The sequence below is a fragment of the Seriola aureovittata genome, chromosome 2, assembly GCF_021018895.1.
Source record: "Seriola aureovittata isolate HTS-2021-v1 ecotype China chromosome 2, ASM2101889v1, whole genome shotgun sequence".
In the NCBI taxonomy this organism is placed as follows: Eukaryota; Metazoa; Chordata; class Actinopteri; order Carangiformes; family Carangidae; genus Seriola; species Seriola aureovittata.
Genome location: NC_079365.1, coordinates 3,213,506 through 3,357,684, shown reverse-complemented (window position 1 = coordinate 3,357,684; position 144,179 = coordinate 3,213,506). Strand labels below are relative to the sequence as shown.

The 144,179-nt window shown below is 40.5% G+C and overlaps 1 protein-coding gene across 2 annotated transcripts; it reads left to right on the top strand.

Moving 5' to 3' along the window:
• Positions 1-27,495: 27,495 nt before the first annotated feature.
• On the top strand, positions 27,496-106,164 carry fbln2 (fibulin 2). Of its 2 annotated transcripts, XM_056403753.1 has the most exons (17): positions 27,496-27,577; positions 29,902-31,844; positions 64,730-64,853; positions 66,277-66,406; positions 67,445-67,631; positions 72,735-72,944; positions 75,120-75,248; positions 80,162-80,263; positions 88,203-88,337; positions 90,072-90,209; positions 92,569-92,712; positions 94,672-94,800; positions 96,994-97,119; positions 98,190-98,306; positions 100,352-100,480; positions 101,884-102,007; positions 104,279-106,164. In XM_056403753.1, exons 2-17 carry the CDS (start codon positions 30,008-30,010, stop codon positions 104,637-104,639), a joined length of 4,122 nt encoding a protein of 1,373 aa, XP_056259728.1. In that variant the 5' UTR covers positions 27,496-27,577; positions 29,902-30,007; the 3' UTR covers positions 104,640-106,164. The 2 variants fall into 2 exon arrangements, with proteins under 2 accessions (XP_056259728.1, XP_056259736.1); XM_056403761.1 differs by lacking the exon at positions 100,352-100,480.
• The last annotated feature ends 38,015 nt before the right edge of the window (positions 106,165-144,179 follow it).

Below are 144,179 nucleotides of genomic sequence, written 5' to 3'. Positions count from 1 at the left end.
CACAAGGACCACAAGGGCCTATAACCAGGAACAATAGCAGACAGCTGTGTCCTAATCCAGGGTCTGCATCCTTCAGAAGACGTGGTCTATGTAATAAAAACACCTTGACGCCATGGAAAGAGTCCTTATGTAGCAGTAGTTTTGTGTTGGCATATCAGTTCCAAATATTGGTTATGGGGGTTGGGGGTGGAGTCGGGTTTAAAATTAAACACATTATGGGCTTATGTATTATTAGATTTTTTGACGTTAGTTTTAGTTTTCTGTCTGTATGAAAATGTCAGGATTAATTAATTATTTTGTATTCAGGAACAGCAGCAGAGAGAGGAGGCTGATGAGGAAACAGATGCCTCTTCAGTGTTTTAGATGAGTTTTTAAAATAATAGTGTGATTAAGTATACACTATTATGGATTAATTGTAAATTACTAACTTATATTTAATACTACTGCATAGTTTTATTTAAATGTAAATACAGTTCTGAATGTAAATTCAGATCTTATATGTTCATAAACCGGCAGGGTTGTTGCGTCCCTACCAATGTTGAGACCAAACCTACGCCCTTGGTATCGACCCACACAGCAAGATAGCTGTATCTGAATAAAATGTCATTTGTGGTGCTCACAGCATCAACAAATTACATTTAAAACATTCAACAGTAATATCTCTTCCCAGTAACCATGTTCTCATTACTCTTGATAATCTCATTGATACCAGTTTCCACTGGAAAATAATGGCCCCCATGAAAACTCTGCACAGTGTGAACAGAAATCTGAGCAAATAAAACCCAAACTATCTGCAAGGCTGGAGACAGAAATTAAAAGATCTATGTTTTTCTATGTGTGAGATGACCCTTTAACACACTGGTAGGATTTATACATGATCTCTGGTTGGCTGGCAGCATTGGTGGTCACGACGACCCTCCTTGACAGAAATGCAGTAATACATATCTGGCAGTATACAAGTCTGACTCAGCCAGAGTGGGAAGAATTGAATACTGAGGTAATTGTATTTGTTCCCAGTATTACATCACAGTGAGAGGCAGTTGTGACAGACAACTTTCATGTCTTTACAGCTCGTAGATAACACGTCTGACAGCAAAATAGACAAATCTCGTCTTCCATAATACAACCATCCCCTCGTTGCTGGTAGTGTTGTGTGAATGTGATGTGAATGAGCACAGTGACAGTGAGATATTTGTGGCAGACAGACCTCCGGTGGTGACCAACGGGGACTTTGTCTCATTGTTTTCCTCCAATTCAGCAAATGCCTCAGAATGGAATTTGTTTGCAGCCTACTGTATGATAGATTATGCAATATCTCCCCTGCAATGCAGTGGGAATATTAAGTTGTTTCACTCACCTTGTCAGATTCGTGTTGCAAGAAGGCTGCCTACACACTGCTGGGTATCATTTTCCCTTTCATTCCCAGAGGGTTTGAATATAATCACAGGGACTTAGCAGCAACCTTTGAAGACAATAAGTGGATCATTTCTTCGTATTAGAGAAGAAGAAGTGCATCACTTGGTCGTGTAAAAACATATGTTTTTGTTGTTGATCACCAAAGAGGCAGTTCCTCCCTCATCATGATGATTCTTAGGCTGACAGACAGTGAAACACTGAGTTTAGGAGGCTTTGCTCCAAGAAACCAAACTCAGTTTCTTAAAGTCTTTGTCATCCTATCATTTCCCAACTTGGCTCCTTTTCTTTCCTACACAACAGATGGCATCATTTGAGTAAACTGAATGCATGGACTTAGCTTTCATTGAGGACACCAACGTCATGTCTTTCATATTTTTCCTGGCAATGTAGGTTTTGTAGCAACCTCAGGAGCAGCAGTAACCAGGGCTGTTAGCCCACCTCTCAAATACTGAACTTTACACATCCCCCTCCTCTGCCTTAACACAGATTTTCAACTTTCTTGTTTGCTAAAACCAGGCAACACTGTACCCTGTTAACATAGAGTGACTACGAGCCCACCACCTACTCATGCTACACATGATTTAAAGGTCCCATATAGTATAAAGGAAGATGTCCATGTGTAGTTTGATTATAAAGCAGGTCTAGGTTCTATATTAATACTGTGAAAGTATCAAAGCCTCAGTCCACAGAGAAATGCACACAGCCTGTATTCAGAAACTGAGCCTTAAAAGGAGCCTCAGGACTTCTTTTACTTTGTGATGTCACAACAAAGCAGTCACCTCTCTCAGCCATGCCCCAAGCCCCGCCCACCTGGACCCATCATCCAACCTTGCGGGATTTGGTTTCTCTGAGTGTTTGACCTGAAATCTGCTATATTTTTATTGGATGACTCAGAAGAGAGGCTCAGAGCCTCCTCTCTTCTGATTGGCTCACTGACCTGTTGTTACCAGAGCTCCAGAGAGAAGCCTGAGGGAGGAGATGTAAAACTACATTGAGATGGTGTTTGGTTCTTAAAACCACAAATGTATCTTCTTATGGATCAACACTTCAAATAAAACACAGGAAAAGAGGAAAATATGGAGCTAACACACCCTTCTTACTGAAGACTTCAGATTGTAAATAATGCAGGAGGCTCTTTCATGACAGTGAGTTTATTAGAAAGATGTGGGATTTCGATCAATAAATAGTAACATGTCAAAGGAAGCAGTTAGTTATGACCCTCAAGTGGACGTGAAGTTCTTCTCCCATAGAATTGTGCAATTAACCCCCTGAACCCCCTGAATGTACCTGTTCAATTTATCAGCTTTGTTCTTGCTTTCAAGTTTAGCTTGAAACAAACTCCAATGCTCATAACCAATGTTTCCACAAAATGAAGTTGTTAATCCATAACCATTGTGATTAATACTGTACAAGATTAAGTACAACTTCACGCACCTCTGATCTTTGAAAGAGACATATGTATTATATCATTATTTTTCTGAAGAGTGAATGAAGGGATGAGGAGAGAGGAAACAGAAGAGAGGGAGAAACCCAGAATGCCACAGTGGAGACAGAAACATGGAGAAAGTAAAGAAAAAAATTCAAGCTTGTAAGAATTAGATAAAGAAGGAAGTTTGAACTGAACCTTATATCAGTCGGTTTTCTTTTTCTGGTTTATTCCGAACACGGATCAAGACCGATGTAGATTGTGTTTGATTTGGGACTGGGATTTTTGAGATTTTTCCATCATCGTGGTCCTTACTGCCCAGCAATATGGTAGCTGTGGAAATCTCAAATAAAATCTAGAATTCAATTGCATGGCCAGCACGAGCAAATAAAGGCCACCAAAAAAAGAACTACACAGAGATGTCATGCTAAGTACTCGGCTGTTCTGAGTTTCTCATTTTAACACAGTACTGTTTTTATTCACTAATTATTTCCATGTAGTTCCACTTGAGAATTTTTCCATCACTGTTAAACCACAGTCAGCGAAACCTTTTTACTTTAAAAGTTTAACAGGAAAGGAGGCGATTATACCTCCTCAGCCTGGATGACTTTGAATGAAATGATTGATGCTAACCAAACTCATGGAGGAAGTGTTGAGTCTGCATTAACAGAGGGGCAAAAAGAATTACAGATTGAAGTTAGAAATTACTAGTTTTTTTTTTTTGTGGTTATCCACACAAAAAAACACCTCACCTCTTGTTTTGTATCTCACTCTCAGGTTGCTGACAGTCAGTGACACATGGCAGTTTACTGACAATACACACAACAATAAATACATGTGTTGGACATTTTACTAAGCTCCCCTGTGGATAATTCAACCTTTGTCTTCTTTTATCTTATCTTGTTTTGTGCACATGGCTCCTGTGGCGAAGATTTTACTTCACACATTTGTTGCCAGTGTCTGTATTGTGATTTAAGATGTTGAGCCAAAAAAGTGATGCTGGCAGCTGTGTGTGATTTGTTGATGTTTTGAATGGAATGACTCAGGCTGTCTTGCTGTTTGGCTTGCTCTGAAGTTTCCCACCTTACAGATGGCCATGAATTATTCATCTCTTGAAGCTGTAATGCTCACTCCTAACCAGCAGGTGGCCCCATGAAGAGGGCAGATACTGTGTGTACGTACAGCCGGAGACTGTATGGAACAGGCTTTCTCATTATGTCAAGAAATGAACTCTCCTCCATTACTTGGGAAAGAAACTCCCCTTTAGGTATGTAGGTGCTCTGACCTACAGAAAGTAACAATAACACAATCAGGAAGTATGAATAATGGATTACAATCCCACAACACAAACACTACTCAACAATAACCTCCTCATCTCTGCTATCCACTTTTTCACAGTGATATTAAACACACTTTTTCTGAGGTGGAACCATCAGACTGGACAAAACAAAAACATGATGAACGTGAAAAATGAAAGGTTCAGCAATTATACGTGTGCACACAGGAAAATCACTGTTGTCTTTGGCTCTAAGGAAGATGTCAAGCCGTCATGAACAGCCCCTCTTGTAGATGAATGTGCCATATGGCTGATGATGGTTGTAGACTTCTTGGTGGACTATTTTGATGTGCTTTGGGGAAGGTGAAGTTTACCTGAAACTAGATTTGAGTTGAGTGGACATGAAGACATTTCTGCAGAAGAATTTCTATTAAAATCTGTAAAGTTTTATAACATCAGGCAACAAGCTGAATAGTACCTGACATTGCTGTCATATGGTGCATCTTCAGAGCACATAGATGTATGTGTGTTTGTGTTATTGTGTGGTACTTTAACTTAAGTAAATGATCTGAACACTTCTTCTACCAAAGTCACAAAATAATAAAACCAAACCAACAAAGCAAACCAACTGACCGAGGCAGCAGCATTCCAGCAACTCCTGTGTTCTGTCAGGTAAAATTACTGTTTTTGTCAATGGAGTGTGGTAGCTGTATAATGACTGTCTCTGGTTAAACAAAAAGGATCTTACTCTTTAACAAAAAGGTCTATCTCTATAGGAATCCTATCCCCTGAGCCTGTCACTGAAAATACTGCACCGGATCGTTTTTGTCCCCATCAATCATTTATACCCAAAAATATGGAACATAAGGCCCAGGTTCAGAAATCCCACAATTATCCTTAAAGTAATCAGAAAAAACACTTACCACTGGCCCAACATATATATGGGTCCTCGGCCCAAGTCTGGCCCATGTACTTCCACATCTGGGCAGATTCTGGTTGTTATCCTCTGGTATTTGCTGACGGCCAGAAGATTTTCTGTGTGTGAGATTTGGTTCAGATGTGTAAGTAGCAACTGACTATTATGCTGTCTATGGGCCAGATTTTAGCTGGGGAACTGGGCACATACTGGGGCAAAAAAAAAGAAAAACAAACAAGCATGTGGTCCAAGTATGGGCCACACCTATTTTACACTGGTATTTAAAATGGCAAAATTTCTCAGTGAAATCTATTCATTCCAATGGAATTGCTATGGATTCCTTATCGCTGGTAAATCAGTGCAGAGTTTTCATGCCGAAATCAAATCTCAAACCATTTACAAGTAGCATGCTATCTTGACAGTGCATATGTTTGTTGTCCAAAATGGAAGGAGCTATCATGCCCTATTAGTTGTTGTACAATCTGCTAAACAAAAGAAGAATGGTTTGAGACAGCTATAAGACACTCAATGGCGCAAATGTATCTGTTAGTGAGCTAACAGGAAATCAATGAAATAACATGCGTGCTAACTACTAACTTTCAGTTAGTGCGCTCATTATTTTGCAGCCCAGTACATAAAAAACAGAAAGAGGTTCAAGTGGCAGCTTCTGCGGCTGAAACATGAAGTCAACACTGAAGTACCCAAAACTGCAGTTCCTCTAATGACCACTAGAGTCTGGCTCCAACAGTGAGTCAATCCCCATAGACTCCCATGTTAAAATGTCCAACTTTACAGCAGAAATAAACATGTTCACAGCCTGGTACGAAAACAGTTTTTGTCTCTACAGTTAATTTCCTCCTTCATGACGACTGATTATGTAACTCACCTGTTTACATTACAGCTCAAAGCTCTGAATAATTGACTGTGTGTCGCTTTGAGTGACAGGTGGGTGAGTGTATAAACCACAAACTGGCATGAATTAAAGTCTCGGCTCCACACACACCCCTCCTTTGCCCGTTTTTAGCCCGATTAGCCAGGAGTTAGTTAGTCAGACTCTGGCAAGATGGCGACGGCGGAGCAGCTCACTCTGAGCTTCAAAACCGTTCTTCATAAACTTATGGGTGACGTCACAGAAGCTACGCCCATCTTTATTTACAGTCGAGGGTGCTAAATGGATGTTTTGGTGACCTAAACCTTAAACGTATAATTGTAAAGGTCTAGTTGTTAATGTGTCAGACTGGCTGTAAGAGCATCTGGTTAGAAAGCTTTCATGCACGTGTTTAAAGAGCATTCCTGGGCTCAGTTCACAAGCTGATGCAAAATTAGTCACTTTGTATCATGAAACCTGAGGTCAAAACTTAGAGAGCTGACACAAGACACAAATAAATCTTAATATAGAAACACATAGGTTTTACTCACAGTTAAAACTGCTTTCAAATGATGTCCATTCCTTATGTGTATATAAAAGTTCTTGTTCTGGAGTGAGGACAATATAATTCAATCTATATGGTAGATTTAGCATATTTACTTTAGACAAAATATAGAAGACATACAGTGTGGTGCAGATACTGAGAGACAGCGAAGAGAAAGAGCTGCTCATGGGATGTTGTTACTTTTCCCTCTAGAAGTCCGGTTCACAGTTGGAGCAGGAGTTTTCCTTAGGGCTCAGATGATTGTACTGCAAAAATCGGGAGGTATATCCAAACATTTCTTGATCCCGTACTGTGATTATTGGCACTGGCGCACAGTAAGTGGCCTGTTTTCCAAGGCTACACATTAAGGAGACGTTGGGTCTCATTCAAGAACATTTTTGTGTTCTGTATCCCTAAAATTCTCTCACTTTTATTGTGAGGCTTGTTGGTACGAGTGTTCCAAGTCGGCCTCACCAGCGCTCAACTACACTGATGATGATGATGATGATGATGATGATGATGATGATGATGATGATGATGATGATGATGATGATGATATGGTGAACAAAGTGAATGAAGTTTGTTTTTAATAAAATTAATTCTGGTGTCATATTTAAACTCCAAATTCATTCTGATTAAGCCACTATATCATTCTTAAATTGAATGGGTGTGTTTTCCTATTTGTGAAGAAACTGTCAGTCTATCTGCCACTAAAGAACGAATCTGTTCGTATGACTGATTTTTGCAAAATGCAATAGTCGCTTTACTTTCTGCAGTTCTACCCATTTCCACCTCCTTGTCCGTGAAGTTATGCATTCCCATCCCTACTTCCTCATAATAAAAGATGAACTTGGGAAGATGTGTGTAGGTGTGTTCAAGGCTGGAGGAGGCTGCCAGAGCAGAGGCCTCTGGAGCTGCAGGACCACACAGGGCTCCAGACTGAGCTTTCATCCTTCAATCCCCCAACAGCCACAGAGACATGGCCCTCTGCCTAGATGCAAACCGAAAGATAATCAATCAAACTTATCAAGCCAAGACACACTGCAGTCTTTCGGCGTCTAGAGAAAGTGATGATTTAGTGTCTTTGTTGTTGCAAAGTTATCTGTTAATCTGTTTTGTCTGAGAGATTCCTCTTTCTGGGATGATTCAACATATATTTTCGTTCAAATAGTTTAAAATCCATCGGCATGCTGAGAGTATGTCTACAAACAGTGTTTCAATAATCTCCAGTACCCAGAAATCATGTAACGTGATGATTTTATACCAGAGCATAAAAAGCCATGAGACACAGTTGAGTCCAGCTTTCTTTGGCTGGAGCACAAACTGCTGTTCAGGAAACAGTTTATATTTTACTCTTAGGAATGGTCCAACATTTTGGGATATTTGTTGACGGGCTGTGAAATAGAGTAGAAGAAATGTTCAATGTTAAATCTGTGTATGTGGGTCAAATGAGATGTTTAGCACAAAGACTGGGAGCAAGAGCTGGCTTGTATTAGAAGTTAAAATAAAAAACAGTATCCAAAAGGGTCTCATGTTGTATCGTCTTAGATACAGAATGAAATGCTCCTTTATGATTTACCACATTAAGTGCTAGTACACATCAGCCAGGTTTTGGAACCTGGCAATCTTTAGACTTCTGCTATAAACGTCACTTAGCCTAGCTGTAGCCAATCATTTTAGTGTGTTAGCTAACAGCTGCTTAAACCACAATGTTATGTCTAGGTTCTAAATTGTCAGAAACACGGGAATCGTGAACCTCTGAGCTGATCAAGTCAAATGTTTTTCTTACAGTTGCGCATTACAAAAAGTTTGATGTCAAACTTGGGTGTTTATGCTGCCGGAGAGGAAGAAAGCGATGGCTTCATTTCACGAAGAAACTGACTGAGCTTGTTGTAATGTCTGTAAAATGGTAATTTCAGGTAAACACCAACAATATGCTGAAACATCTTTCTGCACAACATGGGCTTAAATTCCAGGAATGCCGAGGGTTTAATATCCTGTGTCATAATAACGGTAGCACCACACAGGCTAGTTTAGCAGATAATAGATAGAGATAGAAAGATAATAATAGAGATAATAGAACAGTTAATTGACGATGAAAACTGGAGTAGACCTCTACACAGAAAATGGATTAGGAATTGTTCATTGTAAAGCCTGACACTGACAAAAGCTTTCACATATTCCTCTTTTATATGTAACCAAACACACTGCCAGCCATATAAAAAGCATTGCAACCTTAAATAGTATTACCAATTCACTGAGTACTGTGACAAAGCTTTAAGCAGCACAGGTGGTGACTGACTGGATCAAGTTCCCCCCTCAGGCTTTACCTGCTGACACCATTCACTACTCACCTGTACAAACCCAGATACTTGGTTTGAGGCTTGTTAAACTTGTTCATCTAGTGAAGTCAGACAGTAGACTCTGTACTGGTTGGTGTGTTAGCCTACAGCCCGTGGATATGTTATTTCTCCTGATTCCAGCTGCCTGCCTTTCTTTTGAGATATTGCTGTAGTTTAGTCAAGTTCTTCAACTTTAGTGTCTGTTCGTGTTCATTTTTTTGCATTTTGATTGAAATACTTTTATTGTCTTCAGATTCTTCATTTTCACTGCTGTTATTTTAACAACACGCTGTATATATGAGTTGATGGGAGTTTCAATACAGTTATCACAGTAAAAACAGTTCTTGATGTCACATGATATCTTAATGCCTTAATATTTTATATTGTTTTGCCTCCATTAGACACCATGTTCATGTGCCCTGCACTGTTGTGGCCTGAATGTTGCACAACAACAATTACTGGAAAACTCCAAACACTTGATAGCCTACATTTAGAGCTTCCAACCTGGTGTATACAGAGGAAAAAACATCTCAACACACTAACGCTTGGGACACACTGCTGGCCTTGTGTGTGTGTGTGTGGCGGCTGCGTCGCTGCTACTGCCAGGTCTATCTGTCTACACTGAGTTTACCTTGGATATGGCCATCAAACTGGAATGTTGGATTTCTTTTCATTAAAAACTGTATTAACCTTATTGACCTTTGCTCAGCGCAACAGAGACACACAGAGTGAGAGAACGCGCACTCCGTTAAAATATTGCCCTTCATGCCTACATGGGATTTCATAGTGTACAAGTGGCTTCCACTGTCTCCACATACAGCTGCTAAAATGGTTAAAAAATATGATATTTGTTCGAGTCTGACCTGTGGCCTTTCGCTACATGTCATCCCCCACTCTCTCTCCCCATCTTTCCTATCTCTCTGTCAGTGTCACTATAACAAAGGCAAAAGCCTGAACAAATAACTGTGTCATATTCAGATTCAGCCTAAACATTGAAACTATAGTGAATGATGTCAGTTTTTATCTAATGTTGCTGGTATGATGTCAACAGATGTTTTCTTGTCTGTTTTTGCTGGGAACCACATCACATGTGACAAATAGGCAAGACACTGAATCTGTAGATCACGTGACGCAGCAGAGAGGTGTGAAACATGCATTTCACATGTGTGTCATGCAGGCAGTGTGTCCACGTTAAGCTGTTAACATGAGTAATGACATGAAAACAAAGACGTTCCAGAGCAGCAATACAATAATTTGTATAGCTTTCAGCCATTTTTCTGTCGTTACTTTTCATGGTGGCTAGCTGTGTAGAAACATGGTGTACCTTCTGGTTTCTGATAAGTCGATTGTTTCTAAAAACAAATGGAAACGAATCGGAGATGAGGGCATCGATTAAGAGATCTGAAAGAAGGCTACAAATTTAATATCTCATATCACTTCATAATGGAATGTCATAGTCAGAGATTTTGTCTTACGCACATATCTGAATATCTCAAACATAAAAATGAGTAAAAAGGAGACAGACTGTCGGCGAGGGAGAGCCGTGTTGTTCGTGTAAAGGAGACAAGCAGGGAGAGTGTTTGGACTCTCAGAGGTTGATTACCTGACCCATTAAAAGTGTTCCTCAGGGGAACCGGCTGCTCTTGCTGAGCGGACAGCGAAGAAGTCATGTTTGAGCCCTCATTTGAACGGCCTGCTGGTGGGCCTCGGATAGACGCCAGGCGTTTTTATTCATCCGCCGCAGACAAAGCTGTCAGGGAAGTCTCCGAAACCGCCATGAACAAGTGGAGAAACTGCCGTCCACGTCCAAGCTGCCACAGTCAATTAGGAACAAAGAATTAGGAAAACAATAGGTCTTTCATAACAAGGCAGAGTTTATTAAGTCTGCTTAATTTTCTGTGTTGGCCTGCATGAGTCTGAATCAGAGAAGTCTGCCTGACAGTGCAGTGAATCACAATGTTCTTTGGCTAAATGTAGTTGCTATGTAAAGATTTTGGATGATCAATAAGTAGTTAAACCACAACTTGCTCAGTCATCTGTAGCAAAGACATAATCTTTCCCTTGACTGTAAATTCATGAGTGGAACCTTGTTGTGATTTATAGACACACCGGAAACTGTTCTTTGCCTGTATTCAGACTGCAGCTGAACATCTGCTATAACACTCCTAGTACTTAAGTTTGATTGATTTAAATATTGGCATGGAAAGAAAAAGAGAATCCCATTTCAAGTTTGGGATGTTGTTCTTTCAGTCAGTGTTTTTTGACTCAGTGATGGCACATGAAGGAATGAGCCAAACACATCCAGATGGTGCTGCCTGGAGTCTCGTCCACACTCCGGCTGCTGCTGATTCACTACTTCCATCTCAGGAATTCTTGGCAGGACAAAACACAAAAAAACCTGAGTGAGAAAGGCCCTGTGTTGAATTCAAGCTACACAATGTCAAGACTTACAATTGAGCTGGAGAAGGACTCAGGGTTTAAATGTAGTTTAACATTCACAGTTGAATACATGCTGACTATCAGGGGATTATTTAAGATTTTAAAAGCAGGGTTTGTGTTCAGCCGTCTCAGAATGTTGTTATTCTGACCAGAGTCTGATGATTAGGATCAAGGTTGTTCTGTTCCAAGTCTGCATTTCTAAACATCCATGAGTGAGAGAGCAGAGACATTTTTATACTTCAAAGGATTTTTAATTGCTATATTTTAGTACTGATCCTTTGACAGCCATGACAGAGGATGACCAAGAGAGAAATAAGATGACAAGTATGTTTAAACCAACAATTTTGATTTTTTTTTTTTTTTTTTTATGCAATAAATTCTGCAGATTAAACAACATGAGAAATGATCAGATACCATTTTTTCCTTCCTGGGCTCCAGGGCTGAAACATAAAGCCAACACTGAAGTACCAAAAAGTTGCAGTTCCTCTAATGACCACTAGAGTCAGTCCCCATAGACTCTCATGTTAAAATGGCCGACTTTATAGCAGAAATAAACATGTTTACAGGCTGGTACAAAAACAGTTCTGGTCTCTAAAGCTAATTCCCTCCTTCATGAGAACTGTTTATATAACTCACCTGTTTACATTTTATTAAGGCTTAAAGTTATGGAGAATTGAGGGCGTGGCCTCTTTGAGTGACAGGTAGGTGAGCATATTTTAGCCACAAATCAGCATGCACCTAACACTCAGCTCCACACACACCCCTCCTCTTTGCTTCATTTTTGGATTATCCAGGAGTTAAGGGGTGGAGTCAGCCACTGCCAAGACAGCGACGACGGAGCAGCTCACTCTGAGCTTCAAAACCTCTCTTCAGGAACCTGTGGGTAATGTCACGGAGGCTACTTCCATGTTTATTTACAATCTATAATACCAATGCGATTTTTTTTATTAGCTGTATACTATTAACCCTGTGTGGATGTGATATGATTGCTTTCGTTGAATGTCATGGCTCAGGTTAAACCCTGTGTAAAACATGAACAGATACATGAACTCCATAGAATCTTTCTAATTATGTAATTTGACTGTCAGTCTTAAAAAAATAAGTCTAGGAATAGAAAACAATTGCTAGTTGTCCTGACACTTCACCAACCTTCAAAAGTAAAGCCTGACACACTGTATATTGGTGCATAGACTTGCGTGGTCACCAATACCCAGTATATTTTTGGCAGCATCAGCCCCTTCCACATCTCTCTTTTCTCTTATATTTCCTATCTTTTCACTGTTCCTTATCAAATAAAGACATTGAATTCCCCCAAAAAAGATAACTACATTGACTGTCTGTAGGAAACAGGAAAGAAAGACTGATATGTGTTCACTGAAACAACTGACAGTCCTTTTTATTCACTTAAACAAATGCAGATCTTAAAGGAAAAACTGTGGAAAACTTGTGACTGCCTGTTGTTAGACCTAATTTTAGTTATGTCACCGTGCTTTGAGATCCAAGCAGTTATCCTGGTGAGTAACTGACGGATGATAGGGCCAGAACGCGAAAAAATAAAACCCATACATATCTCTGTCTAAACATATATATGAAATGAAGTGCGATAATGACATCACCGCTCCTGTCTGCAGTCCTTGGATCTGCTTCTTCTGAGGATATCATTATTTTCTGATTTACTGAGAGATGAGCCTGAAAACTGAAATTAGAGGAAACAAGAGGTCAATGAGGCAGCTGACAAGACAAGAGACAACAAGGTCAGGAGGTCTTCTATTTCTTATTTTATTTTATTGTACGTATCACTGATTTTACAGTGATATATTAATGAAGAAAAATGGTGTGCAGCATTTTTAAGAAGTGAAAATGAGTTCCCTGCCATTTTCTCGCAGTTATGCGTACACATAAATCTTCATTTGTATACTTCCCATGTGAGAGTGAAGGAGGGATTAAACAGCAGAATTGGTGTGTTCCTGACTCAGCTGCCACAGTGTCCCTGCAGTAAAGCCACAAAAGCAGCACATGCACCCCGCTGTTTCTGCCATCTTTGAAAAATCCCTCATATTGGCTGGAATAAAGGGACAGTCAGGGACTTCTACCGGGGTTATCAAAGTCAGTGCTGATGCTTGAATACCTTTAACGAAGAGATCAAATGGGACAGCCTGTGCTTTTGCTCTGAAAATGAATGCTTCAAGTGCTTTTGTCCTTCTGTAGCATATTCTCCTGGGTGTTTGAACTTTCCTTTGTACCACGCTTCTCCCCTGATGCATCTCAACTTCTCCTCCCACAGAGACAGAGAGAAGATTAAACTATATCTATATAGTTTAAGTTGGATAAAGAGTTGCAGATGTCCTGTGTGTTGTCATGCTATAAGCTGAAGAAAATGTGATTTCTATAGGGACAATAGCACCTCCAGAAGAGAAAAGACTGCGAAGACTTCCTGTATGTCTCTGCTTTCAACTAAGTGAAGAAAGGAGAACGCTCTGCTGAGAGTACAGGAAGTTGTGGGACACTGATTAGCTGCTGAGACAGATGGAGTTAGCTATTTTTCCAGTGAAATCCTGCAGACTGCCCACAGCCTTGGTTCCCAGGGGCCACAGTGGGGCTCTGGATCACATGAGTTACACCCTCAGGGTTTATCAAGGCGGTTCCCTCTCTTCCACAACCTCAACCAGTTCCAGGGACCACGCACCATGATAATTACTTTAATATCTCTGTTGTTCTATACTTACCTTCTATCACATTGTGGGGACTTTCTATTTCAGTCTTCAAACAACTCCTCCCAACCTTTCCTGTGTACAGCAGAGGGCAACACAATAAATGCATTTGAGACTAAAAGTGTGCTCCGTTATTCCCATTCAAATTCATTCTCAGCCCTCTTTTGGAAGAGTATGGCTGTTCAGGACAGAAATAAACTGATTTGTCTTTGGATGTGGTCGAATGTCACTCTGTATAAACTACTTTGTTTCAAGCGCACCCTGGTAGAAGATGGTGCAGAAACAAATTTCTTTCAGGAGCATAATTGATTTGAGGAAGCACTCAGATAGAGTTGAATCAAATGGCTTAGCATGGATCTTATGTATTTTTTTACACAAGGACAATTTTGGAGTTTTCTTTTTAAAGATCTGGCACATGGTTTCTGGATATAAATACCGTCCTGATGTCCAACTGCTGTGTTTTTGGAATTGTTAAGTATTTGGTTTTAATGTGAAATAAACGCTTAAGTATCAACACTACAACAGGGATGTGTGATGCTGTCTGTCACAGTACCTTTTTTGATATAGCCACTGCAGGAAATATGCCTTTCAAAACTTGGTGGCATTTAGGTTTGAGTTTTACTTCACTTACTTGTTTTACACTTACGTTTTATTGGTATTATTTTGGTTTTTATATTTGCTTTTTGGTCTTACTTCCCTTCTGTCTTCATGTTATTGTCACGGCTGTATGTTCATGTTCCCTGATTTATGACTCCTCTGTTTTGGCGCACGCAGGTTTTGTGCTTTGTAAGTACTATAGCCTACAAATAAAGATAAGTTGAATAGACAAACATACAGATGTACATGTCAGGTTAAAACCTGGCTTGTATGTTTAAATAACCTCGGTTACCCCAGCGCTGTCATCAGTGCTTTCCCATCAGCACTAGCCGTTTCATTAAGACCTGAGGCCCTGGGAAAGGCTGCTACATAATCTGCTGTTGAAATACATATTGAAGACAAGACTGTTGTTGTTCCTTTAAACCCATGTTCAGGGATCTTTGCCTTTAACAAGATCAGATCCACGTTACTCTTGAACTTTATTGGGTGATTCTTTGTAAAAATGTACACTGTGATTTGTTAGGTTTTATAGCCAATCCATAATGTTTTAAACCATCTCAGATACTCCGCCTTGCCAATGGCAGCCCCGCCAGACTACAGTGACATATTATGAGTAATGTATAAAGCTCTCCTCGTAATGTAACACATGGTTGGCACTCTGCCTCCGGCTCTTGTCTCCAACTCAGTGGACACTCAGCCCATTCACAGGGACTGAGGGCCAATGGAACGAGGCCCAGATGCCGCCGCGGTGTCTTTAAACTTTTAACATTGTGTGTGTTCCTGTGTGTGTGTGTGTGTGGGGTAGGGGGGTTCTTTCTTCTCTGTATACACACATCAGTTATTCCAAGTCAAATTGTTTCTAAATCCCAAATGGGAACTATTTTCTACTTAACAAAATAAGAAAATAGTCCCAATGAAATCTTCAGCTCACAGTGAGGTCGATGGATTATCCAGACTAAATTAAACCTTGTTCCTGGAAAGACACTAAGCTGATATTTTAAAGGCTTTGAAAACCTCTTACTATGAGTGATGTGGTCTTACATGAACACAAAACGTCCTGTCAAAAGCTATTTCACATAAGAGATTTTCTCTATTTGTGCTTTGTCTGTGTTCTGGTGTCATGGTGTCTCTTTGCACCAATCAGACTTTAGCAATAAGATAATCATATTATGATGACATTTGACACTGGTGGGAATCTTTGGGAATCTGAGGATGCAATTCAAGTAAGATTTTTGATTTCACAAACCTGTTCAGAATCAATTCTAGCTTCGAAATCAGGGGAAAAAAACTAAACAAATGAACTGAATGTGAATGAAGTTTGATGCTGAACTCATAACATTCCTTCCAGACTGGTGAGTAAACTGCTGTTAATGCTAATGTTAGCTATGAAGCAATAACAAATAGTTCCTTTAACCTCTTAATAAATAATATGTCTGATTTTTTTCAAACTTTGCACATTAAGTATTGACTATTTAATGTCATCATTGAAACCACATATTCAGGCTTTAAACACTGCAAGTTAAAAGAGGTCAAAACTCCAGCAACACTTGCAATACACAGAGGAACTTTCTCAGGCTGACACGTTTCAGCTTGTGGCCGACCCCGATGACGGCCACAAGCTGAGACATTCTTCTGTTCATTGCAAGTGTTGCTGGAATTTTGACCTCTTCAGACTTTTTCCCTCCTCCATTCACATTGGAGTATAGGTGAAGTTGTGCCAGAAAGCTAACTTTGTTTAACACTGCAAGTACCACAAATTTGGAAGAGGTTGGGGGGGGCACTGGGGGCAAATATCTCAAAGCCTAGCCACATAAACCTAAAATAGTCTAGATACCACCACATAGGAAAGGTAAATAGGAAAACATGTTTATTTGGTGAACTGAGCCTTTCATTTAGTGATTATAATGGTTAGCTCACTATGTTGTAAATGAACTTGCTAACATACTGTACATAAAAAGGTCTAGTTTATCATTAGTGATCATGAGCTCCCAGTAAGAACCAGAACAAAACTCAGTTGTGATTGTCCGAACCTACTGAAACAACAAAGACGTCCATTTAGAGACACAGGCAGATGTTCTGTGTATCACTTCTCCAGAGCTGAGGACCTGCAATACGACCACCTGGGGGTGCATTATGTCATCTGAAAGTCCTTTGTATGTATCATCATGTTTGAACGTCCTGGAGCGAGGACGTCACATCAACATGTTTTAAATTCACATTTATCACTACCAGCTCTTCAGTATAATGGTATTAGCCCAGTGAAACAGATGTTTTTGTGCAGGCATCCCTTTTATTCATAGGGGATGACACAGGACTGCTACGGTAATTGCGCACATCATTAAGATAAACACAAACGTAGGATGGCCTGTGGGACTGGTCAGCCAGAACCGGTTTTTGCCCCACTGGGTGTCATTGCAAAACGCCAAACTTTGCATCATGCATACCCGAACAGTCTGAGAAACGGGACATGCTGAATGCCAAGTAAGTACTGTGGGGACTTGGTGTTGTGCTGCCTGGAAAAAAAGATGATGCAATAACACTTGCTGCTGTAATAACATGACTTGTGGTGCTAACAAAAGCAGCTTCAAGCGGATATGTTATTGTTTCTCCCAGGAGTTCCTGCTGGATTCTCGGGGGCGGGCGGAGGGGCAGCGCCGGGGGCCGGCTCGTGTGGATCTGCTGTCCATATGGGAAAAGATCCTTTGTCCTATTTTATATACAATCACTGCTTTTTCAAATGGCCTTTGGGACTGCATAAAACAATGGTGCACTGTTGACATTCAGCGTGACTGTTGATTGGGTTGACATTTACAGTGTTCAAGGGCTACTCATTTGAATAGCTGTTATAATGAAATTATGGAGAAAAAAGAAAACCAATGAGACAAAATGAGCGCTGCTTTATGTTATTTTTCCAGTATAAGACAACATTAGGACATTAATAGTTTTTAGTAAATCAATATCACTGCTCAGCGCTGTTGATTGTATTATCTGTAAAGTATAGATTAAATTAACTGGATAAGGATTTGAAAAGTGTGGGGAGGAATTTTCCAAAGCAAACAGGCTAATACATGACATTTACAGAGCTTGTCCAACAGCAATAACTTCTTACTGATCTTTCTTTTAATTCAAGGTAAAGGTCGGGGTATTATGACATGCTGAATGGTTCCACATTGCAGCAGAGTTGTTTTTTCTGAACCTCGCTGAGAGAAGGAACAGCTGACACTACTCCAGGTGTTTGTTTTTCATGTTTAAAGGCTGGCTTTGTCCACTGGCTCAGCCGATGGCTTCCAACATAACAAAGAGAAATGACAACAAAGGCCACAAGTGTTCGTTTTACTTGAAGGTCCATTCATCAGGACAGGAATGTGCTCAGGACAGGAATGCATCTTGTTGACAGCACAGGGGGTTGAATCAGTGCTGCTGTAGCTTTCTTTCCTACCAAGCACACGGGTGGACAGGGCGACGGAACATTTGAGGTAATGTGTAGGTCTTGATGTCAGAGTTCCACAGTCTGAAACTTCTGGCCTGTAATGCCATGACTGTGCTTTTTGCTGCAGTGTGGAGGGCTGAAGTCACAGCAAGCCAATTTTGAGCAATGGATAATTTGGCTGCCTCCTCCATATCGACACCCCCTGGAAACCAGAACTCCCTGCAGAGCGCCTGCTGGTAGCCCATGCATATTTCATGAAATCAGAAGCTGATTAACTGAATGGGTGTGAATAATTGCATTCAACAAAACAATCACTCAATATAAAGAAACAATCTTTTTAAAGTTAAAATACAGGTGGAATAACATTTTAGATAAGACATGACCACACACTCTGAGGCCTCTGCTTCTCAGACATTCAGAATGAAAACTTGTTGCTCTATAAAATCTTATTTTGCAATCTAAGAAAAAGAGTGATGATTGCGTCATGTAGAAACTATACCAGTTTGATAAACTAGACTAGACTTTTCTTTTCTGATACAAGACAGTGAAAAAAATTGAGGCATATGTTGAAAACATCCTGACTATGACTGCATTGCGATACTTTTCACCTGAACTAAACAGCATTTTTATTTTTAATTAACAGAGGGGTTCCAAGTAATAAACACATAGAGAATTATCACCCAACTATGGTTTCCATCAGTTCTGCAGGGCTGGTGTAACCCATTATGTGGCCCTGGCATGAAAATGAATCAACGGCCCAATTGAGGCCCCTCTCCATTTTGCCCAGAGCCCTAGAAAGTAACCAGTATTCCTATGCTGGAAAAATGCAGGAGCCCCCATTACATTCCAGGTATTATTTATCAGGAAACAAATAGTGAATATTCTAATCACCACAAAGTAACTGTCTAGTAACAGTAATGATACTGGTCTCTTTTCAGTGAAAAAGCCCAGTGTACACCACCTGCCCCGTTCCAAACAGCTGACAAACAAAATTAGCAACTAGCTGATGATTAAAGTGGAACATTTAGCAACTAATGAGCCAGATATTTTCCCAGGAGTTGGTTGAGACCCAGCAGCAACCTCCATGGTTGAAACATGAAGCCAACACTGAAGTACCAAAAACAGCAGTCCCTCTAATAACCACTAGAGTCTGGCTCCAACAGTGAGTCAATCCCCATAGACTGTAAACTTTACAGCAGAAATAAACATGTTTACAGCCTGGTAAAAACAAACAGTTTTACTTTCTATAGCTAATTTCTAATGAATTTCCAAATTGTTACATATCTTTTTATACAACTCACCCGTTTAAATTTCATTAAGGCTGAAAGTTATGTTTAATTGAGGGTGTGCCACTTTGAGTGACAAAGTTTGGCACACGCTGGCATTCACTGAAAACTTGATTCCATATGATTAGCCGGGAGTTAGGGGCGGAGTCAGGCGCTGCCAAGATGGCGCCAACGGAGCAGCTCACCCTGAGCTTCAAAACCGCTCTTCTTTTTGCTGTTTAACTATTTAGTTCAACTCCATACTGACAAAGACTAATCAGGCAGTTTTAATCTTGACCTAAATGCTGACTTCCCTTCTCGCTTGTTTAGTCCTCACTAGTCAACAACTAACTATTTATTTCAGCGCACTGAGGATAAAAGTCTCCAGCATCCCACTGACTGGCACAGGCAGCAGTCAGACCACATGCCTGTCAGTGTCCCACTCTCTGCTCATGCTGCTCCGTCCAAACATGCTGTGCTGCCAAACAAGACAAGTCAGCCAGTAACTAAGACAAGCTGACACACTGGCAAACACACACACCAGGCATTATGACGCTTGTTTGCCCAATTTGGCAAGTTTTGTTCTCCCAAATAGGTTCAGGTTTGGTTTGGTTGAGTCAGTGCTTTTAATTAATCTAAGCGGAACCTTTCATTCCATGTTGTACAAAACAACAGCCTGAGGGCAAAAATGTGATTGAGTTATTAAGCTTTTGTTTATGTGCCCAGGTTGAGCCTTAATGCCAGGGCATGTGCTGCACATTCTCAGACAGCGATGAAATACATGTATGTGTGCAGAGGCAAATACAGATGGAGCACAGCATGTGTTGGGCCGCTGCAGGGTTCACTTGAATTTTTAAAGTCTTGATTTCAGCACATAATATTCTTATAAAACAGTCCACTCACAGTGTGCTTTTGCATTTGCTTTTATAAGGGCCTTTGGTTACCTGACCCAGTGTTAAGAGAATCAGTGACGAGCTGCAGGGCTGCTCTGTCCCCTACAGTGCTGGGCTAATGGAGATTCCAGAGCACGACACCACCCATTTCCCCTCTCTCTTCAGAGTTCACTTTTGTCCTGCAAATCACTGCGCTGCATCCCTCAGATAACCCGGCAGACTGAGGCCCATGTGAAGGTCAGTCCTCCCCAGGCCTATGGAGCGGAGCACTAGAGACAAAACTTTCTCTTTTTGCAGAAATAGATGCTTTGACCAGGTATTCACATCTCCTGTAAATCATTAACTACAGAAGATATGCAGTCTGTGACTATCAGTGTTCTGCAGGAGATAAGATTTGCAGTTGAGCTGATGCCAGTTTATCGCAACATGCTGCACATATCATACTTGTTCACAGAGAGGAAGATATTACCAAACCTTTTAGTCTCCCAGTCAGTAAGTGATGGGAAAAATGCTCCCAAAATATTCTGTTAATACTTTCAATACACAGTCCCATCTAAATATAGTCAGTCTGGAAGCATTTCATGCATTTATTAACCAAAACATTTTTGCCAGAAAAACACAAGAACATTCCAGAAATTAAATCTCTCCATTATATTTCACTGTACTTTATTTCATCCAGCAGCTAAATCATGCCATTCATGGAGAAACCAAAGTGAGTCATTTGAGACATAGGCAGAAATATGCATTGCATTATCATACAACCAACTAACACAGTGCATTACAGAAAAATAAGCATCCCATTTTAAAAATAACTGTTGTGAAATATTATGTAAAAGACAGGATGTGCAGACAATTTGCATGATAATCATTTCACCTGCAGACAGACAGGATATTGGTGACCTGTGTGTGAACGGCTCAGCAGATGGAGGTGGTATGTGACTTGCCCTGTGTAATAAGGGGCCGGAATCATTAGGTGGCTAATTTGCTCCATCCTGTCTTTTATGTGTTGTTCTGTATTTACTGTCAAGAAAAAAAAAAACAAAACAAAAACAATATTTCACTGCAATAGAAGAAGGCAATAGCCTGTTAGTCTTAGAATCAAAGGAGGAACACAAACTGGACAAAGATGTTATTTGCGATGCAGTGACGACTTGTTGGATCATCAAACAGCATTATGAAACCCTTTCTTCCCACACCTTTCTGATAGTGGAACTGGGGGATCTGTGTCATGCTAAACATGCCCACCTCAAGCAGAAATCAGACAGGTGTACAGAAGTCAGTAAGTAAGCTGGATCTTTTTTTTTTTCATTCATCACAAAAATATTTCCATGCACGTATACAACTGACAACACAATGAATGACTTGCAGGAGAGACTGAAGGGGTGTGCCATTATCCCCATTTGAACAATTCATCACCCTGCTATATTTACCCCATTACATTTGAATTTACATTATATTTATGCATGTAAAATGACCCATTTATACTTGTCATTTCAAGTGTCCAGTTGTTTGTTATTGGCTGATTGTGAGCTAGCTGGCTGTAACTAAACTGCAGTTATTCTTTTTCTGGCAAGTTTGAGCAATTAGCTAGTCATTGGCTGATTTGCATGTAGTCAGGGGAAAACCAAAATGGTTTGCAGTCAGATTTGTGATGAGTTACAGTTAGGGGGTGTAGAGTAAATGAAAATATTGAAAAGTATCTGGATTCTATAAATGGGACTTATGATGGCAGGCTTTTCTTTCAGCCTTTGAGTGTGGCCATTCAGAACAAGTATAACTTTTGTCTTTAGACAGACTTTTCAAACACTGCAACAGCAGGGCCAGCCCTATAATCGTGAATGTTGCTGATAGACTGACTGACTGATCATATTTCCACCACTGGTCAGCCAAGTGTGGAGCCACAGTCTCCCGGCGGCTCGGGAACTGCAGGGGAGAGGAGGAGCGCTTCCAATACACTGAGCCTCGCCTCCGTTACAGCGAATAAACTACTTTCATTACATGTATAATTTTTACCAAAGGAGGCAGAGGAATACAAATAGGACAAAACTATTTGTGGATCCCAGACGGAGAAAAACTAAGAAAGATAATCTGTCTCAAGCTGTCTTAGTCTGTCTTTGCCAAGGTGGCCCAGGTTGAAGTTCATCCTGTGGCCCTCTGCTGCCGGTCATCCTCTCTTTCTCTCTCTCTCTCTCTCTCTCTCTCTCTCTCTATCACTGTATTAAAGGCAAAAGACTGAGAAAATAACTTAAAACAAAGATATTGTGTCTCTTCTAACTTTCTCTATGATCATTTTACAGTAAATGCAGCTGAAATCACAGCTCAGTGTTTGTCTTTAATTTATTCTGTTTGATGATTTTGTCAAACGATGTTACAGTTATAAAATCAGGATTTGACGATAGGGGGTCCAGACATGTACTAAGTTTTGATTTAGTCTTTTCATAACAATGTATGGCTGGTGAAGCTCTGCTCCGCCTCCAGCACGTCTGTCTCGACTCAGGTGATCACACACACACACACACGCACACACACACACATACACACACACACACACACACACACACACACACAAACAGACACACACACACATACACACACATACACACACACCCACACACATACACAAACACACACCCACACAAGCACACACAAATCCACACACACTCACACACACACACACACACGCACGCACGCACACACACACACACACACACACAAACACATCCACACACACACACACATACACACACATACACACACACCCACACACACACACACACACAAACACACACCCACACAAACACACACAAATCCACACACACTCACACACACACACACACACAAGCACACACGCACGCACACACGCACGCACGCACGCACACACACACACACACACACACACACACACACACACACACACACACACGAAGAGAGAGAGAGACTCTGCATGCTAAGCAGAGCTAGAGGCCATGAGATTGTGACTGTGTGTGAAAGGGGTTATTTGTAGTAATGAACCTACAGAGAATTATCTCCTGAATCTGCACCTTCCCTCAGCTTTATGGAACTTCGTAGAGAGTGTCAGCTCATTGTTTCGCTCTCTAGCCCACAACTTCACTTCACTCTGTAGTGTTTTTGGCTGGCATCTGGTGGCTTCAGGAGGCAGCTGTTTTCAGAGACAAAGCTTTAAAAACCCACTGCACATCACCTGCTCAGCGGCAAACAGCAGACAGACCCAGTTACAGACCAGCTGGTGAACATAGAGGAACATTTAGCAGCTACACAGCCAAATATTTTCATTTGGTAAGACCAAAATCAGAGCTGAGAGATGGACAGAAACATGACTCCAAATGAATGATAATGTTGCTCTATGCCAGTTGGATGTATGAATATAAAGCTAAGAAAGGTAAACGGACTGCACTTACAGCGCTCTTCCTCATTCACACACACATTATACAGCGCTTCTACCATACATACCTACACTCGTACACTGATGGAATAGCCATCGGAGGCAATTTAGGCTTCACTATCTTACCCAAAGATACTTCGTCACATGGACTGGAGGAGGCAGAATTGAACCACGGACCTTCTGATTAGTGGACGACCTGCTCTACCTCCTGAGTCACAGCCGCTTAGAAGTTCACCATATAAACTTAAAAAGCGATGATATATTTGTGTTGTGTTCCCAACTTGTTCTCTTTGCCCCAAAGAGGCCAAAACAACAGTTGCAGCTACTGTTTCCAATAGTATGTTCCTGCAGTACCAGAAGCTGCAGTTTCAGGAACCTACTGTTTCGCACCAGTGCCACCTAGAGAAGAGGAGTACTGGAGGCTGATTTCAGGGCTGCAGTTTCAGGACCGTATTTCTATGTAGTTTTAAAGGTTTATTCCACCCAAATACTACTTTCTGTCTTGTAGCTGCTAAGACTTGCATGTTGGGTAGTTTTTGTGATCAGCATAATTAGGTAATTATCAGATAAAGATGGAATTATCTGCTATGGCCTTTGCAGTCACTTTGTAAAGTATATATATGTATATATGTACTGTATACAGGTCCTGTTGTCTAATAGCTGTAGTGTCGCGAAAAACTAGGGGCCTATGGAAACTGCAGCCTCCGGTTCACACCCTACTCACTGTTTCCAGGTCAAAAATGAACTTTGCTCACAAAAAAGCATGCAACAGTCAGTACAGGGCCATGCCTCAATGAGGAAAGAGTCACGATGATGAAAGCAGTAAAATCTCACCTCAATATCCAGATGTCTACAGTAAATCTCCATTTTGAAAGGTGATCAATATTTGGTTTGATTCACCCAAAATTCCTCTGTCAACACAAGACAGAGATAGGCTCAAGAAGTAATAAAACTGATGCTTTTGAGTTCCCGTTTTTGCAACATCTGGTCAATTTTAATAAATTGTTTTCTCTGATTATAGCCAACAGAATACAACTATAATACAGCTTGTGTACTTCCAGAACCTTTTATTTAGGAGATATCATTCATTCCAGCTGCTCAAATGGTGTGGAGTGATTATCTTCAAGTACATCTTGCACATATATAACATGATCTCACTTTCCTCCAGCTCCAGCTGGTTTGGAGGAGACAGTGATAGCAGTCTAAATTTCAAGCCAAAGCTGGGAACAAAAGTAGACTTAATTTTTTTTATACATGTACTGAACTGACACCCACCCTAAGCGATCTTTATACAGATACGTGAAGCTTACGTGTTAGACAGTATCGATACATTATTCCAGCCAATTTTCAAGTGGCCATAGACGTGGTTCCAAAACCATTTTTTGAGGCCCCTGCCAAGCCTCTCTTCAATGAGCCATACAGGAGGGACACCAGTGAGTCTTGAGCCAGATGCTCCTTGGTGACCCCCACACATGAAGCCTGCCTCTCTAAGGCCTCCCTGGCTATTTCAAAGCCTTGTCTGTGTCTGACAGCTTTCCCCTGGAGATCACACTGGGATTCCACAAATCTCACCCATGCGTTGTCGAGTCTCACACAGTGTTTTATAGTGGGGCTGAGTCTGATCCTGTTATACACATTCAAAACCCAGGTTGGTTCACTATACCATGGCAACCCCTCTCTGATCTTATTATCCTACACTGTGTCATCTCTGCGACTTCAGAAAAAACTGCAGTTAACTCCTGGGAGCCTTGTTGTCACAGACAAGACTATTTTTACATGTGAAAAATAAGGCAGCTGGCCCACAGTACAGTAGATTAAATAAGAAATGTAGGCCTAGAAGCAAGTTTTGACTTGTCCTTCCGCTGACCCAGCCCTGAACACTCTGAAGTGAGTCCTTTCTATTGTTTTACCTCATCTCTCATCTGTTGAAAGCCGGCCCACTCCCCTGGCAGAATTCTTATCTGCGATCAGAAGCGATATGCTTCTCACAGCACCGACCACCACTTCACCCCAGGCCCTGACAGCTTCTCATTAGAACCTTTATAATCGCTGCTGGGTGGGGTCCAGATTAGTGATCAGATCTTTGCGCTCAAACATGATGAGTGAGTGCATTCAAACCTCTAGCACGCTCCATTTTATTCCAAACAACACTCACACTTCCTACGCTCTTTGAACTCACACGTCCACTGAAGGTACTGTGCTGGGCCAAATTTATGATGCCCTCCAAAGAGGCCACTTCAGTTAAAGGAAGGGTGTTGGGCTGCAGTTGTAAAGTTACTGCCATTTGCTGTTACGGGGTCATGCTCCCTCCAAAAGGAGGAAATATATTAAAATGACTGTGGATGAAATGTGTATCCAGAGATGTGCTCACATGCGTCTTTATCCCTCCGTGGAATAGGGCTCAGTGTGGGATCACACAGGTAATTAAACGCAGGCCTGTATTTGAAGATTTGGTCTTCTGTGTGCAGTTGAGATAGCCTATAGCCTTGTGTCATGCATGGGCTGCAACTGGGAGAGACAGACAGCAGCATGAGTGATGATGTGAGCACAAGGCTCTTGTTTAGGCAAGGTTACGGCCTACCATTTAAGAGGTACATGCAAGATCCTTAAAAACACAGCGGTAGACAGCAGTTAAAGTTTACCCAGGGGCTAACAACATGTCTCTAAAGGAAATATAAGAGAGTGCACTCATCTCTATGCGGAAGGTACAGAATTTGAGCTAGGTGACAATTAGCTTAGAACAAAGACTGGACGCAGAAGGAAACCGCTAGTCTGCCTTTGTCCAAAATTTAAAAGATAAACCTACTCACAACAGATTGTATCCTGTTGGCTTAATTCATTCATGACTACAAATGTAAAAATGTTTCACAGGGAGATTGGCTACATGCTGTGCCAATTTCTAACAGTGGCCAGAATGTTGCTAGCAACCAGCAGAGAGAATGGTTACAACTAGGGCTGCACAATTAACCAAAATATAATCAAAATCACAACGTGGCCAAGTGCAATATGCAAATCACAGGAGCTGCAGTTTCTTTGATAAAGGTAAAATGTGTCATATTGTTGTGCATTGTTAGCAGTATAAGTGTTGTGGTGCTACAGAGATGCCCCGACCTTCTCCAGACATAAAAGAGCATGTTTGTTTGGTACAAGACCAACAAAAGTCACATCATCATTTTTTCATTTTTTTCTATGAAAATTAAAAAATACAAAAAATGACCATTCCAACTGAAATTGCAATCACAATATCTGCCAAAATAATCACAATATGATTTTTTGCAATCATAAAACCATAACGTGTCATTTTTTATATCTCATGTTGGACAAAACAACTGAGATAAAACATGTTAAGATAATTAGCCAGCTATAAAGTTGCAGGTAGGGACAACTTGAACTTTGTGCATAGCCAGCTGTTTCCCCCTGCTTCCAGTTTTAGGCTAAATGAAGTTAAATCACCTCCTAACTCCAGCTCCATACTAAATGCACAAACATTAAAGTGGTAAACTACATTTACAATCAAGAAGACAAATATTTTAATTTACAATATATTTTACAATTGCGTTTTGTAAAATCAATATTCCTGTATCAGTCTTCTTGTTAAATAGTTGAAGTTATTGAAACTGTAGATGCTGTTTTTTAGTCTTTTAGTATATTTTGCTTTCATGGACACTGGGGGAACATAGACTACTACTGTATGTGTTGGATGTTAGTGCTTTGTCTACTTTTTCTTCTCTATTTACACTAATATTTTTATTTATGTACATTTAATTTATATCAAAGTTTCATTGTGTAGCAATAGCAAGTGAAGTAATCCTCCTCATCTGAAGGCTACGTGCTGTGTTGTGTGGGCCGGCCCTGCCAGTGGAGCCTGCTGTTCATTATGGATCATGATTGGATCTCCTCCGGAATCTCCAGCAGGGGAAGTTCTTCGTACCTCCCCCTCCGCCTGCCTGTTGGTCCCAGCAGCGCTGCCGTGGTCAAAAGGTTCCCACTTGCGGCGCTCAGAGGATCGGCAACAGGCGGCTCTCCAGCCCATTAGTCCGCACACGACAAGGTAACACAAACCGGTGTCTTCACGCAGCTTTACTCGTTAAACCGTCCAAAGTGACCGCAGATTTTTCTTTTTTTTACTTCTATCGACTTTTCTGTTCTCCTGCTTAAAAAACATTAATGCACGGATGCTGTGGTAAGAAGTTTATGAGTACAACAGCACGGATTACTCTGTTAAACTTTACTTTTATTGGTGAATTCATTGTGCCATCAGAAGTTAGGTTGGATGAGTTTTTTCCAGTTATCAGGTGGAGAGAGATGACAGGTTGCAGTGCAGTTTGTGCACAAGAGGAAATATTTGCAGTGTTGCTAATGCATACAGGTGTGACAGAAGCTCAACAACAAGAAAGGATGCATAGACTTATTCAGTGTTTTTGTAATATAATAGACTCTGTAGCATTTACAGCATTCGCACCTTCTTTAGTGTCTCCTTGTGTAAATGAATCTCCCTGCACACCCCAGAGTGGGTTACAGACTCTGGCAAAGATGCATTTTCTCTCTGAGAAGTTGTTCTTCCACAGTTTCTTAATCATCAGACGATTCCTCTCCTTTCTCCTTTCTTTTTGACCATGTTGGCAGAGCTGTATGACATCAGGGACTGTTTAGGGATCAGCTGCATGTGTGTGAGTGTGTGTGTGTGTGTGTGTGTATGTGTGCAGGCAGAGAAAGAGAGGAATCCCCCATCCCTCACTGCTATGGGAAACACCAGGCTGCTTAGTCTTCTCCATGTGCATTCTTTCGCAGCCATGCCTTGCCAACTTTTATTATGTCTAGCACAGTAGCGATGCATGTGACTTTCCCTGACAGAGCTGCAGTCATAGTCACTTCTCAGGCTAGAAATAAGCTCAGTCTAGTGTCAGAAGGCCTTCGGGGCAGGCTGGGGGGAGTTATCCCCCCAGGAAGGTTGTAGCATGAGGTCCAACTCTGAGAGTTAAAGGTTAAGAGTTAAAAAAAAAACGCCCAATTATTCAACTCCTCTTTTTTTTCTGTGCTTCATAGAGTGCATTTTGTGGTTCACGGTCCTTGGCTTTGACATATCAAAATCAGCCTTTTTATTGGAATGATCTGGAAAACTCCAGAGCAAAAAAAATCTATTTTAATGATTAGACCCGATTTTACCAGTGAGCCTAAGAAATGTATTGTGTATGTGTACATTAATTATCATTGTCTTATAGAGGGGAAATGTTTGGATCATGTTAATGCTAATAAGCTAATAACAAACACAAATCGATATTCCAAACTAAATGCTTCAAAATAATAGTTATTTCTCTATAAATGGAACAATTCAGCCATATATTCCATTATATGGGCAAGGTGTTAGGTTTTTGATGTGTTGTGATGCTTTTACATTACAAAAGGTAAAAGTGATAAAAACATTGTTTAATGCACTAATGATCAAAATGTGTAAAGTTTCCCGATCTGTTCAGGTCATTTTACTGGATCCTGTACATGAGTCAGATGACGATGTGATTAACAGATGATGTGAATAACTGTGCAGGTTTACCGACTTCTGACAGCAATATTCATAATCACACTGGTGTGAAATACAGCACTTCATGAATACACCATGAATATCAGCCCAAGAACAGAGCAGTTAGATTTTGATGCGTGGGTGTGTGTTTACTTACAGGACAGCCAGCATGCACTTCCATGGGAAAATATGCCTGACCTCATTGATATTACATTAGATCTGTCCAAAAACATGTTTGCAATGGGAGTAGCGTGGTAAATGTAACAACATTTTCTCAGGTTCAGAACAGAATTTGAGGTTATGATTTTCTTTAGTTGATTTTACTGAACAGATTTTATTATTTCATTTATTAATCAACTGGCGAAATGGACTAATGAAATGACTCCAGAATGGAGCTGTGCGTAGTCAGTCTTATTAAACACATCACTGACAACAAGAGTCGGTAGTCAAAGGAGACTGCACTTTGGTCTATAATCATAAAGTGTAATCAATTTTCAACAAAGTCAGCTGCTGAAGCATTATGAAGCATCAATGTTCAGGAGTTAGACTTGACGGTTGATTGCAAACAAGATTACTATGGCTTTTTTTAATGGAGATAAACGTGGATGTGGTAGAAATGTAGAACTTGGGCAGATTCCAAGTTTCATCATGGCACTCTCCATAATGTTGCAAAACAGTGTGCTGCAGCTGATTTTAATGAGGACTATGTAGTTTTAATGCTAGGACAAACATGAGGCTGAAAAAATTAAATTGGACTCTTGTGAGCTCAACTATGAAGCCAGATGTTGGTCTGCTTTCATTTTGAGAATAAGCCTCTGTCTCCCTGTCTTTCTCTCTCTGTCTCATATTTCCTCCAGAGTAGAGGTGATTCAGACGGACAGAATGTGCCAGAAGCCTTGAAGATAAACTAAAGGCTTGGATGATACCTGATTTCCTTTGATTGTTGAACGTACACCTGGTGCCATGGCCTGTCTCATGAGAGCTGAAGCAGCACTGCTGAGATGTATGTTGCTTTTTCTCTACCTGAGTGTCTGCTCGTGCCAGCGTGACTGCACTGGTGTGGACTGTCCCCTGCTGGACAACTGTATCGAGGAAGTACTGGAGAGTGGCGCCTGTTGCGCTTCATGCTTACAAAAAGGATGCACATGCGAGGGTTACCAGTACTATGATTGCATCAATGCTGGATTCAAGAACGGCAAAGTGCCTGAGGGAGATTCCTACTTTGTGGACTATGGCAGCACAGAGTGCTCCTGCCCTGTGGGAGGAGGCCGGATCAGCTGCCACTTCATCAGCTGTCCTGACCTACCACCAAACTGCATTGAGGTTTTAGAACCTGAAGATGGTTGCATGCAGTGTGAACGCATCGGGTGTGTCCAAGGCGGGCAAAAGTATGACGCTGGGCACTCCTTCCACATTGAGCCCTGCCGGGTCTGCCACTGCCCCAATGAAGGGGGGAAGCTGATGTGCTACTCTGTACCTGACTGTGATTCAGAGAAAGCTCCAGCGACAAAGGAGGACACAGTCAGAAGGCCAGGTTACCCCAACATGTTTGACCAACAAGGCAATACAGATCAATTCTCAACACCATACCACCCTCTTCCTAATGGGAATCTTCCTCTTTTCAAATCACCGTTGGATAAGGAGCCAGAAGACTATGATTATAGTCCTACAGACCTTCCAGAGAAATACCCTCAATCTCTGGTCCTCCCCACCCAGTCCTTTTCCTCCAACAAGGTCATATCTGTGTCTGGAGGCTCTGACAGGTCTGACAGAACCTCTGCACTTCAGAGTTTTGACAGACATGGCAAGCTGGAGCTGAGAGAGCATTATGGAGTTCATGACCATCCTACAGACAAAGAGGAAGTGACAGAAAATCCCCCGGGAGAAGAGCAGAGTACCGCCAGGCCACATATGCACGAGGACACCACTACTTCCTGGCAGCCCTCACAGGGTCTGACAAGTCCACAAAGTGTCTCATTCAGTGATCTGAGTCGACAGACAGATTTAGAGAATCCACTGCATGCACACAGGAGTTTGGGTGCTGACATATTTACAGTAAACCAAGGTTTACAGGGTGAAACACACTCAGAGTATCCACATATGAGTTCAGAGAGTGTAGTACATCATCAAAAAAGCTCTGAGACGCAAACACATCACCAAAATGCATCAGATAGTGTTACACCCAGAGGTTCAAGCAGTCGGATCGACGTTAGTCATCCAGTCAGAGGTACAGAGAGTAACGTCAATCAGGAGAGACAATCAGATACAGTGAATTTCCCGACATACACGCAGAGAAGTCCAGAGAGCGTGATCCATCCCCAGGCAAGTTCAAATGGTCAAAAAGAATTACAGGGGACAGTCACACCAGATGGTGAGGAAGGGGTGGATGCAGAAGAGATGGAGGAGGAGGAGAAGGAGGAGGAGGAAGAAGAAGAAGAAGAAGAAATGGTAACTTTTCCAAGTGTCATTGAGCCTGAAGAAGAGGATGTGTCCTTTAAGATAAAGACAGAGGGGACGGAGAGCAGCGACCCAACCAGCAGCTACAAAAAGACCACACCAGAGCCCGGGACCAGCTCCCCCACGGGGCCTGACTTCCACACGACCCCCATGGTCCATTTTATCACAACCACCAGCACCCAGCTGCCGGTCAGGGTCAAAATGGATGAGAGTCAGCCCAGCAGAAAGCCAGGTCAAAGGCTGGTTAAACCTCACAGTGAGGACAGGGAGGGGGTGAAAGAAAGAGTGACGGAGGAAGAGGAGGAGAAAGATCGGTCCATTTTACTCATCAAACCTGATGAAGGTAAGTCAAAACATGTTTATATGCTTTCACATGCTCATTTCACAACATTTTATTCATTTATTTTTTTCAAATAAAAGACAGTGATTTCTATTTCAATGCATTACTCATTCATGCATTGTCAATTTGAGTGTAAAAAAAAAACGTGCAACGAATGACGTTGCCAGAAATTTCACAAAATAGTTTTTGGCTGAGTTACAGGCCTCCACCAAAATTAAAAAAAAATGAATAGCAAGAGCAGAGGTGTTACGGAGTGGACTACTGCAACCTTTTATTGGTGCAAGATGGATGAATCGCTTATTTATTCAGGAATTGCATAGTGCAGATATATTGGTATTGGTGTATATGTCGGCTGAGAAGTAACAAGAAATTAGAAAACAGAAATGCCAGTTCTTTGTGTCTCTATCACATAGTGTGTCCACCAGGGTGCACCAAGAGGTTGAATTTTTACCTTGTAAAATGTCCTACTCAGTGTGTATCTTGGTCATAAAAAAAAGCTGATCCAAGGTTCTTGTTGTTGTTGTTGTTGTCATCATGTATTTATGTTTTAAAAAATATGATTGGCCAGTATATTCATTCATCATTCATACCGCTCATCCTTCTAGGGTTGTAGGGGAGCTAGAGCCAATTGGCCAATATATCATAATTTTTAAAGCCTTAAATATAAACATCGGTATCAGTTGGGCTCCGCTTCTTATTTTAGACAGTATTTCACTGTTCTGCTTGTAGATACCTGCATCACAACATAAGCAACTGTTGTGATATTGAGATTTGAAAGTGGTTCAAACAGGGCCACTTGTTGCATATCACCCCATCATGTTCTCTTGGATCCATTTCCATTAAAAAGGTAGATTATGGACATTTCAGTGAAAACAGAACAAATAGTGTCAAAGTAAAAACTAACGTAACGTAACAGTAAGAGACCTTGGTGTAAGTGCTAAGTATGCTATTACGTCTATTCTATGTGCAAGAAGAATTGGATTTGTAACACTAGATATGCCATTTCATACAATTTGATCTCAGCAGTTATTTGTATTTGATATAAATACTGCTTTAACAATATAATTTTGACCAAAATAAATAAATGATTTTCTCAATTTTGTTTCAAATAGATAGATAGACCCAGAAAATGAGTTCCTCTGCCACACAAATAGAAATAGGAACAAAAAATTGTAACAATGGCAGTGATAAACTGGGTCATTTTTAGTCCAGTCCCTAAATAGAGGATGAATTCTTCACCAAAATGCTGCCACTTTGGTGTTTTTAATTACACTGTCTGGGCAAACGTCCCTGTTAATAAAACAGCAAATAAAACGTGTTCACTCTCACTTAACTGTCAGTGCACAGTCCTTATTAAACAAGTGGGGAGGTTTGAGGAGCTCTGCATATTGTAGGATACAGTTGTGCCTTTTGAAGACTATGGCTGCAGTGTAAAGGTTTCAGTAAGGCTTGTATACAGTGGTACAGGAGCCACACACGCTGGTGGCACAGAGAGTTGATGTGAGAGATTGTTTGACAGCTGTATGAATTGTTTCGAAATTTGGGTCAAATCTGTGGTTTTGTCTCTATTATGTTTCACCAGCTACTTGCTAATTGTCTGTCTCTCCTTTGGTGCTATGTAGGTAGTGTATAGTAGGTTGTTGAGATGAAACCAGAGACAGCTGAGAAAGGAGACGATACATGTACAATCATTTCCTGTAGCTGTGTCACGTGGGTTTGTCCACCTCCCCACCCCTTTAGGAGACCAGCAGCAGGTCTGAGTCTGTTCACTCCAATGGGAGAAGCGAATGTGATCACACATTATGATTCTTTAGCCTCAAAGTCACCGATGTATATTCTGGATCAATTTTCACCTCGCCTCAGATCTTCAGAACATTTTGACATTAAAATGACATTTTTCAGACAGATCAGGAGAAAATGAACTTTATTCAGACGTGTCTCTGTCTCAGGAACAAACTCTCAAGAGATCTCACAACTCAGATCTCTTCTCTCTGTCGCGTTCCAACCACAGAAGTTTAGAGGGACCTATATGTGCAGCTGAAATGAATAAAACTTGTATTTCTTTGCTTAATAAAACTATTATTGGGGCACCTTGGTGTGTCACCTGGTAGAGCGCGTACCACATAGGCTTAGTCCTAACCGCAGCAGCCATGGGTTCGAGTCTGACTCGTGGCCGTGTGCTGCATGTCATCCCTTCTCTCTCTCTCTCTCCCTGAATTTCCAGGGTATCTCTCACTGTCCTATCACAATAGAGGCAAAAATACCCCCAAAATAACTTTCTATTTCTAGCGTTGTATTGTCGTTATGTTTTGACATGAACAAGCAATCATGGCCACGCCCACTTAGGAAACAGAAAGTGTAGACCATTTCTTACCATTGTCGCTGCTTATAATGCACCTTTTTTTTTCTTATTGAGTATCTTTGATGAAACTATTGGTTAGGGCAGCTTTAAAACACTTTTCAGCTGAATGTTACAAAATTGTATGTTTTTAATCTCAATAGCACACACTTGTGTGTTCTCCTGCAGCAGTTCATAAATCTTAGTTGTATTGCTTTAGCTGTAGCATTTAGTAAGAAATTGTCCTCACAGTCCAACAATGTTCCCTTTCTCTATCCTGTTCTAAATACCAAGCCTGACCATATGTCATGAACGTATGGAAGGAGTGGAGACACTTGGCAGTCCCTAGGTACCTGAACAGAAACATAAATAGTGAGCCCAGGTTCTGTCTGGAGCAGGGAGTCAAACACTCCTCCAATGGTGAACATCCTCTCACCGCCTTTTCATACCAGTCGCCTCCATCGCTCAGCCAGTGAACAAGGCCGAGCCGCTGTTTTACTGCATGTTGCCTCAGCTCTCCCACAGGAGACAGACAGGCTGCAGAGAGTTTGGATTTGGTCATAAATCCTCCCTGGCCTCCAGCTTCTGGCCCCAGACCTCTGCTTCTTGGAGTTGTACAGGTGGCAGCTTTTTCATATGGGGGTGATAGCTGTTAGTGTTAAATATTTATTCCCTCTATTCCTTTAAAAGAAAATGGAAAGCTACAATATGCCTGTTTCTGTGTATGTATTTGTCAGACACATATTATGATTCTTTAAATCAGCCAATGTAAAAGCTCTCATGAACTGGACATACAGTAGACTGAACAAAAGTGTATTCTATAAACTGATGGTACAGTGAAGTCATAAAGAACATTCAGACCATTTAGCTGAAAATTTAATGGACTACTATTTTAACATTTGATCTAAAAAGAGTAGTGGGTCGTTGCTCTTTAAATGGGAGAGCTGAGTTATCTGATCCATTGCTGATAGATATGAAATGGCTTTTTAAAAGATGTGTGCAGCATGAGGCAGTAGCAGATCCAGATGTTGTGCCCTGGAGGGCTTTGATATACAGACTTACACTGTAGCTACACTGTAGACTCATACAGGGATTGGGCACAGGCCTATATGTACAGTATATAAACAGTAATCCTGCAATAACATCTTATTAGAGGCATTTTCATAGTGGAAATGATTAGACGATTAATTGGAAACCAGCTGAACATAATACTCACTTTTTTTTGAAAATCCATTAATTGCATAATTGATTAATTTAGTTAAAATACCAAACACCTGTCCCAGCTGCTCTAACGTATTTCGTGTGAAAGTTTGCTGCTTTTCCCTTTTTCCTGTCATTTAATACCTTTTAGGTTTTTCTAACTGTGTGTCAGTAACTTATGATGGAAATTTTTCTAACTGAACAATTAAACAAATCCTTAACAAGCAGGCCATGAGTGGGGTTTGTTACATTATTTGGATGAGATCTGCTTCTGTCCTCACTCAGCCTCGACAGAGTATACAGAGTGAAAAAGCCTTAGAGTCTATTTACTTAAACCATGTTAAGATCCCAATATCTTAACCTGGTGACAGCAGTTACTTATTTTTCAATAAGAGTAAAATAGGTTTTTACATAATGAAAATCATCACCAGTTGCAGCCCTGTACATTTGAAGGGAAAGACGTTTTCACACTGTGCAGCGTGCTGAAGGAGGGAGACACATGAAACAAAGATACTGCCCCAGGTGAAAGCGACAGGTGTGTCAGTGATGTAAAAATTGTGAGAAGTCCTTAACTCTGGTACCCTCACCAATACTGCAGCAGAGATGACTTTGACACAGCCCTTGGCGCTCATGGTGCCTGCATGCCAGATTTTTGCCAAAAAATCAGTTCAGTGTGGCTACATTTTGGATCTAATGTCCATGTTGAAATAAAAGTTCATCAGTTCACTTTTAAATCACAGAAAAAGATGCTGTTTATACCTCGAGAACTGGCCTGAGAATCAATTCAATTTTTTATCAAGAGACTCAAAAGGTTTTATGCTGTGTCATAATAATGCAGTGGTAGCTGCCTACACAAGAACTGCTGTTTGCTAATTTTGTATACTTTGAATGGTGACAATTTGCCACAGCTTGCGTAAATTATTATGAATTACAACGGGGCTCACTTATGGTTTGTCTCAACTCTGACTAAAATATTTGCAAATCAATAGCTGTCAGGGGCCCATCAAAATCACAGTTTTCAGTTTTATATTTGTATTGCACTTATTGAAATGTTCCAAAATGGCATGGAGTATTAAAAATAAATATTATTACCACTTCGGTTACTTTCCTCTCAAAAATGACGAAGTAAGGCCTGCCGGGAAATCCTGATCAGACCACTGTGTTTGCTCCGTGTCATTTGAGAGTGGACGTCACCTGTTAGCAAGAAGCGGGTGTTTTTCAGGTAATGGACGATTAATTTGGCAGCATAATGTTTATCAAGCTCAAACAAAGAAGCGGCGCCCAAAAGAGATAAGATAGAAGAGAACAGGTTGAGTTTACAGCTGAAGTGACGAAGTTAGAGAAGTTTTCTACTCACCATGCTTCAAGTTCGTCGAATGCTAGCAGCGTTGACCTGCAGCCGGAGGCTAACGTTAGCTGGATTAGCTATACTCTATAGAGGACAGCGGAGCCGGGGATTTGGACTCGAGCAGTGTTTTAATGACTCTGTTGAGCGCGAGGCCCGGCGGATGAACTTCTAATGGGTGAGTACAGGTTTCTGTTTTTATGGAGCAGGATCAGGGATTCAGAGAATCTATAGCAACGTAATTGTTACGTCTCATATGTTGATATGTTGATGATCTGTGTTTGTGATAACATGTGGCCGCTGTGCCATTATTTAATGAACTGTTGTGCTCATGTTGATGGCTATTTGTTCTATGCTTATCGACACACTGTGTAAGCTGCCTTTGTGTCGTTAGTGTTGGCTGGATAAAGCTATTTGAGATGCTTGATAGTTGCTGTGGTGGTTTGAGTGAGTGCAGGCTGTTAGATTAGAGTTGATGGGAGTTGCATGGTGAGCATCACCATGGTGACATAGCCATTCTCTACAGTGGCTCTGTGTGATATTAAGGATCTAATGCAGGGCTGTTGTGCTGAATCAAACTAGATCATATAGGTGTTGGACTACTGTGTTCATAAGACTCTCCACTAAAATGACATCATGTGAGACAGATACACTGAACACGTGTAATCAAACCGCTGATTATAGAGACTATGTTGATGATAAAATTATCCATTCTAAGGCCATTTGTACATTGATTGATGGTAACAAGGAAAAACTAGTGTGCAGTGGCTTGTGGATCAAGACCAGGGCCTGTATTCACAAAGCATTTTTATCTTACCACTAAGAGTACTCCTAAGTTACTCTTAAAGATGTAATACGTAAGATCCAGCTTCTTTTTCCACCTCCATAAGGGGCAGCACTTCACCTCCTTGCCCCTGTCCAGTTAATCATGTGGTTGTTTTCCCCATGTTCCTTATAATTTATTATTTATATGTGCATGTATTGTTGATAGTTAAATTGTTGATAGCACTGAAACAAATTATGAATACTTGTGATACAAAAAGTATGTTTTTATTTACCTATGAAAATATGAAGGCAAGGGGATACTGCATGACACATGGGTGTCAGGCTACAGCAGCATGGGGAAGGGTAAATGACATCATCACAAAGGCAGAATCATAAAATAAAGTTTATTGCCAGATAAGTTTTTACTTACAAGATATTTGGCTTGGTGTTTGGTGCAGTATACAATAAACATATTAACAGGGAATAATAATAAAAAGGTAAAATACTACAACAAGATATATACAATGAAAAAAACGGCGTACAAAAGTGTTGACAAAACTCCTGCTTAGCAGGATGTGCAAAAAAATCACAGTATAGACAACATCTGTTCTGTGCAGGGATAATACTCCAAGGTGTTACTTTGCCAAACACTTAGTTTCCGCACTGATCGGGTTGTTTCAGTTGGAGATGTTACTGCATCCCTCACAAACTCCACAACGATCATTTTTCCCTCGTGATTGACTTGTATCTTTTAAATCATTCAGTATCGTTTAAGGTTTCCAGAACACTGTGATGTGGAATGACAGCAGCCCTTTAAGATTCTCTATGATTTGGTCGTAGTGGGTTAGGAGTCCTCTCCACTGCTTCTAACTTCTCCCAGACTTAGGTGCTACTCTTAGACCTAAGTGTCTTTGTGAATTACTCTTAGTCAGAGAAGTGAGGAGTCCTTAAGTTAGGACTGAGTGGCCCATTATATTTAGGAGTCAATCATAAATCAGCAAGATATTAGCTACTTTTAGCTTAAGATGCTTTGTGAATATGGGCCCTGATTCCAAAACTTCTTTCCAAAAATGACACATTGCGTTGTCCTGTCTTGCACATGCTGCAGGATAAGCTTAGGAGGAGTTATCTGTCAGGGTGACAGGGTGCTCTTATGCCAGATAAACTGCTTTCTCCAGATAGAAACGCTCCAGACTACAGACAGGTGGCTGCACACAATCTTACAGTAGAGATAGAGGGGGAGAGGCTAGGCTGGGCCTCTCTTCAGGCTGCTGATAATGAAGTTTATCAGTGCTAATGGCACATCATTTGGAATGGCATTGGCAAAACATGCAGTATTTGGCAACTCTTTAACATCTGGCACAACTGGCCCCATTTTTTTTTTTTTTTTTATGAGGCTGGCTTTGAGCTGTTCTTTTTGAAGATGATAGGCAAGTTTTGTCTCACAGAATTTCATCTTCTCATGTTTTGGCATTTGTGATTCTTTCTGAAGGTTTCCTGAGGTTGCACTAAAATGTTTATACCTTATAGCATATTATACCCTTCTATTTTACATGAATCATAATGTCATTATTTTAACATATTGAAAAATGGAAAATCATTAGTGGTTACTTAAATGCAAATTAGAACGCTTTAAATCAGACACCTCCATCACACTACTATTTCTCTGCCTGACCGATATCAAATTGGTTTACAATAAAGCTTCAGCAATTAGTAGATAAGTTGTCAACAGAAAATTAATCAGTAACATTTTTGATAATTGATTATTTTTCATTTTCCAAGCAAAAATGCCAAACATGACAGTTCCAGCTTCCCAAATGGGAAAACTTGTTGCTTTTCCTGATCTTGATCTCCTCATACTTTAGTCAATTAAATATTTATATATATCAAATGTAGCTTAGTTTCAGTGCAGTGGAAGCTACACTGTAACTTAGAAGGAATAATTTGCGATGTACAAGTTACAATGTATGATGAAGATAAACAGTCATTGTTTATTTACAGTCACGTCACAGCAAAATGGTTAGATGGTAGTGCCTTTTGTTAGCCAGAGAAAAGCTCTTTCAATATTAACACTTGGAGTACATTTCTGGTGACAGTCTACAGCACTTCTCTTTATACATAGGATAACATTAACTTCATCGGAGATGGCACCACTTATTCTACTGTAGATGAAGACATTGGTAGAATTGAGAGTTGATGTTTTTATTGTATGATGCTATTGTGTGATGTGTCTATGCTCACCTTTAGATTAAAAAAAACTAACAAAAACTGATAAATGATTGTTAGCAGACAATTAAGTTGTATCATATGCTTGCTAGTTACATGGGCCCCTATTCACAAAGCATTTTATCTTACCACTAAGAGTACTCCTAGGTTATGCTAAAAGTTTTTAACTAAAAGTAAGCAAAAACTCCTGAGCTAAGAATGCAACTTTGTAGCTATGGCTGATGTGAATTTTCATGGACGAGCGTCCTTGCAGGAACCACAGCGATTGGTTGATGAAAGACCGGTGTGTGCAGGTGACAATGCATGTGCAACATCCTGCAGTAATAATAAAAAAACCACTGAGAAATAAACAAATTCAAATTAAATAATAACGGATCAGGTGCTGTTTACAAAATTAGTGCATTCTCTAAAATGCATCTGTATGATCAGGTTTGTGTCGACTTGGGAGAATTTAAATTTACTTTAAAAACTTACCAAACTGGCAGCCTATTAGCCGCAGTCTGTTTCAGCTGTACCTGGTGTATTGTAGCTGTGGTCCCAGCTGTGTGTTCAAGTGTGTGAAGATTTCCTCTGTCCCTCACCAGGTGACATCCAGCTGGAATATGATCCTTTCAAACAGCTGATCAGGTCACTCTCCATTCAGATCCATGACTCGTGTGTAGATCCTGGACGCTGTACAACAATGTCTACAGCTGTACAGGCAGCATCAATACAACCTGTGTGTTGATTTTGTTTCCCTGGTTACAAACACCTCCTTGTCCTGTGGTGGTGCAATCATTTTTACATGTGTTCTATCTCTGGCACCGATCACAGCAGGTAGACCAGCTATTGCCATGAAGCTGCTTTATTTCTCTGTAGTTGTTGAGCATCTAAAGGAAATCGTATGAATTGTCCTATGATGTCAGGTCAGAGCGCATTTATTGTTTGGTGAATAGGTCGGCTTTTCTCTGTTGCCAAGTTGTAGCGTTGCCAAACACTTAGTTTCCGCACTGATCGGGTTGTTTCAGTTGGAGATGTTACTGCATCCCTCACAAACTCCACAACGATCATTATTCCCTCGTGACTGAATCGTATCTTTTAAGTCATTCAGCATCGTTTAAGGTTTCCAGAACACTGTGATGTGGAATGAAAGCAGCCCTTAAAGATTCTCTATGATTTGGTCGTAGTGGGTTAGGAGTCCTCTCCACTGCTTCTAACTTCTCCCAGACTTAGGTGCTACTTTTAGAGCTAAGTGTCTTTGTGAATTACTCTTAGTCAGAAAAATGAGGAGTCATAAAGTTAGGACTGACATGCCGATTATTCTTAGGAGTTTCTCCTAAATCGGCAAGATACGAGCTACTTTTAGCTTAAGATGCTTTGTGAATATGGGCCCTAATAGCTTACATTACATGCACTTTTTCAGTACAGCCGACCGTCCATTGTAGGTCCACTTCCTTTCCCATTAGTGGAGTCTTTCTCTTCCATATTACCTGAATGATGCAGTGAGTGAAACGTCACTTTCTCTAGATTACACTATTTTACTTGTTTGTAGAAGGGCATTTTTTTGCAGTGCAGTACGTCTCATTTCTTCTGCCTACAGTCAGTTATATAAATGCTCAGCCAGTCAGATATACTTAACATACTGTCAGGGTCAATCATAGGAGGATGAATTATTTGTCAGGTAGCAGCTTCAATCTCCCTGTCGCTGGACTCAGGTGAGTTAGTCCTGAAGTGGCTTTTCAAAGGTTACTGACATGATAAATCAGGCATGATGACAACAGCTGCTTCAGGTGCGTATGTGGCTCAGATTTCCATCTGTTACACCCCCCCCCCCCCCCGCTGTGGACATTTTGACAGACAGTTGTGTTTCACCCACACTTAATTAAAGAAAAATGCTGATTCTTTTTGTGTCACTCATTAAATTTCTGCTGGATTTATTCTTTTTAAAAGAAAAAAAAAATTCAAGGGATATTATGTATTTTTCTTTGGCCTGTACTGTAACTGTGGCAAGAAACACTACAATGTTAAATCTGAAAGAGAGAGAGACCACTCATATTAAATGGTCATAGCAGAAACCCAATGTTGGTTATAATTACGTTGATAATTTAACAGGTGAAGGGTGTGCTCTCTCTCTCTTCGCTCTCGCTCTGTCTTGCTCTGAACGTGAGAAAACAAAAGTGAAGGCAAACTGTATATTGAAAGACGGAGCTGCAGTAGCAGCGGTACAGCTGCCACGCACATGTGACGCACACAGGTGAGGCACACAGTGTGTCCGATATCGTTGGGTACTTTTGAAACTACAACAAATCCAGCAGGACAGAGTTGCTAACGTTACCCTAAAGTCTCATATAGTAGCATCCGGGACAGGCCCACACTATGGGGACGCCTACACAGTGGATGTGTAAATCTTGAACTGGCACTTTTTCTAACATGACCTAAAAATTATAACTGATATATTGGTCGGCCGATTTTATTGGCCAATCTTGGCCGATTTGTAAAGGCACTAAAAAGCCACCCTCCTTCAAATTCTAGGTATAAAATATACTGGTACTAACAGGCCTGTTGTGCCACGTTAAAGGTTGCTAGGCTTGATTGGACAACTGATTTGTCATTTGCTGTTCTGGCTTTAGAGTGGAGACTCCCAGGCTTCCCTTCAGAAATGTTTTGCATCATTGGAAGCTGGTGGGAGCATCTTAGCCCTCTAATAGCTGGGGAGTATTTGTTCCAATACACAGTGCAGCCTGGCTCAAAGTGTTGGAAAGCTGAAATCCCAGTTCCCAGTGAAGTAACTGTTGAGTCACTGGTATCAATCAGATTTATTATGGTCATCTGCTATAGACCTGTAAAACATTAGTTATTACTCTTTTAAGATGCACAACTAAGACAATAACTGACTATTATCCTCTATAGCAGAAAACATGTTTTTATTTTCCTTAAGACAAGTGGACTCAGTGTTCCTCTGCAACCTCTGTCTTTGATCCAGATTCAAGGTCCCACACAGTCCTCTGACAAAACTGCAATCAAAATGCCAGTCATACTCCCAGGACATGACAGATAGGATGCTCACGGAATATGCTTCACAAAATCTGCCAATGGCCAATAATAGCTATTGGCTGTTCATTTTGTTACACCGCAAAAAGACAAGGAAAAAGTTTTCACGTCATCACTTTTAGAGGACCTCTTTCAGCTGTGTGAACGGAGCTAAAATAGCAGACTCTCTCAGACCTGTGTCGAAGTAGCCCGCATGTGTTCTGTGAATGCAAGACAAGAGTTTCCATCTGTTCATCCATAATCACTGCTTCCTGCGGGATATACAAGAGCTTTGTGTGCTTCAGAAAAATGTGAGTTTGATCTGAAATTTGGACTGTATCCAAACAGGGGAGTATGTACAAAACGCTTAGAAAGAATGTGTCTGCATGTCTGGATTAGTGGTAGAAATAATTTCCTTCTCCAAAGGATTTATAATAGGAACAATTCAAACTGAGCTGTGTATGTAAAGATGAAATGCTGTGCCCCATGTGATTTTGGGTGAAGTGACTGAGACTGGATTTTCTCCTTTACATCACATCACTTACAGCTTACAAGCACTTGTCTCATAACTTAAAGGATTCAGACCACATAGAAAGCACAAAGTGGGTTTAATGGTGCTTCTCCCAATACTCAAGCTTACAATATCTATGGTCAGATGCACACTTGTGTGACATAGCTCCAGTTATTGCTAGCAGACAGTGTGTGGACGTTTTTCAGAGTGGGACACACTTGGTTAAAATATGCAAGTTCTGTAAATCAGGCTTGCTGTAGCATGGGACCTCCCCTCCTCCCACCCATTCCTCTCCCTGCTGCGTTACATCCTTGTCGTGTACACTGCCTCAGTTAATGCAGGATTCAGATTCAGGAGCGTGCTAGTCTGTCAGTCAAGCAGCTAAAACTGGCTTGAAGCCTCAGGGCAAGAGGAGTGGTAGACCAGAAGCGTGGTCATGTATTGGTTGACAGCTGACAGCCATGAGCTCCCACCCATGACTTCAGGCCTCTCTGGTTGGTCAGAAGGAGAAGGCTTGGGGGGGTGCCCAGGTGGCTCACCTGGTAGAGCGCATACCATTAAGAGTCCGTCGGCTCAGGTCGAATGCAGCCCGTGGCTCTCTGCTGCGTGTCATCCCCTCTCTCTCCCTCTCTTCATGACTCTCCTGTCTCTGTCTCTCACTGCAGTTGTCACAGTAAAGCAATAATAATGCCTGAGAAAAACTTTATGAAGGAATATCTCTGCACTGCTGCCAGGCTGTTCGATGAGTCTGGTTCACAAAAGCCTTTGACAGTGCCTCTCCACATTAAGTTGTGTTTCAGGGCATATTTCAGCTAAAACATAATAAAACAAGTAGTGCTGGGTATTGCCACTGATTTCCTAAATTGATTCGATTCCGATTCATAAATTTTCGATATCGATTCAGTTAGAGATATTTCAGTTACAACGTCAAGGTTAAGACAACGGCTGTGCTGTGATTTCGGTTATATTTACTCAAAATGATCACTCAGAGAGAAAGTTAGAAGCTTGTTCACGTCAGCATAGAGAGGTGTGCATGTAGACGGAAAGCCTGACCTCACACTCACGACTCTCTTCTACTGACATTAGCTAAGGTTTGTCCAAAGTCGCTATCGTCATTGCTTATTTGGGGGAAAAAATTGCTAAAGGGTTTTTAAAAGTCATGTAATCTAGTGACAAAGGTTGCTAAGTTTGCAACACTGCTGTTCACACCAAATGATTCTGAAAGAGCAACAGCCAATGGGGAAACTCGGCTGGCTGACCAATGATGTAACTGTCAGTCAGTCAGTCAGTCACTCAGCGACATTGGTGTTTATAAGACTGGCCCTGCTAAAAAAGTTATTTACTAGAGTTTTGATAAGACCCACTGCTGGTGGGATTTCAGTTCTTTTCACTTTCTACAACAGATGGGTGTAGAACGATGAAGTGATGTTTGGATTAGCATTCATCAGATGTTAATTAAGTGTACTGCATTTCTGACTACAGTCTATTTCTACTTGGATTTTATTTCACAGCTCTGACTATCATTTTTAAGTGTTACGATAATTTTGTATTCAAACATTAATTAACCTCACTAAAATCGGTCCAGTGGGTCAAGACATGGTAGCTACCACTTTATTTAGAGGTAAAACTGAAAGCAAGCGTAACCCCAGCTTTGATTCCATAGGCAAACTGTAAGTGTGTGTAGAAGGCCAAAGTTAAACCGGGAAGTTCCTCGACTGTGATGACCTGTTTACAACAGGTAAAATTTTAGGGAAAAAATTTACTGATCACATAATTTCACTAAATACTACACCAATGTTATCCAACCCAAAGAGAGATTACAACATGGCTGCTAATCAGTATTTTCATCACAAGCTCCATCAGCTCAGCAGTGTTTCATGTCCAATTGCTAACAGATCAGTCATGGAGACAGGCAGAGATTTCTTTATGACCCAAATCAAACAGTTAATCACTGTAGTTTAGTCTAAGAGAGAAAGTGATGGTTTTTAGCTCAGCTCCACGTCATCAAGACAAAGGCCCTTTTTAGACCTGGTATTAACATGTGTCTTCAGTGATCCGATCACTACTGGTCAGCTATGGGTACGTCATTTCACACCTGGCTTTAAAATGCGTATAGATTGACCACTTGTGATCGGATCTCACTTCCCTGCTTTATATGCATGTAAACAGGTATGTGTTGTTGTTTTTAGCCAATCGACAGACAGGTCAGTTGTCAATGTGCTTGGTTGTGTTTGTGTGTGAGTGAGAGAGAGAGAGAGTGAGAGAGAGAGAGAGAGCTAGCGAGAAAGGGAGTGAGTGGGGCACTGAGGGGTTGAGTGGATCCATGCTCGGCTCACAGCTCTACAGTGAAATAAAGTTTTATCCATTTGAAATGGAAAAATATACTCGGCTCATTATGAAACTGTGTTGGGACTAAACAGACTGTAACAGAGGAACGTCAGTAGAGTAGTCGGTCCTTCAATGTGGCCCAGGACACATTTGCTAAATGTTAATACCAGGTCTGAACGGGGCTAAACTCGTCCTGTCTATAACGCTCTTTAGTCCCAGCACAGTCCTAGCACCTGGCTCTGAATGCTAATTGTTAATCATATAAAATTCAAATGATCACAGGTCACCTGTTGAAATATTTAACTTTTTTTTTTAATGTAAAAATAAGCAAATAGAGGAGAAGCTGGACTCAGGAAAACCATTTGCAGTTTGTCTTCGGCTCTGCTGTCTGCAATTTAAGCCAACTCTGTTTTATCACCCTATTACTTCCTCCAACGCCAATGTTGATGAGGAGCATTTGCATTATTTATAATGACTACCTCAGAAGGGCAATTTAATTAGTGCTGGAGGTTGTGAGGGAGAAGGGTAATTTTGGGACAGGCACAATATTTTAATGGTCTTCATTCAGAGGCAATTAAAGCAGTAGTCTGCAACATTTTCTACAACTGAATGTCTTTTTTTTCTATTTTCTATCATTAGTTCATGTGAAAAAAAACAGTGATACAACAAATGTTTAGTGCAGGAAAGCTTCAGAATAATGTGGTAGTTAGCATGAGTAGCTAGCATGGCTGAACAGACAAAGAACAGAGCCCCATTTACAGACACAAGACACAATCATTTGAAATTCAGTCTTTTCCACCAAGTCTTTTCATTGACCTACAGTACTTTTATTTGGCTACTGTAGACAAAGTACTCAAAAGGCAGTTTCTCTCTCCTCAGCCATCGAGCTCTGTGCTTGAAGGCTTCATCCACACGCATCCACATTTCTTTTGCTATGTTTACGCCAGGCGTCTAAACTACTCTAGAGTTTTTGAGTGCTTAAAACAGAGACTTTTGGAAACGCTGCTGACCCTGCTTTAGTTTGAAAACTCAGGAGTGGCTTTGTAGTCTGGACATGTAAAAATGGAGACCTTTGGAAACAATGACGCAGACACCAACATCGCTCCCTGATCGATCAAGACTACCAGAGGTGGAAGCAACATGGATATTGATTTACAACCATTGCTGACCTTATTGACTTTGTTAGTAGCTGTTCTGAAGTTTAATGCTACTACTGCCTTCTGTTCCCCGTTTCTAGTATTTTTTGCAATTACCAAACTGTAGAGTAGACAGTTAAGTGTAGTAGTGTGGATGTTGTGTAAGTTTTTTTCTTTTGTTTTTTTGGTTGGGATTGCTCTGCAAAATGTCATTATACTTCTGCAATTTGATCATTACCTCATACAAATAGGAGGCTTGAATCTTTCAGGAGACGCACATGATGTTACTTTTTTTTTCTTGTGATATGATAAGTGATATGCGCGCTACCAGGTGAGTCACGGGGGTGCTCTGCATGGTGTTAAATTAATGAATCCTGTTGACACTGAAATAACCAAAAGACAGAAACCAAAGAGTATATGGCTGCAGTGTGTAGAGGCTAGTATTTGTTTAAGCTAAAAAAGTTTCTGACTGTAAATTTTGTGTGTTTTAAGATGCTTCAGTCAAGTGAATGGACAGTCAAGAATTATAAAATGAATAAATCCATTCTATTCTATCATTTTGGCTCATTCTGCTTTCTCTGTATCTTAGGTTTATTTGAGTGCCACGTTAGCTTAAGGTCATAAGGACTCAGGCATTACTGATATGGGTTTGTCAGGGATGATGTTAAATTTAGAAGGCCAGAGATGATTTAATTATTTAAAGTATATTTTCTGGGGCTTTTTATGCCTTTATTGATAGCACAGTAGAGAGAGACAGGAAATGGGGAGGCAGAGAGAGGGGGAACAACATGCAGTAAAGGCCCGTCCGATGTGGGATTCGAACCGGGGCCGACTGCAGCGAGGACTGTAGCTTCTACATATGGGGCTCCTGCTCAACCAACTGCGCCACTCAATGCCCCGGATGATTTAATTATTTAAATGCCAAAAATGGCAAGTATTTAATTTTACCTTTAGCTTCATTCTTAGGATGGGAAAACAAATCTGACCCCTTTCATGGACTGGGATTGGGGAATAGAGAATTGAGTTAAGTATAATGTAGTAATAGAAACTGTGTGTGATTGTGTAGGAGCCAACATAGGAAACTAATTTGGTGTCTGCTTGTTGCAATGAGAAATTCCAGGAATAGTCACTTATTGCATGACTTGAAAAACACAACTCAGCCAAAAGCTCACTGCGGCAAACACATCAAAAACAAACACATCATTTTTTTCCAGATGGTTGCGTAATCATCTCTCATTATCTGAAATTATTTCAACATAGCATTTTGTTTCTAATTTTTAGCTCTTTAAGCCACACTTTCTTCCCTCTCAAGCAAAGCAGTTCTCTTTTCTCAGCTTCATTGTATCTACAGCTCTTCAACAACACCAGGAGGTTACAATTTATTACAGTTTATTTTATTTTTGTAGTTGCCACATCTAAGTTACAGTGCACTGTTGTCTGTCAGACAACTGGTAGATTGACCTTTGCCAGATCAAGATCGGGTCAAAGGAAGTCAAAAGGTCAAGAGAAAGTGCTTTTAAATGAAGTCAACCAGGCTCAGCAGCATGCACACATCATCAGGTTGTCTGATAGTGCTGCCAGCAGTATCGACTTGACCGAGGCAGGGTGTCAGTAACTCGAAGGCAAACAGAGCAAAGGGACACAATCCCAGTTATTTACGATGTCAGAGGAAGCTCCATCTGATTATCAGCTCCAAGATGGATGACCCTCAGGTGTCCTGTGTCTGCACCGTCTCCAATCCCTTGATTTAGCATGAGATCTATAGGTACCCTGAGGTTTTTTTTTCTTATTTGAAGTCTGGGTGTGAAAGCAGCATTACATGTGATAGATGGGAGTGTTGTGTTATTGCCTTGGACCCAAAGGGGAGTCAGTGCGACCCCCTTGAGGCTCAACACTTCTTGCAACCTGCTGTCCCTGGATAATACCACTGTTATGAAGGTCCGCTCGACTGCACACTCCTGTCCCAGAGTCAGCCTGACCGACTGTTTGACCCCAATCATCAAAACAACGCCGCCTTCTCTTCAGGCTGCAGAGGTGACCGGCTAGAAATATGGACCCTGAAAATTTTACATGTTGGTGTTTTAGTGCACAGTGCCAATGTTGAGGTAGTGGCCTAGACGATAACTATGATCCTAATTTGGACTGATCCAATTTGTGTCATTGTATTGTTCGGTCTGAGAAGAATTTGACACAGAAAAGAACTTATACTTCCCTCATTTCCTCGGCCTCTGGTGTTTTTGTTCAGCTCTGAATGAAATAAAACTCAGCTCCTCACCAAGTGTCTGGGTGGATAAATCAGACACAGATTTCTTTTTTACTATTATTGTTATTCCAAACAATGGAGAGAGTGTCTCCTAAGATGCCTGCATTAAAAGCAACTGGCATAGATATCGTGAATAATGGATGATATTGATTCTCATCTTCTGTTATACTTGCATATAACTCTGCATGATGGCTTTCTTTTACATATCTTAAGTGGATCTGTGAAAGCTTTTGCCTCTCAGCGCGATATCTCCTGCTTTGTTCTCAGCCGATGTCAGGGCCATTTTGCTCACGGGGTTTTGTTGGCAGGGAGCAAATCCTCTAAATAAAAGCGGATGGCGATGTAGAGTGGGTCCCTCGTCTGTCACCGGGGTCGTTCTGCTTATCTCTGACTGTGGAGAGATAGCTGGGTCACGAGCGCGGGCTGCCTGCTTTTGCTATGACCCCAGTCACACTGCTTTTGGTGCCGCTTGCCAGCAGTAAAGTGGAGCAGCACACAGTTAATCATGCAAAAACGACATTTGTTTCTGTGTTTGTAGGACTCAAGCATGAGACAGAGTCAACAAACACTTGGATCTGCTGTTGAATACAGAATACCTTTGTTTCTTCTTGAGGAGGAGTGGAGGTAATTAGAGAAACCAAAGAATGCTTTTTTTTTTTTTTTTTTTTTTTTTTTTTTTTGCATCTAATCAAGGCAACAAGCCTTTTTTGTAATAACATAATTTTGCGAGAAGAGCATGTGAAACTGTTTGAAGACGTGGAACGTGGTGCTTTGCCGCCAGAGGAGTCAGAAGTAAAGTGAACACACAATGAGACATCTTGTGCCTTTTTATGAAGTTAGATCATAAGTCATATGGCCAAAAAAAAAGAATCCTCTCTTTTACATCTAGTTCCATGCGGCGACGCAGACAGCTTTGGTTTTATGTTTACGATGAAATTCCTACATCACAATACAGTGGAAGGAAGTAGAATTTAGTTTGAATTTAAAAACAATATCTCTTTCTAGAAACTGTGTTATTACTACTATGGATAATACAGAAAAGATGTGTTTTCATAGGGGCTATTTCTTCAGCATAAAGTAGAACTCCATTGTATTGAGGCGGAGCCAGATATGTAAGAGACTTGGGTAAATAAAACCAAATCTACAGTATCCGGATGGCTACATTTTTGCCATGAGAGGTATCTGAGAAAATATTTTTTGCCATAATCTTGGTGAAACAACCCTTGAAACATTCATGCTCGAGAGCAGATAGTGTAGTTGTACTGGAAAGAAACAAGCCTCTCAGTCTTTCAATTAAATATGAGAGAATATTACACTTGCTGTGCAGTAAACCTACTTAACATACAGAATTAAAAAATGATTCAGTTGCCCAGGGGGCATTTTACAGACAGTGAAAGGAAGGCAGTAAGGAAGTGGGCATCAAAGGAGCACGAAACTGACCATGAATTGTGAATCATAGCAAAACCCATATCAGTAGCTATGGAAATCTTTTTGTATGGATATTGGGCAAGCTGTGTGAAATGTAATTCAATAAAACTATACAGGTTTAGTACTGCAAAAGCTATGGATGTCAGCCTTCAGCTTTGTTAATAATAATGATGATAAACTAAATTTGTAAAGCCCCTTTCATACAAGAAATGCAGCTCAAAGAAATCACATGCACCAAATCAACATGAAAAAGACACAAAACAAACATGAAAACAAGTAAAGTAAAATTAGATGGAAAATAAAACCTACTTGATAATAATAACAAGATAAAATTACCTCAATAAAATGTAAATTAAAAAGATATAGTATAAAATACTAAATGGGACCTTGGCTCTGAGGCAAACAGGTATACAGAACCTCTTTTTAAAGTCTAATTTATCAACCAACCACTGACATCAACACTTATTACAACAACAAAAGTTCAGATCTGTATCAGGAAATACATAACTAGTTAAAGGCTTAAGTGAAGAGATACAGTTTTAGCTTTCTTTGAAAAACATTTAGTGAGCTGGCTTCTCCTATAGGTGGTGTGTTCCATGGCTTTGGGGGTGTAATCCCTGTTTTTCTCACTGCTGCTGTTGGAACCTTCAATAAAGCAGCAAGAGATGATCTCAATAGGCGTCATACACCAGCCATTCTTAAGAAGAAATTTCTTCTTAAAACCCACTCACGCACTTTTTACGAAGATTCTGACATTCACCAATGTTTTCTTATTTGGGATTTGTTCTTAGGTAAGAACAGAATCTACGCGCACTCAAGAGCGTTCTTGCATACATTTGGGTGCTGACATGATTGAGCAAAATAAGTGGTTATTGTGTTTTCTTCAGTTCTACAGTTATATAATATTAAATTATTTAAATTACAATAATATTTTTGTTATTTATAAAAAAAAAAAAACCTTTTGTTATTTTACAAAGCATTATGGTCTCATAAATGACATTTCAGAACTACTAAAATTCGTTTTGCGTTTTGATTCCGGTTTGCCGTCTTTAGATTTTCGTTTTGGCAGTTTCTCAACTTTCCCTTACGGTATCTCTTTGTGACTTCTGTCTGTGTCTGCACACGACCCTTCAGTCTCACGCCCTTCTGAGGGCATATTCAGGCGTTACCTACGCTAATTAGGGCCAACTGGCGCACACTTTCAGTTTACGAGGAGATTGGCATTCATCAATCTAAGAACACAGGTGCGCACAATTCTGTGGTTTAAGAACACGTTCATGAATCTGACGTAGAGTTTTCTTAAGGACTTTCTTAAGAACAACTTACGAACAAAGAATTTAAGAAAGTACTTAGGAAGGTATTGGTGAATGAGGCCCAAAGTTGTTGGAGGTATATAGTTATTAAGGAAGTTAGCAATCTAGCTTGGTCTTTGCCCATTAAGGGCTTTGAAAATAAGAAGGAGGAACTTAAAATCATTTCTTAATATAACCAGAACCCAGTGCAGAGCAGCTAAAACTTGGTTCTGGTGAATAGCCAAACTGCAGAGTTTTGAATGAACAGTTTTTTACTTTACAGTGATCGAGTCTGTTTAGAATAAATGTCTGAATCCGTTTTTCATCATCCTTTTGATTTGTAAATGATGTTTTCGTTGTTGTTTATTACATCTCACATGAAGACAAGAAGTATTTACAGTTTTCAGTTTGGTTAGTGTAGGCAGTAACCAGTACTGAATTAACCTGCTAGAGGACCCTGGGAAAAGATGAGATGACCCCTCAGGTTCTCCCAGTCAATAACAATAATGAAACACTGTGTTAAAGGAGTTCTTTGGAGTATTGACAATTTTAACCTGTATGTGCTGCTCCCCTTGACTTTATGGAGCTTTATAGTGAGTTTCAGAAGCTCATGTTACTGTTTAGTTGTTTGGCCCACATCTTTACTGTTTTGGTTCACTCTCACTCTTCCTCATAGTTTTGATTTCGGATGCAGAAGGCAACTGTTTTTAGACAAAAAGATGGAAACACCCATTGTACACTAAGCGCTCAGCAGTAAAAAGCAGACAGACACAGTCAGAGCTCGTGAGCCTGGAGCATTCAAAGCCAGATATTTGAATGTGACATTTGCCAGGTGAACAGAAACATAACTCCAAATAAACAAGACTAGGTAAAACCAAAACCAAAAATCATATGTCTGGACCGCCTATGGTCAAATCCTGATTTTATAACTGTGACGTTGTCTGACAAAATCACCAAACACATCAATGAAAGACTGAGGTGTGATTTCAGCTTTACTTATAAACACTCAGAGAGAAAGTTAGGAGAGACAGATCTTTCTTTTTTAAGTTATTTTTCCAGGCTTGGATTGGATTGGCTTTTGCTTTTATTTCAGTCATAGTGAGAAAGAGAGAGAGAGAAAGAGAATGACACACAGCAAAGTGCCACAGGCTGGACTCGAACCTGGGCTGCTGCGGCAAAAAATAAACCATAAGCATGCACTTTACCAGGTGAGCCACTGGGAACATCATCCTTTTTTTGTCTGTCACAGAGCACAGCCTCCCTCTGGGATTCACAATAGTGTAGCTTTTATTTGTTTCAACTCCATAACGTGACAGACTTTTATTACAGGCAGGTCTTTATGTCTAACTCCCTCTATTTGATATGTAGAGTTGGTCATAGCCTCGTTACCGATGACTTCTCTCTCTCCCTCTCTCCTGCTCTTTCTGCTCTTTGTGTCTTATGTTTAGTTATTCCTCTGCCTCCTTTAGTAATAATGATACATGTAATGAAAGTAGTTTACACGGAGTCTCACTTGTTTTGGAAGTGTTCCTCCGCTCCCCTGCAGTCCTAGAGCAACCGGGAGACCAGAGCTGCTCAGCAGATTGCGGCTTGGCGCTCCACTGAGAAGTGGTAGAAGTACCATCAGTCAGTCAGTCAGTCAGTCAGTCAGTCAGTCAGCTAAACAGTCGGGGACTTTCACGATTACAGGGCTGGTCTCGCTGTTGTGGTCCAGCCAAAAATAATGTTGCCCCGTAACTAGTTGATGTGCTAAGAAGTTATCAACTTGTTATTGTTGTGTTCATAAGTTTCCCACAAGTGACCAATAAATATGTTACTGTATGTTTAAGAATGTGACAGTGTTAGCATAATATCTACTGAAAGACAAAGGGCCATATGAGACAGAATGGCTAACAATGCTGCTTAAAAGAAATGATGGAACATTTTGAGAAATTTTGGGCATTTTTTTCACATTTTTCTCCAAGAGTGAGGGGTGAAGATCAACATGTCAGTTGGTGAACTTTACAGGTGTTGGTATGTATATATTTTAACTTTGGACAGAGCCAGGCTAACTGTTTCCCTTCCTTCCAGTCTTCATTTTCACATCTCACTCTCAGCAAGATGGGGAATTTTGGGTGGATGGGACTCTGCTGCAGTTGCCTCCTTGGCTCAAGTGATAATCCAACCTTGTATGTTGTCAGTTTCCCCACAACAAATCTTTCTCACTTCATCCTATCTTCTCTCTGTCTCAATAGGCACTATTACCTTTCAGAATATACTATTAGGAGCTCAAGGTCTGTATTTCCTCCCTCATATGCCAGAGTACTGACTGCTGAAATGACTATTTTTTTGTTGAAACTTTCAAAATGGGTTTATTTCACATTTTCAAATCTGGGACCAAAACACTTCACAGTGGGGCTGCTATATGGCAGATGTGAGATGTCGATTTGAAAGAGTGTTGACAGGAGTGCAGCTTTTTTAAACTCATGTCTGGTCATGAAACATAATGAACATAATGAAATATAACGGAGAGAGGATGTCCCAGAATCTAAAGGAAATTACAATTTGCTCACTTTGGGTGTGAATAAGGTTAAACTTGAACCATGCCAACGTGTTTATAAATTGTGCATGGATGGCAGCATTTTATGACATTTGTACTCGTAAAGCAAAATTGGGTGACATAATTAATCTTACAAGCTTAACTAAACGTGAAGCCAACTTTTTAGGCAAAATTTGGAACAGTGACAAAATTTTGTTTGTGCAGTTTCACATTTGGAGGAAAAAACAGCAGTAGACACTTCTCACAGGGCAGTGGGAGCTGGGCACGGGGGGGGGGGGCACTGTGGACAGGCTGCTGTTGACGGGAGTCTGGGGCCTGAGAGATTGCCAGACATAAAAAGGGCTGACTGGTGTTGGGAGGCCAAATGGCCATGCTGGGCATTGCTAGGAAGTGAGGTGTAATTGTTAAAAGCAACCACAAAGCCGGTAGCTCTGTTGTGTCAGAAACAAGAAGCAAAGAGCGAGGGGAAAATGCTGTATTTTTGACTTTGCCTCGAGGAAGGTAGAGACAAAGATGAAATGCTGTACTGTGCAGGCCTTTCTTTTTTTATTTTGGTGAAACCACATATTTCAGGGACAACCCTGACTCGGTGTAAGGACAGTCTTTTCAAGCCTCCGGTCCATTATATTCCCATCTGCTTTACAGATGAAACCCTGGGGGGCTGAGTGAGGAGGAAGGCAGAAAAGAAATGGAGATGACGCTCACATATCGTATCGATGTGGTCATGTTAAAACCATCCAGGAAATTCAGCAATCCGTGGGCTGATTTTAAAAGAAAAAACTGTGTGAAGGCTGTTGGGCATGGTTGTTCACCAGCTGACATTGTAGAGGTACAGAAAACCCACCTGAGACCACAACGCGCTGCAATTATTTATAAACTTCAGCTATTTTTAAAGCGACAGTAAAAGCGGCCTTTTATGTAAAAAAGACCTGTCCTTCCAGCTGAAATTCAAAAAGAAATAGGTGAGAAGGGTGGGATCTGTGGCTGGAAATGTTTTCACAGACAGGAAACTGTAGATTAAAACTTAGTGAATGAGAGGCTGGTTGTGTGTGAACACACAGGGACAGCTGCGTTTAGTTCTTTTCTCCTTGTAGCCTTTGGTATGAAGATTTATAGAGTTTATTGATGCTGGTTAAAGTTGAGCACCTCTCTTCTTAGCTAAACCCACTAAAAAGTTCCATACATTGGGTCATTGCAGAGGTGGTGATCCAATATAAATGACTGAATAGTGCAGCTTTAGGGCTTATCCTATTACTGCAGACCTAAAATTGAGACCTGAACCTGTCTAAATCCAGCTCAACAGGTACTGGCACATTTGAGACCCAAAATCAAAGCTGTATTTATGCTTTGTTTTAGCTATTATTAACTGTCAGCACGCCAGGCTAATGTAACACATTGGCTGTGCTGTCTCCCTCTCTCCTCCCACTGGGAATTGCATATTTTCTTGCAACACATGGCGTGCATGGACTTTGACATCTGGTAAAGTCAGGAAGAGAAGTTTCTCAAGTTTTTCATTATAGAATTAATATTCATGACAAAATAAGTAATAGTCAGGGTTGTCAGAGTCATATTCAGGTGTTGGTGAATCCTGATTGGTGCACAGACATATGTGACCTCCCCCTTCTGTAGCTGAATCCTGGCCATGTCAAATAAGTGAGAGGAGCGAAGACAAAAAAACAAATATCTAATGAAATACTCCCAAACAATTCTCAGTTTGACAGAAAATTGTGTGTTCATGTTGTAGAAGATCACCTGGTCATGATTTTGGAATATTAAGCTTTAATTAAATTCATATTAAATGTCAGAATTATAGTGTCTATAGCAGGATTTTCCGCAATGTTTCTCTTTTAGATGGACCACAGCAATGTCCATGACTAAGTGAGTGAGTGATTAGGTTAGATCATTGTGCCGCTGAATGATGCAGAACTTAGTCATGAACTGACACCACTGGTCGTCTGGAGTGTTGGAATTCCCCCATTGGCTCTGTCAAAATGAATTGGCAAGATCAAGTAGTTTTACCAACTTAGTGCATTTATTACTAGATTTACAGACTCTTTAGACAATTTGTAATAACTTAAAAAAAAAAAAGTCTTGAGATTTTCTGGACAAACCTTACTACTTTACGAAGAAGAGAGTCACCAGTAACTGCCCTGAAAACGACAGGGCACATGTCTCTGTGTGTTTACTCTGTTCAGTGAGTGGCAGAGAGGCGGAGCAGCGGTTGGTTACCCAGATGGAGGCTGTGTGAGAGACAAAACAAGAAAGATATTCTGTCTCTTCTTACTTCCTCTCTGAGTGATCATTTTTCAATCAGTCCAGCTGGAATCACAGCTCAGTCTTTGTCTTTAATTTGGTGTTTGGTGATGTTGTCAGACGACGTCGTGGTTATAAAATCAGGATTTTAGCGGCAAAGCAGCAGCTTGGAAGTTGTAGTCTTAATGGGGTGTGTTATGGTAAATGAGAACAGTTTTGTTAGAAATTCAGCTGTTTTAAAATACTGTAAATGTGAGAAAAGAGAGGAGAGAAGTAAACAGATAAAGGGCTGACACTAGCTGACACGAGGGTTAGTGTAAATATGACACAATGACGTCAGTTGTTAACAGCAGTTACACAACAGTTTTCAACTACGTTCTCATACATGGTCCAACCATATACTTGGTTTAGACCTTCTTCTTTTTCTTATTATACCATAGTCCTGAACTTTAAATGAGTCTTATTATTATTATTATTATTATTATTATTATCATTGTTAATAATACTAATGAACAGACGGTTAATAAATAAAATGCAGGTATTTACAGTATACAAGAAACTTCTAGCCTGTAATCTGATTGAGTTGATACTTTATTTCTGTTTTGGTGGTGTACCTTATGGACAATCAATTCAAAAAGCCAAGTCAGGCACACTTTCAAATCAGCATCTACAAATCTTTATTTTGCATTCATCCAGTTTTTAACAAATATTTCAGCCACTCTTGCCACTAATGTTTTGTATTAATGCATACCTGTGGGTTTAACATCCGCTCATTGTTTGGGATCGAGTGGAGGAGAGAGTCAGGCAGGAAAACACTGACACTTCTGTATCATCACTATATCATTATGTCCTGGACTTGCTTTCACACACTCAAAATACCCTGCCAAACTATAATACAATGGTGAAGTTCCTAATTTACCAAGGTGCCATACACTCATTAAAGCTTTAATGTTAAAGCTTTTACAACTTAGTTCTGAGACATTGTACTTTCCTTCACTTTCTTCATTTACACATGGACTGACAGTCCCAGGCAGAGCGTTATTCTTCATTTAGGAAAGAGTTTTACACTTTGACAAGCCTTTTAGCATAAAGCTTTGACAGAATGATGATGGGAATTGCATAAAAAGAATCAATGTAGTTGATTTAATAAAAATTGAAGTGACATTTGGTTCTGATGATCATCATTAGTCTCATTCATTCTAGGACGAGAAGAGGTGCTGGTTCATTGGAATATATCCTAACTTTTCATTGATGGAAACCACCCAAATGGTACAAAATAAGTAAAAAGTAGCTCAATTGGGCGGAAAATCATCCAATCTGGCAACGCTGCTGGTGCTCCCAATATCTGTAATGGGCTGAGCAAAAAAGATCACACAGGGGACGGGAGGGGGCTATGTTTTCCATTCCATCAGCACTTCATTCTGACCACTCCATTTAAAACACATCCCGACCTATGAAAATCTGGATTTAGTTCAACAAATGTCAGGCATGATGAACAGAAGAGCGATGCTACATTTGGGCTTAAGCCAGTGAGCCTGGTGCCACGTATGTTGGTGAATCCAGAAAAAACTAAGCAAGTGAGAGACATAGCAGAACACATACAGACAAGCATTACATGACAAAGACAGAGGACAGAACCAAAGTACAAGGTAGGGGTTGATACACTGATGAAATTCATGCAACTTCAATTTTCTTCTTTTCCCATATGTGACAAGAATTGAAGCTATTCCTTATGTCTCCAGAACTCCCTCCATGGTCATACTGGATTAAACAGGTCGAAGTAACAACACGTTGAAACCGTTCTCTTTCCTTCACTAGAACCCTGTATTTCAGGGACTTAAAGAACCAGTTTATAGGATTTAGTGGCATCTAGTGGTGAAGTTGCCAATTGCAACCAAGTGATTAGATTGCCTTAAATCCTTCACACTGGTCCTTTAATATGCCTCTGAATGTTGAACGATATTCCTGCCAATCTGCTGTATTACGTGTACTGTATAATTTTGACAGTCTGCTCATATTGTCCTGGAGAGGGGGTAAGTCACTTCTGCTCTGCCTGGTTTATTTGTTTTGGAGGCATATTGATAAATGACTGTTACTATGTGTGTCAGGGTGAGAAAAGCTTGTGACTGTGCCAGAGCAGTGGGAGCTGAGGCAGTTAGCATCCTTGTATTGTTCTGAACCATTACCCGCTCTGGCCTGCTCGTATTATTACATCGTAAAAACGACACTCCCTGAATGGCCTGAGTGCCTCATCAGTCCATTCATACTGGCTGCACAAATAAGCACATCCAAACAGAAAGCATTGAGGCAGGAAAGATAGAATCCATCATGTTTCACGTCTGTGAAAGTTCAACAGGAAGGTAGGGACTCGTTCTTCCCAAAAAATGTGTTGGAGGCAGTGTTGTTTTGTCTTGGTCCAGCTGGTATCTTTGCAATTCAGCCCCACTGTATATCTCTATTTCTCCGTGCTTATTCCATTCCATGCATTTGAACCATAGGTTTTAATGGTTATATGGATTTTTGGATTAAAGTTGCCAATGCAAATTGTTTGTGCCACTATTAAAAGTTTCCCATTTCCCCTAGAGTTTTATGGTTAACAAAGTCCACAGGATTTTTTAAACACCTAAAGCATGGGGTATTAAAACTGACATGGTTTTTTATCATGATTTTTTTTTTTGTAGGATTTGCAGCTCTTTAAAGCTACCCTAATCAATATTCATATATTAAGAAGGGAAGGAATGACTATGTGTAATGTAAAAGGTCACTCATAGTGACGTAGTGACAAACGCACAGAACATTATTTTGCAACTCTGCAGTTTTCCTCACCTCTAAGTAGCATTTTCAGCTCATTGTTTAGATTTTTTTAAGGCTTACTACTGTACTCTCCGATAAAAGTTCAATCAAGGGCAACTGAACTTGGTTGTAGATACTTGAAACTATACTCTGCTGGTTCATTCTCACTTATCTCATCAACCATCTGTCTAGCCACAGCAAACAATCGTTTTCAGCAAAAGCACACTTTACACCAAATGGTTGACAGATATCTCTATAAGGTGATAATATGTCAGTGTTGTGTTTACAGTTTGTTCTCCGCTGTTTTAAAAGTATTATTAATTGGTTTCAGAGTGAAACACTTTGACAAAAATGAAAATATGTGTGACTGTTGTCAGGGGCTTTATGTGAGTAACATTAACATTCATGTGGAGTTGTGCAAGATTTTCTATGTCCACCAGCTATTCGCTAACTTAGTCATTTGTTGCTGGACAGGCAGCTTACAGTGGGTTTATTAAAGCTATTCATCTGGAAACATGAACCTACTGCTGTCGAAAATGAGAACCAAATTCATGGACTGGACAACTGGAACAAGCTAATGGCGCTAAAATGCTACATAGAGCTGAGGGTGAATGTACAGTTGGGTGACAATTCTCTGTGGGTTTGTCTCAACAAACAGCTCCTTTGATATTACACATTGTCATTTGATCCATAGTTGATATAAAAAATATTGATGAGTACAGCTTTAAGGCCTATCAAATCCATCTTTTTAATGGCAGGAAAACTCTGGAACACATTACTGTCTTTAAATGAAGAATTCATTGAATACTGAATAAATACTTAAAATAAATTTTGCAAATATGACAACATGTCATTTCAGTTTTAACTTTCTATTTTTATGTAAGTTTACTTAGAGAAGAACATCAATCATGTCAGTAGTGGTCAAAACTAATTGGTTGATGTATTTGGACATCAGCCAGTATATTGTCACTATATTGTCACCTCATTAATACCTAAGTCATCCATACTACAGAGCCATTACTGGCTGCAAACATTAATTATATCACCTGCTGCAGTTGTTGCCTGGATGTTGTCATACATTCCCAGGCGGCGCATATATGTGTGACGTGTCTCAGTGTGGTGTGAGACAGGTCTGTGTTTGGCCAGACAGAGTAATGATGGGAAAGCAGTGTGGGGCCAGGCTAATCAGTCCAGACAAACCCCATGGGAGTTCCTTAAGTGGGTGGATGTCTCTTATTTTTAGTTTATCTGCTACAGAGCAGCCCAGTTTGGAGGCAGTGCTGCCATCCCAGCAACCATGTTGACTCTTTGAACAATAGCTATTGACAGAAGTGTGGTTTATGAGATATAAATATATCTGCTTGTTTCCATTGTTTCCCAGGTAACTGGCATGCTACTCCTGAGTGTTAAGCTGCATCTCACCCTCTGGTTGAACCTCATGTTTGGCCTTTTGGCAAGCACTCCTGGAACATACTTCACATAACAGCGGGAAATTGCACTGCTTCGAACTTTCTCATTTAGTGTCAGTGTGACTTCAAATAAAGCCCCACAGTTTCCTTTGTGAATAATCAGACGGGGATGGTGGTTTTACTTCTGGAAAACATTTAGTCATGTGAGAGGCGAGCCAGTACTTTTGTGAGCAGTCATTTCCTCCTGTTGTATTTATTCGTCTGTCTTCAGAGCTGCTTTGATAACAAAAGGTAAAATACCTTAAACCCCACCTTATTCCTTAAAAACGAAAATCTTGCTGATTGCATTGAGACCATCAAAACAATGATAAATCAGCTTCAGACATTACTGTGTTCAAGTTTCAAGTCTTTTTAAAGTACGTTCTCAACAAGGACATGGACTCTACAATACTAATATTTTACACTTATGTTTTGGGGTGAAATATTTCTTCTCTCAATGTGATACTATTTTCCAAAGGAAGTCCTTATAAATTATGTACAGTAAGTAGCAGACAGCCTTTTCTGCAAATGATTGTTTGCTCAGCTTTAAGGGAGTCAGGGCTGAAACTGAAAGCAACCAGCTGAAATAAAGAGAAACTCAAAGTAGAGCTAAGACTCGCATGGCTCAACTGTTCTTTTTTTTAATCTGAATGGACACTGTGCAGTGTGGGATTAGCAAAGTTAGACATACTACACTTTTGAGGAGAATATAATGGATATTACATCAAGAAAATAATGCAGGTAGGAGATTATCAAATCTGATCGCAGTGCTTTATTTGACACCATGTGGAGCAAATTCTCTGATGTAGCTGTTTTTAATTACGAGCAATAAGCTTCATAATTCAAGAGGAAGTCACACAGTGAAGTGTAATGAACTCTGCTATGTAAATGTATTGTACAAGTGTATTCAATACTGGATGCTCTAATGCATCAGAACGCAGTGACTTGATTTATTGAAATTTTGTTTTTGTTTTTTTGTACATATATTAGGCTCATGTCTTCAGAGTTATAAAACAAAACTTAATTTCACAGTAGAAGAATATGAAGAATATGCAAATGTTCTGTACTGTATATAAGCCAGTGAAGGTTTATTGAGTTGAGAAAAACAAAAGCTCTTTGTCAGTGGCTTTTCTTCAAAGGGCACGGAGTGAATTTTGGTGTGTGTTTGTGTGTGTATGGTTGAGCGTTCATGCTAATATGTGGATAAAAGCAGCAGAGTGAGACGGCTTAGAGTCTGACATGGAGGCAATGGGGAAGCTGACGAGCTCTCGGCGCTCTATAGTGCCAAGCGGCAGCAGCAGCTTGCCTCACAGTGTGTTCTTCCACCAGCTGAGATCCATGCAAAGCATCCAGGCTTGCTGTTACTCACTCTGCAGTGGGGGGCCATTTCAGGCTCTGCGGGACCAGCAGAGTAGCAAAGAATGTCAGTGATTGCTGTGACGGCTGTTCTCGACGTAGGCAAGGTTTGCTTCCAATTGCCTAATTGGAAGAAAGGAAGATTTTTTTTTTTTTTTTTAAGCATCAGCAGAAATGTGAGATTTAGAAATATGAAATGCATTCATTCAGTTATGGGGATTTAATGGGTCCCTGGTTTAACACATGTTTTATGCTCTTTTCTCCCAGTTGATGACATTGAAACGATCCCATTTTCCCTCTGAATAAGAGGATGGCAGAATGGAGATGGTTTTGAAGAGGAGCCATTACTGGAATTTATTTTGGTATTCTTTCACTGAATGACTTTAATGGCCATTTAATAATGACAACTGATTTAATTCACAGAGCCATGTATAAAGCTATCTTATGTCAGCTTCATTAACCATTCAGTATTACTTTCATAGTGATACATAATCAACCTTGTGTGGATGAATAAACCCTCTGCATTACATAGTATTTTACCCCCATAAAAATGTCATGTTATGGCCCTTTATTTTAGTTTTTTTGCCTTTTTTCTGAAAAATCAATCATCAATCAATTTTGTGGCCAATATAGTACACCACCACCCACAATACCCTCTACTCTCAGTATAAAGAGAGCAGAATTATCAAAATCTGTCAACAAAAGCTGAAAATATATAATCTTGATAAAAGCGGATCTCATGGGTGAGCTTTTGTACTGGATTACATTATATTGTACATGAGTATTTAATAAAGTAGCAAGTGAATGCAGGCAGTTGAAGTTTTATGAGGTTTTATCAAGTGTAAGCTTCCACCTGCTGTTAGTGGCATACTGTGACATATAAGTGTGTGAAGGATGTTTCATACCAAAATGCTCTGTGGAAATTGTGGATGACTTCACTATATATACTTTGATGTGTATGTATGTGTACACGGGTTTTTCTACCTTTGTATTTTTAGCCATGCCAGCAGAGACTCTGGGGACTGTAATGTTGGTCAGTTCAGTTTATCTCAGCATCTACTGGAAGGATTGCAATTAAATTTAGTACAAGGATTCCCACTGACTTTGTTGATCCCCTGTCCTTTTATCTAGTGTCATTTTATGTTTTGACACAGTTGGATGGATTGCCTAGAAACTTGTAGTAATTGGTAAGAATTTTGGTGATCCGATGATTATTTTTTTCATTTACCATCATCAGGTCAAAATTTCTACATGCACACTTTGGTTCATGTAGATAGAGCTAAACGAATGACATTCCTGTCAGCCTCAGCTGTACATTGTGTTTAGTGCTATTCAGAAAAAGCAAGCAAGCTAACATTGTTAACTAAGATGCTGACCATGTTAAACATTAACTGCTAAACATCAGCCTGTTAGCATTGTCATTGTCATCATGTTAACAAATACTGACATGAAATATCTGCTTTTTTGAGAAGAACCAGATATTTTTTTAAATAGTTGAAACCAGATAAAACCAGGTGAGTTTCAGGTTCTTCCAAACCTTGGAGGTGCTTCAACTGCCAGACTAGTAGCGATGTACATAAATGCTGACACTTTGTCAATCTGTCACACTTCTTTCTTCTCTGACCATGTTGCATCCATCTACCAGTCGAGCCACTTTGCATTATACAACATAAGATATACCAGATCTAGTACACCGCCCAGTTCTTGGTCCAGGCCATGGTTATCTCTTGCCTCGACTACTGCAGTGCCTTTCTGGCGGGCCTCCCTTCACACTCAGTGAAACCCAGATGGTCCAGAATACAGCAGCCGTCTTGTCTTCGATCAGCCTAAAAGGTCACATGTCACCCCGTTAGTCATCGACCTATTGCTGCCCATACCAAGTCACTATTGCCTTCCCACTGAGTGGCTTCTGGGTCTGCACCATCTACTTGAACTCATTCATACAGCCTTATGCTCCTTCTCCAGACTGTTCTGGTCTGTGGCTCCCAATGGTGGAACAAGCTACAGAATGCTATTAGAGCAGGGTTGTCCATCTCTATCTTCAAGAATCTCTTGAAGACTCATCTCTACCAAGAGCTCCTCCTCTCCGAACACCTCAAACACCCTAACATGCCCAACTAGGACTTATTATGCACTTTTGGTGAACCTCTTCTGATCTGTTGCACTTTGCCTTATTGAATAGATTTATTACTTAGCACTTACACCATGGTTTCCAAGCTTTAGCGATGTTTGTCACTTGTAAGTTGCTTTTAATAAAAGCGTCTGTCAAAATGAGTAAATTTAAATGTAATGTTCTTGCTCACAACCCTACCAGAGGACTGCCATTCTACTTCTGAAAACTATTTATAGAATAAACTGTAGTTTTCCATTGACCTGAGTAAAGTTTCCAATCATAAAATGGGCTACTGTATTCTGGTAACTGGACTGTACCTCTTTATTCAGCTGTAGAAATCTTAAAGGCGCCTTTGAGGCCTGGTGCAGTCTACCATATGTGTCTGTCTGACTGCTTACTGCAGTCACTGCACTGCCCAGGCCTCTGTCTGTTTCATATTGTGTAGCTGTGAGGACCCAGAGGATTTACTGCAGAACTGTTTTTATTCCATCAGTCTTGTGTGTGCTGATGTATGCATACCTGTGTGTCTCTGGGCTGGGCTGCAGGTCCAGGTGTCTCTGCTGAAGACCTGCTGCAGAGGTGCTGTGCTGCTGGCCAGAGATTGGCCACTGAAAACCTCCACTGCAACCACATGCCTCTATTGAGCAATGACAATCACTCCATATGCAGGTAAGTGATGTGGCCTGAAGCATCAGAACATAGGTTTAGTCATACAAACGTTACTGGAAACTGCTTTGGAGAAATCAATTCATTGATTGGATGAAATATCAGTGGGTGGACCAAAACATCCCCTATTCCAGCTGTTAGCACAAGTTCTACACCTCTTTACTTTTTCAGTGGAATACAGATTAACATGAGATTAAAGGGCCATCCCACCAATTATACACATGACGATTAGTTTACTTATCATGGGGAGCATTTCTCAGCATGTTAGACAGTTAGCTTTGTAAAATTTGAGTGAAGAATGAGTTAGTTTTGGCATGAGACTTCAGGAACAGCTGTATATAGTGTTAAACTGGTTGTTATACTGATGATAATGATAGTGATATGTACACATAAGTGTCACAATTTTATGATACACTTTTTAGATCTTGGTTGTTTTAACCGGATGAAGGATTTTAGCCATTGGACATCTGGATCTTTAATTATCAGAGGAACAAGCTGAGTAAATAGTGAAATTACACCATTGGTCGGCCGGCTGGCTGAGTGTTGGAGTTCCCCCATTGGTTGTTGCTCTTTCAAAATAAATTGGCGTGAACAGTGTCTATTAAATCATCAGGGGAACATTTACAGGCAGTGTTGCCAACTTAGTGCCTCTGTCCCTAGATTTACTGACTTTTCTGAACCCTTGAGCAACTTTTTTCAAAAAAGCACCTACTGACAAATCTCGTGACTTTTTTAGACAAATCTTTGCTACTTTCCATAGAAGAGAATCATCAGTTTTGCCCCACAAGCACAAAATCAGGTTTTCCCTCCACAGTGCAGAGCAGCAGCTTAGAAGTGACCGCAGGTTAACATGTCATCTTAATACGCCGCGTCACTGGGTCACGTTCAGTCACTATTTCAAACTTGTTCCATTGTCTGACAACAGGAATAGAAAAACATGTCAATGAGAACAGCTTTATTGTGAATTCGGCTGTATTAAAATACTGTATGTGTGAGTGCAGAGAGAAGAGAACAGATAAAGAGCTGAAACCTGCTGACACTAGGCAGAATGCAAATATTATTTTTAAAAAAAACAACCTTTCAAGCTTTTGGTACTTATCAGAAGTAGTTGCTTACAGCAGTTCCACAACAGTCTTCATCTATTTCCTCAATTTCCCACATTGACCATACACAGCTCAGACGAAGGCTGGGTTTTGACCTAGTCTTGTTTTGAGTTTAAATGAACCAGTCTGGCCTAGAACTAAAAAACCCTCAACTCTTCTGCTATTATACCAGATGGGTATTGAGGCTTAAGACTAGGGTTAGACATTCAGTTGTCATGGTCAAAGTGAGGGTAAAGGGCAAGGGAGTGCATTATGTCAATGATGGATCCCCACGAATACAGCATCTTTGTGTGTGTGTGTGTGTGTGTGTGTGTCTGTCTCAGTGCTGTACAGAAGCACTGCTGCCTCAGCTCACTGAAAGAGAGCCAGTGTGAGTCAGGTATGACTTCAGCCAGAAGAGGGGACGCCTGTGAAGTGGATCAGGAGGATCAGTGCACAGATGACTCCTACCAGGTACATTACTGTCTCACCACCATGAGAACTCTTCCAGCAGAGTTGTTTTTCAAAAGTTGAGGCATCTGCCATAGATTTGCTTTATTAGACAGCACGCAGTGGAGAGTGGCAGGGAAGAAATAAGACAAAGATGGTTGAGTCATGACTGAAACACATTACATCATGGATGGATGACGCCCACATTTCCTACCCACCGAGTTCTCTATAAAACAAACACTGAACTGATTAAAGGTTGTTACATTTACCTCTAGAACAGAAAATGAACTGTTATTGAGACAGGTTGACTGTGACTCATTCTTTCAAATGGTTCAAGACAGTGAGAATGGACAGTTCCACCCATCAGCAGAGGTCCAGTGCTGTGAATCCTTTAGAACTGCCACAATAACATGGTGAGAACTGACTTTGCCAGTGTAATTTAGACTTTAAACAGATTGAACATCTCCTGGAATGCCTGATTGTTTTTGCCAGAGTGAGATTTCAATTTCAGATACCTATGCCAGCGCAGAGGCTTTCATAAAGGTCAGACAGTTTATTTGTGTTTATTGGCAAATAGGTTGAAATCTATCAGGAACGAACTGCCAAAATCTCCCATTTCTGTTTGCATCCTTCAGACCTATGAATACTTCATGTGGAAATTGGACTCGTGCCTTTGCTCTGAGTCAGGTCAAATAGCATTCCCTGTTTCTCCAAGAGGAAACCCGGTGGTTTAGCCCTCCAGCCAAATGTTCATGTGTTAAGGCAGCCGAGCCAAATCATTGTGCCAGGTCATTGTTAGAGGAAAATGAAAAAAGGTGAAAGTCTGGTTTTCTTTGCATGACATGTGGTTCAGCTTGAGCCTGCAGCTGAAATCCTTTGCAGTGTGTTCACAGGGATGAACCGACCTGCCCGCCTGTGTTGCTGTTATGTTTCCCCCTCTTCTGCTGTTTACTAAACAGGGCTAAAGCTGGAGGGTCATAAAGAGAGGTGGTGATTAGAGATGTGTGTAGCACCCCAGTGACTCACTCCTAATATGCTCTGCTGTTGTGTCTGGATGGCCAGGTGTGCTGCAGCTGCTGTGCCCTCGGTTTACGGATGCGCGGTGAAGGATGGGACTGCGATGGCCACCAGTACCTGGGCGACCCGTGTGCTCACGTCTTCTTCACCTGCTGCAAGGAAGAGGAAGGTCCGAGCCAGATCCCACTGAAGAGAAAGCAGAAACCCAGACCAACTGCTGTGCCGAGAAGAGGTATCTGTTATCCTCTGCACAGCAATTTTTCACATAACGGAGCTTTCAACATGGAAAACACATTCATCACGCACATTGGTAGTGTTGGGATTTAAGTTGAGCTTCTTGGAACCAGATCTACTTTAAGAAAAAGGCAAGAGGTAAGTAAAGAGGAAGCTAATGAGCCTAGCACATTTGCTAACACAACAAAAATATAGTTTACAAAACTCAAGGTCCATTTACCGGGTGCCCTAAAACTATATATCATATCATGTGATCTTCCTGACTTCATAGATTTTGCCCAGTCGTCATGAAAACAATGTCAACTTTTCAGACACATGGATGAGAGGTTTTTAAAGTGCAAAAAAAAAACAAGAAAGAAACGTGAACACCTACAAATCTATGTCAAACTTTATCTATCCGTGAAGATCATATGATCTGATAAAAGCTTTGTGTCTTAGTTCAAGGAAAGCCAGGTATTTCCCATCATGCACTGTGGTCTTGCAGTTTATGGAGATCTTGATCTTGTGATGTTATCAGTGCTGAAACAGGTCACAATCAAGTCTGACCAAAAGCTGACTGACATGTTCTTAATTGATGCCAAAGTGATGTCAAACTCTTCTTTAAAAAATCCTTAAAAAATAAGAGAAAGGAAAAGATGTAACACTTTGTTTTTCAAGGTCTTTCTCAAGCTGCTTTACCTCAATTGGTAACAATTTGGTTAATGTTTTGCAGCTGTGAATGCAGCTCCATTTCCTTTATGCGTTGCGTAGAGGGATAATAGATATTTTGAGTGTACCGAATTTTGTCAGTTGTTCAGTGTGAATGCACTACAAACCCTCCTTAGAATTGAATTAGTCTGGAACTGGGACATAACACAGATGTCTCCAAACTAGTCATACTATTCCACTGCTATTAAAAGAGCACTCTACTGATGTAGCATTGTGCTGCTAAAGTAAACTCAGATTCACAATGAACAGTTGAAAAAGGAGCAAAATCATTGTATATCAATGCAGCAGAACCAAGTATCATCTTTTAAACCCACGCATTCTTCCTCCTCGTCAAAGCCTGGCACCTACTGTATATGACCCACAATGCAACTCAACCTCCAACTGCTCAGTTGGAGATCTTGTTGTGTTATGCTAGCAGAGATAAGTTTCACTTTCACTTCAGCTCCAATACACAATGACTGAAGTGCCATCACTTGATTCATTTTATCAGACCTCACACAGCTCCCTCTGGAGACACAACACGTTTTATCCAACTTCTTTTACATATGCAGATGTACCCATATAAAACCTTTTTGATGTGTAATATAGGTAGAGTATGCTAGTTAACTAGCCCGCTGCACACACATGGCTACACACCATGTTCTTGTTGATTTGTCCCTAGTTAAACGTCCTTTGAGAACTTCTTTTTCACATTATGCAGCAACTTGAACTTCAAATTCTGCCTCCTCATCATCTCTCTCATCAAATATATTTTTGGCTACTGTCACTAGCTTCAACAAACTTTGCACTGCACTGATGTCTGGATCAGTCCTGGGTTGACCCATCGCTATTTTGTCCTCATTGAAGTCTATGTCAGAGGTGGAGTTTGGGCTGAGTTTGATCTTCCAAAAGACAGATGCTCCTGGTTGATTGGTCAGGAGTCACGTTACCATTCAGAGTAATGGGGAAAGATGTATGCAAGCTGTGATAAATCAGGAACAGATGGCAGCTCAGGCTGTTGTCTCTCTACTTGTGCCAGCAAAGTTTTCCTCTGTCTCTGATCCATCAAGTACATAATGCCACTGACATTTGCATTGATGAATTTTCAAGCAGTTGAGGTTGGGGATAAACATGCCTCATACAAATGCATTCCAATACTCATTTGTATCTCCTTATATCTGCAGAAAAAAGGTTAGAACATCTCTTCTGTTCAGTGCAGTGGCCTCTGAATGTGACCTATATATCTTGTTTGCAGCTGTAAGCTTCATGAGAACAGCTTTGCATGTTTTTCATCAATGACATCAGAGGTGTGGGTGAAATAAGACTTTAAAAAGATTACAATATGACACTGTTTGTTAGTGTTTTAGATTGTTTGTACGCTTCTGTGAAATAAGAGCATTAAATCCCCCATAAAAAAGCACAAGAATCACCCCATAATCATTGATTTGTAGTAGGCCTTTGTTCACTTTTCAGTTTGTATATTGGGACCAGCCCTTGTGGTTGTGCTTTAATGGGAATAGTTGTATCCAAGTATGATGGTGAGGTAAGGTCAGTCTCCTCGCTGCCATAGTCTGTTATTTCATTCACGACATCAGAGGAATTCCTCCTAATCCCACCCTTTAATAGACTCTGCTCTAACCATTGACTGCAGCTCATTTCCTTCAGCTTTAAAAGGGAAATTTGAATGATGTCATTTTGAAGTGGGAATCAATTAACGTGCTGAAAGCTGTGAAAGGTTTAGGTGCTGCAAGAACTGTTCAAGCTCTCAGTCAGCGTGTGTGTTTGACTCGCTTTCACACACACACTCCATGCATGAAGGATGCCTTTACTTTCTGAGTGTTTTCTGGATGAAAAAATGGATGAGATGCGCTGTAATTATTTCCACGGGGGATATGTTTTGAGTCTTATGACTCACTGCCTTTTAATTAAAACAGGAAACATTTAATCGCCTTGCTCCTCTGAATTTAAATTCCAGGTAATGACTGTGAGAAATATTTACTGAAAACCCATAACTGGACCCATTAATATTACTGTGTACATTCAAGTCTTGATGTATTGTGGTGTCTGTGATACATTGACTTGTTCTTGCACAGTGTTTTTGACTCGGTATAGAATGGGCAGCATTCCCAAAAGCACCAAACTTTTTATTTTATTTTTGCCTTTAGGTTCTTACTTATGCTGGCCAGACACCGTACAGATTGAAGGGGTAATCCAGCATTTTTACACATGGAATGTCATGTATTCATGGTTACTGCCTAACTAGACAGTTGTATAATGTCTTGTGTGGCTCTGGAGGGAGCTTTGTCAAGTCTGAGCGAATAACATAAGTAACATTACTTCACCTTTGGGCTCAGACACTACAGATTTATAAGAGAAGCTCTGTAAAACCCGAAAGCCGTAGGCATGCCTGTTGGGCAAGCTCTAATGAAAGATGCAATTCATTTGTATTATGGGAAATGTAGGATCCAGTGTTTTTGGTGCTTGACCCATACTAGAGACTACAAATCAGGATATCTCAGCCTCTCTGCAGTCATTTTGACTGTTCTCCTTCTAATCTGCTTTCATGGAAGTGCAATACTAAATTTCCCTTTGAGCCACATTTTAACATGGAATTGGGCACACCCAGCTAATTTCCACCAGACTGGCTGTGTTTTGACATTCAGTTTGCGGCCAGGCTTGACACCTGACTATTTGCCCAAACTATCCATGATCTGGCTGTTGGATGATCAGCTGGATTTCTGGCATGTCAACAGTGTGGCTCAGCTGACTCACAGTTTCAGTAGTTCTTCAGTCTGATTTCCCATTTTTTAACATTTTGTGGCTGATGCAGTCTTGACTGTAACTGTGGGGTAATGGATAAATAATAATGGTGCCTATCTTCCCAACCCTATTTTTTAGGGTATGTGCCATGGCTATATACTTTATGATAAAAGATAGAGCTACTCAATCACCCACAGAGGACAGGAAAATAAAGCAGCAGCATCATCTGTGTGCTGCAGTGTAGAGCTTGAAAGTCCTAGTATTGTGGCACAGTATTATTTATAAGAATAGAATTAAAATGTCAGTTTTTGTAAACGTAACAGTATTTGGATGCTTACTGTTGAAACACACTGGGACAAGCAGCACACTGGTTAGATATAGAGTAGTCTCATATAATACTTATATGTTATGTATTTATGCTCATAAAATTGTGGCCGCATCACATTTATATTTTCAGGATGCTTTCCTTTTTATAAGAGAAAAAGATTTGAGAACAAAATAACCAATCAGTTCAGTAAAAGCAACACTAATTGCAGTTCGTTAACTTCCCCAAATCAAATGAACAGCAGGACAGAGCTGCTATCGTTTCTCTACAAGCTGATATACTAGTACTTTAGCTCCCACATAGATGTTCTAGTCCTGAATAGGTGGTATTCTAACATAATCTGTAACCTTACATAATAATACAGTTTGCTTATGACATGCCTCTTGTCTTTGAAGTAGGTTTCTACTGTAGCACCTAAGCTAGTTAGCCAGGCATGCTAGCATTTGCAGCATGTTGGAGCAGAAAAATGGAGTTTAGTCCTTTCCTTACAAATTTTCCCATGTGGTTTTAGAAAGGTAATAACAAAACCACCACCCTCCAATTCTTTAGATACAGAGTCTTGCTCCAGTGTGTCTCAAGTATTAGAAACTTGTGCAAACTATTCAATTATTCAACTATTCAATCACAGGACAATTGCTGTTCTGTTGTGGGGTTTGGCGAACAAACAGTTGTACAAAGTAAAGCTGTCTTTCTCTCTTTAGGACCCATCCATCTAGTCTATATGAAACCTTTGGATCTGTCAGTTGGCAAAAGCATGAAAGGGCAAACCTGTACTTTCTGTGTGAGTCATGACCAGGTGATCAAACTGTTCAGTGTGAGCATAAATGAAATATGTAATGTGAGGTAAAGCAACATATGAGTTTAATAAAGTGTTCAGTGCCTGACTGATTCACGTTAAAACTTGTTCTCAGTCAGGAACTGAACAGCCGTGATGGAGATAATGGGACATGCAGTAAGCTAAAAACAGTTTTTTCAGTAAGTGCCCTCATGTGTCTCTCTCTACTTAATCTAATAGCTTCTAAAAATACTTAGCATTTTGTATAGTTCTTCTCTTGCAGTGATGACCTGGGGTCACAAGTGTTCCTTAAATGTGTGAGGCTCTGACCTTTGCACTTGTTACTAGTGGTTTCTTGTAATGACACTGATTTAGGTATTGAAGCTCTCGATAAAAGCATCACTTAAAACACTCTGAGTGTAAATGTAAAGGAGGAGCAGATGTTGTTTTCATGAGGTAAGTATGTGGGATAAATTATACAGGCAATCTGGTGCTGTCTCTATTTCGAGGACCCCCACCCCCCCCAACTCCCTTCTCTGTCTCACTCCTTCCAGTTTCAGAAGGGAAGTACCCCAAGGAGGCCCTCTCCATCAGTGCCACAGATGAAGCTGCCAATGTGGTGCAGGAGCACGAGGATGTAGATGAGTGTCAGCTGTATGCAGGCCAGCTGTGCCAACACAAATGCATCAACATCTGGGGCTCCTACCGCTGTGAATGCCACCAGGGCTACGTCCTGCAGCAAGACAGACACTCGTGTGCACCAGGTACCGTTGGTCACCTTTGAAAGTTGATGCACACATGAATTGTAACTTTTAATGCACCTACTTTTAAAAATGAGCCAGGTAAGCTCAAACTCCAAGTTTGAAAAGCCCAGTGAACTAGTTTGGCTCACTCCAAACAGGTTTCTGTGACCACATCCCCAATTTTTTTTTTTTCCATCCATGCAAACTCCTATTGCGCTGTCATTATTCATGACTTTTATTTTTTTTTAAAAACATTGGGGGACTGAGAGAAGATAGATTTAAAAAAAAAAAAAAAGATGGTTAATTGACGAAGCAGAGTCCCCTATTATGGCTCAACCTTTAAGATCCCTGGATCTTACAATCCCCATAATGCAACTTGATGGTGTCTTTCATTAAACCATCCATGCCTGCTAAACAGCCACGTTTCAAACTTCAAGCTCCTAGTTTGTAACACAGCCTGTCTCCCAAGAAATCTGAAAGTTTCCCAGTCTCAAGTTTCTATCCAAACATGGTGCAAAATTTGAATTGAATTTCCAGAGAGTCGGCAAAAGAAAGAAACAATGAATGAATGAATGCATGTTTCCACTGCATTAATTACTACTGTTATGTGACTGTAGGAGAATAGGAGCACTATAAAACCATTGCAGAAGAAGAGGGCACCACAAGATAATGTAATTAAAAAGCATCAATCAAACTTTAACAAAAACAAGCAATGTAGAAAAGATGACAGAATTATGACATTTCTGTTCCATGTTTTAGTTTGAGGAAGGTTACAGTCTCCTCCTTTTTGTCCACCACTAGTTTTCATCTCTCCAGTGGAAGCTTGCATAATGTCCGAGTCATATGTTTCATGAATGTTGTAATTTATTCACTGTCTGTTTCCATTGCTCGATACACCGACTGAGCAAAGCCTAAAACCTTTGTGCAACTTTTTTTCAGATTTTGGACTTTTTCCAGTCAGAGTTTTTTTATGCACACATTGAAAATGCACATTGAAACTCAGATGGATGGAAACATACTTTATGACATTGACGTTTTGTTGTCATTGAATTCCAGCAACATTGAGCTGTGCCCTCCAGACATTCATATGCTGGTGGAAGTTTTTACCAGAGCAACAGACCTGCACATTTAAGAATCTTGTAATAACTTATAAACCAGTGGCCCACAGACGCCTTCATAACAGTAAAGTTTCTTTAAATTGAAGTGTTTTTGGGGTGGGTCCATACCACATCAAATGGCAAGTTCTCTTTTGTACAAACTTAAGTACCACCCTTTAGGTGCTGTACTTTAGGCTATGAACTAAATATGGTGGCACCCATGTCCTCCAAACCACATGACCTTTGTAGAAGCAGATATTTCTTTCTGTCTTATACTTAGCCTTGTTGTTGTAATGTGTTTTGTGATGACCTTGATGAAGGCCACAAGCTGAAACGCGTCGGTCTAATAAAGATGCTCACTGCAAATGTTGCTGGAGATTTGACCTCTTTAGGTCGGAACAGTACGTCAGGAATCTCTCCTTTAGTTCGAGAGGGAGGGATACTAGAGTGGTCTGTTACAGTTGCGTTTATACTGTGTATATACGGATATATATATATATATATATATATATATATATATATATATATATGTATATATATATAGATAGATGTATATATTATTATTATTTTCAAATGCTGTTGTCTGCTATTTGACCTTGTGTTCCCTACTGCAAGACAGATGTGTGATTAGAATTCACTGACAGGAGATGAAGGAACTGCTGTCAATAAAACTCAAGTATTAAAAGCTTAACTACAAAAATCTGAATTTTATTGTATACACATTTATGGTCATTTCACTGTGATTATGCTGTGGTTAAACCAACAAAAGATTTCATCATCATACTTATGGCACTTGAACATGAGTCATTGAAACAGGCTCATCAAAATTCCCTGTAACCCCAAATTAAAGATGATTTATTCACAGACCTCTCTCTGCTCTATTAAAGCATAATGACAGAAGTATTCAGCGAGGGTCAAATGATGTCTTGCTATTAGGAAGTAGATAATATGTGGTATATTACTCTTCTTGAAATTGGTTTCATATATCAGAAACATTAAGGAGTCTGAAGTCATTTTCTATTTTTGTAGTTTAACCCTTTGGTAGTACTTCATGTGTGAACGTGTTCTTCATAGTCTCTGTTATTGTTTCTATGTGCAGTGAGTCCTGATGAGGACAACAGAGTCAGAGAGGACACTCCTGCTGTGGCCCCAACACAAACCACTGCTACCGCTACCATCACGACCAGTACTACCAGCACCAGCCCTGCCCGCCTCAATCCATGTGCAGGTAAAGCCACATTATACTATAATGCATTATAGTATAATGCATAGTGACATCACTATACGCAGGAATCACCACAGTCATGTCCCCTTTACCATCTGTGTGTTTACATTAAACCTACATATTCAATCGTCATATTTAAAAAGATTCAGGGATAGGTTTTTACAGCTGCTAAAGGCAAAAATGTATCCTTTGAGTGGAGCAAGGGGTTTCTTCCTGAATATGTACATGGCATTTTATATAGAGCACATTTTTCAGGTAAAGTCATACCTTATATTCAGCTGTCCCTGTCTGACTTAAGGCATTTATACAGCATGTGTTTGTGCATCGATTATATACTATTTCCTGGTGCCTTTTGTTTGTTTTGCTCTTCGGTCACGGTGAGATGATGATACAGACAGGTGAAATAAAACTTACGCAGTTTGTATTTTGCTCAGTGAATAAGTTCATGAGTAGCCTGCTTTTCCCAACTTCTACTACAGTACGTACTGCTACTAGAGCTTGGTATCGCCACTGATTTCCCGATTCGATCCGAAGTTGATTCAGTTAGAGATATTTCAGTTACAATACCAATTTTTCTTGGGTATGAATGAGATTCTCAGAGAACTAATGCTGTAAAGTGTTCCTCTAACCTGGTGCATGATTAAAAACATTAATGTATACATTATGAATGGACACAAAGCAGTTATATTAATACACTTTCTATTTAACAACAGTTTAGACCCGTATCTCAAGAAATAATAGGTAGGTAAGTAACGTACCCCAGCGCACCGGCTACATAGTGTATGAACAGGTACACATGGCTTCTGCATCTAGTTTTGATTTTCTCCAGCTCTTTGCTGTCTTCATAGTATTTAAATCCAAATTATAACCACACATCTGCCTTTAGACTTGCTGGTGACTTCACTGGAGTGTGTCTGTGTGTGTGTGTGTGTGTGTGTCTGTGTGTGTGTCTGTGTGTGTGTGTGGGGCATCCTGGAAAACAAACTAGGCAGTCAGTATTAATTTATTTACATGTTAGCAAGGCCAAGATAATCACATAGATTACCATACCCTATACTGGCACCCAGGATGGTGGCTGTTAGAGGCTGTGATGTCAAATAGAGACATGTGGCACTTATTGAGCCTCACATATCTTGGCAAGTTTATTTTAAATATGGTGGGAAACTGCAAATTCAGCTTTAAAGCTGCCGATACTTAAATAAAAACGGACATCAACTGTCATCCTTAGTAAAATAATTTAAGTAGCAAAAATGAAACGATTTTGCTGCCTAATTTTCCAAGTGCATCACAGCCTGGGAAGATAGGACCTAAACAAAAACTTCAGATATTTAATGAACTATAACTCAATCTGTGTTTACATGGGTTGGCTCAATTGACTTGCTGTTCACGGCCTCAGCGTGTGATTTGTTAGCTAAAAGATGTAATGAGTGCTGCAGAGATTGTGCGCTAAAAGATTACATCCATTGCAAAAACTGAGCTATCAAAATAGATAGCTGGTTAGTAACAGGGACAAGTAAAAGGAAAGAGAGTGAAGAGACGTATGGTAAATCTACTTCCTACATGTTTCCCTTCCTTTTGTACTGTTACGGGGTCAGATGTGGGCTGCTGACATTTGAATGATGAGTTGGAAAAGGTTGGGAAGCGCTGTGTTAAAGCTTGTTAGCTGGGCAGATTCTAGTTTTAAAATATACATACTAGCCTACAACTAAAGCTATTTATGCAAGCTATCTTGCTGGTGTTAGCTAACTCATACTAAGCATTTTTTATTTAGTTATATGTAAACATTCTTTTTGCTGTTAGTATCGTGCTGAATTTATTTAGCTCCGTAGCCTCCGCTAAAATGTTAACGAAATCACTCAATGTTTTGTTTCTCCAGACTTCCTCCAGATACATTTTGTGTATGATGGCACATTTACATCTTGCCATGAAATCTAGTCTCATCATGGAGTGTAAATGCAGCAGTGCAGCAAAAAATCTGGGCCCTGTATTTATGCAGCTTCTGGGATTCCTTCCCCTTTTAATACACTGATGGTGCACCTGTACAAATAACTGAAGTAGCAAGTAAACACGTGCATCTCTAGTGGTTATTATGGTAATCACTAATGAAGTGTTGATAAAGAAGTTAAGAAATCTGAAATCTTAGCATAATTCACCACTTTTTTCTCAACATACTTCAATCACTGAGTGAAGCTTTCACTATGTTTGAGAACATTGTTACTCTCTCAGTTTTTTAGGTCTTCATTATACCCTGAGCATTAAGACACATGTGGAAAGCCATCTTACTCCTCCCCTCACAGAGAGAAAGGTTCACTATAGTACTGCATTTTATATGAAAGGGCAACTAGAAACTTATTAACTAATTCCATATACTGTATACTAAAAAATCTGCAGTATTAAAACTGAAAACACAGGATTGGAGCCTGCTGTCACTCTTAATCTGGCCTACTGGTCTTAGTACAAGGAGTAATGTTAAATAAGAACTCGATCTGATTATGTGAAAATTACACAACTGATGTAACTTGGCTCGGTTAATGATCTCAGCTGGTATCTATGATGTTTTATCTTATTCTGATAAAATATCCACATACAGTGCACATCACATAATGTCAGGTATAAACATCTCTTAAAGGTGTCCCTCCTGCAGTATACATACAGTGGCCATCAACCTATAGCAACGTGAAAACATGTTTTTTCCCATTTTTGCGAACCCCCTTTGGATTAAGGCGGTTTATCCCATTCATCCTCAAAGATCCTCTGAATCTCTGTCAGATTGGATGGGAAGTGTCTGTGAACTGACATCTTCAGGTCTCTCCACAGATGTTCTGTGAGGTCTGGCCACTCAAGGACAGTCAGACACTTGTCCCAAAGCCAGTCCAGCATTCTCTTTGCTGCATGCTTCAGGTCACTGCCGTATTGAGAGCTGAACTATCTCCTCAGTCTCAGGTTGAGAGAAGTGGGACAATTCCTGGTGGCCTGAGGGTCATTTTGGCCTGCACTGTTAACAGCCAGCTTGACCAATGAAACAGTGTGTGTCCAGACTGTTGCTGCTCAGGTTGCGTGAAATCGGAGCAGGTTTTCCTCATGGACCCTCTGCCAGCATAGGGCTGGTTTTAGCTTTATGATGAGTAATGCCTGATTATATTTGTTGCTTTTAGGCTGGATAATTCCTTATTATCAGACTGCGCCTAATCAAGTCTCTTAAGACTCTCCTGCTGATTCCTGAGAAGTTGGTCCATCCATTAGGCTCTCTCTTCTCTGCAGCGGGCTTCTGAAGTTCTGTTAGAGTGACCATTGGGTTCTTGTTTGCATCCCTAACCAAGGTCCTTCTTCCCTGGTTACTCAGTTTGGCTGAACAGCCAACTGTATGAAGAGTCCTGCTGGTTTCAAACTTGTTCTCTTTCACTATTATCGAGGCCACTCATACCTTTAGAAATGGTTTAATAGCCTGATCTATGCCTTGCCACAAAAATGTTTCTCCTGACATGAAGTGTGAATTGTGGGACCTTATATACACAGGTGCTTGCCTTTCTAAACTGTTTCTAGTCAATTCACTTTGCCACAGGTGGACTACAGTCAAGTTCATCTCAATGATAATCAAAGCAAACAGGAAGCACCTGATCACAGTATGCCACAGCAAATGGTCTGAATACATCTATAAATTTTAGATATATTAGATAATAATAGATTTTTGATACATTTGCAAAAATGTCTAAAAACATCTTTTCACTTTGTCATCATAGGTTATTGAGTATTGAGTGATGGGCAAAAATCTACAACACAAGAAAATGTGTAATAAATTAAGTGGTCTGAATACTTTTTTAAGCCACTGTAACTTTAAATTATGAAATGTGTTAATAAGTGGACTTCCAATCCATGCTAATTGACCTCATTTAAAATAATAAAGGGATATAATTGTCAGGCTTTGAGATGATCCTCCAAAGTTATCCAGGAGCGAAGATTTGGGTTCCTCTTAAAATGTGAAACATAATTTGTAGATTTAGGTTCTGATATTCACTTCCTGCTGTGATACTCTTCTTCATGGATCACTCCCTTGTCTAAAGCGGCGTGTTACAGCTGCATGTGTAATGTGACGACAGTCTGGGGCTTTAGATAGTATTTCATATGAGGCAGTGAAGTATACAAGCAGTCACTGGTGTCTTCAGCTTCTAACTCCATGTCTAGAGCCCAGGACACCAGATACATCTGCTCAACACATCAGCTGCTCTTATTGAGACAAAGGAAGCGGGCCGGGTCCGAGCGCTGTGTGACTGCCCTCAGGCGAATGCTCCCTTATGAACAGAAGTAAAAGCAGGGACAGCTGCTTCGCTGCATGCACTTCCGCTGATAAACTGTTCAGCTATAGTTGATCTGCTGCATTTATGCTGCTGTAGCTTCATGAGATGAATCTTGTTAAAGTCAGGAGGAGGTCAGGATTGTAAACCCTTGAGCTGCTGGAGTCTGTACTCCAAGTTCATTCAAAGCCCTGCTCCTTCAAAGTGTCTCTGGTTGTTATTTACAAGAATATCCTGATCAATGGTTGGAGCGGCCTCCTGACACTTAACCACTGCAGAGCTTTTGTGAGGGATGTGTGAGAAATTGTGGGGAAACAGTTCCTGGTCCTTGCGTTTTTGTGACAGGGCTATTGAGCTGTTAAATAGAGAGAATTGATTCAGTTGTGTTGAATGCGATAGCTCATGAGAGGCTCTTTCTGCAGGAAGTGATGATCAGTGTGAGGGAGTGAAGGCGAGATCCATAGGAGCCTTCGGGGAGCAAAACAGGGCACTGAATTACCGGGACAGCAGAGAAGCAGCACGAGAATGAGAAATGTCAGACATTATGAGTGAATGACTGCAGACGAAGCTGTGTGCAATGTCGAGATGATTGTGGTCACACTGTTCATATTTTGTCTCTTGTAGAAAATGGTCCTTGCAGTCAGCAGTGTATGGTGGTGGCAGGCCGGGCTCGCTGCTCCTGCTTCCCAGGCTTCTCACTGATGACAGATGGACACAAGTGTGAAGGTAAGGGCTGCCACTCCTCTCGTCCTGTTACCACTGGCAGTAATTGGAGCAATTGACAAAGCTTGTGTGTGTCCCTTAAGCTGTTTTCCTCAAGCTGCGAGGTAACAAACAACCTAACACCATCAACAATACTGCATAAATGAACAACAACAAGCACATACAGCCATGACAACAGAACAAAAGTGCAATGGAGCAGTTTGTCCAGAGATTGAGACACTTTTTAATTGGATGCAGTCGCTCATGAAGGAGGAAAATGCAGGTCTTGTGATACTAAACAATACATCGACTGATTGGGCTTCCACTTCCTTGTGGTTGAGACCGCTGCCGGGAGCATGAGTCAAGCATAGCCAATTACTCTGTAGCAGCAACAGCTTCAAAACACGACACATAGCATCTGCGTACTTGGCTTCCTTCCTTCAAAACCAGGCACAACAGCGGCGCCTCTGACAGAAGGTCAGCATTCACAGCTGAGTATAAGCATGTGCTGCCTGCTGCTTCTAAATCACAGTGTCAAGAAACACATTGTAAAAATGATTTCTGCTCATTATAGAAGAAAAAGAAATTATTACCTGGCCACTGGTGTCGGTTTACTATTCAGCAGTGGTGGGAAGTAACTGTACATTTACTCAACTACTGCACTTTGAGGCTGAGCTAAATGACTAGTTGATTAATCAATAACTTGACTGTGAACAAATTAAATGGAAACAATTCTGATAACTGGTTGTTTAAGTCTTTTTTAGGCAAAAATTCAGTAAATATTTGCAGGTTTATCACCTTTCTGACAGTGAACTCAACATTTTTGTGTTTTTGACTGTTCAGAAAAAGATTGAATATGTTAACTTGGGCTTCAATGAATAATACTGGGCATGATTCACTATTTTCTGATACACATACATTGAATAATCAATTGATTATTAAAGGTGTATTGATAAAGAAGATAATTGTTAGTTGCCTTAACAGTTCTTCTATGATGGAGATCTTCTGTGTGTTAATTTTACAAACATTGACACAGTTTGTCAAAACACTTAACTTAACCACAAATGAGCTCAATATAAACTAAAACAGTTGCTTCATTATTCTGGATTTTGACCCTGTTTAGCTAATTTGCAATTAATCAAATTATGGAGACCTACATGATTTGGAGTCAGCTTCTTGGGCCTGGGGGTCTGGGGCCCCTGTGCAGTTGTCCACTTTGTGCTGCTGTTGGATTTTGTTGCGTAACACGGAGGTGTTTCTAGTATTTCATCTGCTCTTACTGATATAAATGCTTCCAAAGAGGCAACAGCGCTGGTAAAAATGAAAAATGTTATAATTAAAGATCACTCATCAAATAAAGGCGTGTTGGACATGCTGGTTAAATCAAAGTCAACATTTTACTGTGGAGGAAAAGTAATCACACAGATAAACCTCTCCCCAGAAGGGAATGTAATTGTTACCAGGCCAAAGACCATTTTCCACGAATGGGCTTACAGTGATACATTTGCTGCAGTAGTTAGTAAATTGATCCATGAATTTGCAATAGGGTAAAAACTTGGCAGCAATTTTGCTTTGTGAAACAAGTGATATACGGTCCACCTCTGGAATTCAATAAACAGAATTTGCTGCCTGCACCATGTATACTGTAGACTGTGTACTAGGTGACTGTAAGCGCAATCCTGGCTGAGTTTATTTAATCTGTCAGTCAGCAGACAGGATGATACCTCCTAGATGCAAAAGCATTACATAACTGTTAGTGTTTCCCCTCCTATCACTTCATTCAGTGAACAGAGTGAGCACTTTCTCCCCTAAAGTGGTCCCACATGTGAACACGTGGGTGGGCAACATTCGGTTTAGACTGGACTGAAACAAAGCAAATAGCACTACAAGATGTGAGTGTGAGGGGGGTATTTGAGGATTTGACAGAGATGTAAGTAGACTGTGAATTAAACTGTGGAGTGCCTGTTGTAGACATATCGCACAGGCTTTGAAAACGCTGTGGAAGTCAAATCTGAAATTTGTCAATATGCACTTTCATCAGAAATATGGATGTGATTAATCCAGCGTCCGGCTGTGTGAGATCTGAATTCACAGGGTTTCAGGGTAGATAAAGCTGCTTCTCCCCTATGAATTTGAATTACTGTTAACATTTTAACACACAGTTGTTCCCTGGAGGTGTGTGTGTGTGTGTGTGTGTGTGTGTGTGTGTGTGTGTGTGTGTGTGTGTGTGTGTGTGTGAATAAACAAGAGTGTGTTGTGTGAAGCAGGCTTTATGCACAGCCTGAATAGTAAATGTGTGGGTGAGACAGTAAATCAGCACTCTGATGTCGTTTCTGCTCCTCACCCGGCTGTGGATGGATATTCTTAAGTTTCCCAGACAAACACACACAAGCAAACTGGTAATTCAGACAGCAGTGATTTCCAGCTTTAATTCATGTGTTTTGCCACCTTCACCCATTTAAGACTTTCACTCTGAGGACTAAACAAACCATTGCAGGCAGGGTTGGATTTGTTTTGCATTCCTCAAAATGGTGCACAGGGATCAGCTTTCTGAGTTATTATATGGATGATAAGTGTGGATGAAACACTGAATAGCAATCAGGGCCCACTGCATCATCCTCTCTGTGGTCACACTGCTAACATAATCTTGAGATTTACATTGTTGGGATTGTTGGAGAGAGATATTATTCTGCCCATGCAAAGCTCGTGGAAGATATTAACAGTGATCGACCACATCGTTCTCAGACTCATGGACCCGCCCAGCTGAACAGAGAGAAGCCTTGTGGTCCCATCCAGGCTAAAGGTCATCTCTTTAGCTGTTGCGGTCAAAATGCAACATCACAGAAATTGAAATCCTCTCCCTATCAAGAGTTTAAATAGTGCGTGATTGAATCACTCTAGGTGCTTAGTTTTTTTTGCAGTGCAAAGACCAGTACAGTTAGATGTGATGCAGAGGAGAAGGCTCAAGACAAGATGTTGGCACTTGGTTGAAAATGGTTTATTTTATGTTTCAATGAGAAAAGTTTAGGTCTATTTTCAGCAAATCTGGTTAGCTGAGAGGAGTTTTCTTCTAGTTGTAGTTTTCTTTTTTTGCCCCAACACTGTGATGTGCTGCTGTAGTCAATTACTACAAAGTGATCATGATGTGATCAATCAATGGTCATGGTTTGGAGCGCTTCCAATGAGAATGATAGAGTTGTAAAAGATAGAGTTGTTGTTGTTGTTGTCTCGCCCTCATAGGTGCCACGAACCTAACGGGAGGGTTAAGGAGATGTCAGTCAAGGAGCAGTTGTGCTACACCCACACCATCACACACACCAGGCAAATAAGTGCAAAAACCTGTCAGGGTTGACCATAGCTGTGCAGGAGCTTTACACACTCTCCACAGTTTGGATCAAAACCAGAAAACACTCCAAACATTCAGTCTACATCAAACGGACACACTGGACGTGAACACAGCTCATATCTCAGACAACTTTTACTGATTTTTACTGTTAGCTTGTAACTGGCAGTGGCTGACACAGTCTTAGTGGTTGTGCTAATGCTAACTCTCTCTTTCTTTGCTGACAAAGTTTCAGGTTTATTTAGCCCCGCCCCCTGTCCCCACAAGTTGACAGGATTGGTTCCCTAGGTTTGTGATGTATGAGACCCTGATTGTCTGAATCTGTTGTTATGAGACTGTCATTGGTTCACTGCAGTTCAAGGTGGAAACACTCACAGTCATGGTGTTGATGATTATTTCACTCATTGCTCTTGCATCATATAAGAAATGGATGGATAACAAGGTTAAACACTTGATTTTCATCGGAGGGGGTCTTTAAAGCCTACAGCCATGTCACTACCTGCACCAGCAGTTACTGAGTAGACTATTGTGTTGCAGAATAGAATTATGCACCATGTTGTTACAGCTGTTTAAAAGGTATGAAATGGTTAATGTGACTGGTGAGGGAGGATAACAATTAATCACTGCACCTTCTGGTTTAAATTTGAACCTCAGTGCATTCTGTATGTCTGAACAAAAATGTGCAGGTGCACATCCTCCCATCCCTCAGCTGTCCTCATGTGCACATGACCTCATGCTCCATCGTGGTGTCTGGGTTTGAAATTGAGCTACATCTTTCTTAGGGATCAAAAAGCCTGATAACCTGAAGAAAAATCTTCTGGGCCCCTCAATGATACTCTTCTAAATTCATCCCCTTGTCACTGATGATTGAGGAATCATGCACACAGCTCACACTCGAGTCCCACCAGTCTGCATCTTCGTAACCCAAACCCTCCCGTCTCAAACCTAATCTGATGAGCCAAGTCTGACTTCATCTACCTCAGCTTGAACTTTTCAAAGAATCTCATTGTCTGCTGGGTCCAGTGTGTAAGAACAACGGGGTGTGTGTTTTCTTCGGTGCCTAATGGTGCTGCCTCTCTCACGCATCTCCCCGTGCACAACCTCCTCCCGTCTCCTGACAGACTTCTTCTAAAACTAATTCTCCCTTCTCTGTTCAACTAAGCATTTGCATCCCTCAAAAATAGACTCTTTGTTTCTTTGTTTTGTATTGGATCACTTCACTCCTCACAACTGTGTAATGTGGCTCTCCCTGGGGACCAGTCACAGAAGGTAGGGACCTTAAGGCAATAGGCACTTTTTCCTTTTCTTTTTTTTTTTTTTTTTTTTCCTTTTTGAATGACGCACTGGAAATAATGCTGGACACCAGAGCCCTGCGGTCGAAGGAGAAGGCGACTTTCTGCACCACTGGCAATATGCAAACAGTCCCATCTACTCGAAGGCTTGACGGAGAGCAGGGCACGGACGACGGGGTGATTTGCCTATGGAAATATCCTCCCTAGAACAAGGGGACAACTTGGGGAAATTTGCAAAGGCAGACCCCAAAACAAGAGTATGTCACCACTGTACAGCCTGTACAGCTTCCGTAGACGCTACAGAATGTTACATGTTAATTTTTGCCGCAGTTCCACAGAGGGTTTATATAAGACGGTGAGCTATGCTCTGCGCGGTGAGGGATGGTGCTTGTGTAGTTTTTTGGGGTGAATAACCTTGTAGGAAAAGAGCTGCAGGGTGTTACGCACACACCAGGTACACACTGAAAACCTCAGATCAGTGTTTTTCCTCCTCCTGCTCCCCATGTGAAAATGTTGTAAGACACAGTTCATTCAAATTCCCTATGGCAAAAGCTTTGAAAGTTGAGGAAAGAATTTCAGCAAGGGACATCCAACGGATACACGAGGAACACAGGAGAATATGTTCCCCTCTTGTTCCAGCTTTTAGTTTTTAAGCCATGGCTCCTTCATGCAGATTTGTATAAGACCTTTTCGTCTGGTTCCCTGTGGAATGCGCCATATTTTGAGGTGATCTTCAAACCTGGATATCTGCCACACTCTTGCACACCAATGTGCAGGAAGACAATAATCCCAGTCCGGCTCTATCAGTGCATCCAGCTAATCGGCAATGCACTGCATGATAAGGGAATGCAGCGGTTCGATAAAGATAAGCCACAACAGAGTGAGGATCCTCTGTCTCAGCACGAGCCATCCACTGTCATAAATCAACAGCAAGTGTTTATCGGCTACAGTTCTGTTTGACTGATAAAAATGTAAAGGTCTGCAACTGCACAAGCAGACCAAGCAAAACATCACTTAGCTCTTGCCAAGACCTGATATTCAAAATTTGACTTGGGATTTACAAAGCAGTCACTGGTCAAAGTTGATACACAATCCTAACAAATAGGAGGACACATTCTGTCAGGGTAATACGTGCAGCATCAGTGGGACTAACAACAAATCTTCATTTAGTGGAGCTAGAATTAAATTGTTTGTCATATCTCGTGCTCTTCCGAGGAAGAAAATGAATCCATTCTTTGCGTGAGGCCACTCACATCGTTTCATGTTTCATGTATCATGTTTCTGTAAATATATTTACAGCAGCCCAACACAATGCAACACAAACAGAAGCTGAAACTTTGAACCCCAACCCATATTAGCTCTAGCTTATGCGTCCCTTGAATGTACAACCATGGAGAGTCACATGTCTAGTTTCACCTCGGCTTATTGAACGAGCTACCAAACCGTAATCACCGTCATCAGTTTCCAGGCTAAATTAGCTGCTAATGAGTTAATCAGCTGTAGAGTATTGAACATCTTAAACATCCACCTGAAAACGTCACTATCGGTCAGTGTAGATGCTAAATGTCCTGCTCATCAGTATTGATTCATTTGTCAGCTTCTTGGTGGCAGCAGAACAACCTGTGAACACACTATTGACATAATATCACTGTCCTTACATCCAGCAGACACTCGACAACATTGGCATTCATTTGATTTGTGGCCTTTTGTGTTTGGCCACATGATGACTATAAGTCCAATATTCACTCTTCCTTTTGATGTGGTTTTGGACTTTACCATCTCCTTAGGAAAATATCTTGCCTTTTAGCTCCTAAATGCTCTGCTGTGTTCACCAGCTAGCTGCTAACTTTGACTGGAAACTGGGAAAGAGACGCATGAGAGCACTGAGACTGAAGCAAGTTGCAAGCCCTAAAAAAACCACAACAGCAGAATCAGGGAATAATTTTCTGTGGGCTCATCACTACAAGTGACCTTTCTCATATTACACGTCTCAACTCATGTACTCACACTTGCTATTTTGAGCACACATTAACACTGGCAAGTATGGCAACATGCAGTGCACTGTGAGTACCCAGATCAAAACGGGCACAAAAGTTCAGTGTAAAACAAGGGGGGAGGGACCACCAACGTATTCCAAACTTGTGGAAAAAGCGACTGAAGAAGAAGGGCGCATCATTGGCACTGATGGTGGCCTAATTTCCACGTCACATAACACAGGGGAAATGCAGGAAATGTAAAGTGTTAATTTTCAAGTCAAGTGAGCAAAGCAGTCTGCAGATATTTTGGTGGGCAACAATCTTGGAAATTGTTACTGTTATCATTTCCAGTGAGTGCACAACAGCAGGGTGTGATTTGTACGGTGGCCGGCGAGGGCAAACGCGCTGCAGTGGCCCAAAACACTTCCGATAGGAGGAACAAGCTGCAAATTCCTAAACGATGCAGATTCAAAAACACATACAAAAATACAAAATTAATACAACAAAGGGAACATGCTGCAAATGAAAAAATGTGCTGCAGGAAGCCAAAACAAACACATTAACCGTCTCCTTTCTCAACTGTCTCTGGTCCTGACCTCTTGGGTCAAAGCTCGAGCGCTAAGTGGGGTCAAGGTGTTCCACTTAGCCCTCCCCCTAGGGGCCTGGAGCACTTCCGTTGTGTCCTTTTTCTGTTGCACTTGTTTTGGGGGTTTGTGTGTTTTTGTTGTTGCATCACTTCTGTATTTGTAGCGTATTTGCTGTTAATGTCTTTGTTTGGGCTTCCTGTAATTCACGCCCTGTGTCAGCACACTGTGTACACAGTTTACTCACTGAAGTATCTGATTTGACACAACAGTCATTTGATCCATTGCAAATATAAACATATTGATCAGTGCAGCTTTAATCTTCAGTACCGCTGCAGACAAAACACTGTCTTGTAAACACTTGGTTACCACTACACATTGTCTTTGTGCCCCTCAGGCCTGCCCACTCCAAGGGTTTAAAGGTGCAAGAGCTTTCAGGATGATCTCCAAGGAACTTGCTTTGTCCCTTTTACTAACAGAAAACATGATGTCTGACTGTTTTCAGCTGAATTTTAAACCAAGCAGGAAAATTTCATGCAGGCAAATGCAAAAGCATTTCCTGGTACACCCCGTACTAATAAATGTAGTACTAGTGGAACTTTCTTAGTCACGTAGTTTCTAAAGTATTATTACTGATGCCCCATTTTTATGAGGGTGAGGACCCATCAACAAACTACCTCATGTGCACCTCATAATCATGCACCCTCTGTCCGTCTCCTTCCCCACCCTGTCATTTCACACACAGTCACCATTTTTCTTCTTCTGCAGATGTGGATGAATGCGTGACCAACACCCACAGCTGTGGAGCCAGTGAGCGCTGTGTGAACACAGTGGGTTCATTTGTATGCGAGCTGCAGGTCACTTGTCCTGCAGGCTACCAGCGGAGGAACAGTGTTTGCGAAGGTGAGCTCATTGTTCCTGATGTATTTCATGAAGACAATTTACCCAGAGCAACTAAAGTAGTGAGGTGAAATACTGTCTTTTTTTAAAGGTACAGTACAGTAATTGTAATTTGTAGCAAAACCACACACAAACAGTAATGCTGAATTAGAGAATCCCTTGTGTGTTGGAAAGACACTTGAATCCAGTAATGGCATGGTGCTAACAAAGTGCCCCTAACAAACTACCATATAGCCAGGAAATAACAATGTAAATATATTGGATGGCTAATGCTAAAAAAGTGCTCAGGCAGTGTCAAAAGTGAGTCCTGATTACATGAAAATCTTCAGGATTATGCATTTATGGTGAATTTAACAGTTGATTAAGGTTAGGAAATGATAGTTACGGTTAATAAAAGAAAACTGTTAAATTCAGTTCTTGTTTTGGAGTTTTATACTCAGTTTACCAGCACTTTATGGAGGATCTAGCAACCAACAGCACACAAGTCTGATACCTCTGGCTCAAACTGAGGCACTGTGTAATAGATGCACACACAGGCAGGCTATTCTGGTCCTAAAGTTTGTCATCGCATCCCCTGTGTTGCTTTTTCTAATTGTATCGCTGTAAACCCCAAATAATTTGTCTCTAAAGGGGCCTTTATGACTCACAAATCATCCCTGAATACAAGACTGCAGTGTTGTACATCATGAATGGCTCTTGGCATTATTGATAAGAGACAGCTGTTTTCATAGAGGCTCTTTAACAGAGACGGGATATATTTGAACAGCTCATTTCCACCTTTAGTCCATGTTTAGAGCAACACAATCAACATTATTAACAGAAAAATCTTCACAAACCCTGAAGCAATGTGCAGAAATGAAAGAAAATGGACCATTATACAGATTATTTCCAACCATTTTCATTCTGATATTGCTGCTGTACTGTCAGTTGTCGGCAGTTATGACTTACACTCAGCTCAGTTAGCAAAGCTTCATTAAGATTTATGCTAATGTTTCTTTGGGCCCAGTGGGTTAGGGTCATGTTTGTGCCTCAGCAGATGCCCAGGTTCAGTATCTGACAAGATAATCACCCAGAGAGGCTGCATTGCACGGCAGTCGAGTATGCTCTGTCTCTGACTTGTGTCATCAGCACTTGGCACCAGGGAGGGGATAATCAATGTAGCTGGATAATGAAGGTAATATTTAGTCGACCATCCAAAAGGGGAAAAAAATAATTAGCTGCATGAAAGAAAGGCGAGATCTCTGCTCTCTGATGTGGGATATCCATCCCTCTGATGATGATTGGTAGAGAAGAACCCAAATTAAGACCTTCCGCCTGTGTACCTCGGTACAAATCTCCGAGGACCAAACATAATGTGAACTCGGAGAAATGGGCTTGCGGTACAAAAGCAAAAATCCTCCATTTAAACTCCATCCATCGCTCATGAGATTCAATAGCTGTCATTGAAGAAGTTTGGTTCCACTTCTGTTAATTGCAGAGTTGGAACAAGTGATATTTTTATGGGAGGGGAATTTTTCCTGGAGTTAAATACTGAGTGAAAGTTTGAATTTCTGGGATGCTACATATGTTTACTCTTGTGCTTGAGCCACAGTGCCATCTACTGTCCTGTTAGGAGCTGGAGCTGAAGCTCAGAGAGTCCACAGCAGATGTAAACCTTTTTACAGCTGAATAGAGTATAGATTATTTTGGTTCCACGAGATGAGTCATTGCATTTATGTTTATCTGTTTTTTCTTTAGATGTTGATGAATGTGTGCTGCGAACCCATAACTGTGGAGTGGGCTTTGTGTGTGAGAACACAGTGGGCTCTTTCCTGTGTAATCCCAAACATAAGTGCATCAGCGGCTTCACACAGGACTCTCATGGCAACTGTATTGGTAAGAAACTGTCAGAACTGCTCTCTGCTGGCTAATGGAAACACATTATACACGACTAATAGACTGAATTTATATCATCTTATCAACCTCTTGAAGGGCTTGACACTACAAGCCACATCCACCCATTTACACATGCATTCATACAGTGCTTTCTTCTACACATACAGCACTTTTCTACCACAAGTACACACATTGGGCTGTATTTTAATGATCCAAAGCTCATGGTTTGAAGTGGGTGATGCAAGTGCATTTAGGGCATGTCCATGTCACTTTTGCTATTTTAAAGGTGGAAAAAACAGTCAGTGCTCCAGACGCATGGTTCATAATCTTTTAATTATTCTGGGCATAACATCCAAAGCAATCACAGTGCCATCTCCCATTCCCTTTAAAAGCCAGGCACACTTGCAACTTGCACTTGCATTTGTGGTCATTTGATCACATATTGTGCCTGACCAGTGAGTGAGTGCAGTCCTGACCAGTGACCCCAGTGCTGACCAGTGACCCCACAGCAGCTTCTCTGCGGAGCCTCGTGTAAAAGACATCCATGACACATGACAATGTTATGTACACAACATGTCACAAAGAAGCTCCAACCTTCTGAGGCTGTATTGTAATGTTCTACCTGACTTATCCCAACATCTAAGAGCATTTTCAGCTCACTGCTTGTGTTTACCAGGCAGAGTGTATGATCTCTGTGCGCCTGTGTATGTTGGCACATATTACTCTCTTTATAATGCGCCTTAAAATAACAGTCAAAATACTGCAACACTGACTTAATACCAGGTTTTTGCTGGTCAATCACGCAACCACTTTCCACTGCAATGCACCAACAATGCTCCTGACCACTCCTCATTTAGAGACCAACACGCCCATGGGTGGACAGATAAGTGCAAGTGTACTTGCTATTCAAACAACGTGGGCACTGGATGGGAAAATGACAACTGCGTTGGTCTGAAACTAGCACAGGCACTTGCATTGCACTTCGCATCAGGTGTTAGAGAAGGCCCTTAGCCCCAGTGTTACATCAGGGGCAGTTTGGGGCTTTGTATCTTGCCCAGTAAACTTTGAAAACCACCAGTAAACCATGACCTTCAAACTAGGGGATGACCCGCTCTACCTCCTGAGCCAAAGCTGAGAGAGAGTAGGCTAAAATTTTTATCATCAGATTAGATTCAGTGCTCCTTATCTCGCTGTCTCTCCATGGCCAGATCAACCTGTTAGGACGGCTCCATGGCAAAATGAGCTGCAGGACCTGCGTTAACACCCCCAGTCAATATGTTGTTTTCTCCAGTTGTATGAAATGATTTTTTCGGCAGTCCACAACTGGCACAGGGTCTTATGATCTCTATTTAAATGTTATTCAGGTTTAGCAGCAAGTAATATGTTTTCTGAGTTTAACAGCATTTCCATGACTAAAGTATAAGTTGGTGAAGTTCAGGCTATATATTTTGGGGCAAGGTATAAAGAGAAGTGTAAAAATGACAGGTTGTGGGTTTACTAAGGATCATATGATGGATTATTTCTTGACTTCTTGGAGACTAGTTGCCTGGTAACTTCATGGTGACTAGACTCCAGGAAGTTCTTGCATCTGTCTAAGAAACAGTTTGGTAAATGAGCCCAATACAAGCTTTTCTTTAAATGACCAACAATTTGTTTACCAGTGTAAAAGGAAACACTATCAACTTAAAATGGAGAAATATCAAGGAGTAATCATAATGTTCACCTCTGGGTGCTCCTGATGTCATATACCTTGTCTGATATACAGCCACACAGAGCAGAGTAATCATCAGTCTTAATGAGTCCCAGCAGATGATTGCACTTACATAACTGAACTGTCACTGAGGGTGGAAGTCTTAATTCTACAAATGTAAAGTTCTGAAAATCTTCTGTATCTTCTTTGTTTTGAAATGTTTTTATGATTTTTTTGGATTAACCCCTTTGAACCACAATAATGCAAACTGTGTGACTTATGCAACTGCTGTTCAAGCACTGTCCCTCAAAGTGCTTTATCAATTCACATAATGATTATTAGTGCTGCTTAACAGCCAGCAGACACCACTAATTGCAGTTCAAGTTACCTCAAAGTCCTTAATTCATAATCTACCTTGACACTGTATGAAGTGGGGCATTGGAACCACTACATACTAAGAGAGCATGATTACCACCACCAGGTCAACAAGTAACACAAGTCTATAATTGTTCTGTTGAAATACACCTGTCAATCAGGATTAAACCTCCTAACAATCACTCTCCAGTGGAACTATAATTTTTCAGCTGTCTTGGGGCTTGATTCTCTCTCTCTCTCTCTCTCTCTCTGTCTCTCTCTCTCTCTCCCCCCCCCCCCCCCCCCCCCCCGCAGACATAAATGAGTGCAACAGCCTGAGTGAGCCGTGCAGCTCAGGCTTTAACTGTATCAATACAGTGGGCTCCTACACGTGCCAGCAGAAGATCATAAAGTGCAGCCATGGATACCACGCCAGCCCCGACGGAGCCAAGTGTGTCGGTGAGATTCCCCTCTTCAATACAACAGCATGGACGCACAAGGCTGGCAGCTGTGGAAAGATGTGAATGCAGTGATGCTAGCCTGGTATTGGCTATGACACAAATGCTCAAATGCATTACATAATGCCACAAGAGGCAAAAAAGAGCCCAGGTATCGGCCAGTTAGGATGAGTTGAAATTCAATCAATAAATAAGACATAAGAAGAAGAAGAAATAACAGCGCATTATTATGATTTCTTTTTCTGCAATAACAGTTTATTGCTGGTCATTTTTATTTTTATTTAATCCATCAGATTTTCTATTTAACAACACCTTTTCCCGTGAGTCTTTTGTTTCATGATGCTAGTTTTCTTCTCAGAGTCTGTCAATCAGGAAAAACAGGGCAGAGCCTGTCAGATGATTGGCTGTTGCTTTCATCTGAATGAGCAGACAGCCAATCGTAAGACTGGAAAAAACAAGATAGAAGATTAAACACTGACAACATAACATTTTGAAATAATTAATCATTTCAATCCCCCAAAGTATGGAATCTCAGTATTCAGTTTTAATGAAATAAGTTTTTTTTTTTTTAGTTTATTTATTCATTTAATAGGGACAATGTAATTTAACATAGTTCCAATACAAAGCGTGTATAGTCTAAGAAAAGACAACAACAACAGACAAAACAAGTAATAATATCATAGTTAGCTAAAGATATGCAGATATACAGTCTAAAAAGAGACAGACAAATAGTCATTATTATTATTATTATAAAATATATATTATTATTATTATTATTATTAATGAATGAATAATTATTTGAATAAGCAGTGTAAAATATTATAGACATGTTTACTTCCCAGCATTGAAGGAAAGAGCTGGAGTGTGAGCCAGCTTCTGTTGGCCCATGCAACCACAAGGAAAGACTGTTCTTTAATATTACAGATGATAGAGTTGTTTGTTTGTAGAGTCAACACACTGCAGAGGTCATTGATTAATCTGTTGATTATTTTTTCAACTGACGCATAAAGCCAAATAGAGCCGAGGGTGATGTTTTGCCAGCAAAAGAAAAATTGGTTTACTCATTTACTGATCATCAAAATTATTGTTGATTCATTTTCTGTTGATCACTTAATCAACTGAATGTTGATTTAAAGTACTTTAGAGACAGATTTTTAGCAAATGTTTTAATCCAATACCTTACTACTGCACTTAGAACAGCCTTGTTAGCTGAAATGTTTCATATTTTTTCACTCAGTGTCCCAAGTTGTTTACTTCCCCTGTGATAATGTCTTTGAACTTCAGAAACTTATAGTTTTGTCATAAACGCTATTTAAGCAAAACTACCAGGATTAAGTCAAACTAGATTATACTGTATATAGAGTATTAGGGCCACAACTAATGATTCATTTTTATTATCAGTAAATCTGTTGGGTGAGGTTCAAAGTTCATCCTTGACCTTGGAAACAAGAATTGGGAAAGTAGTCTCACCACAAGGACTATTTAGTAGCTATTCTGGAACTTTTGGTCTTATCACATGATCTTCATCATCAGATAAAGTATAGTGCTCAGTAAAAAATGGAAGTTTGAACATCCACAATCCCATGACCACTGGGCAAACTCCATTCGCTGATGATCATGTCATTTGGTGAGATTGTTTTCTCGGTTGATTATCACATTGCAAAATATTTCTGATGAAAGCTTCTTGCCCAATATACACGATTCAACCAACACTGATGTAGAGCAGAGAAACTAATCATTTTAGTGCTTGTTTATATGAAACATAATTTGGTCACAGTCCTCCAGAGTTTCAGGTAAACAATTAAAGGCCAAATGATTTTTGTGACTGTGTGAATGAAAGACAGAGGGGTGTACTGTGTCTCGCGGTGTGAGTGGGAGTTTGACTGTGTTTAGGATAGACCCAGACGGGTGCAGAGTGGGTCATCAATGAGGTGCTTTATCTTTCTCTCTGCCTGTCTAGACATTGATGAGTGTCAGATGGGGACACACCGCTGTGGAGTGGGCCAGATCTGTCACAACCTCCCTGGCAGCTACCGCTGTGATTGTCAGACGGGCTACCAGTATGATGCTCTCCGCAAAGGCTGCACTGGTACGTATCGCTGTGTCAGGTCTGTGAGATGATGACAGGCAGATTGGAGGTTTTGTTGTCCAAACGGTTTTTGAAGTGAGAGGTGCTGTGGAGGCAGAAGAGATGTCAGACTTGACTAAATGTAAGAAAGGGATGTAAGGTTTTTTAGATAACTACATAGTAGTAAAAATGTAATTAATAAGTTCAAATCACTATGAAACAATCTTTTGGTGTGTATCGTAGATCATATGCTGTCATGTTCAGGTAATACAAGTGTTAACTGAATAATTCCTTTCTCATCCATTTGCTCCTTTTAATATTATGTGAACACAATCAGTAATTTGAGAGTGGTGACTTATCCTTGAACTTGGAGATGAATTTCTGTGATTAGATCTGTGATTAGATCTTCTAAAGACCAAAGGTTCAGTCACTAGCTTTTTGGAGCTTTTGATCATATCTCTGCAGCCTTCATGTGTGAGTACAAAACTGTTAATTATATGAGACCCAAGTACAGAACCTCTGTCATGTGATAATAAATGGCACACGACCTGAGCAAGCTCCTTTCACAAAGAAGCTGTGGTATGTGATATGATCATATAATCTAAAAAACACAGTAAGAGAACCTTGAGTGTGAATATTTTTCCACAGCATCTGAGTCAGTCCGAGTGAATTAACACTTGCTGTAGAGGCGGAAAGGCTTTAAGAGTACACAAACACATAATTATAAATTGCTGTCCAAATGTCACAAGAACAAACGTAATGTTTTCATTACACTTGCAGACTCTAAATAATTGGCTGTCATATTACAAATCACCATCCACCCTCTGAATGGGCCTGTGTCCCGTTCATGGTTCAGTGGAGGCCCTTTGCCTTATGAACCATACCCTTACTGAAACTGTTTTTGCTAGCCAAGTGGTATCACTACATCACTACACACATTTCAATAGGGGGCATGCATGCATACAACTAAAAAACTAAAGAACTCCGGAGGGAGCAGGGATTTATGTGTAAAAACACACGTGTAGCACATGATTTGTGGATGACCACAGCAGACCTTTTAAAATAAAACTCTATAGATACTGCATGTGTTTAAAATGGCTGCTAATCACATAACCAGTGCAGGTTGTGGGCTTTGGTGTCCAATCAACAACGTGAAACAGAATCAGTAATGTCAAAGCAAGGTTCAACCTGTGCCTTTGGTAGTGAGCAACTGCACAATTTAATGCAATTCAATACAATTGTTCTGCCATAGACTCTACGTTTACAATGGCTGTAATGATCAGTTTTTGTTGACACTGTCATACAAGTGTTAACAAAGTATATTTTTGCATTCAGCTCATAACTATTGAAAATATTGTACTGCACTACCCTATGTTCAGATTTCTAACTTCAGCAGAAGTCAGCCGGTTTTTTGTAGAACTGAGAACTTTCCTGATCACTGTCTAAACTCGTGCCCTCACCATTACTGGCCTCTGGTAAATCAAAATGTCAGCGGCCTGATTATGGTGACTCTCATACACATCTTGCATAAAATCTCTCAAAAGCAGAAGACACAAATCCTATTTTGTGTGCTTCATAAATGTATTGTATATATTTGTATTCAAGTCTTATCCTTCAAATGCACAAATTACATTTTCATGGCTCTTCAGATGAAGATCCTTCTCTGTAAAACAACAGGCATGGCAAACTGGACACTTCAAAGTAGTAAGGGCAACTGTGATACAGATATGGCTGGGATTGCCCACGACCAAATGTCACGTGCTGTAGCCTGTAATTCTTTAGTAGATTCCCCTTCGTGGCAGACAAAGACAGACAGATCTTGCACTGCCATCCCACAGGCCAGAGGTAGTAAAAATAGTCTTCATCACTAATCAACGTATATGTAATGGTGTTACGCACCACTTTGCATTCAAACACACCATAGTCAAAAGTCACTGATGTCAGATTTGAACATTAACTGAAGCTCCTGACCTGTATCTGCCCTACTGCCACATGATTGGCTGATTGGATAATTGCATGAATAAGCAGGTGTACAAGAGTTCCTAACACAAGTTCTGAAGTGTATGTAGGAGTATGAAAACTTGGCTAACAAGGTGAAGAAGTCTCACACTACTACATAGTTATGTGTGTGTCAGAATGAGAGCTGGCATTGAGTCCTTGGTGGCCTGCAGGTATTTGCCTGCTGTCTAATAGCTCTTACTCCTGTACTGACAGATGTAAATGAGTGCTGGCGCTATCCTGGCAGGCTGTGTGCCCAGACCTGTGAAAACACCCCAGGCTCCTACCACTGCTCATGCACAGCTGGCTTCTCTCTAGCATTTGATGGCAAGAACTGTGAAGGTAAGCTTTTTTTTTTTTTTTTTTTTTTTTTGTTCCTAACATACTGAGAATTTAAATGCCACCTTGTGTAAATGGACTGTCTTATTTTCCTTGAACTTAGGCATAAAGGTAAACCACTGGGGAGAGCGTTGGCATCAAAAGCCAAATGCAAGACTTTGGAGATTACATATATATATTGATAGAAAACTGTTATGAGTCCTTTGTAAGTCTCTGTTATCAGTAAAAACAGTTTTCTGGTGGAATTTAATTTAGTCTTCATGTCTGGGATGTTGAGGCGTCTCACAGTGCGTACAGTACATAATGGTTTCAAGGTTCAGGCATAATCAGTCAATGTGTTGAAGACATGGTTGTGCTTCAAAGAGCAAAGTTGACCAGCAGCGTGAGTCACATTATGTTCAGCTTGTCACAGCTGTTGCTGAGGCAACTTAATCAAGTTGTGTGAATGTTTCTGTTCATGATGCAAAGGTGAAGCTTTGCATTTATCAAGGCTTATTATAAAAGCTTGTCTGAGCAACATGATTAGATTTTGATTAGTGCTTTTCAAATTAATTCGTTCCAGACACTTGCAGCTTGTCCTTCTTCAGGAAGCGGTATAATAACAAATGGCATCAGGAGCCACTGTTGCACAATCAAAATGGCTGAAGTGCTAATGTGCGAAAATCTTATTTTTACCTTTACCTCAGTCTTTTTTTTTTTTTCAGTTTCCACAACGCAGTTCTGCAGAAATCACCTGTCAATTTCCTATTTTGTTTTCTTCTGATGTTTATATAGATGCTGATCATTTCTTTGATTTTTTTATTACATCAAAACATTATTGTCAACAAATTTCACTTTAAAACTATAAAACCATGTATCCAAAGCCTGATCCATCTTAACTGCCATTAAACATAAAACCATATATTTATGACTAATTTCTAAAGAGCCACAGACAGGGCAGTGATTTCAGAAAATTTCAAGAGATAGGCTGCTATGCTTTTTGAATTTTTATAAGATTTGTTGACTAAAAATGTGTCAAAACATATCCTTTAGGAAAACAGGGAGAAATCTAATCATCTCTTTTCTGTTCTCAGATGTTAATGAATGTGATAAAAATCCCTGTAGCCAGGAGTGCGCCAACATCTACGGCTCTTATCAATGCTACTGTCGCCAAGGCTACTACCTGAAAGAGGACGGACACACCTGTGAAGGTATTTTTTTCTCCAAGATAATCAGGTAGACTGGTAGGGGTGGTGCAGACCAAAGCAATCTAACAGTAGAGTGAATGTTGGTCTTACATTTACCAGTTGGACATTAGATGTACAATATGTTGCTCTCCATCTGCTAGATGTATAAATACACGATTGATTGCTAACGTCTCAATGTTAGGCGAAGACAATATGTCAGTTACACTCAGTGGATCTTTTATTAGTCACATGTGAAATGTAATTTAATCCAATACAAGAGCTTGGCCGTAAATTCTACCTTAAAAAAATAATAAAGCTCGGTTTTGATTGACACCATGTGTGATTGAGGCATTAATATGCTTATTATTTAGTTTGTAGTAGTATACTGTATTATAGTATATGGTTTCAGTGTTGTTTCGTCCCATTTACAAGCATGAGCGGGGCAGAGTATTTGAAACAAATATGGATGGAGGGATGGACCTTAGATTGTATAGGTGTACTCGTGTAAGTGCATTAGGAGCATATGTGTTTTTCACCGCTGTGAAGTTGTTCTACTACCAAGTGGCCGAGACAAAACAAAACAAAAGAAGAACAATGCAACTTTAAAGCCTTTGTGCAAAATTTTAATTAGAAGTGTCAGACTTTGTTGCTCATCAGTGGAAATGTCAAACAAATGTAGCAACTCTAAGGCAAACCCATACCCTCTTCATCCTGTCTGTAATTCGTTATAAAAATATACTGCAATCATATTGAATATCTTCGCATAGCAAGTTTACATTAGTCGTCAATAGTAGTTGTTATTGTGGGGTTTTCTATGTATTTTTCCTTTGAGACTGCAGAAAACAACATTGAAAACAACAGAGACTATGTTCACACAGACATTCCCTCTGCATTGAGGGGGTTCATCCAAAAACAACTCAACCCTCACAGACATGCATGTGAGCATGCAAGCCTACTCCTTCAGCTGGACCTCACCAGTACATGAAGCAACACTCTACCAACCAACTAACTCAGGATTCATTTCAGTGTGTGTCCCAGTGTCATTCATTCATCTCAGTACTCATAGGTATTGAACGAAAAGTCAATAGCAATGTAAGAGTTATAAATAAGGCAGTGAGCTGCTCTACCCTCAGCCAGCCATCATTTTAAAAATAGCAGAAAAGCAGAAAACTGTTTAATGCAGCAGACAGTCTGGTCTACATTTCAAATCTGGAGAAAGCAGGACAGCTAGTATAAAGTATAGATATATACATTATGTATACACATGCAGTGTACCACAGCTGAGCACAGTACATACACAATTAGAACAGTGAAGCAGCATTCTCCCGCTTCAGCACCCAACGACTTCTGACATTATACTATAAAAATTCCTACACCTATTATAGAATATCTTGTCTGAGATTTTTACATGTAGCAGTCCTAACGTTTGTCCTGTAAGTTTCTGCAATATAATTCTTCAATGTTACGACTTGCCCCCCGAAACTGCATCCTATCCTTTGAACTCATCATTTGCATATCGTGCATTGTCAATGTGCTTTCACTGCTGCCTCCTACCACTTCAGGAGGGGCCACTCATTTACCCTTCTACTGCAAATGTGGATTGTTAGGGGCTTGCTTGCTGGGAGAGACAAGGTGCTGCGAGCACACAGTGCAGGCTGGCCAGATGGTGCAGCAAGGTAGCCTACTTTTATAATACACTGTTATTAGCCCACACAATAATCAAAAATGCTAACGGCCCACTAGGAATTCTCCTGACCCTCCTATTACTGATGAATGGTATTCCACATTGAAGAGATATGTGAGCAGAAGGGGAAAATCAGACAGACTGGGAGAAGAAGAACAATTTTTTTAATCTTAAAAACTCTTGAATTATGGAATAAGCCCTAAAACAAATCAGTTAACACCATGATTCATGTTCATACTATGACTGAAACCCAGAGACCAGAGTGAAAGCAGCAGATTTTATTTTGTGTGGGGTGACAGGGCTTTGAGGTTAGCTTGTTCTTGCTCTTTGATTCCACACAGGGCTGTTCTGTGACTGATAAGAAGTGTGTGTTTGTTTTTAACAGATATTGATGAGTGCTCTCAGAGCATCGGGAACCTCTGTTCCTTCCAGTGTGTTAACGTTGCAGGCAGCTACCAGTGTGCCTGTCCTCCTCAGGGATACACCATGTCGGCCAACGGACGCACCTGCAGAGGTGAAGCCTCAGTGAACATATGAGGGTGCTAACTGCAAATGAATCATATCAAGAGAAAATCTATATATATAGTATTAAAGTTTTAATTCATTTAATGTATTTTTTTCACAAATTGGAAACCGCAGGCAGCCTGAAATTTAAAAACAACTCTTAATTGGTCCTAACTGAATTAAAAATGAGGTGTAGACTTGATGTTGATTTGTATAGTGCACAGTTGAATTCATTTATGATATCAACTACTCTGCAATATGTCATAACTCTTTATTTTGTGTCTCCTCTCTCTAACTTTTTCTAAAGGGAATAAAAACTAAAGGGAAAAGAAACTTTGTTAAAAATGCAGAAACTGGCTGCTCATATTGTTCCTTCCAGAGAGACTCTGACAGTCTTCAGCCCCTTTTATGTTTCTTGTGCATTTAAAAATAATGAAACAATGAGATTAAAGTCTGTTTAAAAGAACAAAGAGGACTAATTAAAGAAACAGCCCCACATAGCCCTTAAAATCTGCATTCACATAACATTCCCAGCTTTTTCCGTGCAGGCAGACTGTGAAAACGATGACCCACTAGTAAGAACTAAAGTTTGATTTTTTTTTAAGGTAAAATGCAGTTATATAAATTTGTAATCAACTCATCTTCAGGAACAAGTATGATGAAGTTTGAAAAAACAGCTCCGACTCAAGGTCAAGGCTGTATCTGTTCATATTTAAGCAAATAGTTTCTATGATCTCATCCATACCAATTAACTTTGAAGCTTTTAAGGAATAGATTGACATTTAAAGATATGGTTACATACAGATACATGCACAGATTCTCCCTGAGAGTAAAATGAGAACATCCACACCACAGTCACATCTCTATGTATATAGATATACAGGAGCTACAGGAGACAATTAGCTTAGCTGAGCACAAACAATGGAAGCAGGGGAAAAAGCTTGTTTGGCTCTGACTCGTTAAAAAAATCCACTCACCAGAACCTGTAAGTCTCACTAATTAACATGTATATCAATTTTTACAACAACAATTTGTGGTTGTTGTGGGAGCGCTCCACAAATGAAGTTTACTATCCAGCGGCACTAACCAGCAGACACAACTCTTTATGCTAGTCTTTATGCTAAGCTCAGCTAATCACCTGCTGCTGGTTAACAGGCAGACATGATGACAGTGGTATGAGTGTATATCCCAAAATATTAAATAATTTTAATAATACAGTAAGAGTAAGGACTGTTTTGTCAAACTTTTATATTGTGTATGTTCTTGTTCAATCTCATTCGTGGAAATGGACTAAACAGCTCTGTGCTGTTCAGTCCATTTCCACGAGTGAGATTGGTCTCATTCTCATTATTTTTGAGAAAGTTGGGAAAAAGTGTAATGACCCCTTTTTATTCAATCTTTTTTATTTTCCAGATATTGACGAGTGCACATCTGGCAGCCACAACTGTTCATATGGACAGACCTGTTTCAACCTGCAGGGAGGCTTCAGATGTCTCTCCTTCGAATGTCCTCAAAACTACAAGAAGGTGTCAGACACGTGAGTCACATTTATCTCTCAGCATCTTGAAGATCTGACATGTTATGCTTTAATGTTGCACAGTACATATATGATGGTTATTTTGCATTATCCTTGGCTTCAGAAACCTGGTGTCCTGCCCCTTTAAGCATCAACCGGTATCTGTATCCGTATCTGTTCCTCTCAGCCTGTGCTCCTCTAATGAGAAATACTGTACATCCATGTTGTAACTGTGCGCCATACTGCACAGAAGGGCCTTGTTAGCTGTGAACCTGTGGCAGCTGTAGAGGCTGGCTGGTAAATGAACATGACTCCCATCGAGCGCCGCGATGAAGTCAGATAGCTTTGATCAGCCTGGTGCTTCCTGGGGCAGTCTCTGCAGCTCTCGCTCCTCTGCATTCCAGTGGACAGAAACAGCATACACACACACACACACACACACACACACACACACCCTCCATTCAGTCCACAAGCAGGGTTTTATCAGCCTTATCAAGAGACACCTTATTAACCTCAGTGTGACGTGGCCTGGCTCAGGATGGAGAGACATCTTTCATTTATGAGTGGACTTGGCGGCCAACAGTAGAATGGCTCCTGCTCTGCTCTTGGTGCCACCCTGTGATTCACTGCAGCAGCTTCCAAGAGACTCTTGTTTTGGCTTGAGTTGTGCAAATTTTATGGTGCACTTCATCAAGAGGCTGTAAAATCTGACATGTGATGGATAAGTAGTCACAGAGCGTTGGATTACCGACTGGAAAAGCCCCGCAAACAGCCACTAGAGGAGGTCTGCTCTCTACTGTACACTGGCCCTGGAGTGCTACTTTTCACTGAGTGGCTGCAGCACAGGGCGGTGACGGGGACTAGCAGTGCTACATGTAGTGATGCTTGTAGTCTAACTAGAAGAAACACAGATTGTGAATCCCATCTCTTCATTCAGGAGAGAATCAGACGAGAGAGAGATGTGTGTACACACAGGAGAGAAGTGAAACTGAAACTTTACCTTAGTTATTGTGTAAATTAAATCCTTTCCATTAATTAATCACTGACGTGTATGGAACCACGCTGCAGACTGAAGACTGCCAGATTTATGGTAAATGTTAAATCGACTGCACTTTTTCTAGCCTTTTTTTTTTTGTTGTCGTCTTTTGTTTTGGTGAAAGAACATGACAGAACAGAATGTGACATAGAAACTGGGACTAGGAAACCATAAAACACAAGACACACCATTGACATAAGATAGTGTATATAAGATAAGATTTAGGAGTGAAGATTGAATTATGTTGGGTGTGTGTGTGTGTGTGTGTGTGTGTGTGTGTGTGTGTGTGTGTGTGTGTGTGTGTGTTCTATTGAGAGTCCATGTTGTACAATAATAATGACAAGAGTGATGAATGAATGTAAAATAATAAATAATTGAATAATAAAATTATGGTTATAGCGAGTACATGATGCACAACATTATTATGATAATGAAATAGCAAAATATATATTCAAATATTTACCTATATATGTATATACAGAGACTATCATAATAACAATCAATAATACAGTAATAATATTTAATAATAATGTAATAATATATAATAATGATGGATCCATGTAGGAAGAGACCACAGCAGAATGTCGGAGGAACACTTCTAGTCTTATCGACCATTACAAGCCACGTTTTCCTATTCTCACACACATTCGTACAGTGCTTTTTCTACCATACACACACATACATACACTGATGATACATCAGTGGCAGTTTGGGGTTCAGTAACTTGCCCATGCCCTTCGTCATGCACACTGGAGAAGCTGGGAACTGAACCACCGACCTTCAGATTAGTGGACGGCCCGGTCTCCCTCCTGAGCCACAGCTGCTGTATTAAAATGACACAGCAAAATAATGAGTGGCTTTGTTACAGTTGATGTAAAATAAATTGGATGTATCAAGCAGTTTTTGCTGTGTAGCTTCCTACTTTAAACAAAGCCTCTTATACCAGCACTGTGACATCATAAGGGAAATAAACACACCACAACCACAGTAATGGAGGAGACGCATGCGAAAAACACTCCTTTATATTGACAGTGTGAATGTGACATTGGAGCCACACAGTTACTGGAAACAAAACAGTTGGTAGCAGGTCTCTCAACCAAGAAAAAGCTCAACAAGAGGAAGATGCTGAATATATCTGTTTTTGCCAATTAAATGCACTTAACAATAGTGCTTTTAATTTTCCAGTATAATGTCACCAAAAGTAACTCACCTCGACGTATAGTCTCGCTAACCTTCCCTCTCTCTATCATTTTCAGACGCTGTGAGCGGATCAGCTGTCCCAGCAACTCCGTAGACTGTCACAACTCTCCTGTGCGAATCACGTACTACCAGCTCAGCTTCCAGACCAACATCATCATTCCAGCACAGATCTTTCGAATCGGACCTTCCCCCGCTTACTCTGGCGACCACATCGTCATCGGCATCACCAAGGGCAACGAGGAGGGCTACTTCAACACCAGGAAGCTAAACAGCTTCACGGGTGCTGTCTACCTGCAGAGACAGGTTCGTGAGCCCAAAGACTTCCTAATAGACGTGGAGATGAAGCTGCTGAGGCAGGGCACGTTCACCTCGTTCCTTGCAAGGATCTATGTCTTCATCACAACCAGCACAGTGTAAACCCAAACCGATTGAGGAAGAGACTATTTCGTATGGTGCTAAATGTTTTATACATGTGCAGACTCTTTAGGTGATGCCTCCCCACATTCAAACATATTCAAGGTTCTTGTAAAATGTTTTCAAACTGGTTTTCTGCTTATTTCTCTGCAGACGTGCTACAACAATCATATTTCCTGAGAAACCTTGTATTTGTATGTACCTATGTATTTTTCAGCTTGACTCTTGCTCATGTAATTTAGCTTTGATGCACCACTGTTACAAGAGTTTTACACAGTTTGTTCATATGGACAAAGTCCAAGTCTGGGTCGATGGTTTGTGCTCTGCTCTACCCTCTACTCTTTTACCTCCATGTAAATTGTTAATTTCATGAGAATTATTCCTTAAAGTCTGAAGATACCATTAAACCATCGAAGCACTAGAAGTTAAGGGCACTGTGTCGGCCCGAAAATGACAAAATGTACTGAAAGTTTATTTTGATTTGTTAGTGAAATAATTAGACTGGAGTGTAAAAAGAAAGTTTTATATTTTTCCTTTAACCTCTGAACAGTTTGTTTACCACCAATTACGGGACAGAATAAACAAGAAAAAAATTATAAATTAAATTAAAACCTAATTTATTTTTATTTATTTTACTTTATTTTAACCCTTTTAACACCTTTTTTTAATTTAGTTTTATTTTATTTAAAAAAGATATAATTTTTATTTTTTTTATTGGTCATGGAACAAATTTATCTGACTTGTTTACTTTAAAAAAGAAATACAATTTCAGTCATCTCTGTGATAGACTGGCCTGTCCAGGGTGTACCCCTCGCCTATGTCAGCTGGGATTGGCTCCAAGCTGGCTAAGGTGCATCACCTTAGGAGAATAAGTGGTATGGCTAATGAATGAATGAATTTCAGTTTATTTTACCAATTGACCAGAGATTAAAGGAAAATTCTAAATCTTCATGTTTCTTTCTACACTAAGTATTTAAGAGTGTTAATTATTGATGTCTTAAGTTCCACTTTTTATTTACTTTTCTCAGTTTTGGGCCTCAGCAGTCACCCAATTTATAATGTGGTTAGAAAAAAGTAGCAGATCCCTCGTATAGTACATTTTGTTCAGTATTTGGTGTATATTATTTTTTTATAGATGTGACCTGGTTAAATGTAAGTGTTGAAAATTCAGTGCACATCACACAGAAAACATTCATGTAAGGTAAATTTCAGCCGTGAGAAGAATAATGTAACGTTACTGATGATCATGTTATTGTTATGTGTTGTACTCTTCACTCTATTACTGGACATATCTTTCTATGTTACTGTGTTGTAATTATCTCAGGGTCAAAATCATGCAGTCTCATATACGCCGGACAAATTCCTGTGTCGTGTGCAGGAATAAACCAGTCTGCTGATGTAACTCCAGACTGGCCTCACACAGCATGTGCAGTTTCAGCTGTCACATGACATTTATATCTATAAACCAATCAATAAATGATGATCAAACTGTTGTCATTTGCTCAATAAAAATTAAGATTAAATTTTAGCCGGGTGCCAGAGTCAGTTTGTCCTCATCAGTGCTGCACACTGGTGGTCTGTTGTTCTCATTTCTGCTCAGGCTGAACAATGAGCCAACATCCCCATCTACTGGTGGAAGTGTCAGCAGAACTCACCTCCAACTAAACACACTGAATACTCATTTATTTTTCTCTCATTGTAGCAACATTTTAATTCAGATGTTATTTTGAAAATAAACAGCTTCACAGTCTGAGCACGTCTTATCTTCACTGTTTTCAGCCTGCTTTTATCACCTGTTCTGCCGCTCCACAAGGAACATTCAGAGAGTGTTACACCCTACAACACTCCCACCCGGAAAGTGTGTGTGTGCTTTGCTGCCTCAGCCTATTAATACAACAGATAGCCTTTCAAATGGAAAGTCGGCAGGGTGAATCATTCCCAGGTCACCATATAAATAAACACCACAGTCTGACTGATACAAGGTTTTGCAAGATACCATCAACACTGGTGTTTTTGGAGCTGAAGCTACTGGCTGACAAATTAATGGGCAAATCAACTTAAAGATACTTAATAAAGTACTGCTCCATCACGAGATTCTAGGGGCCAGTTTCACAAAGATATGTCGGACTGGTCTGTAGTGTTGGTCCAGTCCTCATTTTCAAGCCAAAAACATTAGACACCTTATCCCAAGACTAATTCAGGCCTAAGACCAACGTTACCATGGTAACAATCAGTGACACCTGCACTGACCAGTAGCACCCCACAATAAAAAACAAAGACACGGCTCATAATTTGTGGTTTGCTAATATTGTCCTGGAGAGAGCAAAGAGAAGGGAAAGCAGACTGAAAGCAGAGTTTTTCCTTTTTATTGTTTCACTCTTGAAAGTAAAACATTCTTGTAACTGTTGAATTCTTCCTAAAGACAAACATTTCCTGCTGGGGTAAATGGAGCTGAGCGATTGGATGGGGTTCCTCGGTCGGCCATTTTTTTCATATTGAAAAAAGTCTTAATTTACCCAGAATTCATTGCACCACAGTCTGGTTTAAAATAGTCCAGAACTAAACTGATTTGTGCATCAGATGAATTTAGACTCAGTCTATCTGAAGTCTGACTCTGAGTTCTATCTAAGACATAGTCCGGCCCCAGGACAGATTCAGCTCCCTAACACAGATCCTTGGTAGTGGTTTTGATGATGGTGGAGGAGAGCACTATCACTTAGGTTTAGATCTGGTGACAAAGGCCAAAGCATATGATTCACATCGTTCTCATAATCTCACCTGTTAATGAGCCCTCGTGCCTTTTAGTTATTATGTTCTTCTACTCATTTTTCAGGTTTCACCCATTTGTAGGTGTTCAGTATCAGTACCTTGGACTTTACTGCAACGCAGATGGCTGAAGAAAATAAAAAAGCACCGAAATTTAAAAATAAAACATACCTGATCAAAGGCCTGCAAACTATTACAGTGATCATTTTTAAAAGCAACATTTATTGGTTTTCTGGCCACTTGGGGTCAGTGGAATATTTATATGTCATCATGTCAAATACTTGATAGCAAATAGCTGCCTACTTACCCAGCAGACACAGAGCAACATTAGCCTTAGTGTTCCAATATTCAGTCTCTTTAGCTCTGGTTTTGTCTCCACCAGCTCCTGAGAGAAATATTTGGCTCTTTAGCTGCTAAATGCTCCACTATGTTCACCAGCTGCTCTCTAACTGTTTTTGTCTGTTTCTGGCTGGGTCGTGTAAAGTGAGTTTATCAGAGCATTTCCACTGAAAACAGCTGCTGCTGCTGGAAACAGGGCCGAGAGTCTGAAATCTATAAGACCAAAACAATGAGGTAAGATATGTTGATGTGGTTTTACTGTATGTTTCACATTCAAAATCACAGTGTTGACTTGAGGGCCGTATATATTACATCTATTTGGTCTTATCTTCATTAAAATATGTAGGGTATTTTTTTGACTTTATCTTCAGTGCTAAGCACTTGTGGTGATATTTTTGCATTTTCAGATCATGTGAGTGTAATCTGTGAGTTTCTGCTGGTGGTGCTGGGTTTTTCTGTTTTATTAGAAAACACACATCACTTCCTGTGAACCAGAGAGAGTCCAGGGCTTTCAGACTTTAATATGATTAAATCAAACGCATACTAATTCAGCATTGTGACAGATATTTATTCTGTGGTCCATATGTCCCACCATGGGACTGGATGATAGAAGGTTTGTTCAGGAAGCTGCTCAGCCAGTCCGGTGGTGACACTGGTCTGCACTGGGCGGCCTCTTCCCTCTCTGCTGAACACATCCGGCTATTGAGGTGGCGTCCCACACATGCAGGGTTGTGCCCTCTGATTATCTGCCTCGGCTTCAAAGTGTTATCAAGACAACTAAATATATGTGATGAGGTCCCACCTTGTTACTGTAACATGAGAACAAGCAGACCTCCGGGAACATCATTCTGCTAACGCCTTCACTGCCGACAGGTTCCCTTCATCAGATCAACCTCAGGATATTTTAGACAATAAGTTTCAACATATGTTGCAAATCAGGAAATCCACTGACACTTGTGTGAATGTGGAGTCTCTGATATGACAGAGGCATATTTGCTGTTTCAAGCTTAAACCTGGTTGTCATGTTTTGATGACCAGTTCTCCTTCTCTGACCAGGTCGTGACTCTTTGCTCTATACAACATAAGAAAAAACCTGACTCACTACACCGTCCAACTCAGACCACGGTTATCTCTCACCTCGACCACTGCAACGCCCCTCTGAAGGCCTCCCTTCATGCTCAGTGCAACCCTGACAGATGATCCAGAATACAGCAGCCCATCTGATCTTCAATCTTCTCAAAAGTTCGTCACTCCACTGAATCAAATTCAAGTCACTAATTGTCACACCTCATCAGTTAAGTCCCTTTTGTCTTTTTCCCTCATTTTTCCATTTGTGTTTCCTGTTTTATTTTGATACTCACCTCTTGTCCTGTTTCAGGTCCCTGCACTTCCTGCCCTCCTGCGCTTCCCTCCTGTGTGATTACTTGACCCCGCCCTAATGTGTTGCACCTGTGTGTCATTGTCTCCCCAGCCCCAGTGTATTTGGTCTCAGTGTTCCCTTCACTCTGAGCCAGTTTGTCTTGTTCACGTGTGTCAGTGTTCTAGCCTTTTTTCCCCTACACTTTAAAAGGTAATACCTATTCTTACTTGAATTACATTAATGTAGGTTACTCATTTCTCACTATCCTGTTAATTCAACTCATGTAATGTGGGTAATGTACTTTTTTTGCCAGAAGGAGGTATGAAACTAAGTTCACGTGAGCAAACTGGACTTTTAACTCTGTGTTCCTGGAGTGAACACACAGCTCAGTGGTGCACATGTGCAGCAGAGCAGGGAAGAAGTTTCCAGAAACTGTGTGGACGGTAAGAAGAGTCTCTAAGTTATTCAACTTCACTGAGCTTTACATTTGTCAGGCATGTTCACAACTGAATGTTGGCAGGCCATTTTTAAAGTGATAACTAAAAGTAAAGCTGTTTGGCTAATGATAAGGTAAGTTAGCAGTAACCAAACTAGACCTAGCATTCCAGTTATTATGGCACTGTCCCTGCATGTTTTAAACATGCCTTTGCTAAAAAAATCATAACCTCCATGCTAAATGTTTAAATAAGTATTGGCCAATGGTATCCTGAATACAAATGAGATCCTGGATCCATTTCAACCTGACTTCACAGCCCTTCACAGGACGTGACAAGGTTACAAGTTACTCTCTGTTGACTCTGGGGAAAATGCCATCTTGGTTTTAATAGATCCTAGTTCTGCCTTCAGCACTCTGGATAATGACATCCTTTTAACTCATCTCAAACAGTGGGTTGGTATTAAGTCTACAGCACTAAACTGGTTTAAACTGGTCACTTTTTTGCTGATGATACACAGCTGTACCTCACACTGAAATCTAGGGATTCAAGGACATTTAAGGCAGGATGGTAAATAATTTCCTTCAGCTAAACAGAACACAAAAGAGTGGGTCCACACACTGTTAAACTCCCAATAAATATTTTTATTCTTTAATTTAACAAAATAATGTTTCTCTGAGAGAGTTACGGGGGGGGGGGGGTCCTTTGTAGTCGTCCTTGTGTCCACAGTTTGCAGCAGCAGCTCAGGTGGTAAAAAGGAAGAACAATAGATAATATTAATAATAATAATAATAATAATAATAGTAATATTATATGAATAAACGGGCATGCCGCTAGTATACACATTAGTATACATTACTGTGTCTACATTATGTTATATTGTAGGTCATTTTCTCTAAGTCAGAAGCTCATACTCACCTTTTCTGTCCTCAATAAACAGCTCAAGTGTCAAAGTCGGAGACAGAGAAAAAAATAATGGTTAGTAAGACAAACAAATTGTCCTTGAACTGCTAAATAAGTGACTTTATATGAATATGAATAAACAGGCATGTAGCTAGTATACATCATACTCACCTTTTCCACCCAGTTTACAGCAGCAGCTCAGGTGGTAAAAAGGAAGGACAATAAATAATGGTTAGTGAGATGGACAAATTAAATCTCAACGAATTATTACACAAGTGATATTATATGTATAGACAGGTGTAGCTGTCAGTGTGTAGCTAATATTACTTCCTCTGTTTTTATACTAAAGTCTATTCTAGATCACTGTTTCTTCCAGTCAGAAGCTTGTACTCACTTTTTCTGTCCACAGCGAACAGCAGCTGCTCAGGAGGCAGAGGAGGAGGAGAATAAATAATGGTTAGTGAGACAAATGATCAAGTACATAATAACAATAACAATAAATATGCGTAATAAGGATAAACAGGTTCACAAAATAACACAAATGTCTTCATATCATAGACTATACTATAGACTAGGTCACTCCTCTTTCTCATACTCACCTTTTCTGTCGTCAGTAAACAGCAGCTCAGGTGTCAGAGTAAGAGACAGAGCAGTAAATAATGGTTAGTGAGACAGACAGAAAAACAACAACTTTGAATTAATAAACAAGTGATATTATATGTATAGACAGGTGCAGCATACAGTGTTATATCGTATAGCATATATCCTCTGTTTTTATAGTAAAGACTATTCTAGACCACTGTCTCAGTCAGAAGCTCATACTCACTTTTTCTGTCCACAGTGAACGGCAGCAGCTCAGGAGACAGAGGAAGAGGAAAATAAAAAATGATTAGTGAGACTAATTATCAAGTAGATAATAACAATAACATAAATATGTGTAATATAAGGATAAACAATAAACAGTCAGAAGCTGATACTCACCTTTTTTGCCCTCGGTCAGCTGGGATCAGCTCCACCCAATCCACATTGGGGCGAGGGAGGGGTTAAACCCTGGACAGGTCGCCTGTCTATCACAGGGCTGACTTATAGAGACAAACAACCATTCACACACACATTCACACATACACGCAATTTAGAGACGCCAAATAACATAAACCTGCACGTTTGGACTGTGGGGGGAGGCCAGACACCGTTTTAGCCACATGAAGGCATTTTTAAACCTCTGAAGGAACACATTCAGGTGGCGTCCTAATCAAAGTCAGGAAGACTTTACCCAGACTGCCTTTGGGGAGCTTTCCTGGTCATTAGGTTCCCTGAGGTTTGCTCATATTGCATCGGTGTCCAATCAATTGGCAAGCAAAGGTGGTGAGAAAGTAAAGTGCTTTGTCCTCTTGATTTGGGAGCTTTTTTGCACCACTCTTCTTCTCCATCCCTGTGCAGTGCAGTGCTCTTCACCTGGGGAGGACTGCAGAAAGCCATGTGCTCCCTCCATGACACACGGTGCTGCCAGCCAATCCTTTTCTTTTGCCACTGATTAGCTTCACTGGGAGGACACAACAGCTGGCAGACTGCAGACCTACCAGTAGGAGCCAGTAGTGCTGTGAGAAGGAATACCATTATTTTTTATTTTGAATGCACGACCAAGAAAATGGTACTGTGCCCTGCCAGATGCAAAGGCTACCCGCAGCTTTGAGGACAGCCCTGCCAGACGCAAAGGCCCGCCCCCAGAAAGAAAGAGGTTGATGCAGCCGCCGTACAAAAGTGTGCAAAAGTACAAAAAAGCCCTTTGCAAGATGCTACCTGGGACATTTACAGCCCTGCCAGACGCAAAGGCCAGCCCTCAGGGTTTGAAAAGAGACAAAACATCAAATGGACAGATGCTCCCCAGTGCAAGACTCTACTTGGGGTGGCAACAGCCCTGCCAGATGCAAGGGCCGGCCTGACAATCATTTACTCTGCTTGATGCTTTGGTGTTAAGTCCTTGACAGCTGTGGTCAGGCAGCAATGAAGGCAAATGTGGACTCAAGGATACTCTGCTGTTTCCAGAAGGTATGGAAGTCCTTTAGAGTCAGTCTGAGTCGCTGTCATCTGACAACCTCGGCCTCTTCGCTGCAGCCTCTTCCTGGTCGCTGTCTTCCTGGTCGCTCTCTTCTCTGTCCCTCTTCGTGGAGGAGCTGAGACCAGAAGTCGAGGGAGAGGCATCTTCGAAAGAGCTGTCGTCAAGGAAGGATGGCCCAATGGTCTCAGGTTCAAGACGAGGGATGACAATCCTGTCTTCTTCCAGACCAACGTTGACCTCAGCATGAGGAGCAGCATCCGGGAAAGGACGGCGAACGAGCAGGAAAAGAGCGGGAGCATGAGGGAAAAAAGGAACAGCACGCAGGAAAGGAGGATGAACATGCAGCAAAGAAGCAGGAGGCGAAAGAGGAGCTGCATGCAGGAAAGGAGGAGGAAAATGCAGCAAAGGAGCGGGAGCAGGAGGCAAAAGAGGAGCAGGATGTGGGAAAAGAGCAGGAGCAGGAGGTAAAAGAGGAGCAGCATGTGGGAAAGGAGGAGAAACATGCAGCAAAGGAGCAGGAGGTAAAAGAGGAGCACCATGCAGCAAAGGAGCAGAAGCGTGAGGGAAAAGAGGAGCAGCATGCGGGAAAGGAGGAGGAGCAGGAGGTAAAAGAGGAGAAGCGTGCGGGAAAGGAGGAGGAGCAGGAGGTAAAAGAGGAGAAGCGTGCGGGAAAGGAGGAGGAGCATGAGGGAAAAGAGGAGAAGCGTGTGGGAAAGGAGGAGGAACAGGATGAAGAACTGCTAAACTAGCATTAGGACCTGGTTGTTGCCCCTCCATCCTGGAGGGTGGTGATGGGAGCTGCTGGGGCGGAGCAGACGGAGGTCTTCCATCCTGGTCAGCAGGAGGACTCGCAGCATCAGGGTGTTCATTGTTGGAACGCCAAAAGCCGCCTGAGGGGAGAAATGAATAAACATGTAACATTGTACATTTCTTTAAAAAACAGAAGATGTAAATAATAAAGTTTGGTGTAGATTGTATGTACATCTACTCTAACTGCACCAGACGCATCACAGCCATCCTAAAATAAGAGCACGGCCACAGTCATGGTCCAAAATGATTCAATACTGAATGGAGGAATGTGGTCATTCAATTTCATCACCAGCGCCTCAGTGTTTAAGAGACAGAACAGGTTATAAAACAATGTGTGTGCAAAACACTGTGGCTCCCGAAACGTTTAATTGTAAAACACACTTTAGCATCGCTTGACAATGAGCTTGCCGCTCTGCTCACGTCACCTTGAACCTGGATTCAGAGTCCACCGACCAGATCAGCCGTGCGTAAAAATACAGAACATGCGCATAAAGCACCTCGTGAGGCCGTTGAACTGTGAACTCATCGGTTTATGATCAATTGTGTAAATTACTAAGATATCGGACTGATAATTACACTTAATGTCACTTTTTTTAATGAAGGCATGTGATGTGGACAGTTAAAGTGCATGCGTCATTACGCACAGCTGAACGACGGGCGTTTTAATGAAATCATGCATTAACAACAGCAGGGCTTCTCCACATTAACCACAGAAACGGCTAAGCTTTAGTGTGAACCAGACTAGTCTCTATACGCTGCTGTTACTATTGATGAGCTGCATATAGGCGGGCGGGACGCAGGGAGCAGGATGGACAGGAGGAGATGAGAGCGGTTTGTCATGAAGTTCATCAGGACAAACCGCTCTCATCATCTCCACCAAAGCGACAATACCACATCGCAATTCAGTACAGTTGTTATGAAATGTCATTAAATTGACATTTCCTCATGTCAAGTACAAGCTGTAAGAGTTGATCACTGGACTCTCATAGCACTAAGTTCACTTTTATTCACATACAATACTGCTCTGTTGCTGCGGTTTTGCAGTTTGTCTGAGAATCAGTTAAAAAATGTGAAAAATCGAACGATCCCGGGTCTGGTTCGGCCTGCACGTTCTGACTTCCCGACGTTTGTTCCATCGTCTCCATGGTCACAACAAAAATATATCTTTTTGGCATTTTTCAAAAAAAGGCCCGGTCGCCATCTTTTTTGCTAAATTTTCGACGCCAAATTTGGAGAATTTGGTGCAATCGAACGAAAATAACACTATTTTCAAGTCAATACACAATTGTGACCACACTCCACACCTGTCCCGGGAAACTGAGCACGTTCTCACTGTCTAATAAAAGTTTTACAACAAGAAAACGTCGAGTATCACTCAAAACTATGTTTTCCTCAAATATCCACTAACATTCTATTAATTTTTTTATCTTTATATTCAACAACTTACATTAATTTAGTGCTAGTTTTGTACTGAAACCACATTTTTGTGGTTCTTGAAGATTAATTAATGTATTTGTCAAAAAATTAGAAGATGTCTTACCTGCAAAGGACGTGATCCACCGTCGTGCCCGGGTCAGCAGGTGCTCCTCCATTGGGGGTCTTAAGCAGTTGAAATTTGCAGTAGTTTTCCGCAGGTGTCTCTTCAGAGTGGTTTTCCAGGTGTTTGTTTTCCAGTCAGGTTTATCTGGGAGCTTTTCCAGGGGATCCGCTGTACAAGAGTTTAACTTTCCAACAGACAAGTTTTAACACATGGGTTAACACAGGTCAAGTCCAAGTGCAAATGAGAAGGTGGACAGGTCTGAAGCTCTTACGTCACCTCGGTCAAGCGTCACCGTTCTATTGCCATGACTTTTACGGACGTGCGTGCGCGTGTATTAGGGGAAAAAAATCTGAAATTACGAGAATAAAGTCTTAATTTTGAGAATAAGATTATAATATTTCAAGAATAAAGTCATAATAGTAGGAGAATAAAGTTGTAATTTTATCCTGTGAACTATTTCAGCAGAGGTTTCACAAATAAGGAGATAGCCTACTTCATCTTTTGGCTCATCATCATCAGGACACTGAAAAGATTGTGAAGAAACTGAGTCTCTTCTATGTTTTTTCCTCTTGAAATTTTACATTTCTATTTCTCGTAAGGACTTTATTCTTGTATTATTACAACTTTTTTCTCTAAATATTATGACTTTTTTCACATTTTTTAAATACAAAGAAATGGGACTTTGAATACAACTCTGAGTGCTGCCACATCCAGAAATACTCGATGACACAGCTATTGTGGCGCGTATCAGGAACGGGCAGGAAGAGGAGTACAGGGATCTGTGATGGAGCAACAAGAACTGCCTCCTTTTGAACACCTCAAAAGGGGAGGGAAGGGCATTGAGGTGGTGCACACTTATAATTACCTAGGTGTGCGCCCGGACAGTAAACTGGACTGGTCCCTGAACACAGATGCCATCTACCTGAAGGGGCAGAGCCGGCTCTTTTTCCTCAGGAGGCTCAGGTCCTTTGATGTCTGCAGTGAAATGCTGCACATGTTTTATCAGTCAGTGGTGGACAGTGTATCTTTAATGCTGCAGTCTGCTGTGTCAGCAGTATGTCAGACATGAACACAGAGACACTGGTCAAGCTGGTAAAAAAGGCTGGGTCTGTGATGGGCAGGAGTCTGGACTCACTCAGGACTGTTGTGGAGAGATGCATGCAATGTAAGATGGAGGCCATCTTGGACAATACCAACCATTCTCTCCACAACATTCTGGCAGGACAGAGAAGCAGCTACAGGTGCAGCGAGCGTCTCATCTCACTGCGCTGCAGAACAGAGAGGTTCAGGAGATCCTTTGTTCCCACTGCCATCAGGCTGTACAACACCTCAGCCAAAGGAAGTGGACTAATCTAATTATTATTGTTTATTTATTATTAACTGTTATTATTATTATTATTATTATTATTATTATTATTATTATTATCACCAATGAGCTAATGGACACATGAATTTCCCCTAGGGGATAAATAAAGTATCTATCTACCAACCATGTCCCAGCCCTTTAATTTACATACCACTGATTACATAATAGAAAAAAAAACTTAAAAAAAAGTAGCTAAGTGTTTTATTGTGTGAACCTGTTTATCGTTATATTACGCAAAGTTATTGTTATTATCTACTTGGTCATTAGTCTCACTAATCATTATTTATTTTTCCTCTTCCTCCTCCTCTGCCTCCTGAGCTGCTGCCGTTCACTGTGGACAGAAAAAGTGAGTACGAGCTTCTGACTGGAAGAAACTGTGATCTAGAATAGTCTTTAGTATAAAATGACCTCACAATAATGGTTTTTAGCCAAAATTGTCCTCACAATTATAGAAAGACATGTACACACACGCAAAGAACCACACATCAACACGCACACACAAGTACACACAAATACACCCTGTTGATTTAACTTAGAGTTGCTCTCATACCTGAGTTAAAGGCAGAATTAATGAGTTTAATTAGACAATCAGAATCAGCTTTGCCCATTTCTGCCCAGTAACACCTGCTCCTGAATTTGTATTGCAGTCAAAGGGAGAGGTGGAGGGTACTCCCATCACTTCCTCAAAAACTGTAAAAAAAAAAAATATCAGAATGAGACCAAAACTGGGTGATAGAGGACAAAAAAAATCCCACATTTTCGATATAATATCAATATGAATGATGGACTGGCGACCTGTCCAGGGTGTACCCCGTCTCTCGCCCGAAAAGATGCTGGAATAGGCTCCAGCCCCCCCGCGACCCTACTAGAGGATAAGTGGTAGAGAATGATAAAATGAATGAGTTATGCACCAAAATTTCAATACGGACAATGAATAAGACGAATAAGTTTGCAGAATAATAACAAATGCTTCAATGCTATTGCAGTGCAGGCACATAAATAGCTAGCTAAAAGTTATATTGTAAGATAGTGGTGTGTTGTGCCAGAGTGCTATTTAGAAGTTATTATGCCATGCAATTTATGAGTTTCATTACAAAATAGCTATCAACATACTGAAAGCTGTACATGTACTGTGTGTTGCTCAGTTTAACTTTTAATTGTGACAGAGCCAACATTAATATAGGGTAGCATGTTCGGGATATGTGGGTGGAGTTTCCCACCATGCTCTGGGGTAATGTGTTTGCAGGCATAAATTTTGTGGATTGTGTTCTGGATGTCAACTCTGCATGGTGACTCATGTTACTGTTCTTTACAATTACTCCACATTGTTTCTGGTAGCTTTGAGTCCTTTTAAGGAAAAAGCATGTTATACCATGAGTGAAGTGAATTGTACAATTAATAACATACCTGGAGGTACAATCCTCATCATTTTCATAAACAGCAATTATTTAATTCACAAAGGTTAATAAATAGTAGGAATGGATTTATTTCATTGCAAAATTACATGTTTTCTAAAACACAGGCCTTCACTTAATACACTGAGAATGGCATTTTCTTAAATAAATAAAATAAATCCTGTGAACTGATCATTCTTTCTTGTGCTTACTTGATTTTCTCTAAAGTAATCCGTTTCCTAATTTCTATTGAGTAAACACAACTTTTCACTTAAGTCATACTAACTTGTTTTACTGAAGTTGTTACCACTTAAAAAAAGTTAACTGTAGTTTTTTTTAAGTTGGAATACTTCATAAAATTAAGTAAACACAACTACATTTTAAGTAACCTTAACAAGTACTGTCTGTGGTTCCCTGATGGTGAACAAAGCTTCTATCAGAGCAGAGGCGTCCCTCTCTGTCTTCAAGAATCTCTTGAAGAAACATCTCTACCAAGAGCACCTCCTCTCCTTACACCTCTAACATGTATAACTAGCACTTACTATGCACTTTTGGTGCACTTCCTCGTACAATCTCCTTCACCTATTAAATAGATGTAGTAATTATTTACACCAAGGTTTCCTACTGCACTGAAGCTTACTGATATCCTTCACTTGAGAGTTGCTTTGGATAAAAGCGTCTGAGTTAAATGTTAATGTAAACCTTTAACTAGAACCTGTCTGAGCAGCAGGTAGAAGAGTCAGGACTTACTGAAACTAATGGCTGATTTAAATAGGTGAAGATGAAAAAGGTGGAAAAGAATTCAAAGAAAGAGGTAGACACAAGGCTGGAGAGGAAAGAGAGGGAAGAGAGAGAGGAGTAACATCCTTTCTCCCCTCTTAACGCCCCTCCTCATCCCCTCTTAACCCCTATCAACCTCACCCTGTCTGTGTAGGCTCATTGCAGGTAAACTGATTATTTTCTAAATAAAAATAACACCACAGAATACAGTTTCATCTCATCTATGTCTTTATGTCTTTTTGAATGCAGATATAATGAAAAAAACATCTGCAATCCTGTTACCCTGACAACATCACCTTAACAGAATCTCAAGTGGTTCTGGTTTCACTGCAACTGACTGCTGTCATGAAGCAGGGAACCACTGACCTCCAGTGACTGAGTAGTTTCACTTTTCAGTGAGAGAATGCTTCAACAATTATGTATCTGACTTAAACCTTTAGTCACGATGATGCATTTGAACTTTCAACTTTTATTCCATGATTAGATGGTTGGGGTTGCATTGACTAAAACTCCCAACACAACATAGTAGGTGAGGACACATATCCAGCTAACACAGAGTAAAATACAGTAAGAAAACTAGAATCACCTCCTGGTGGTTGTCTGCCTCCACCACTCAGACTGGTTTCAGGTTATATCCCTGTTTATCCAGAGTCAGAGAAAATATGAACCATTTGTATGAAATTTTATCATAATTGCTGTGAAGTCTCGAGTTATGGCTAAGATGCATTTTATGAGGTCACACTGACCTTGATCTCTGAACCATCATTTTGTCCTTGAGGCCAAGTGAACTCCAAAGTTCCTTCAAGGCGTTACTGAGACATTGCGTTCACAACGCCAAAACCAAGTTTTGTGAGGTAACCACGATTTTGACCTTTGACCCCCAAAATCTATTAAGTTCATCTTTGAGTCCTAGTCCATGTTTATGCCAAATCTGAAGTTCTGTCAAGATGTTACTGAGAAATCGTGTCCATGAGAATGGGATGGATGGATGGACAACCTGAAAACATATTGGGCTTTAGTTTATTTTATTAACTGATTGTTACTAAAGGAAAAATAAAGATAAACAGCTTTGCCCTTTTTTAAACCAGCTGATCTTAGGTTAAGGAAAAGTATAAAGCTTTTTCTTTTTTTCGAAAAATTCTGATATAAAGTCTGTATTCTTCAATTTTTCAAAGCTGCCTTAAAATGCACATGGAGTTCCTTACACCCATATCTGCAAAAGTATAAGCTATGAGAGCTGTTATGGATAAATCTTTAAACTGAACAGTCCATACAGGATCACCATCGTCACTGACTGTATCAGTACCTTCTTGCAGTGGAGCCCTGCACTGGTGAGTGAGAGCAGTGATTCACAGCACGTCACTACCTCGTTAAAAGCTTATTAAAGGCAGGCTGTCATAAGTAATAGGCTGCTAAGATAATAAATGGTTTTATCAACCACTCAAAGCGCTTACAAGTGCTTGTAATCTGTGAACATAAAAATAAGGGACACAGTTAGCTGACATTGTCTTGGCCATATCACCCAGTGTTGTTAGCGCCACACTGATAACAAGAATAAAAAGTTGGTAAAACTACAATAAAAGTTTATGTACATATATTAATTCCAGAGTTTCCAATAAAATCCAGTAGGTGTGGTAGGTTATCTCTATTCACAGAGCTGCCAGCTATTAAAAAGAGTTTAATTAGCCTGATTTCACTGGAGGGTTTCACTAAAATCATAAATGTACATGTGAAATACAAATGTTGATGATTTGCTATCCCAGAAGAATAAAATTCAAAGACAGACTCCTTGTAGAATCACAGCAGCTCCATTACAAAACCATCAAGCCTTTCAAAAGCCACATCAGCAAAAATCTGATAAAAGCACATATGAGATTAGGCAATGAAATGAAAGCAAAGTGATCAGTGACCTCGACGTTGAGCGTTCAGTCCAGACGGCTTTGATCTTAAATAAAGATGTGAATAAAGTGGGGCTGGGCTCACACCGGTGGGTGGTGAGGTGGCTCAGAGCAGAAACACTGCGCTGCTGAAATCCACAAGGTTTTACTTCAAAGGCTGAGAGAGCGTTCACCAGATGCCCCAAAACTCTACATTTCACAGCATCATGGCTGCATGCCAACCAATCAATAGCTGCTGAAGTAGGTAGGTACTGTGGTAGGTAGCTGTGGGTTAAATGGACAGTGTTGTTGTCATGTTTGCTCACAGTCTACAGTCTGGTGCTTCCACAGTGAGTGCTGCTGCTGATACTGTGGAAGCAATTTGCTGGTTCTGTCACCCTCTCTGTTGTTCGTCGATAAAAGGGCCAACTGTGGCCCCCATGTCCGTGAGCCAATGGGAAGAGAGCAGTGTCCCCATACATGAAATGTGAAATCTTATTTTTTTTAAATCTTATTTTACCTTTGCTCAATACTAAGTAATGTTGATGGAATGTTTTTTTTTTATCAGATAAAAACTACTTAAAAATTGTTTCTTGTTGTTTGTTCCTTGTGAAAGAAATATTCAGCTTAATAACCTAAAAATAATATAACCTGGTGGACATAAAGTGCAGGTGATATTAGCCTAACATTTATGCTAACCCTATAAAACCATGTGAAACATACTGATAAAATCTCGTCTAAAATCAAACCTCTCTCTTGTTAGTGACAGTGTTTGGTTTCAGTAAAGCATGTGTGCCTACACTCATACTGCCTTATAAACACATTCATCAAATATAGGAATTAAAAAACACATTTTCCAATATTTTCTTTTTTTACTTTATTCCGGCTCCGGACTGTGTAAAAACCTATTTCCCAGTCAAGAAATATGAATTCAAATGATGATGATGAATTAGCAGAGTGGAGATGGTTCTGTGTTCTTACATATATGGACATATAGAGATGATATTTCATAGATAGGACCTTTGATTATAGACGCATAAAGCTACTTTTTTTCTTCTTCACATTAATATAGTCAACATGAATCTGGTTGAAGAAACATATTGGCTTGTTATGATCATGGATGAATCAGTGCACGGGCAAACTTGGTACAGGCCCCGGGCCACGTGTCATACCTCTGTATCAGGTGACTGTTAGATTTCTGGTTGGAAAGTGAAACGACTGCAAAAAGACACAACGCATAACGAATACAAAAGGACACAAAACAACATAAATTCACGAGACTCAAAACAACCAGAAAAACATTCGAAATGACTGAAGGGAAATGCAAAATGACTTAAAATGAGCACAAAGAGATGCCAAACAAATACAGAACAAAGACCAAAAAGGGATGCAAAATGACATGAATACAAAAAGATGAAGATTTGCCAGAGTCTTTCAGTCTGGGTGTCTTGCTCCAGTGTAGGAGGGGTGGAGGTTACATTGTCATACTATGTCCATAACTGTTGGCTATTTAGAGTTTCAAATAGCAAGATATGTACTGATATTATTTCATATTAGTTGTATATTTGGCATTTGTTTATTACACTGAACTATTATTGCCAAAAAATCCAGTGCTTTCAATGTGAATATGGACACATTCGGACTCATTTTACAAATATGCCCACCTTCTTTAAATCTGTCCGGCCACTCGATTCAGAAGTTTCTAAACCAGACCCTGAATATCAGGCGCCCTGATGCTTTCAAACTTTCTGTGTGGTAACCCCCAGGAGGCTGCAGGTTGACAGTAGGGGGCAGCACACTGCACTAATCCAACAGCCTTAGTGTGCCGCTGAAAGAATGTTCACTTGCTCAATACACTTGCGTAACCTGTCTGAGTGTCAGCACATCAAATGCATGCCTACATTTTCCAGCATGTGATCACAAAACACATTCCCATTCTTATCACAGGGACTTCCTCACTGCAGAACCACACCAATGATTCCACTTACCTGCGGGGTTTGATCACATTCCCATCGTCATGTGTCAGTCCGAGCTATTAGTGGATGGTTATCATACAGACTCTGTGTGAAATCATGAGTCAGCTTTTCCATGGATAGATGTGATGTGTTTCTTCCAAAGAGAAATCCCTCTGTGATACCAGCACCAGGTCTTGTCGGGGGCTCCGGTTATTCGTTGCCTATGATTGGCTGATTACATACTATCTATCCTCTGCTCTGGCTCATCACAGAGATACAAAAGTGTGTGAGGCCTGTAAATGCCTCGCACAACTGACAAATCAAAAAGCTTCTGTTTGCGTAAGATGCTGGTATTGTTCACCGCGCTGCTTACCTTGTAATTGTCAGCACTCTCAGAATTAGTCATACTCATCTGAGTCTTCCCAGATTTTATGTGTTTTGGAACATTCCTTGATGCGACAAGCAGCGCCTCGTTTTGATCCATTCTTCTTTGTTATAACTGCAGTCATGATGAAATACTGTTGAATGCCAGTGAATATTTGTCTTGGATTGGCCCATTATGGAAAATTCCTTCTCATTTTTATCATACTTCCTGCTGTTCTCCTTAATTATACAGTATATGTGGAAAGGTACACAGAACCTGTCCATCACATGTGCATCTGATGGAACATTTATACACACTTATTTTAATCAGTCCAGTTGTCTACACATGACTCAAATTGGCTCTCACTTCTCTCTCAAGTCTATTTTCTTCTGTTTTATGTGCTTGACGACAGTGATTATGTGCTGAGCTCTGAGATGTACCAAACGGTGGATGACCTACACTCTTTACTGTGCCTGAATGCATCCTGTGTAGATACAGACAGAACGCTGAAGCTGCAGCTGCGCTAACATGCTGCTCATGCAATTTTTCTACCTGGGGGTTTGTAGGGGAACAAACTGCAAACACAACATTAGCAACATTAGCATTCAATACATTTAAGACAAATATTCACTCTGCTGTTTGCTCTGTTTGGTCTCTACAAACTCCTTTAGCTGCTGAATGCTGCACCATGTTCACCAGCTCATCACTAACCTTTGTCTAAAACTCACTTGTAGTAAACAGAAGAACTAATTTTGACCAACATGTGGCATGTCAGCTTGTGGCCTTCATCAGCGTCTTCATAAAACACATCACAGGTGACATTTAAATAAAACAGGTATGGAACAAAAATATAATTCAAAACAGTTAATCCTGCGTGAACATATAGATATCTGCCTGTGGGGCGACTTCAAAGGTGAGTTGGACCTTTGGTCATGTGGCTTCATGCCAATCACTGTTCCAGGCTGGTGAGGAATGTCCAATAGGGGACATGGGTGCCACCAGTGTTGTGGCAGTTCACACTTAAAACCATCCATCACCGACTAAATGACCACTGAAGAATCACACACATGAGTTACATTTAAAATTCATATATAAATGTAATCCGTCTGAGTCTTCACTTATTTGTTCATAAAACTGCTTCAAATGCTCAAACAAACTGGCTTCAGCAGTAGCAGGTGCTTCTGTACCGTCTGTACCGATAGCACCAGCCAAGCTGTGGGCCGTGTCTATGGAGACGCCATGTGGCGTGCTGTAAAACTGTCGTAAAACATGAGTGAACGTTCATCATTTGGACGTTCAGTTGCACGTTCATCATTTGCAAGCTGATTTGTTCAGTTCAGCGTTCACAAAAAAATATGAACGTGTTCATGCACAACACTGGCTGCCACCACGCTTTGTTCAAAGCCTGGAGAAGTGTAGTTAAAGGGTTGTATAAAGGGGTCCTTCTCCTAAACTGTGTCCATTTGATGTGGCATAGGACCCCACAAAAGTGCAAGAGCAAGCTTGAACTACTTTCCACTGAAAGTAGTTGTTTACAGTGGTTCCACAACAGTCTTCAACCATCATCTTCAACTTTGCACATTGACAATACGCAGTCCCGCCATATACTAGGTTTTGGCTTTCTTATTTATTTATTTTTGCAATTGTGAATATTCTGCATTTTGAGTTATGTCTTAGATGTGGGTTCTGCCTCTTGGTTGGAACTGTGGCAGGCGCCATGACTTGAATGCAAAAAAAATGTTTCCTTTTCAATTTTGAGAAAATATTGCTTTGTCGAATAGTCTGAAAAATCACCTTGTGTGAGTGTATCATTTTTTTTTTGAAATTCACATGTTGCCATTACTCATTTCTAAGTTTGCAATTTCAAATTGTGCATTAAGCAGGTTAATGGAAACGGACCAACTAGTATTGATATTTTTCAGAACCCTCCAGTTTGTAACACTAATATTTATTAAGTGTATAGTTTACAGTGGGGACGGGAAACTGGAGCATTCCCTGTGAAAACAAACAACTGATGTAGCTACGCTTGTTTCAAAAGCTTTAATCTTAGTGGCCGCTGAGGAAACAGAGGTGCGATAACAATCAGCAACACTTGCAAATTCTCGCTGATAAATTATGATCATTATGTGCAAGGAACCAATTCAATATTACTGATTGCACCTTTAACTGTGCAACATTGAGAACACTTTGTGCTTTGTGCAGAAAAGAGTCAAACATGTAAATCCTTGTCTGCTAACTGCTTTGGTAACCAAGAGGAACGAGTGCCAATACATTATGTACATGGATATATGACCAGTGGAAGGGAGAGACTTTCCCTGACATACCAAGCACTAACTCTCCCTACGGCACTGACAGTAAAAAGAGGGCAAATGACTTGAAAGCTCTCTTCATCATTCCTTAACATACCTGTTTCCGGCCTTCAGGGAACATGGCTGACATGTAACTTATCATTGTTGAGTTCAGTTTCATGTTTTTTGCATGACCAGGACTGTTCAAACTGTCTACCATGAAACTTTCCATACAGTCTTCTAAAAGAGAAGGAAATACAGCTGTGAAAAATAGATCAATTATGTATCTTAATTCTGATTACTAGAACAGTTTTTATTTAGGACCTAGAATGTATTTATTGACAGAACTCTTTGAATTGCACAAGAGAAATTTGCTAAAGTTGACTGTGGTTTAAAGCTGCACAAATCAATACTTTTATAATAACAAGGGATTAAATGAATGTGTAGTGTAAGAGTTGCTCATTGTGAACCAACTCTGCAGTTCCCTTCAGAGCTTTTTAAGTGTCTTTCAGCTCATTGTTTTGATTTTTGCACCCTGAAACTATTTGTTTTGATTCAGTCTTGTGTCCCATCAAACTTGTTTACAGCAGCAGCAGCAGCAGCAGGTAAAGGTTAGTGACGAGCTGGTGAACATAGTGCAGCATTCAGCAGCCAAAGGAGTTTGTAGAGACCAAACAGCAGAGTGCATATTTATCTCAAATGTATTGGGTGGATAGAAACATGGATACTAATGATGCTAATAACAGCTTTATATGTCAGTGTTGTGTTTGTAGCTTTCAACCTCTGATACAACCCATAGCAATGCTTCCTGAAACAGCGCCCCTACAGCGGCATACCGTACCATGTCACGATTACAACAATAAACACGTGCGACTGTAGCAACAGCAGCATACCTACCTTTGTGGTCATGGTTACTATAATAACGGTCATGGCTTGGTTAGGTTTAGGAAAAGATTGTGATTCGGGTTCAAACGAGTACTTCCTCAACATTATAGGGGTCTTTGTTGTCATGGTTACAATATAAACAGCTAGTTTCACATGGGAATCGAACACCGCTCTCCTGTGTCATATTCATCCATCCACCGCAACCTCCTCCTGACGTGGACTTTGCTCCTGTCTTAATTACTATGACCACTAGATGTCGCCTAGCAACAAAACGTAACTATGAGTCATAATAACCTGCTACACAGACGACCTGTGGATTCATATTTTAGAGGACAGTATCAAATATAACGATATAGGTGCTTTATGACTTTTCACAAGTAAAATCAGTAAAATGCTTGTTAACTTTGTTTTAGCCAAATGCTTGTGGTTCTTTCGGGCAGCTAAAGAGTTAAATTGGCAAATCGAATTCTAAATCTGCTTTGCCTTTGAAACCTGTCAAAAAAACCCCCCAAAAAACCATTGTCTTCTGCTGTTTGTCAGAATGCAGTCACATCGATGTGTCTGTAAGGGCCACGTGTTGTAGCTAAAGGACTGGGATGGTGCATTCCACTGACTTAAAAAAAAAAAGTGTTATTTTGGATTTTAGTGGCTTGACATTTTCAAACCCCCATTCTGCTTCACACAGCCCTGCACTGCTCTCTTGGCTAAGTGAGAAAAATTACCTTCCCCCAGCTCTGAAATGTTTTGCTTCCCAGGTTCACTGAAGAGTAACTGCTTTGTAAGAGCTGAGGCAACTGAAACATAAAGGAGTGACTTCCCCCGTTGATAGTGTGTAATGAGGACATTACTTTTGTCAAATGGTTTTCTAAGAGCTGCATCGGCATCAGATGTCATTTCTATATTGATCTTATGAGAATGGTGTAAAGTATATGCACATTACATGATATAATGTGACAGACCTGAGCCTGATTGTCAAGAAGCAAACCTTCACTGTGGCCACATAGGTCAGTGCATTGCATCAAACGAAATGGCTCAAAGGGAAGATGAATCTTTGTCTTTCATGTGAGGTAATGAAGTTCAGAACTGAGTGGTGTGTTTGAAGTTGTCCTGCAGTGTGTTTGTTGAGGCTGGGTGGGTTCACATCTGAGTCGGCTCGGCTGCCGCAGGTCAGCCACACCGAGGGTTGGGGCTGACAGCACGAGCCTTTGTACTCGACAAGTGATGCTCGCACAGGTACACTGAGCTGCTTTGATCCTCGGGTCAGCTGAATCAGCTACAGGTCACTCCAGAGCTGTGATTATGAAGCTCAATGCTGCACTCACGATGATACGTTTCACATCTGCACAGAAGTTGTCTTTTTTGGATTCCTTGTATTAGTATTTCAAGATTCCATCATTTTTGCTATGAATCATGACAAAATTTTGAGTTATAGGCTACACACAGTTAAGAGAAACAGCAAGTGTCCTGTTTCGTTCTCTAAATATACCATTGTTGATTCAAAATGGCTGTAATATTAATATAATCTTTAATAACATGAATTATATGACAGAATTGTGCATAAAAAACATTTTTAGATTTTCCTATTTCCTATTCATTTCCCGTGTTATGTCCTATCTCAACATTAAAGTAGATTTGCATTACAACTCTGAAGGCTCCAAACGTGAGCACGTATGGGAGTTTTAAAGGTGCACTGATTATTTTTATTGGCCACATGGGGACAGAAAAGCTGAGGTAAAAGCTGAGAAATACCTCAGACATATTATAACCTTGTCAAATTGTCAAGGCGTTAGCAATCAGTTGCCTCTTTATCCATCCAGCAGACTCACAGCAATGTTAGCATGTCTCTGTTCACCTGAGTGATATCCATGAGTAAATAATATTCACTCCTCTGTGTTTCTGTGTCCACCATCTGAGAAAAACATTGATCTTTAGCTGCTAAATGCTCCACTGTGTTCACCGGGTTATCGCTAACGTTCTCTGTCTGCTGTTTGGTGTTGGGCAGGTCGTATAGCTTAAAACGCTTAATCTGTACAACCAAAACAATGTGCTAAAAGAGGCTAAAAGAAAAACTGCAGTGTTTGCAAAGAGCAGGGACGAATTAAACACTTCAGATAATCGTCATTAAAAAAGAAAACGTTACAAACTATTTTTCATTGTGATTAATAACTCGATACCAGGCGCCTTTTTGCATAAATGTGGAACAATTTTGATAAAACTTGACGTTGAACTGAAGTCATCCGTTGTGGTGGGACGGAGGAAACACAACAGTATAAACTTCAGTTGTTTATTGTATTCTTCATTTTATTAAAATTGTCTTACATTGTCCTTCTTAATATGTAGTTGCAATTACTATTAGTGGTATGGTATTTTGTCATAAGTTAATAAGAAATATAATTTCATCTTTAGAACATATGGCCGAACAATTAATGATGCACATTTGGATTTTATTTTCTGTGATGTTCTCACTCTGACTCTCAGCATATTCCTGTTGGTACAATATGACAAACACAAGTTTTAATAAATGCTGTCACACACACAGCGACTGCATTAGCTGTGAGGAGTCGCTGTCGTCCTGACAGCTAATGCTGATTTGCTTCTATACTGAAAAACTCAGACATTGCAAACTTCTGGATCTGTTAAAGCCCTAATTAATCCGTCTTAACATAATGACAATGACACTTGAAACAATAAACACAACTTGAGAAAATGAGTGTGTTCCATTCGTCCCACGTTTCATTCGTCCCTACTCTTCCCTATTGGTGGGCTTGTTATCATTGTTATCGTTTGATCCATTTTTAACATGAAGGTATTAATTAGTGCCGCTATAAACACACCTGATATCCTGTTTAGTTTGCAACCCATGAAAACTGTTATTTATTTATTTTTTCTTTTATGAAGAAAGCATGGAAAACAGTTCCTCACACTGACCTTCAGAGCAGTTCATATTTTTTGAAAGGCGGCAAGAAACTACAGGTAGCTTTTTAATTACTCACTGCATGCCATGATGAGTGCAGTGCAGCTATTATCAGCTCTGTCTCAGCCCCTCGGGCGCTGTGGTAATTCCCTCTGCTCTTCTTCCAAAAGCGCTTAGTTTACAGGACGTACAGATGATGAGTTTAACGTGATGACTGCAGCAGGGATTTTATTTCTCTGAACACCTTCAATCAGCCCATGATTCATCATTTCATCTTAGTTTATTTTGTAAGAGCTTTCACAGATTTCTAAACATGTGCCTATAAAGAATCAGTACATATTGAACACTTGTGCTTGTAAAGTGATTGTATTAGTCTCTTATATGAGCCATATATTGTATTACTGAGGCCTTTGACCCAGATCAATCAATGTAAATGCTGTTACTGATTTCAAACATCTGTGCAGATGTGTCATTTGATAAACACAAACACAACATACATGTGACAGTCACATCTTATGACCCAGTTTTTCCAACTGCTGTGATGAATGATCTCCCAGGTTTTCCTCATCCAATCAGTGTCCAGCAGTGACAGATCAGCATTATGCAAATACGTGGTTTATGCCTTAGGCTTTATGACCACTTGAAAATAATAGACCACTCAAATGCTGCTCAGTCTGGTGACAATTTTCTATTAGCCAGTCTCGAGTGCCGCCAGTACAGCGTCGGCACGGTAGGTTGTAGCATTGATTAAGTTGATCAAGTGAGTAGATTAATGATTAGTGACACACCTCTAAGGGGCTGGCATTGCTGATTAATAAGAACTAAAAAATCAGTTCAAGAAGAACAGGGGAAGGTGAATGTTGTGGGAAATGGTTTGTTAATTTTCAGACAAACATGTCGATCTCTCAGTCAGTGATGATCCAAAGCAGATTCTTGAAAATGCACCACCTGTTGTTAGCTATAGACGTGTGTCTTATCTGGTATAAATGGGAAGGGAAACATAATTTAATTTCTGTTGAGGAGCTCTGAGCCCTTAGCTGCATGTCCTCCCATTCCACTATCTGCTCTCTCTATATAATAAAGCAGAAATGCTGAAAATAACAAAAAAATAAAATAAAATTTCACATAGTTAACAGTCAACATTAGAAAAATGTACTGCTGCTGGCAACAATCAAGGTGGCAATTATATTTATTCAAAAATCTATTTTTGGACAAAACTGTTTCAGAAAAAACAGTACATCATTTACAAGCCTGTAGGATATTGTGGTGTATGTTGACAACTTACCACACACCAGACAATACAGGGAATCCACACATTACATCAAGGTATTGTAGCCAATATAAAACTGTAAATCCAACAAGTCAGTGGGTCTGTCCAGCTGACTGATTTGTTATCATTCTGCATTCTGAAGTGGTTGTGAAATACTGTACAAGTGAGGTGTATGCTTGAGTTGTTAGGTGACTCAGAGGTAGGGGTCCCATCATGAAAGGAACTGTGCTGTGTGATGGGGGATAAACAACTATTGAGCTGCAGACCATAAAGAAACTTTGCTTTATATTGATTCTTATACTAAGTAGTGCTGTGTTGAAGAGTCTGAGCATTCCCGAGGCTCATGATTGCGTTAATGCGAAGCACACAGTAGATTCTTTAGATCACTATCTGAATACAGAAAAGATAAAAGGCTGATGTATGTGAGCCAGTGCTCCTGCTTGTGCTTGCTGGTGTTAGCATGCAAACATTACTCTCTTGGATTTGGCACTTCTTATTATGATGAAGCATGGCTATATATTTTATAATAAACTTGATTTGATCTTAAGGTTTATCACCCAAAAACAAAAAACTATTCAACCACAACCATTAGCCCGCACTTGCATTGCTGTGATATGCTCCACAGCAATGCCCACAGTTAGCCAGCTAGCAATATCGACAATTGCCAAACATATTCATAATATGGGTAACAACAAGTTAGCTAACGTTATCAGGCCTGCTGTAGCTGATCATTAATACACAGAACAGGCATGTAACATCATGTAGCCATCAAGTTACTTACATATCGAGGAGAAGAGCCAGTTCAGGGTCAAGCTGGACCCTTTAACCAGTATTGGGTCCACGGTCAGACTGGGAAAGAAATCCAGCCTTGGAATTATCCTTTGGGACCGGCCGCACAAATGAGTCTGATGGAGCTGGTAAAAACTTTAATACTTTATTTACTGACAGTCCACCAGCTGACTGGGATTTGAGCTGGTAGTCCCAATGTCCAGTCCATCTGTGCTCTGATTATCTCTTTCTTTGTCTGAGGCCTTTTAGCTGAAAAAGTGATTATTTCTTCAGTGGAGGATATTCTTGTAGGTCACTTTCACCTGAACATTCATGTTAAATGCAGAATTAATGGAAGTCCTAAAATGCGTATTAGCATATTAATATGACAGCTGAGTTTATGCTAACATGCAAACAACTTTAGTATTGGTATGCATGCTAAATATATAACAATTATTGTTGGTGTTAGCATGATAAAACCCTCTCAGTTAGTATACTATGCTGCATTTTCACAATGCTAGGAGAATGGTAATTATTATGACTTGGGGAAACAGATTGAGGTTACCGCCACTGTAGTCTGACCAATTAAATACCTTAAATTCACTACTTTTGTTCTATGTATGCTTCTGTAATTCAATTAGCTACTAACAGCACAACAGGGCATTCGGTACCACTTTACAATTAGACTACCCTTATAAAGGATTTATGGATGATTTATTATGTCATTATAAGTCATTAATTAGCTTGTTAACACTTTACAAAGATGAATAGGCCAACAGTAGATGAATAGGCCAAAAGTAACCTGTTGCTTGCCAAATAGTGAGCCCACATTTCTCTATACAGTTCATCCTCATATCTCATTAGTGACTTTCTTTGTTTTCTCCATCATCTGCATTTGTAGCTGCTGCTTCATCACATGTTTATTAAGTTACAATCAATGAACCACTGTCAGGATCTTAATGCTCAGAAAGTTTCATCTGGCAGATCAAATTATAGCAGATCACATGATCATATCAAATGAGCAGATTCATCCTCTGAGGCCTTGGCAGTGTTGTTTACCTTGACATGCTCTCAGCAGCCGTCCTCATTCTAATCACAGCTGTTGATCACATTGTTCTGCTCAGTGCAGATCAACATGGAGATGCTTTCTGCTGGTTGCTCTCTTCTTTAGGACTTTAGCATTCCAGCTAGAAGACAGGTGGTAACCTAATCTCTCTCTCTCTCTCTCTCCCTCCCTCTCTATGTATATATATATATACACACACACACACACACATACACACACACACACACACACATGCATATATATTACTTTGCATAGTTATATTCTACAAAGGTCTATAACCATAGCTGTTCCTCATGGCAGGTGTGTGTGCTGTCTTGACTGAAAGCTTACACACTGGGGTCAGAGGAGAGACGACACCTGACCTGTCAACAAAGCACAACTCTGCTTCCGTTCCATCAGTTGTCTTTCGACACACGACTTTGTGTTTCCTGTTAATTCCCCTCGCAGACCAGCCAGACGTTTCTGTCCCTCTGATGTGGCAGATATTTTACCAAGCTTTCTGTTTGATAAACAAAACGGTTTCAAGGATCTGTTTCATCCATTCAACGTCTACAAATCAGAGGTGATAATGAATTTAGGGGTTTAGGGTGAGCACTGACAGTTCAAACACTTTAAGATTCAAGAGAAGAAGAGAAGAGAAGAATGGGTTTAGGAAATGTCATGTACAGATGTTTTTCAAGTTGAGATACTTCTATTTTTAAGGAAGAACCGACCATTAATTCATCAGTTTGTCATTTCAAGTGTGTAATAGACCATTGCAATTTTTTTTTTTTTCCATCAGTATCCAAAGTGTAAAAAACATGCTCATTCACAGGAGCTGTTTGAACTGATCCCTGGACCAGATTTGTGCAAAGCTCGAAGAAGAGTATTTTTACCTCTGGCTTTGACAAGCGCACAGCTGAGGACCTGTAATGCTAGTTGGGGTGTGGCAGATTTAAAAGAGGAAATGTTGACCAACTGCCTTGCACACTCCTGCAGTATTTACAGTGTAAACTGGGAGGCTGGCAGAGGAGTGTGTTCTTATTTATCTTGGCTTTGAGCTTATCAGTGGAGATTGGAGCTGTTATGTGAAACATTTTTTTGGGTGGCCTCTCTTGTGTTTGTGGTTTGGCCGTGAAGTGTGGAGGGAATTAACTGTAGCCTTCTGTGAATCTGGACTCTGTTGTTGTCGCACTCAATCAATAATCCCTCACCTCATCCTCGGTTTTTCTCTGCTGTGGAAATGTGGAGTTAATGAACAGGGAATGACACAGTAACACACCGTAACACCACACATAAAAAAGACATAGATTGTATTTTCTTGTACAAGTGCAAGATTTTTAAAAAATGATGTTCTCCTCCAGATGTTGTCTTGGCAAGGAAACATCACATTTTCCACAATATTGAACCTGAAGCAAACCAGAACAATGATCTCCCCACGGAGGGCAGGAGGAGGACCCGCAGAGGATGCAGAGGAGGAATGAAGCAATGTGGGCAGAGAGCTGGGTCCAGACAACAGAGACCGATGGAGAAGACTATATCTCCCTTCTATCATAATGAGTAACGTAAGATCACTGGAAAATAAGACGGACGAGCTAGAAGCCCTAGTGAGGAACTTCAGTGAGTTTAGTGTTTTATTTCAAAGAGACGTAGCTACAGGAAGATAATCCCATCGCTACCATCAACGACTTTCAGGTGGACAGGTTTCTGCAGCCCAGATGTTGAACCGTTAGCCATCGGGCTACATCCACACTGCACTCCCAGGGAGTTCTCACACGCCATCTTGTTGTTGGTTGTTGTTTATATCTCCCCCTCATCTAACCGGGCAACTACATTTGGCATCATCTACTCTTTTACACAATGCTTTCCTCATGATCTGCGGGGACTTTGGCTGGACAAGACCCTTCCTACTTTCACTCAGTTTGTGAACTGCACAACCAGAGGAGACTGGACCCTGGACCGTCTGAATGCTGACATTGAAGAGGCCTGACGATTTTACCTTTTTGAACATGTTTTTTTTGTATTCACTTACTGTGTATTATTATCATTTTATAGTAATTTTTACTTTTTCACTTATTTACTTCCTCTTTCTGTGTGTGTGTTGTTCAGTTGCAACAAATTTTCTGTTCAGGGATCAACAACGTTTTTGTGATTCTGATTGTACTGATGCATTTTCCATCCAAAGCTGCACCATGATCACCTGTCACCAAGTCCCACACTGAAACCCTTCACATGTCACGATGGTCAGCAAATCACTGCTCACAGAGCCTGACAAGTGTTTGTACTCTTGTTACAGTGCGATATATGTAAATACACATATAGTGGTCTCAGACTCTCAGACCCCCACTGTACTTAATGCACTGTACTTCATTTCTGCAGTTTTAGTGCAAAACAATTCACTGCCATCATAAAATCCAGTAGCTGATTATGACCATCTTTGACATCATGAATGATTCATAATATACAGTATGTTTTCTCTGCAGCAAAACTAAAACATGTATGAAACATGATAATTTTAGGCTTACATGCACAAATTGTTGAGCGAGGCTGTCACTATTATGCAAAATGTTTGACTGTCTCCGCCGGATCTTTTCAACAAAAGCAGCAGATATCCACTTTAATAGTTTTAGCTTTAAATCAGACACACAGGGCAGAAATTGAAGGTCCACTCATTATAGTTCAATGTATCTGCTACACTTGAGCCTGACCTGCAAACGGCTGCCTAGCTGCCTTAACTCGAAGCATTTTGATGGATGTCTTCTTCGACATTCTTTTAGATATAACTGATATATAATATAAAACATCACATGTTTTGACTGATGCTCCCTTTTCATTAAAACTCTTGTATACAATGTCAGTAATGTAAGACTTTCTATGCAACAAGTGGAAATGAAGTATTTAAAAAAAAAAGAAGCTCTTCCTGAAGATCCCAGCACAGCGACTCAGTCATGTCATGGATGCAAACATTTTCGTCCTATCAAAATTTGAGAAAGCGGAGAGCAGAGAGCTTTTCTCACCCCAGTGCACTTTAACCTGAACTTTCATCGCCTGACGTAGGTGGGTCTGTCTACAACAAAGAATAATGGTTCTGATGACGGATCCCAGCGCTGTCTCACTGTGTGGCATGCAGTCTGCTTCTGTGCTGCTTTCTGTGACACACACACACACACACACACACACACACACACACACACACACACACACACACACACACACACACACACACACACACACACCCAGACAGCGACATTACTTAGGCTTCAATCAGAGCTACTTGTTGGGCTCTGCCAAGATCAGCTCAGTTTCAAGGTGATTTATTTACGCTGTGAAAAGACTTCCACTCGACTCCACTGGATACAAGTGAATCACGCTCACAGGGTTTTACCCAAGTGCATACATGCATAAGAAAAACCAGCAAGCAATGGCAAGCAGGGTTACTCATAGTCCCAGAATGCATTTTTGAACATTTGAATCATAATACAGATATTTCAATGTGATTTGTCGAGGTTTTCAGGTCAAGGACTGGGGCTTCTTTTGCAATGCATTTAGAGGTGTGTTTAAACATTACAATACAAGCTAAAATAATATGTGTTCATGTAGAAGATATTCATCCTATGTTTATTCATTTATTATGGCTTCACTTGTTGAGTTTGTCAGTCACTTGCAATAAAATGCATTTCTGTTTGTCTAAAATATCTTCAGATACGTCCATTTCAATTTACATACATGTTTTTCATCCTTTTTGATCAATTTTCGGAATTGTCTATTCGCACAGGGCACACTAAACATTGACCAATTGCATGTTTGTTTAGAATTTGTTTTCTCAAACTTCCCTTTTTGAAAATGTGACAGCCCTATGGGACGGAATCATAACTGGATTGTATTTGAATGAATTATGTTTCTTTTCTTCTTTCTTCCCAACTTTTTGAAACAGTGAAGTCCAGTGACGTTACTGTTTTGGCCGCAGATAGATCCGAATTTGTCTAAAAGGAAAAATTTAAATTAATTTGAATCATATTATCATAGTTTTTACCATCAGTTACATCAGTTATGACAACAGTACTCAGCAAAGGATTTGCTGGGATCTGGGAACAGTGCAATCTCACACTAGCTGCCAGATTAGCTTTCTGTTGGTCTTTAAACAAACCATTTATTCTGATTATGTAAAACACTTTATTTGGAAGTAAAACCATACGTGAGTGCACGCACAATGTTGGTTATAATTGTAACTGTAGTCTTAATTTGGAATGTATGTTCACCCTCACAGCACCATTTAAAACAACTACATTTTTTTCCTATCTATTTTAATGGAGCTTGGAAATCACAACAAGTGGATCCACAAAAATCTTTTGAGTCAAGGTCAACTTGGGTGAACTTTTGAATATGTACCCACGACCTGTAGCAAACCATCCTGACAGGGCTGACCTTTGAAGGAATAGAGACCAAGAGAGTCATAGCTTGCGGTTTTGGACAAGCTTCAACCTCCAGGGCTGAAAAATGAAGCCAACACAGAAGAACCAAAAACTACAGTTCCTCTAATGACCACTAGAGTCTGGCTCCAACAGTGAGTCAGTCCCCATAGACTCCCATGTTAAAATGTGCAACTTTACAGCAGAAATAAACATGTTTACAGCCTGGTACAAAAACTGTTCCGGTCTCTAGAGCTAATTTCCTCCTTCATGAGAACTGTTTATATAACTCACCTTATTAAGGCTTTTATTTATGCATAACTGAGAGTGTAGCTGCTATGAGCACAGCAACTCACTCTGAGTTTCAAAACCACTCTTCAGAAACCTGTGAGTGACGTCACGGAGGGTACGTCCATCTTTATTTACAGTGCATGGTTTTGGACTATGCACTTTGATTTAACCATCCGTTGGTGTTTAAGTGTCCACTGGTGTTTAAAGTGCTCTGCAAAAGAGGCATATGTATTTGCAGATTTTCTGCAAATGTCAATTCTTATGCCTCTTTCATAAAAGAGCGTGGAACAGTCTAGCATGTTTCCTGCTACCTAGTGTTTTAACATCAGCTACAACAGTTCCCCAACTGGCTCTGCAAGAAGTCCCAGCTTCACCAACCTTCTAGCAACTTGATGAACTTATATGTGTTGTTTTCTGGATTCAAAATTTGACCACATTCCCAGATTTCTGCAATGAGATATACAGTATATTGTACAGATGCAATATGGCTGAAACTGCAAAAATCCGATTAAAATTACACAGTAATAAACCCAAATGATACTTTTATCAGGATTAATAGAAAACCACCACATACAGTACATGTACTCTTTCTTTCTCCTTCTATCTCAAACTGTATCTCTATCTTCCTCTCAGCTGGGCATTCCTCTATATGCTTTCTAGTGAGTTGTTCCCTTGAGTAACAAATCAGCTCAGGAATGCATGTTGTCTTTTGCAAATGGATTTAGGGCCAATAAATTCCCAAAGCCAAGTAATGGACAGACCTTCATGATGATGAAGAGTTGGGCCTTGCTCTGAGAGTAACAATGTTTCTGTGCTGATAGCTCTGCCTGCTTGTATATTAAGGCATGGAGCCCCTCTGTGATTTAAAACTAACCCTCTCCCAGCGACAGTGCAGCAGACAAGCCCTCTAAATGAACAGGTACGGTTGGCTAAATGTAGCCTGACCCAGCCAGCGCTGAGCCGTGAGGTTTCTGGCTGCAGGTGACCGGTTACCTCAAAGGCCAGACGCTCCCTCCTTCTGCTTTTCACACTGAAAACAGCCTCTATCCACAGCTAATGAACATCCTTTCTCTAGATGACAAATTAAGGAGACAAAATGTGTGTCAGGTCGTCATAAAGTATTCCCCCCACAGAGTGGTGCCGAGTGCTGCGTGTGGATGTGGGGAATGTGAATTTGCTCTGTTGTGCAGCAGTCAGACAGACAAAGAGCCGGGCCAAGGCCGTCAGCGACTGTGGGACACACTAAGCATCTGGTGACAGATCAGTCGGGATGCATGACCACTTTACACTAGGCTGACTGTGTGTGGGAGTCCGGGATAGATACGTGGAGTGTTTTTACTGCCTACTTAGTGCACACCTCAGGAATTCCAGTGTGGTCCTGTCCTTACTAGTAAAACCTGCTTGTGTCCTCTACTCCAAACAGCCATGTGTTTAATTGTCTGTGGTAGGAGCCTGCAAAGCACAAGCTCCTTCTTTTTCCCCACCTGTCACATGAACTAGGTGTTCTTCCCCGGGCTGACTGAATCAGGACAAAAAGCAACATGTATTTGCAACTTGTTTATGGGAATGTGGAGGCTTTGCAGACACAGTTTAATGATTCAGTGCTGATGAGTCAGCAGAATGATAATGAAATGTTGCTCTTAAAGGTCAGAGTTTGTAGAGAAACTCTACAAATAGATTCCAAGTTATAAGATATTATGTATAAAACTTCTCACATGAGATAATGTTAAAAACAGCTGGAAAATGACCTGTTTGACCATTTGTGAGGATTATTACAAAAACAAGATGGTAAAAAACAATCAGACTTAGTCTCCTCTCATTCTCAGGCTACCCTCAGAGAGAGAAAATACCATTTGTCCTGTCATTGTCTGTGGCGTGTAAAGTCATTTTGTTAGGACTCCAACCCTACGCTTTATGGTCTCGGCCATTTCTGACCAATTTAAACCTGTACAGTGCACAGTTATGTGCTACAATGGATCCATGTGAAAGTGTGTGTGTATGTGTGTGTGTGTGTGTGTGTGTGTGTGTGTGTGTGTGTGTGTGTGTGTGTGTGTCTGTATTTGGGTCCAGAACTCATTGAACTGTGACAGATATGATCTCGGTCTAAGATATATGCCTGTTGGTTGGCTGCAGTTGTGCTGATGGAAGAACCTTTAAAACATATAAATAAGCCCTGGTTTCAACTTTGCCTCCTAAACACTCAAGAATAGCAAGAGCAGCATCTGCTGTTCTTTCCAGGCAGCCCAGAGCACAGGTGAAAAATATGGTAATATGGTAATAATCTCTAATTGGTTATGATAACATTGTACTCACCAGTGTAGTGAACCAGATTTATCCTTGAATGCAGAGTGCAGTAAATTCACCTACAGTAGTAGTAGCAGTAGCAAATCTATGGGCCTGTCCTGTCCAAGCATCAACCAGGCTGAAACATGCAGTTCCTCTAATGACCACTAGAGTCTGGCTCCAACAGTGAGTCAATCCCCATAGACTCCCATGTTAAAATGTCCAACTTTACAGCAGAAATAAACATGTTTACAGCCTGGTGCAAAAACTGTTTTGGTCTCTATGGGGAATTTCCTCCTTCGTGACAACTCTTTATATAACTCACCCGTTTAAATTTTTATTAAGACTTAAAATTCAGCATAATTGACTGCTTGGCCTCTTTGAGTGACAGATGGGTGAGCATATGCTTGCCACAAACCAGCATGCACCGAAGTCTCAACTCAACACACACCCCTCCTGTTTGCCCATTTTTTAATTAGCCGGGAGTTAGTGGCAGAGTCAGGTACTGCCAAGATGGCGACGGTGGAGCAGCTCACTCTGAGCTTCAAAACCGCTCTTCAGAGACCTTTGGGTGACGTCTTTCTTCATTTTATTCACAGTCTATGGTCCTGTCTCATGATTTTGTGCTGCCTGTCTCTCTCCTGCATCTTGCTGCTCTCTGCCTGGACATCTTCACCTTTCTGCACTCCTTCCTGGTTTAAGAATTATTACGATTATTCCTTTGAACTAACAGCAAACATATCAAATGTGAAGTATAGAGGGAACATATGTAGAAATCACTTCTATGGTAAACCTCAAAATATTTATCATTAACTGACTACAGTGATAAAATGCAGAATCCTGCATTTCCTGCCTCAGAGTTATTAACCTTTCCTGCCTCATCGTTGGGACTGTAGTTGGGAAGCAGAGGGGAGATGTGGGAACTTCAGTCTTGAGGAGTTGTTGCATTCATTTACTGGCAAACAGCCTAAAGTGCACATACATTGCACTGCTATGTTCAGAGATCTACTGCTAACCTCTGACCCTCTGCTCCAGTCACCAGCCTCTTCACTCTCTCTGTGCTGCCCTTCTCGTTTAACAACTTGTTTCCTTGCTACTGCTGCCTCTCTAAACTATGACTATGACTTTAACATTCATATATACAATATTGTTATTCCTACATTATCTTATCATAGTTGTGTGTGCTGTTTCAAATGTCTGCTTTGCACCTTTCGCCACATCCTTTCCAAGTTCACCCTTAATAATGCTGCAGTGTTTGCCCTTTACGTCAAATAATCATGATGGGTAAGACAAGAGATTCAAGGGAAATCTGGGAAACTAGTGAGAAGAGCAATAAATACCAAAGCATTGAACATACAAAAAGGACCACGCCCACCCTGGTGTCTGAGGCATCAACAATAACCTAGTGGGCAGGGTTAGGTTTAAACTAGGATGGGAGTCCTTGAGTTCAGTGGATGCCAGCTCAGCCCTCAGAAGTTTCAAGAAAATAATCATTATAATTCCAAGCGAAAGATGAGTCTCAGAGGGTTATATCTACAAAACACAGGTTTTGTTTAAACATATTATAGGATTCTTTACCTATTATTTTGATCAATAAAAGAGAATATCTCAATCAACATCTCAAAAACTAAGAACCTTATATACATCGTCTGCCTGTGTTACTCTGTTTGTGTGTGTGTGTGTGTGTGTGTGTGTGTGTGTGTGTGTGTGTGTGTGTGTGTGTGTGTGTGTATGTATTAATATCTTTATATATTAAATCACAAAGAAATTGCCTCAAGGGCTTTATGATATCTACAGCATGCAAGATCTCATCCCTGGACCCTGAGTTCATATAAGGAAATACTTGTTTTCTACATCAGTTATTTCCACGTTTCCCTTCTGACATGTATAACAAGTAGCTAGTGTAACTAGTTAACACCATCTTTCAGCCAAAACCACCTCAGGCAAAAAAAGGAAAACTTAAATATGTACTTAATATGTATTGCATTTCTTCTCACTGGTTTGAAATACACTAATCAGAGTTATTTAGTAATGCATGAGTCAGAGTCAGGCAAAGAAGAAGATTAACTTAACATTTGCAAGTGTTAAACTTCTATTGTGGCTAACTTATATTATTAAATGTTCAGGGCCTTGAAACTGAGATTTAAACCTCATTGACACACTCAGAAATGCATCTTGTAATACCATATTTAGACGTTTTGCAGTTTGCAGTTGTATAAAACAACAGTTAATTTCATCAGTCTGAATGTATCCTTCAATGTAAAATAATGTAAATGTCAGTTTCAGCACAATGTTCTGACAAACTGACATGATGTGAGCTGCAGCACAGGAGCAAATCCTTCCTTTTCACTATTAGAGGCTTCATGTAAAAACATATTAGGTCTATGTGTGGTGGAAGTATTACAGCCTCAGGATATGAACCTGGAATTCACCGTTTGTTTAGTCGATAAGAGAGCACTGCCGGTGCTGCTGGCTACAGCAGGAGGTGGTGCAAAGTTCAGCTGCAGGTAAAACTTACCTGACAGACTGACCTGGAGCTGTCTGACTGCTGGGAAACCCAAACGGGAGGGAGGGAGGGAAGGGGGGAGCTGACAGAAGATCACAGGAGGGGACACATAAAGGGAACATTGTTCGAAATAAGCCATCTCCAAATCAGCCGCTCATATTATATATCTGTGTTTATAAATGAACTTCTGACAGTAGAAATCCAGCCTATCTGAGCTTCCCTGAATGCAGAAATGTTATTTATCTAAAATATTAGAATTTGAATCACAGATATTGTTCAAAGAGGGTGTGTACATTTAAAGCTCTGTGCATGCTAGGGGCTTCAAATTCCTCAGCTAACGACCCCTCAAAGACCTCAGAGACACACACACATAAAAGTGCAGTATATTTGTTTCTTCCCCTGCAGCAGGGCAGCACACAGGCTCGCTGCCATGTGGGATCTTACAAACTGAAGCAACAGTGTGTTTTACAAATTAACAAACATTTCTCTTTCTGACCTCTGAGGCTGTCGACATGAAGGTATCAGCTTGATCTGGAGGACTGGTGCTTATCCATCTTCCACAAAATTGGGATGTCACTTCAAAGATAAGCTCAGCGCTTCCTATCATTACTGGTAATGATAAACCAGCAATTAAGTCCAAATTATGTCTATTAATAACCTGCGCGGGAGAGGTTGAGACTTTAAGACTTAATATGGAGGTTGGTAGGATCAGTGAAGTGACATGTGTGAAGACATAATTTAGGGAGATAGCCTGCATGCACTCACTGTGACAGTGAACGGCATAGACCAGGTGTTGAACTTCCTGAATACAGATATTCAGCATGCTTGTGAAACAGACATCACCCTCCCTCTCATTACCCACAAATGCCTTCTGCATGTTACCCCTGTCCAGCCAAAGGTAGAGCTGCACCTGAAACTAAACCTTGACTCATGCAGCATGTACATCTTCTTTATCCCAGATCACAAATCAGACTGACCGTCTTAGTTTCCCGTGCACCTCTGACCAAATCAGAGTTGGCCCTACTCCACTCCAGAGGGTGGCAGAAACGCACCAGAAGCTGTCACCAGACTTTGAGTCCATGGTTTTCACCCTTAATCCTGTGTGTAGTTAGGTTTAGGTAATAGAGCAACTGTAGCTAAGGTTAGGGAATGGGTGCGACTAGACTGTCCCGTTTCATAGGCTCCTTCAAATACAGCCGAGAAATACGACCTTCTTTTCCTGGGCCACGAAGGATCCAAAGGGTGGATCAACTTATCCCAACATTCACTGTGCGCCGCTTATGAAACCAAACAACATCGACAGAGAGCCTGAGGGTTTCACTTTTAAATGTAAGTCTTGAGTTTCAGCTCAGTTCAACAGCTAACGTTCCAACCACGGGCCTTAAAAACCTCAAGTTTTTGTGAAAAAAAGTAACGCGTTGTCAAGGTTGCTAGGCGACAGAAAGCGCCAGGAGGCACGCTTTCCGACGCAACGATAAGGGCGGGAACAGCTGGTGACACGCAGTGTAAATACACTATATACGTACCAGACCGTCTCATTTTCGTTCGAAGGGCCACACCTTCGTAGACCATGTCTTCCGATGGATGCAGCCCCTGGATTGGGACACAGACTACAGTCTATGATGCTTGCCTATGACTCATAGGCTAGCAACAGCCTTAACAACGACACAATGGTTGATTAACAACATACAGACCAATAAGTAATGAAAGCAATTAACAACTGTAAGAATCGCAATTTGAAATATAGTGGCAATTTGCAGATTCAAGCCCTTTGGCACTTTGGAGCTTAAACCCTAATCTCAGAGCAAAGATAAAGGTAGACTGACACACGTGGTTGTATTAATTAGTAGGCAGGTTTTTTTACTCACTGGTCTAGTAGGAGCTTCAGAGAGAAATGTAATAGCTTTTGTATCTCTGCACAGCATCAAGTGGCTGTGAATGTTGCTTTAAAGTTACAGAAATGGTCGGACACAGCCCCCCAGTGAAGCTATCTGACCATAGGACCAAGCAGTTCTGGAAGAGTATACTGCCAGCTTAAGCTAGGTTACCATATAGTATTATATTTATTCAGAGAGCTTTTATTAATATAAATGACCTTTAAGTTTAGCCTCTTTAAGCGTGCATTAGACCAGGCTTGAATCCATCTGGCAACATTATCTCTACATCTACTCAAAGTCAACTTTTTGGCAACAGCATGAGCTATAGTCAGCTATTTATTATAGGCATTGGCACTGGACATAGTTTCATTTCATTTCAAACTGCTGCCGCTCTCTGCCACTGTGCCTCGACATACACTACAGTCTGTCTTAGTGGTTCCCAGCACAAACCCACCTGTACCTGTTTTGATGTGCGGGGGAACCACAGCCACAGACGTGATTCCAGCTGCTGTTTTCCGCTCTTATTAAATATCACTCTTCTACGTCTTCTCAGAAAGTAATTCTGTTTTTACATAGAAAACATTCACCTGCCTCCAAATACCTGATGATTGAGATCAGCTACTGGTTTTTTATCTCCTGTGCTGTCTGCATGAGCTGTAAAGGAGCTCTGATGTGATAAGTGGGTACCATCAGGCTCTATCCTGCCATCTTTGTTATCACTTACCTCTCAGCCACTGCGCTACCAGAGGCTTCAGGAAAGTGACAGTTCTTTCATCAGCCCCCTGGCAGGAAACAGAAGGAGGGCCTGTGCTTCACATCTATGTCAGTTTTCTGTGGTGTCGCGTTCTTCCCCAGATGGGCCCTTTGATTGATGTGGACAGTTCAGTGATTTTCCCGCTGTCTGAGTCATCACAGCACATGAAGACATAATTAACTTAATCGGTTTCAGACGAGGGGCAAACTTTGGTTTTAGACTCTTAACACCCACCACAAACAATTCACTTTTTAACTTCTCTTTGAACAACAGCTGTGGAGGCACATCTCATTGTTGTGGATTAGA

What these genes read in the sequence shown, in the direction of transcription:
- fbln2 (XM_056403753.1), top strand. Translation starts at nt 30,008, where the DNA reads ATGGCCTGTCTCATGAGAGCTGAAGCAGCACTGCTGAGATGTATGTTG. An exon ending in ACTCATCAAACCTGATGAAG is followed by an intron (nt 31,845 to 64,729) that starts GTAAGTCAAAAC and finishes GCTGGGCTGCAG; the next exon opens with GTCCAGGTGTCTCTGCTGAA. An exon ending in CCGCCTCAATCCATGTGCAG is followed by an intron (nt 75,249 to 80,161) that starts GTAAAGCCACAT and finishes TGTCTCTTGTAG; the next exon opens with AAAATGGTCCTTGCAGTCAG.